A 141,582-nucleotide genomic window follows, 5' to 3' on the forward strand; every position below is an offset into this window, starting at 1 on the left:
TCCCGTATTATTTCAACAGAGGCAGACGCAATAAAATTGCTAAGAGGACTAACAGCTAGAAAAGGAATTTTCATGAGATGGAAACAGACTAAAAGTGGCAATCCTTAGGAGACATAGAATCAAATTATACAACATACTGTGATGTTGGACTGATTTTGAGTCTAGCTTGTGGCAAGGAACCAACTGGAATCATTTTAGAGCAACCAAGGAGGCATTATCCAGAAACTCTGAGATCTGTTTTGTTTTGTTCCAGCTGGATTTTGCCACATTCTGCATTCCTGGCCTGACCCGGTTATCTAGCAATATGCCGGCTGGATAAGTGAAATGCTACAAAGTCTCTCTAGTGTCCCGCTTACTTGTATTTATTTCATTTTTATTTTATTTTATTTTTTGTCAACTTGACACAAGCCAGGAAACTTTAATTGAGAAAATGCCTCATTAGATAGCGCATCATCATGCCTGTAGGGAAATATTCTCTTGATTGATGAGTTTTGTGGGAGGGGTCTGCTCACTCTCTCGAAGTTTCCCCCTTGGGCAGATGGTCCTGGGTAGAAGAAAGTAGGCTGAGCGAGCCAGGGGGAACAAACCGGCAAACAGCATTTCCCCGTGGCTTGTGTTTTGGTTTCTGATACAGTCTTGCCTTCCCTTCCCGAACTGTAACCTGAAATGTGTGAGCCAAAATAAACCCTTCCCGCCCCAAGCTGCTTTGGGTTATGGTGTTTATCATGGCATAGAAAGCAAACTTCGACAGACAGCCTTTAAGAATTTTATATTCTTACAGTGTTGTGACGCACAGAGCAAATGAGGAAAACCAAACCAAACTGTACATACTCTTCTTTCTTCCTTAAATGAACACCAATGTTCTGTTAGAACAATAAAGACAAAAAAAAGAAACAACAACCCCCCCCAACACAAACTCCCAGCCAAGCCGGGGTTTTCAGTGGGGTGTGAGGTATTTCACTCAGCATCAGAAGATGTTGCCTGTGAGCAAAAACAACATTTGCACGCAAAGCAGAAACATGTTTGAAACCTTTTATTAAACAGGCGATGCACTGTACAATGGTCCAGGACACAGAGGCCTGGTGGAAAAAATTTAAAAATTATTTTTGGAAAGAGTCTATGACTTGACAAGCTTTGTCACATCCCTCTCAGGATGATGAGAAACTGGATCGCTCAAAGCTGTTCTTGCGTAGGCTATCCCTGCTGTACCTTAAACGTCATGCCTGTTAGTAAACATGAAAGATGACGATGACAGTCCATGGCAAGACAGTGGCCAGAGTTCGGACCCAAGGGAAGGTCCTGCTCTCTTCTTAAAGCGCCCTCAACATGTATGCCCCTCTTCATTTCCATTCGCTGCCTGTCTGGGGCCTCTTTGCCATGGGGACCCTAAAGGCTGGCACTGATTTCTCAGCACAGGAATGCACTCCTGGATTTTTTTTTTTTTTTAACAGCATTCTTCTTGCTGTTCCTGCAGCCTCGCACTGAGGCTGTCTGCTGCTCTTCTTCATTCTGCCGGATTCTCCTCTCTCTTCCCCGAGCACATCATAGCCCCTTGACAAAAATCAATCTTAAGTTTCACAGTCTGCTTGCCGTGATTGATTGGCAGTTTAAAACTAAGTGGCCCGTCACTGTGGTAGACGTCCTTCGTCAGCGGGCTGCCCATCTACTTTATGATCTGGGGCATGTCGCTCCAAGCTTGCGATTTCTTTCTGGCCAGTTCCATCCAGGACGGCTGGTCTGTACTGGCGTAGCTGGCTCTCTTCAGCTGGTGCAGTTCCTTCTCGGCTGTCGCTGCTGCCTGAGCTGCTGGAGGGGAGACAAGACAGACAAAGGCAGGAGACAGAGTGTGGATTTTCACTAAGTCTCTCGAATGTGGTTAAATATGCGTTACAGTCTTCACTGTGTTCCAGAACACACACCCCGCTAACATGTAAATGGGTGAAGAGTCAAGCACTGAGTATGGGGCATCTATCAGTGAAGAGCTCTGGAGCAGGCTTAGATGGTTCTGGAGGTAGAGGGAGTGGAGAAATGTTCACTGTGGTCTAACCACAGAACACTGGAGGTGGGCTGCACGTGGGAATGAACCTAACGCCTTCACAACCGCCCACTGAAAGATGGCTGGGAATGTAAAACTTTTGTGTCTTTAACTACAACGCAAAATAAATTAAATTGAAAAAATACTACGTCTGGGGATGCCATTCAGTAGTAGAGCACTTGACTAGTGTGCTGGAGGCCCTGGGCTCAGTCCCCAGGGCCAGTAAGACAGAAAACTGGCGCAGCCCACCAGAGTGAGCTCAGAATCAAAAACAGCAGAAAAAAAAAAAGGGCTGTACTTTATGATTTCAGGTTCCCCCCAAAAGCAAATATTACAGAGACATAGAGTAGGTTAGTGTTTACCTACTTGGAGGGAAGAAAATGTGACAACTGGAGTTTCTTTTCAGCATGAGGGGATGTTTTATTCTTAGATTGCCAGCTCGGTCGGTGTCAGGGCTCTACAGCTCTACGCATCTCACTATCAGACACTGAAATGCACGCTTAAAGTGGGCGGGCCCTATGACATGTAAATTCCACCTCAAGAAAAGCTGATTTAAAAAACAAACAAAAAAGGCCAGCTCACCATGGCAAAGCGATTCAACAGAACAAACTCCCATCACAGGAAGAACTGGGTTATAATGATACCGAAGTATTTGCAAAGGCAAGCCAATCTCATACCCAGGTTCTGATGGGACAGCGAAATTCCTCTCTGCAGTCCCTCCTTGAGACTCAGCTTTGACCCCTGCCTCTGGGTCATGGCAGGCTTGGCAGGGGTCATCAGGAAAGATTTACTTCGCACGAAGTCACCCTGCTTCACAGACTCCTGTGGAGACACAAGAATGACACACACACTGTCCAAGATTCCGAGGGGTAAACAGGCCAGAGTGGGCAGATGTCTCTCACACCTACTTACAAGCTGTCCCACCCAAGAGGAGCACGCCACTGCCACTTTCTGGAAGGGCTCTGTGCCCGGCTCACCAGGGCTCTGACCTTTGCCAGCCCCTCCCAGCCACGTGAGCACAGTGGCCCCTCACTGTCCCTACAACATACAGCCTCCACCCCAGATGGTAGGCAGGAAGCATTCTATGTGAAAGCCCAACGGATCTGGTTTGGAAATAGTTTTGTGGCTCTGTGACAGCAGTATAATGGCTCAAGCTGAAATGGGCTAACATTTCCTTCTTTCATTTCCCTTGCTCCGCATTTCCGCCTTCAGCTGTGGATGCAACCGAGCCTGCATTAGCAGGAAGGAAAGCGGGCCCTACCAAAGTGCAGGCTCTTCTCCCACACCTCGAACCCCGTTTGTTGCGCTGGGCAGCAGAGGGACCCGGAAGCCAATCATGGCCTGCTTCTAGGCACAGCTGTCGGGGTTGGTGGAAGCCGCTTTCAGCGGAATACAGCGTGCAACCCCGGATTTTAGCTGTGCAGCCCCGGGTGAAGACAAAGGGAAGCCAGCAGGCAGCAACAGGAACAGGGTTCATTTGTCATGACACAACGGGCTGAGAGGGAGCCGGTGACAGGGTTGGCGTGCTTCTAAGTGGGGGGAGGTGTCGTCTTAACCATCTTCAATTTTTCCAGAGGCCGAGCTGCGTTGCCTAGGAGGCCAAGCAGCGTACTGTCTCCACTGCATTCCTGACAGCCCACACAGGCAAAGAGCAGGCCTACAAGCTGACATGATGCCTTTGCCTCAAGCGTCGCCAAGCCCGTGACAGCAGGCACCGCAGGCACGGTCTCTGTGATGTTCGAGCATGACCTCTGTGATCCCGACAGTGCTACCCACCCCAGCACCCCGCTAAGACCCCCCCCAACACCACAGAAAAAGGGTGTTAACTCTGGGCACCTGGGCTCTTTCAGGCAGCTTGGCTTCCTTTCCAGTTTCTGTCTTCAGGATCCGAGGCCCAGGCTTCTCTTCCTGGTTGACAGGCAGGTCGGGGGCTCCTCTTCGCTTCTGCCGGGCCATGGTGATCCAGGGTGGGGTGGCTTGCCCGTCAGTCCCAGGACCTGTCACAGCAAGAGGCTGCCCCTTTTCTGTGGCAAGACGACAAGGCAGCGAGGTTAGGCACACACTCTCACCCCCAGCTTCTCTCCCATTCGAGGAGCGTGCATTGCTTTGGCTCAGGGGGCTGAGAGGTGGGGTTGAGGAGTGGAGTCTGGGAGAGAGGCCCCACTTCCCCTGGCCCCCTGAGCCAAGGCCTCTCTGATGACATGGCGTCTCTTCCTCAGCAGAGTTGAGTTTTTCTAAAGACACCTCAAATAGATCGTTTCCTCAGGTCTGAGCCACCAAAAAGTGAAATGTGACTGCCATCCCCACACGCATTTGAAAGCTAATCTCTACCAGGGCATTCTGTCTGCAGGAGTCAGAACATGATCACAGCCATGATGCCTTTGCCGGCCCCTTCATTCGGGACCAGCTACGCTCCCCCTGCCAATCCGGATTTGCTTGCTGTGGTGACCGCACTCGTGTCCTGACCACGCTGCCTTTGTGGGATGTGACGCCGTTCCCAAATCCATCTCATGCTTCATGCTGTCTTCCCCTGACACAGGAAGTCTAGAGGCCCGCATGTGTAACACGGGCTCCTGCTCTCCACGAAATCCGGAGACTCTCTCTGGGATTTTTGGCCCCTTTGCTTTCTCCTATCCTATCTTTACCCTTCGTGACCAGTGGCTCCCTCCGAACTCTCTCTCTCGTGTTCCACCCCCACCTGATCCCACTGAGCACTGGCCAGAGGCAGCTGCCTCGAGTGGACATAGACGGGCATTTTTCTCTGGGTTTGAACTTGAATTCTCTCGGCTAACAACGTATTCTGAACAGTTCTGATAAGATTAAACTCACAACCAGAAGAACTTGCCATTCCCGATTTCAATCGGGGCAGAGAAGTGGCCTCAGCAGGTCTGGTGGGTCCCTGGTGTCACGCCTCCTCACTGCTCAGTGCTGGGTAGCTAGGGCTCCAGTCACCCCTTAGGCCAAAGGCACAGGGCACACGGCACAGTTCTGGTAAGTTCCTGATGCCACACACTTAGGTGGGAAGGGAGGAGGTTAAGCGCACTGGCTGCTCCTCCTGAGGACCTGGGTTTGAGTCCTCCGTGTGGCTCACAACCGTCTGTTACTCCACGTCCGGGGGTTAGGTCACCTTCTTTGGCCTCTGCAGGTGCACACGCAGTGTGTGCACAAACACGCAAGCAAAACACTTGGGCACATAAAGTTTTTACAACATTAAAAGAAATGAGCAGAAAGGTTATGCGGAACTGCGGGTGAGGGGGATTGGTGTGCAAGGCCACTGAGGAAAGCTGGGGTCCTGGGGCTGGATGCAGGATGCGGCCTAGCGGACCAGACCCAAAGCTGACACCTCAGGGGGGCTGTGACAAGTCACAGTTTCCCTCCCTGTCTTCCCATGAAAACTGGTCTTGCACACAAAGCAACTATGTTAAGCTTGGCAGAAAGTAATGTTTTTTCTTTCCTCGTATCAGGGGTGTGCCACAGAGTTCTGCTCCAAGCACAGAGGGGTCACCGAGCTGTCTGTCTATAGACGGCAGTGCTTCCAGCTGTGCCTGTGTGTGTCCAGGTCTTCACGCGCTGACCCACGGGAGTAGGTGAAACTGCGGCTGTACCAGGCTGTGCCGGGAGGAGACAGGCGACCTATGCTGGCCACCTCCACTAAGCACTGGCCTGGGCAAGTGGCCAAGATCCCTCACCAGGCATTTCTCTCCTTCTCGGTTCCTGTATTCCCCCCAACTTGGACATGACCTACAATACTGAGCTTGGAGATGCTGCACCTGTCTGGTAAGGTGGGCAGAGCGGGTGACAGCTCTTCTGCTCGGTGACACAGGCCTGAGTGACCTCCGTGCTCTGCACCCTCGCCTTCTGTACTCGACAGCCACGTTGGAGGTAGGGCCTCTGAGTCTGTGCTCCACCTGGGCGGGGGAAGGCTAGAGAAAGGAGTGAACTCAGGCAGTGGGCAGTTTACCGTAGCCTTCAGGGGCCAAGGACTCTGTAAGTGCCCCCTTGAAGACTAACTCTCAGGGTCATGGTCACACCATAAAATCTCTCCTGTGATTAAATCTGCTCATGAGGTCAGTCCCAGCTGGGCACTGTTAATGTGTCAGTTCAAATAAAACCAGAGGCAAACACTCCTTTGTTTATCTTCCTGCCTCAATAGACAGATCTTAGTCTCCTGGGGATTTGGTTAAAGACTTCTAACATTTCACATCTTCCTCCCTGAATGACAGGGGCTTTAGGTTGCCAAGTAGGTTCCTAGGTCTGAAACCAACACTCCTAGAAACAGCCAGGCATTTCTCTGACTGAACCCCAGAAACCACATGTTGCGGAGGGTCCAGGAGAGGCTGACCCCCACACAGCTGCCAGGGAAGGGAGCATCTAATCTGCCTTGGAACAAACAGACTAACACTTCCAGATGGCAAATGCTGCAGGTGTGGGAGCCAAATAGCTCGCCCTAAAAAAAACAGCCCAACTGCATGGGAAAACAACTTGTGATTCAAGGAAACTATCCTCCTGCTGCTTAAGAACAGGAGCCCATCAAAGGAGCTGGTTCTTCTTCAAAATTCCTTCCTTCTCAGTCACACACCATACTTTCTTCCCTCAAGATCTCTTTGGGAAAATATCTGTAAAGCACTAATGCTCAAGACAGCCTGTCCTGGGGCTCAGTTTATGGCCTCGGGCTAGCAATGTGCTCCTGGGCAGACAACCCCGCCCCCACCTGAAAGAGCGAGTGGGGGGAGGGGGTGTAAAAACTCCACAAGACAAACTGCTTCTATGCCTCGCAGATGTTTGTAAAGATTAAAAGAAGTACCATTCCCCCTCCCCAAAGCCCAGCATAGGGCAGGCACCTGTGTGCTGCTCTCCTTTCCAGCTTGCTGGCTACCATCCTGACTTTGTTGTTGCCGAGATAGATAAACAAATAGATAAATAAATAAATGTGAACACAACCATTTTACTGATGGGCCACGCTGCACGTGACGCCTGGCACAGGGCTGAGCCTGGAAGCTCACAGCCGTCAAGAACACAGCTGTGGGTGGGAGGCCATGAGCTGGAAGCTGTGAACTTCAATGGCTCTTGCTCTTCGGCTGAGAAGCTAAAGCACATGCTCCCTCCCGCCTAGGCAAACACCAAGGCACCCTGCCTTCCCTTCTTAAAAACTTGCTCTGTGCCGTTCTCCACGAAGCAACGATTTGTGTGTGCAAGTGTTTGTGTGTGAGCATGGGTGCACACAAGCTCATTTGTGCCAGCGGTTAATGCACCTTAGTTTTTGAGATGGAGCTCACTGATACAGCCAGGGCTCCCAGAGGGCCCTACCCCACCCCAGTGCAGGTAGAACAGGCAAATAAATGGACGCTGCGGAGTCAACCCAAGTCCTCGTGCTTGTGAGGCAAATACTTTGACTGAAGCCATCTTCGAAGCTCCTACACTGCCAGCGTGAAGATGTCTATCCACAGCTTGTTCCCGAGAAGTGAAACCTTCGGGGGGAAGCAGGCCTGAGTGTGCTCAATAACGTCCGATCTAAAGCGCACATGTCAGTGGCCATGTCTCTCAAGCAGGAGACCACACCTCTGCACTTCAGCAAACGGCGCGCAGTCCTGTCAGCTTGCCTTGTAGGTCCCCAGCTACAGTCCTGATTTATATGACGTTCGTGGGGGCTACAGACGGATGCTAAGAGGACCTTGGGGCAGGCATGGAGCTTGCGTCCTGGGGACCCATGCGTCCTCGTGTTTGCTTAGAGGCTTAACGTGGGGCTTCCAGCGTGAGGGACTTTGGCCCTCTGAAGTCTAAAGCTCTGTTCATTGATCTGCTATCTGCCCCTGCTCACAGACAGCTCCTGGTCAACACACACTCGTGGATCGTAGCGGCTTTCCATCAGGTCTATCCAGCAGTCACCAGTAGTCTTCCAGTGGAACCCAGGCTTGGAGTGCTTGATAGAGGCTTTATCTAAAGCCTCTGAGCACTTTGAAAGCTGCCATGGGCTTTCCATAAAAGCAAGCTCCCACAGAATGCAGAGCTGTGTGCTAGCTCCGACTCCGAATGAAACCACCCCTCCTGCCTTTCCTAAATCAACATTGCTCGCTGCTTCCCTGACTGGGGATACTCTCCCCAGAAGCATGCATTTGCTCCCACAGATGAGGTGCTTCCCTGGTTGCCTGGAGGCCTGTTTGGCAGGAGAAACATGTGCGTTCCTTGGTGTGCATGTTCCCAGATGAACTGCAGCCGGAGGACATTCTGTCTCCGTGTCAGTTCCTGCACTGCACACGTGTCCTCTTTGTGGTCTATTTAGTGGCACACACTTGGGCTTTTTCTTGGTGTTTTCAGTGTTTTTATTTTTACAAAAGCTCTCCGTGTGTAGCCCTGGCTGGCCCAGAACTTGCTCTGTAGACCAGGCTGGCCTCAATCTCAGAGGTCCACCCGCTTCTGCCTCCTGAGTGCTGGGATTAAAGGTGTACAGCGCCAAGTGTTTCCAACCACACCGAGAGTTAGTGCTGACGTGCTGTTCCTGCATGCAAGATGGTTGTGATACACCTTACAAAGAGGTTATGTATTCAAAAGGTACTTTCGTCATGAGTTGCAATGCTACAAGTCCAACACTAACAGATCAAGGATACATTTGTTGGAACAGACACACAGAGCATACAAGATTATGTACTGACAGGCTGGTTCTGAGAGCAGACACTCAAAGGAACCTCACCTTGTATTTCCCCTAACTTCAAAATTCACTGCTCTGCCCAAATATCATGTGTGGGTTTTCTATACCTTACCCCGAGACTTCCTCTCCAGTCAAGAGGCACAGCCGGGGCGCCTTGCTTGACTCTGTTTCTTCAGCCTCAGGCTTTTTATTTAATACTTATTTACACACACACACACACACACACACACACACACACACACACACGAGTGCTCTGTCTTCAAACACACCAAAAGGGGGGACCAGATTCCATTTCAGATGGTTGTGAGCTGCCGTATGGGTGCTGGGAATTGAACTCAGGAACTCTAGAAGACCTCAGTACTCTTAATCGCCAAGCCATCTCTCCAGCCCCAGCCTCAGGCTTCTTGTGGTTTTAATTTCCACCCTCAACCCAGAAACTCACCTCTGCCTGACCCACACAGCTCGCTCTTCAAACCCACAGGACAGGATGACGGAAAGCCTCTGTCAGTAGATAAAGCCACTTGCTGACAATCCTGAAGACCTGACTAGACCTCTCCAGCCCCTACACCCCCCTGGAAATCCCCAAATCACAGACCTAGATGCTAGAAAGAAAGAATCATCTCCCAAAGTTCTCCTCCCCCCCCACACCATGAGACACCTGTCTGTAAGTGAGTATTCACACACCAAATAACTAAACTGTCATGGTTTCTAAAAGCCATGGCCACTCTAAGTGGTCCGGGATGGCAAGAGCCGCGAGGATCCAGCTATTCTTGACCCTTCGTGTGGCAGGTGGCCTCTGTGAGGTATTTCACACTTCCTCATTTGCCCAGGGCACAGGTCAAACTGTGCCACACAGAAGGAATTTCTATCTTCACAACCGAGGGCCTAGTTCATGGGTCACCGTTCTAGTTTATTGTTGTGTTTTGGAGCCCTTCTGCCCAGAGGTCAAACACGACGAGAAGGAGTTTACAAAATAACAAGTGACTCACATGGGGTGATGCATGGCAAGAGGCCAGGAATCTGGTCATCCATGTGCAGGCACATTTACAGGGGCAGTAAGGGACAGGGTCTCTTCCTCACTCAGGCAGAGCTTGCTGCTCCATGCTTGGCCAGGCAAGGAGGGCACACACCCTAGACTGGCCCAGACCAACGTCCACACCTCACAGTAGGGCACCTTGGAGCCGAGGTGCGTTGTCGGGGGGTTGCTAGACCCAAAGGACATTATTTTTCTCAGCTGCCACCAACTGTGCAATGAAAACTAGTCTCTCGGGCCAAGAGCAACAACCCAATCCCAGCTCTCAGCCCAGAGCCAGTAGGTCCTGACCACCTGCTCAGACGGAAGTGGGATCTTGTGAGAACACAGGATGTGGGGACCATTATATAAAAAGGCTTTTGAGCTGTAGCGTAATGAGAAGAAGAAAACCACTGTATTACATGACATCTTCCCCACACAACTGGTAACACACACAAATGCCTGCCATGAGCATTCTTGCCCCTGCCCTCCGGAGAATATCCAGTGACAACTGGAACCCACAAGAACCGCCTCCAGTGGCTGAGGAGGAGGAAGTGACCCCTTGCAGGGATGGCCCGTATCTGCAGAGTGAAGGTCTCCTTTCTGTCACACAGCTGGGTCCTCCCTCAGCAAGCCTCCGCAGGTGGGTAAGGCCTCTCCACCAAAGAGAAGGGCTCAGATTGGCACTGCCAACCTGTCACTACAGCAAAGCACTGGCTGGAACCCAGTAAATATTAACCTGAGGAAATATTTATTTTGGCTCAAAGTGTCTGGGTTTTCATAGCCACTTGGCCCTTTTTGGGCCTACAACAGAAGCCTGTAGCAGAGAAGGCCTATTCACTTCATGGAATCGCGGAGCAGAACAAAAGAATTATGAGGTTCACTTCTATTCACAGGTTCACCTAATCTCCTTCCTCTAAGCCTGCCTGCCAAGGTTCCTCTGTCCCACAAAGGCTCACAGGCTGCAAACAAAAGTCTTCAACACGTGACATGTAGGCCTTTGAAGGACATTCAAGATCCAGACTCTAGCACTAAGTCATGGTATTCGTAAGGACCTTCATAACCCTCCTCAAGATCGATTTTTCAGACCCTGACAGAATAGGGTTCACGGAATTTAGTTCACAGAATAAAGTCACTTGCTCAGGATCACTTGTCCGGGATGGCTAGCTTTAAATGACAACATGTCATGATTGAGACTCAACAGGGCCTGGCAGGGGAGACCTCATTTGGGGAATTGTATCCGATTGGCCTGTGGGTGAGTCTGTATGGGACTGTCTGACTTGCCATAATGGATGTGGCACCTTCTGGTAGCAGCTCAGATAAAAAGGACATAGAAGAAGGAGGATTATTCCATTTACTCGCTGGTATTAAAAACCAGTTTGGTTTTGTTGTTGTTGTTGTTCTTCTCCTCCTCCTCCTCCTCCTCCTCCTTCTCTTCTCCTTCTTCTATGCTTACAATATGGGCAGAGGACAAGTAGCTCTTCGGGAACCTTCCAGGCCTTCAGTGCCAGGCTGGCACTGCTGAGGCACCTAGCCTTGTGGGTGGACCAACTACTGGGTTCTGGAACACCTTGTGGCGTTCTGGTGTGAGACAGCCACTGCTGGACAGTTCCAGCTGCTGGTGCATGCAGCCTCAAGACCCAAGCATTACTGCGTTCTTGGCCTTCCACGTGTGCTCCTGCTGTTGGTGGGCCATTCTCACAGTACGGAGTAAACCAATTTAGTAAACTGTTGGGGGTTGTTCTGATGTTGTCCCCCAAGGTCTGGTTGCACCCATCCTTGTTGTGTAAACCTGCCTAAGACATTATACCTGATTGGTTGATTAAAGGCCTAAAGCCTGGGCAGGGCAGAATGGGGTAGGCATGGCTAAGGTTCCCGGGCTCAGACAGATGGGAAAGAGACAGAGATGGAAGAGAAGAGAGGAGGAAGGAGGATGCCACAATGGGTTGGGTGAAGAAGGAATCACATGAACAAGGAAAAAAGACTCTAAAAATGGCATGGATGGAGAAAATACCAAGATGAAAAATATAAGCAAGTCTATTGAGATTATGGATGGAAGGTAGACAGGTGAGGAGGATTAAGGCAGATGGCATTGGATGGGGCTGGGAGATGGACGGTGAGGTTACTGAGATGACGTAAATGAAATACCTGCCTGGCCCAAGGTAAATAAGGCAATTATAAAATCTAACAGGTGTCTGTGGGTTATCATTTTTGTAGCAGCTTATATAAAACCACCATGATCATCCTAAGGCTAATAATAAACATTATATAGCCCAACACTCATCTTTTATTGACTAGAACAGTAAACCCTTAATTCCTCTAGAGAATCCAATTCCTACGGCCACCAGGTGGCAAAGCGAAGACGAGAACATGGCATTCTGATTTCTGGTCTTCACTTACGGAGTAATGTGCACCCCACATTAAGGAGTAAGGGCCCATGCATCACTGGCACACACGCCTCCTCCCCGTTGAACTGTCACTCTGAGTGGCCGTGACAGAATAACTCATCGTAGGCTCTGCACTGCCTCTGGAGCTGGTAATTCTGCCATGGAGGTAAGTCTGCCCCGTGCACTATAGGATGCCCACCATCTTTCTCCCTCAAATGCCAGGGAAGACAAACGTGCCCGAGGTGTGAATGGCCTGTGGCTCACACAGCGCCTGAGCTGAGTCAAGGTGAGTTTCCTGCTCCCTGAAGGCCAGGTGTCTGAGCTGGGCCAGGTTCCTTTCCCGGTGACGACAAGTCCAGGAGGAGGAGTGGCGGGACAGTAAGAGTTCTTCTTTGACTGACACCTGCCACTCCCTTACTGGGCTTGCCATACACTTGGGAGATGTCCAGAAGGACTCCGGAAAATTCCTGCCAACGTTTAGGCCTCTTGGGTTTTCAGTGGCTCCCTGGGGTTCTCTTCTGCTCTTGGTAGCTCATCAGAGCAGGCACTGGGGCTGCAGGAGGTCACAGGGAAGCCTTCTCTGCCCAACGTCCCGGTGGCTGGAATTGGCCACCAATCCTCCAAGGGGCTCAACCACAGGGAACACATGCCCAGCTTCCCAAGAAGCTTTGCAGGATCTCCTAGGAGACTCAAGGGTGTGTGAAGTGTCCATTCCTGTCCCAGTCCTTGGGTAGAGGGTGGTAGAGGGGGTGGAGGGAGTGAGCGGAGCTTGTCACAGGAAGTCCTACAAGGTTCCACCATTCCTACTTCGGGGCAGGCTGGTAAGTGGGTCCTGAACGGTTCCATCCTGCTACGCTTGTGCAGTGTTCTCCACCCGTGGACCGGCACGTTGGTCTGAACAAGGAAGAAGGATCCTGGCCACAGTGTGTCCTTTGCCACCAGCAGGAGGACACTGGCACTTCATTGGGAAAATACTTCTGCACCCTGAAATGGTGTCACGTGTCACAGGTAACAAACATGCCCTCACTGTGCTGTGTTCTCCGTGGCCCATATTAGCCACAACCTCATCCTACACACAAGGGAAAATGCTCGGAGTTTGAGAAACTCAACTGACCCTGGAGAGCAAAGCCCCAAATCCATGATACTCAGGTCAGGGTGAGAGGTACTTCCCCAGCAGAGGTGTGTGAGGCTGGAGGAGAGTGTGGGTTCCAAGAGGAGGTGAATTGACTTAGAATGCGGAATTGTTTGCCCTGGCCTGGATCTAAAAAGCCTTGAGTTTCTGACCCGGGGAATTACGAGTCTACCTACCCCACATGCGTTGGGGAGGTGTGGAGACTTCTTAAAGAGGAACGCTCCATGGTTGGATGTGGGCAGGGAGCTGGAGGGGAGGCAGGCTGGGGAACGGTGGGGAGTTCTGTGCCAGGGGTCTCGGCTGCAGTGTGAGAGTGCCTGCCCAGGGTTCGCTAAGTCCTGGGTTTAGTTCCCTGATAGAACAAGGTGCGATTGCTGTGGGATGAGGGGAAGTTAGAGTGCTTCCTGTTGAGATGGTCGAACTCACTGATCGAGTTGTATGACATGGCTGACATTTTCCTTCCTTCACGTCAGGCAGGGGTGGGGCACAGACTAGGCAGCCTCGCCTAACAGCCAGGACGTGGTGGGTGTGGGGAGCAGTCTCCGCTGTGCCGGGAGGCCAGTCATCACGGGGGGGACAATCTACAGTCACCTGCTGAGCAGTGCAATGGAGCCCACTTCCGGGAATCTGTCCTGGAGAGCCCACAATGTGGTTCAGAGGTGAAGCTGGCCAGAACGGTGACCACCGTAGGGTGACCGTCTCAGGGTTTCTACTGCTGTGATAAAACGTCATGACCAAACCAGCTTGGGAAGAAAAGCATCCGTTTCGGCTTACACTTCTACATCACATTCCGTCATCAAAAGAGGTCGAGGCAGGAGCTCAAGGCAGGAAGCTGGAGGCAGGAGTTGATGCAGAGGCTGTGGAGAGTGCTGCTCACTGGTTTGCTCCTCACGGCATGCTCCACCTGCTTGATTGTGTCACCGAGGACCACCAGCCCAGGGCTGGCACCAGTGATAGTGAGGTAAGCCCCCCCACCTCAATCATCAGTCAAGGAAACGCACCGCGGGCTTGTTCGTAGGCCAGTCTGGCGGGGGTGATTTTCTCAATTGAGGTTCCCTCATCTAAAATGACTTTAGCTTGTGTCAAACTAGCCAGGACAGAGACCAAGAGGAAAAAGACTCAATACGAGCACAATGCCCTCCACCGGGTGCCATTCAGAGTAAACAGTACTTAAAATAATGGGGTCAAGCCACTCAAGCTGATCATGAAAGACATATTCGTCTTATTGTGGACTCCAAGCATCAGATGGCAGCCACTGCGGGCAGCGCGTGTGGCTCACGTGCCAGCATGTGGGAGCCGCCACTGCAGTGTGTGGGGAGGAACAGGCGCGGGTCTCTCTGTGGTGGCTCTTCCTGTGGGGGTGGGGGTTCCACGTCATTCAGGGAGGGGTAGGGAGGAGGTCGCTCTGTCTTGCCTATTTAAAAAGTTTCCTAGAACATTATTTATTAACAACCAAATACCGACAATGCAGCTCCATGACGGAATCGAAGTAAGTATTAAGTACAAAGCTTCCTAACAGAGAAACGCGGAGCTGAGGACAGAGCTCAGTGGCAGAGCATTTGCCTAGCATGTGCAAGGGCCTGGATTCAATCCCTAGAACCATGAAAATTAAGCAAAAACAACAACAACGGGACAATTAATGTCAAGAAAGTGTGGCTTTGAAGACTGGAAAAATCAGAGGATTCTATATATTTATTCTTTGGTAAGAATAAATATATAGAATGCCGACAAAACACTGTGTTTGCAATGCAGGAGAGAGCTGTGAAAGACCCCGGCCACTTCTGGGAAGGAAGAATTTTAACCGCACGGTCTTCTGCAGCTCCCCCGAAAATGAAATGAGGTTCACCGTGTGTGCTAAGCTATTTTGGTGTATCAGAGATCACTGAGCCCGGAACATGTTTAGATGTGTGTGTTTTCTGTTAGATATGGCAACGGTTAGGTCCCCTCTTGGGTGTTCTCACACCCACGTTGTCTAAGCCAACGATAACCCGGGAGCTCAAGACCACCTCTGACTTCTAGTTTACTATCGCTCTTTCTGCTACTCCTTAGAGTCTACATTCTAAACCTACTAGGGCCACTCTTTGTTGCATTCAGTAACATGAAAATCATCTTAAATTTTACACACAGTAAATACTTTTTTGTTGTTGTTAAATTCTGAGCTTTAACACAAGCTTAGAATCTTAACAATTGTCACGGACAGGATACAGACTAGAGTTAATACTCTGGAGCATTCACTTGTCCTATCCCTTCATCACAGACCTTTCTGCTACCTCTGGGAACTTCTTGGTCTTCTTCTAGATTTCATTGTCCAGTGTGAGGGCATTTGTGAGAGGTCACTGTGCTAGGAGGCTTTCAAGGACAGGAGACTGGGGACTCTCTGATCTGAACTCGTTCTCCACAGTGAAAATGTCCCCATTTCTGAGAGTCACAGACACTGAGGAGCACAGGAAAGGCCAGGAAATAGAGCCCCAGCAGCCTAAAGAACAGAGGAGGGAGGGGCAAGGTTAAAAAGAAATGTAAATGTGAGTAACGATGGTTTTGCTAAAAAAACAAAACAACAACAAAACTCAATATATATGTGGGTACTCCTCCAAAAAAATCAACAGAGGCCCCAGACACTAAAGCTGGGACTTCATGTGTGTAAGGCATGCCGTTAGTTTTTGTTAACTGGACGGAGAAGCTAGAGTCATCTGGGAAAGGGGGAACCTCAGTTGAGAAAATGCTTCCATCAGACTGGCCTGTGGGCATGACTGTGGGGGCATGGCCTCCATCAGACTGGACTAGACATGACCTCTGGGACATGGCCTCCATCAAACTGGCCTGTGGGCATGACTGCCGGGAACTGGCCTCCATCAGATGGCCTATAGGCTTGACTGTGGGGACATGGCCTCAATTGCCTCCTGCTTACTCTAGGCAGTGTTACCCCTGAGCAGGTGGTCCAAGGATCTATGAGAAAGGTTGCTGAACATGAACCTAGAAGCAAGCCAATGAGCAGCTTTTTCTCCATGGCCTTGGCTTCAGTTGAGTTCCTATTTTGGCTTCCTTTAATGATGGACTGTGATCAGAATGTGTAAGCCCAATAAACCCTTCACCTTTTTGTAAGTCAGAGCAAAAGCACAGAACACAAGATTCAGAGCATGCTATCTGGAGCACACTTTCTTATTTGTTTGTTTATTCATTTGGGAGAGCAGGTCTCATTTCTTAGGCCAACGTTGCTTCCAGCTCACAATTCTCCTGCCTATCCTGGACATTCTATAGTGTCGAAGAGGTCGATCATAATTAAGGGGCCAATCATCACCCCTGAAGTTTCCTCCCCTCCAGCTCTGTGACCCTGAGTTCTGATCATTTACTAGGCCCCTGAGAGACATTTCCAGCACCAGGCCATGGAAGCAGATGGCGCTGATATCCAACTTTCACCTACAAAGCAATTCTCCTTTCGGTTAAAACAGCTTCTGAAATGCTCTACAGCTGCCTGGAGAACACACTGCAAATGGACACAATCATCACGCAGGCCTTGACCCTTCCCTCAAACGCCCTTGCTGAGGCAGTGTTAAGAAAAGCACCGAAAACCCATGCCTGAGCCAAGGGCTCAGGGGCTACAGCGCTGGAAACCTTCCGCAGCCCACGGGAACTCAAACCGCTATATCCGCTCCATGCTTCTCTAACCTCTTCTGTGGACACAGAAAACCTCAGCTGACCCTCGAACCCGCGTTGACGGTGTTTCCTCGGGTGCGTTTTTCCTGCGTCTGTGTCTGCATCTGCCTTTCGGGGTTCTGGAATCCTCAAGAGAGCCACCAGGCTTGGCTTCCTTTCTGTCCCACACTGCAGTACATAAGCAGACTCTTCGACTTATAGAAGCTACTTAAAAATAGCCTAGGACATTTAAAAATAAAATATGCCATGGAAAAACTGTCCCTGGGACCCCAATCTCTCCATTACAGGCACAAATGTGCGTACACGTGTGTGTGTGTGTGTGTGTGTGTGATAAATAAATGAAAGAGGAATACAAATCATCTTATTTTGTCCCTGTTCATCTTAAGGACAGTTCCTTTTAAAGGTTATTAAACAGTGTTCCAACCCTAACATCCTCTGGCTCAGGGGAAGTAAAGGCTGACCTTCTTGTGACTCTAGTCATGCACAGTATGGGTTCCACGTGAGGCCAGGCTTTACATGCCAGATTACGGGAGGGGAAGGCATTTTCCCTTGGGGAATAAGGTCAGAAGAACCCTCACAAGCCAGCAGGAGATTAGGCCCAGGGAAAACCTGCATCAACAGCACCCACACTGTGGGCCTTCTGAGACAAAAAGCAGGAGAAGCATTTGCGCCCCGCCCCCCACCCCCATTTAGAGCCCGGGTATAGTCTGCAAAATCGGTGTTTAGATTTTTTTCCTATTATATCTACATATTTGGTTTTTCTGCATTCACACAAAACCCTGGTATTTTTCTCTCTGTATAGGTATGTATCTGTTTGCGGCACATACATGTGTGAGTCCAGGTGACCTGCAGAGGCTGGAAGGCCCTCGAGGCCCGCTGAAGCTGAGTCCCAGGCAGTTGGCCATGGACCACCAGTTAGCTAGGAACCAGATTCTAGTCCTCTTCTCCGGCAGCAAGTGCTCTTAAGCGCGGAGCCGCTGCTGCAGCCCGTTGTTTTGTTTTCCAGCGGTGGTGACTGAACTCTGGGTCTGTGCAGAAACCAGCTAGCATCAGCCTCAGCCCCCTAACTCTCAGAATGTCAGGGGGTGCTAAGAAATCTCGACCCTTTCTTCCAATTCTCTATGTACTAAGGTTATACCTGTGTGTACAGATTTTGTGGGTACCCCAGGAACACTTTCCAGGGAACAGGGTTTCCCTCTGCCCATCTATTCCCACCAACACCTCGGAAGGCTCTTACCGGCTCCCTGGTGGGGGGACTTCTCCTTCCGGGGCTCAGGAGGCAGGATGACTTGTATGAGTCTCTCGGACTCCTGAGGGCTGGCATCCAGGCCTGTGGGTGGGTATGGCAGGGTGAGGCTCGGCAGAAGCGGCTTCCTGGGCAGGGGTGGCTTGGTACCAGGCTGCTCAGGGGACCTGGTCTTCCCTTTCCCCTGCCCGTTGGGGGACTTGGAACCTCGCAGTGCAGGGACGGCCCCGACGTGGCTCTGCTCATCCTTGGGGAGCAAAGTCAGGCCTCCTCTCTCCAACCTGACTTCGGCGCTGTACCTCTTGATGGCTTTGGCCTCCTGGGCAGGGCTGTCTCTGTATTTGAGCGAGAGTGAGGTGGATCGTAGCTTGACCGGGAAGGGGCTCTGGTCCTCCCCGGGGGCCGCTTCTTGCTCGGAGGAGGAACATGGCTCTAGATCCTGGAGGCTCTTGCCCGGTCCTGCCCGGCCGGCCCCCCTGTCCCCTGAGTCTTGAGGGTCACCACCCGTTGCCTTCCTGCCCTGAGGCTCTGGCAGCACCTGGAGGTCATCAAGGGCCGCCTCACTCCTCCAGGCAAAGCCACTCCGTAGCAAGGGCGCGCGGCCCCCTGCGGGTGCATGGCCAGAATGTTCGAGAAGGCGAGAGCTGCTGGCACGGGCGCGCGCCCGGCTCGAGGTCACCGAGAACCTCTTCACGCCGCGCTGTGGGGGCTCGGCACTCCGCTCGCTCTTCCTCCCCGGGGCTGCCCTCTCTGGACCTCCTGAGGTCGCAGCCTGTGCAGGCCTGGGGCGGGCCGGGGGCGCAACTGCTCTGTCCTGGCCTACGGGGCTAGTGGGGACCGAGGCCTTGTGCTTCAGGCAGCTCTTGGGGACCGGAGGGCTCGGGGCAGGGACCGTGGAAGAGTCCGTCCCTGCTCCCTCGGGCCTGGGTACCACCAGGGTCAGCTCCTCCTCTTCCTGGGCACTTCGCGCCTGTCTCTCTGGCTCTGCAGGTGTCTCCAGGCTGGTGTCAGTGGCAGTCTCAGGGGGTGGTGCGTCTCCCTTTGGAAATGATGTGTCCCTGTTAGGAGGCTCCATGATCTCATCGGGTGGGGCCATGTCGTCCTTGGGAGGTGAAATGTCTCTCTCAGGGGTGGCCATGGTCCTCTTGGGAGGTTCCACGCCTTTCTCTGGGGGTGCCACGTCGTCCTTGGGAGGTGACATTTCTCTCTCAGGAGGAGCCATGATCCTCTTGGGAGGTGCCACGCCTCCCTCAGAAGGTGGTATCTCTCTCTCCGGGGGTACCATGATCCTCTTGGGAGGCGCCATGTCTTTCTCTGGAGGCGCCATGTCGTCCTTGGGAGGTGACATGTCTCTCTCAGGGGGTGCCATGACACCCTTGGGAGGTGCTGCATCTCCGTCGGGAGGGGCAGTCTCCTCTCCAGGAAGTGGTGTGTCTCCCGCAGGAGATGCTGCTGCTGCTGCTGCTGCAGCTGCTGTTGCTGCTTCTCCCTCAGGAGGGGCGGAGTCTTCCTTGGAAGGCGCCATGTCCTGCTCTGGGACATCAGTAGAAAGTGGGGTTTCCGCATCCGCAGAACCACAAACAACCTCCTCGGATGTGCTCTCCACCAGGGCACACAGGCCTCCGGGGGACAGCCCTTCCTTCTGGACTTCACTGTGAGGAATACCGGATGCAGAACTTTCTGGCAGAGATGGGGACTCCAAGCACGGGACGGAGATTGCCATGGGCTCAGTGACGTCTGGCGTAGCTGGGCGACTTGAGAGTACATCTCTAAGAGAGCCTCCCTCCTCCATGCTGGCACTGACGGCTGCACTGTGCTGTAGGCGAGCACGCCTGGCACACGCCCCGCCAGGCAGCAGCAAGGATACAGGTCCTCCAAGCTCAGGCCTTCTGCCCAGCATCAGATCCCGCTGCCCAGCACCGGGGTCCTCCTCTGTGCTGACTTGGAGTAACGGTTTATATTCATAGTCTTCCTCCTCCAGGGTCCATGAGAGATCACTCAGGCACTCAGATTGTGCCCTCTAGAAGAAACAGAGGTGAGAGACATCATCGCTGCCGCAAAGATTAGACAGCCTGTCACCTCCTTGCTTCCTCCAGGGCTAAATGTGGTTTAGGAAACACAGTAGCTCTCTCAAAGGCTGATGCTAAAGTAAATGTCCACACAGATCCTTCAGCTGCCCTTAGGACTTGACTGGGACCCTGGCTCATAAATTCATAAATTCAGCAGATCTATGGCAGTTAGGCCCTCAACATAAATGCAACACATTGAGGCAGGCATGTTAGCACACGCTTTTAGTCCCAGCACTAGGGAGACAGAGACAGGCAGAGCTCCATGAGTTTGAGGTCAGCTAGCCAGATAGTCTATATATCAAGTGCTAGGCCATGCAGTGAGATCCTGCCTTAAAAACAAAAGAAAAACAGGAGCTCATGTATCCAAATGGTGCCCAACTACAGCCAAATAGAGAGACCAGGAGCCACAAGGAACAACTGCCTGCCCTGCTTTGTGGTCTTTGTTAATTTCACATCACTCTAGACTATCTGAGCCAGGAATGAATGGATTGCTACTGCCTCCTTGCACTCAGAGAGCCAGGAGACAAAGGCATGGCAGCTCCGGTCAAGACTGAACTAGCTGGCAGTCACAGGCATCCCAGGTGAACAGCAGCTCCAGGCCACACAACTCCACTCTCCAGAGATGCGTCCTCACTGAAAAACCAGTCAGTTTTCTTAAGAAGCCATTTCTATCACGTCAAACACAGTGAACCGCAAGCCACAGAACAAACTCCAAACACTTCAGTCATAAGTTCTCTGGTCTTACACTCATGTCAAGCAAGGGCCCTACTACTGGACCTCCAGGACAGACCCCCTCAGGCTCCTGTAGGTAAACTTGTCAAAGCTTATGATGCTTCTCTGGCCCTCTAACAAACCTGGTACTCTACATGGCCTCGTGGCATTTTTCCTTCTGAAAGATTGCTGGAATTGGGACGCTGGCCTGGCTCCCTCTTTGCTGTCACACACTCAATTCCTTCTCTCAGGAAGAAAATGAAAATCAAGATAGACTCAGGTCATGCAAAAACAAAGTGTGAAAATGAGTCAAAGGTTAAGAGCCCTACAGTTGGACAGAAGCCTACCACAGAGGGCCTCTGAAAGCCTCTACCTAGCAGTGTATCAAAGCAGATACTGAGACTCATAACCAAACCTTCAGCAGAGTTCAGGGAAGCATATGAAAGAAGGAGAGTTAGTAGGACCTGGAGAGGATAGGAGCTCCACAAGGACCAAATATATCTGGGCACAGGGGTCCTCTATGAGACTGTTTCTCCAACCAAGGACCATGTATGGATACAACCTGGAACCTCTGTTTGGATGTAGCCCGTGGTCGCTCAATAACCAAGTAGGTTTCCCTAGTAAGGGGAACAGGGACTATTCTGACATGAACTAAATGGTGGGCTCTTTGAACTCCCCACCCTCCAAGGGAGAAGCAGCCCTGCTAGGCCACAGAGGAGGACTTTGCAGCCAGTCCTGAAGATACCTGATAAAACAGAGTGTCAGATGAAAAGGGAGGAGACCTCCCCTATCAGTGGACTTGGAAAGGGGCATGGAGGAGATGAGGGAGGGAGGGTGGGATTGGGAGGGAATGAGGAAGCAGGATACAGCTGGGATACAGAGTTAATAAAATGTAAATAATAATAATAATAATAATAATAATAATAATAATAATAATAAAAGCCCTACAGTTGGCTATTTTTTAAATGTTCATGACGTAAGGCCCTGGGAATTATTCAGGTTGCTGCACTAAACAGTGCTCTGCCCGTCTGTTTTCTAAGGTAGGCAATGTGACCTTGGATAGGGTAGAGTCGGTTCTTGCTGCTGGTGTTTTATTTTTATCTTTGTGATGCTGGGGATCAGATCCAGGGCCTTGTACAGCGAGGCAAGTGTTCTAACCCTGAGCTGCTTCCACAGCTGGCACCTTAGCATTTTCCAGCTGGCATCCGCTTGCTAACGATCACAGGAAGCCTGGGATATTTGTGACCATACCTAAGCTAATTTTTACCAAAATCCACAATTCTCTTCTTTTAGATTTCAAAAGAAGTTGAAGGAAGAAATCTACATAAGGCGGCAGGTTCCTGACTTGGTCGTGTCACTGGTATGTTTTCTACTGTAGGACATTATTGACGCTGAGGGCTCAGTGGGACATGGGCCATGATTTGAAACCGTCAATCAGAGAAACCAAACCGGTTCACCTGGCAGCTGGGGTTCCGCACTGGCTAGAGCACCTTCCAGCTGAGCTACTAGCAGCTACGAGAGGTGACCATGGGAACACAGGGTGAAGGCTGGCACGGGGGGTGGACTCTCCAGAGGGGGCACTTAGATGCTGAGTGGAGCCCAAAGGGTAGAGAAGCAGCTTCTTCATGGCCTAGGGCCTCTGGATAGCGACAGCAGAGAAGGGCTCACCCTCCCCATCACTGTCAGGGCGCACTGGGTCCACTCCATCTACTCAATCTCCTTGGCCTCTCCTCCTGTGGGGTGTCCAAGTGGTTTGGTACCCTGGAGCCAGAAATCCTCAGCCTGTACCAAGATGTAGAGTCAGCTGAGGCCAGCGTTCTGCCTTTGCCACCATGCCAGGAAGTGTGTGGTGATTCCCTGGCTGGGTGACGCTACTAACCCAGCAGGACTGAGAGGAGGCATCGGTCTCTGTCTGAGCTCGGGTCGTACAGTTGACAGCTCTTCCAGTCACCAGACCAGAACTGGCCACCCAGTCTCAGTGCTCCCCACTAGAACGGACTGACAACATTCCCTGTTCTGGCTGGGTCGGGGAACCGAGTGCCGTGAGGAACTGAAGGCGTGAACCGTCACAGGTGTTCTGCTCCAACTACATCTGGAACCACAGGCAGAGCAGGGCAAAACACCACGGCAGTAATTGTCAGTAATCCCGCCCAGCTTCTGCTGTGGTAGGGGCCAGGGGCTCAGCCGGGAGCACACAAATGTGTTCCAGCTTTGTAGTAAGAATCAGTCTTGACGACCAGGCTGTCAATGTGTAAGGCAGAGGTTTCCTCTTTTAATACGAACACTTCTGATTCTTTTTTTCTTGTTTTGTTTTCTTTTTCCATATGCTTGTATGTGGGGTGTCCATGTGTGTCTATATGTGTGTTTGTGCATATGTGGGTATATTGTGTGGATGCGCGCGCGTGTGTGTGTGTGTGTGTGTGTGTGTATGTACGCATGTGCTTGTGGCTGTGGTGTCTGGAATTATCCTCAACCCATCTTCCATCTCATTTACTGAGGCAGGGTCTCTCAGTCAAGCCAGAGCTCACCGATATGGCTACTTTCATAAGCCAGCTTGCTCTGGGGACCTTTTCTGATGCTAGAATCACAGGGGGATTGCCACATACGCGTTTACTTGGGTTCTGGGGATCCAAACTCTGCTCCTCTTGCATGGCAACTATTAGGCCATCTCTCCAGCCCTTATTCTCCCTGACCCCCTTTTTACTCTAGCCCAGCGGTTCTCAACCTTCCTAATGCTGCGACCCTTTAATACAGTTCCTCATGTTGTGGTGACTCTCAGCCATAAGATTATTTCGTTGCTACTTCATAACTGTAATTTTGCTGCTGTTATGAATCATAATGTAAATATCTGATATACGGGATAATCTGATATGCAAATCCTGTGAAAGGGTCGTTGGACACACACACACAAAGAGGTTGTGACCCACAGCTTAAGGACCATTGCTCTAGAGCTTATAAAGGATTCAGAGCCTTAAAGGCACAGAGTGAAGAATTTACACTCTGGCCACATAGTTGAAAATACACTAGCAAAGAGAGCCTCATGGATTGGAAGGGAGTGCTGGGGTAGCTCTGAGGATGATGGCTGTGCGGCAGAGCTTGGGAGAGATAGAGAGCTCCCACATGTTATGGGGGATCAAAGGAGAGGGGAAAGTAGGACCTCGCTGTCCACTGGAGCCCAAAGAATCGGGTCTCTGTGGAGATAGGCAGCTGAAGGGGCAGTATGTGGCCCTTTCCTGACACTGCAATCAGGTCAGGGAGCATGTGAAAGCCAGTCAGGGGTGTGAGGAAAGCCTCTGAGGAAGAGAAGCCCTAGGATCCCTGAGCAAGGCGGCTGTGTATTCTGGTGGTCTCTCGCACAGCTCCTGAAGCCAACGGAGGGGCAGTGGTGACCACTAGGAAAATGTAGACACCTCTGAGAACTTGAGAGAGTCATGCCCACTCTCTGCTCAGGGAAGGGGAAAAGGGAGGGGAGAGAAGGAGTTTAAATTAAGGATCAACTGTGTTTTCCTGTTTTCCCGGGCCAACTTACATCGGATTTTTTGTTTTATTTTGTCGTTGTTCCTTTACAAAATGGGAGTCCAGGATGAAGTCAAGTTCAAGGCTAAAGAGAGTTGCAGCATTGTTGGGGGTGGGAGAGAGCAAGTGGGGATGCTCCCTCCCACCCCACTTTCACCCCACTCCACGTCTGGAGTTCCTGGAGCTCCTCAGGTTCCCATAGCATGTGGCTCTGGGTACACACTGGACATACATACAAGTGTCCTGGTGGCGCTAATCCTAAGGAACAGCCCCCGCCCCGTACGGATTCCTGCAAAGTCACCCCTGTCAGCCTGAGTCGACAAAGCACCTCCCACATGCCAAACAGTAAACTCGCTCTCTTTAGGCAGTCCCTGAAACCCATTTGTCTCCAGCTGAAATGCCGTCAACACCTGCAGTTGTGTCTTGAGGACAAGGGAAGATTTTATTCTTAAATCCTTCTCGGTGTGAATCACTCTGTTTGACCTTGCCCCCTCCCCCCTGGCCCTTTTCCCCTGGCCCCTTCCCCCTGCCCCTCACCTTCTCTAGAGCTGAAGCATCTAAACCCCATCAGGGTAAGAGGAGTCTAGGAATGGAGTGTGTCAGGCTTGGCACATGACATGGAGGATTCTTGGTATTCTTAGAATGAACAAATCCATGCAAGTATTAAGGTCAGGGTGGGGTGTTTATACAGGGGAGAGATGTCGGATTCAAGGCGCAAAAGATGGGTCAGACTAGCATCTGCAGGGCGATCTTACCCGCCAAGGAGGTGCTCAGAAGAGCTGTGAGGCCAGGCAATGGGAGGAGGACTGTCATGCCTGCCCACCCCAGGCCTACACGGGGGAGGAAGACAATTACCGAAGACAGTCGCCTCATTTTACTTGATCGCTGGTTGCGGGGCTTCACCAGGAGCTTGTGTTTAGCTGCGGAGTTGTCCAGGCAGGAGGAGAACTCTGGAGGGTGGCTGAAGTCAACCACGGGTGCCAGGCAGCCAGCCAAGGTCCGAGAGGAGACGGTGGCATCACTCATGGGGTCGGGAGACGGCGGCCGGGATGAGGACACCAGGATCTTCATGGTACAGGGAGAGAACACACCAAGCGTTAGTTTAGGGTCGAGGGGCAGAGACTGCCAACCTACCGCCTCTCGTTTGCTGTGCTTCTGCGCTGTCTTGAGGCCATCCTGGGAAAGCATATTTTCTGTTGGCTCTGGATGGCGAATTTTTCAAGAGTATCGCTTTAGAGGTGATGACTGGGAGTTCAAAGGGTGAGCGCAACCCTAAGGCCGCATGAAGCAGGGTTCTCTCAACAGGAAGACTTTCCATAGCTACTTTTACCAACCAACAGACTAGCCCAGGGTCTCTAGGGATGGAGGGACCTGCTGTCAAGCCGGAAATGCGGCCCAGCAGCGAGATACCAGGGGGGGTAGGTCACAGGAAGCCCCCCTGCCCCCAAAAGGCTTTGTTTCTGGTAAGCTGTCTTTGTTCATTCCAAAGGCTCCTTGCAGCCTCACCTCACGGGGAGTCTGGCCTTCAGCCACCATACAGTGAGCTACAGACACATTCGGTACTAGTTTACACCTCAGCAGGGAGCTGCTGGCAGTCAGCAAAGAGCAAATGTGTTGCCAGTGTGGGAGACAGGCCTCTGGCAGCCATGCGGAAGGATAAGAGAAACACCTGCCTCCCTGAACACAGCGGGCCTCTTCTTGGGGTGCCCTATCAGCAGGATGTTTGCAAAGGTGCGTTTGAGAACAAAGCACGGGTGTTACAGCACATACAGCATACATGTGGGGTGTCTTAGGGGTCCTATTGCTGTGACGAAACCCGTGACAAAGGCAAGCTGGGAGGAAAGGGTTTATTCAGCTCACACTTCCTCATCGCTGTTCATCATCAAAGGAAGTCTGATGATGGACAGGAACCTGGAGGCGGGAGCTGATGCAGAGGCCATGGAGGGTGCTGCTCACTGGCTTGTTCCCCATGAATTGCTCAGCTGCCTTCTTATAGACCCCAGGACCACCAGCCCAGGGCTGGCTCCACCCACAGTGGGCTAGGCCCTCCCCCATTGATCACTAATTGAGATCTGGATCTCATGGAGGCATTTTCTCTTCGGAGGCTCCTTCCTCTCTGATGACTCTAGCTTGTTGACATGAAAACAGACAGTTCAAGGGGCGAGAGAGAGAGAATCTCTCTGGGCTCTGCTAGGCCTTGAGAACAGCCCCTCTACCTTTAAACAAGCTGGGAGGCACAGAAATATGAGAACACAAAACAAAAACCTGCAGGTTTCTACTGGACTAAACGTTAGCGTTAAATTTACATTTTTGTTTTTGTTTTGTTTTTAAATAAAGTATCTCAATGTCGTGCTGGCTGTTCTGGATCTCAATATATAGACTAGGCTGGCCTTGAACTCACAGCCATGCATCACCCTCCCCAAAGTTTGGTTTCCTATGATGACAGCAGACTGAGGAAACTACTTAATAACTGATACAACCTCAGACTTTGTTTTAAATAAAAAGTAATAACCATTGGAATAAAAGATTAGGAAAGTGCTGGCCCAGCTCAAGCGACCCCGTTGGGCTAATTAAATTTGCGTGCTGCAGTGGCAATCAGGTTTGGAGTTGAGCTCTGTCTTCAGTGAAGGACACTGCTCCCCCGAGCCCACCCCAACCAGCCCATTGCAGACAAAAATGGCTGCTATGAGAGTCAGAGCCTTGGGGGGATGGAGGAAGGAGGGTAAAGGCAAAGGTGAGCAAGCAGGGGCTCCCACCATAGGGCCTGACACACAGCCGCGGCTTCCGGCTGCGGAGGAGGGGCTCTGCAGTTGCACACGGGAGAGTTTTAAGTTGCCAACAGGCGCAGTTTTACTCCACGGAGTAGGCGACAGGACAGATCCCTTTCCCACCATCTATCCCTTCCTGGAGTAGAGGAATGGCTGTGGGTAGCCTGTTGTCCCCAGACCCCTCTGACTGTGAGCAGGAGGTGCTTACCCTGAAGCCAAATTCTGGGAGTAATTCTCTAGGTAGTTCATGGGAGTTCCTGCCACACTCCTACCTTCCCCTCAGCTGTATTCTGGGAGATCACAACTACGAAAGAAACTAGTGTGTGTGTGTGTGTGTGTGTGTGTAAGATTCTTTGTTCCAAAGTGGAGTGGTAGCTGAATACAATTCCAAGCAACCCAGAAGTGGTTAAGACTATAGTTTCACTGTAAGCAACACCCTGGCCAGGCCAGGGGTGAATGTGACCCCAGGGCATGTGGGCTATCAGACACAAACTCTGTTCTTATTTGTTTTTCCAGGGTGAATGTAATTTGGATCATTCCAAATTACATTTCATCTGCCCTCAGCATGGCACATTATTATGGAGAAAATGGCCATCTGTTTTGTCATCTATATATGAACGCATTATATAGATATTAATGTTCTTGCCACAAACAAAAATGGCATCAAGAGCATGCTGGGGTGTTTATTCATGGGCTAGAGTCTATGGGGAAATACTTAGAGTCACTTTCTTCTGTGGCTGAGGTCAGACACTCCTGGGAAGACATCCACAGCTGCCTTTTCCCCAGAGGGCTTCATGTGACTCGCCCAAACCAACAGGTTCCCGGGGTCAGGACTCGGGCACGGAGCTGAATGCTGTTACCTGTTTACTGCTCTCTTTGTCCTCTGGCCAATGTCATGGGAGCAGGGGAGGTGCTCAGTGGCACTCTGGGGTCTGGGCAGGATAAGAAAGACAAGGCACAGAGTGGACGGCATAGACTGACCGCACAAGCGCACAACAGTGCCGCCTCCCTCACTCCTGGCCTTGCAGGGAGGCACGGAGGACTCCAGAGCTCTAGCAACGCTCAGCGGCAGCTGTGGGTGGAACCGCTGGAGGGCACAGCCCGCACTTGCCTTTATGGTCGTGCCTGGACCCACATCGTGCAGCAGGGACATCTCTGGGGGGCTCCGGGGCAGCCCGTCATCCTCAGAGCTCATGGCCGTTTCCTCTGCCCGCTTGATGGGAAGGCCTCCTGGAGGCGGTGGGCCCAATTTCACATTACATTGTATCTTTAGCTGGATTGAAGGAACAGTAGCCGTTCTTAGTATTTGCACCATGGGCACCTAGCAACAACTCTTCCTGCTCTGATTCATTCATCCCGGAAATAACTTGAGCCCCCTTGTACAGTGACCTGAATGTCCCCAGATCCCTCACTGCTGTTCTCATGAGGTAGTCACCGACACTGAGTCACGATGTGACTAACTGGCCTGCCTGACAGAACTGTGAAAAACCTGTGACTCTGCTTTCAATTGTATGAAACGCTGCGTTGAAATCACTTAGAAGCACCTGGATTAACACTGGACAGACACCCAAGTGTCAGGGCAGAGCAAATACTCACCTGCAAGGCCTTGATCCGGTCACACACGTTTTCTTGAGAAAACACCCGCACAGGCCGAGCAGGGTCCTGTCCCGATTCAGGAAAGAAAATACTGTCGTGGGAGAGGGCACGGTTGCCCAGAGTGCCCCGGGACTCCCTAGGATAGAAAGAGCCACCGTGAGCATCTGCCCACCTCCACCTGCCCCTGACCCCAGGGACTCAGAGTGAGAAAGTGGAATGAACGGCACATCCCTCCGCAAGACCTCTGACACACTCAGCAGCGGCTCACTCGGCCCTGGCACTGTCAAATGCTAGTCAGAACCTACAGAAGCGCATTTTCCTAAGAGATTGGAAGGTTGTGGGAGACTTTTTTGATTAGTGGGAAAACCAAAGTTTGGAGGCACCAAGTCCGGGACAGCAAGCCTGTAGGAGAAGAAGGCGTGGTGCAGGCTGGGCCCCGTGGGAGTCTGTCTTAGATGTCCCGGGAAGTTGCAGACTACGGGCGAAGCTAATGTGCTGTCCATAACCTGGAGGCTGGAGGCTGGAGGCAAAGCAGCATTCCCCCCACGATGGTCCAGAGCACAGAAGCAAGAGCTGCAGGTCTACAGAGCTGCTCCCTGCGCCGACGCCCTGGCACCGTGTGGACATCCTACCACTGCGCTTGTGACCTGAAACACGAAGGCCCAGTTCCAAGCCCAAGGGCCTGATTCAAAACCGAACTCGCAGGACATTCATGAAATGTTCTCAGAGGATGTGGAAGGAGCCGTCGGGCTTTCCTAGCCTGCTGAATAATAGGTGGAAGGAGATGCCCGAGACCATCAATAAGGAAGGAAAGCCGGCTCTGTCCTGTGCGCACCAGCCCCTCCCTGTCCTCCTTCGGCATCCTGCCGTCTACGAGGCACTAGGGACTCTGAGGTGAGGCCCATCCCACTGCACAACCATGTACGTAGTGCTGTGTGTGTGTGTGTGTGTGTGTGTGTGTGTGTACACGCACACGCCAGGGAACTGCTCTTCCACTGAGGACCCCAGCTCAACCCTGTTTCCTTTCCAGCCTGTAATCGTCAGCTTGCACATGGAAATCCAGAAGTGTGCATCTTCACAGGCACCCAGAGGGACTCAGATCAGAGAGCACACACCAGTAGCGACTCTGAAGGCTAAGGCCGTGCCTGCTAATGACTCGTGAAATAAAAAATGGTACCTAAGCAGATACACAAGCATGGCCTCTTCGTGTGGGAAGGAAAGAACTAGATGGAGAAGCAGCATCAAAGGTCGAAGAACACATGGGGCTGGAGAGATGGCTCAGTGGTTAAAGCACTGTCAGATCTTCCTAGAGGACCCAGGTTCACATGGCAACTCACAACTGTCTGGTCTGTAACTCAAATTGCAGTGGACCTGACATTCTAACACACACACACACACACACAGGCCAAACACCAAAGGTACATAAAAATAAATACATTTTTTAAAAAGGTAACAACACTTACAGTTTTGTCTTTGGAAATATGAAATGTGTTATACAATAAGACACAAAATCAGTCAAAAGGGAAATCTCTAAGACTGGGGGGAAAGCCTAATTTTATGGTAGACACACTGGCACACCCTTGTAATCCCAGCACTGGGGGACAGAGGCAGGAGGGTCACGGTGGAAATGGTGAAGGAGGTCACTCGCTGCAGGAGGGAAACAGAAACTCATCAGAGGCCGAGTTTCTCGAATAACACAAAACAGGATACAAATGAAAAAAAAAAAAAAGTAAAAAGTTTTATCTTTCCTGGAATTGGAAGTGTCAGTGAATGAATTGCTCAGAATTCCCTCAGAAAATAGACCATTTCTTAGTTCAAGCCAGTAGAGGTCTAGAAGAGATGCTGGCCAAGCAGCAGTCATGACCACTGCAGCCGCTCTGTGATCGCTGAGACAGCTGGACACGAAGAGAGAGGAAGCATGAATCGTGAAAAAGAGCCACACCAGGAAATACACGGCTTTAACCTGGGACCTCTCCCTGCTAGGGAGAGCAAGGGGCCTTCCGGAGAGGGCTGAGCTCGTCACCAAAGAGCCAGGGAGCAAATCGGAAGTGGCTCATCACCAAAGTGCCAGGCAGCTAATCGGAAGTGGGTCCTCGTAGCCAAGGTGAGGAACAAAGACTGTTAACAGGTTAAAGCACGTCAACTATGTATGTTCAAAATCAGTTGTTTGGATTCACAGCTCAGTTGGCAGAGGGCTTGCCAACCACACACAACACCCCGGGTTCATTCACAAGAACGGGTGTGCTGGCACACATACTCTGAAGATGGAGAGAAGATGGAAGAATTCAGCTGCCCTTGGTGAGACAGTGAATTTGAGACCACTCTGGGCTAGGTGAAATTCTGTCTAAATAAACTAAATAAATACTAGAAAAAAAAATCCACTGTGTTTGAAATGATCCTTTAGGGGATAAAAGAAAACTAATTTTTTTGGTCACAACCAGGAGGTGTGAAGATGTCAGGTCCATTCTTCCAGGAGTGGATCAACCAAGCAATCAGTTTGCTTTTCCTGAACAGAGCGTATCTCAGGCTCTCGATGCTGACAAAGGAAAGCTACTTTTTAATTCTTATTTTAGATTCATTTCATATACATATATGAGGGTTTGCCTGCATCTGTGCATAACACATGCATGCCTGGTGCCCGTGGAGGTCACAGAAGGACACCCCACTCTCCTGGAACTGAAGTCATGGAGGGTTCTGAGCCACCATGTAGGCGCTGGGAACGAAACCCAGGTCTTCTACAAGAGCAGCAAGTACTCTGACTGCCGAGCTGTCTCTCCAGCCCCTGATAAAGGAAAGTTCTTCAGAGAAGAAACTCGGTCAGCAAGATGTAAAATGAATAAAGGAACTGGAGACACCAGAGTTTTGCCCTGAGAACGTGGACCACCGACACTTTAAGAACATCAGGTAAATGTTGGTGGGCTGTTGACAGTGACCACCCAGGGTTCAGTGCTCGGTTACAGCATCAGTCAAGCGGAGATAGCCAGGAAGTACGGGCCTCTTGACGCGTCAGGGACACCCACATCTCTTCCAGCTCAAGCTCAGCACGCCTCTAAAGCAGCAGTTCTCAGCCTTCCTAACACTGTGGCCTTTAATCCAGTTCCTGGTGTTGTGGTCACCCCCAGCCATAAAATTATTTTGTTGCGACCTCAGAACTAATTTTGCTACTGTTACAAACCCTAATGTAAAGATCTGCTGTGCAGGACTGGAAGAACACAGACAGTAGCTCAAGCGTACTGAGAGCAGACGCCGAGAGCAGGGCGTTCTGTAGGCAGAGGGAGGGGGGGGGAGGGGCGCGGGGCACTCACTGGCGAAGCCACCAGTGTCACCCAGCAAAGAACGGTCTGCCTGTGCCTTGTAGAAGCTGCTGCAGATGCTGGTGGCAGATTCCCACAGACGCTAAAGACGGGATTTCTCTTTCCAGGGCCTCACTGGACCCCATCTCTAATCACCTTTAAGTTTCCCTTTTTATTTTATCTTCAATTACCTATGTGTATGTCGGGGGGGAGGAGCTGTGGCAAGTGAGTACAGGTGCCTTCCATTACAGGTGGGTGCTCATGCAGGCCGGAAGGGTTGAATCTCCTGCAGCTGGGCTTAGGCAGCTGGGAACCACCTCGTGCAGGTGCTGAGGCCTGAGCCCAGGTCCTCTGTAGTGCGCAGTCTTAACTGCTGAGCCGACTCTCTGCGGCACCCTACCACCTTTCTCTTCTTACTACCTGAGGTCAATCGTGTTCCTACTAAGTGCTAGACATACACAAATACCCTGGGTCCCGGCCCACTTTCCCTGGGTTCCTGTAAGAGGCTGGATGGATCACTCCCAAGAGGCGGGAGTGGACACTGGAGTTCGTCTGGGGCTAACCAGGACACCCCCACCCCCACACCAAGTGTGCAGTCTTACAAGGTACCAAGTGCCCATTCTGTTTCTAGCTAACGCTGGGGGGAGGGGAGTCCATCGTCAGTCCTCTAGTGCCACCAAGTGGCCAGTGTAATTTCTCTGCCTGTAGAGACAGGCTGCCCCGTCCCATCCCTGGAGCCCAATCATTCTCTCTGGCATTTATCCTGAAAGGAGAGTTGATGCTTCAAACATATTACAAGCTGCCTCTTCTCTGCAGTCCAAACCATGACTGCACTGGGGTGAAACACAAGTTACACAATAAAAGTTGTGTCCACCAGAGCTGCCCGAGTGTCCATCCCTGGTGTGTCTGAGTTTGCTAAGCCCAGACAAGAAGCCATTTCCTCTCCACCGGCTGGCCTTGTCCTAGAGAACGTGCCTTTATTTGGTCAGCCAGCGGTCAAGTTCAGAGCTGTGTGTTTCCGGTATCGTGTTCAGGTCCTTGAGCGTCCTTGGTTAAATTAAATGGGGGTGCGCATCCCAATCCTGCCCTTTCTGCTGTGTGGTTCTGGGCAGGCTCCCGGGATGCTATGGCTGATTTTGTGCATTTCTGCTACAATCCGTAGCATCATCTTATGCAGCTGCTGTGCTCTTAGAGAACATATCTCGGGGGTGGGGCATGGGGGTGCACACGGGCCACAGTGCCCAGGTACATGTCAGAGGGCAACCTCAGCTTCCAACTTGTTGGAGACAGGCCCTTTGCTGCTCACCACTGCCTCTGGGCCAGCTCACCCACGAGCTCTGGAGTCTGTCCTGTCTCTGCCTCCCATCTTGCTCCAGGAGCCCAGGAATTACAGACCCACACGGTACCATCTCTCTAGGCCTTCCTATAAAATTATTATTATTTCTTTCAGTTTTTGGTTTTTCAAGATAGGGTTTCTCTGTGTAGCCTTGGCTGTCCTGGACTTACTTTGTAGACCAGGCTGACCTCAGACTCCCAGAGATCCACCTGCCTCTGCCTCCTCGAGTGCCACTGCATCCAGCTGTAAAATCATTTTTTAAGAGCTTTACATGTCTCTTTTCTGCTTCTGAGTGACGTGCCCGCATGTACATATGTGCACCACGCGAGTGCCTGGCATCCTCGGGGGAGAGGAGAATTGGAGTTACAGGTGGTCGTGAGTCATAATGGGGGTGCTGGGAACCAGACTCTGCAGCAGCAGCAAGTGCTCTTAACTGGTGAACCGTCCCCCGAGCCCCGATTACTGTCAACTTTTAAGTGCTTACAGCACCCAGCGGGCGGCCAGTGCACAACCCGTTCCCCGCCTTTCTGCAGCCTGTGTTGGGAGGTCAGCAGACGCCCCATGTGCTGAGGACTCCCGAGGGAACGCCCAGGACGGGAGGAGGGTTGCTGGGGCGCTGCAACAGAGCGCCTGGCACCTCCTGCGCCCGGGGCCCCCTCCTCTTTGAGGCTCCCAACTCAGCCGCACCTGAAAGCAACTTACCCCAGCTCATCTTCAGAGTCGTAGCCCACCGGCCCCGGCTCGGTGGGAATGACCTCGCTCTTGGCTGGATTTTGCTTCCAAGAGCTGTTTCCTGTGGACGAGGGTGATTCCTTTCTCTTCTTCTTCCCAAACAACTTCTTAAACGTCTTGAATTTGGATTTTTTCTTTCCTACGCAGATGGAAAAAAAAAAAATAGCAGGAGTGTATTAGAGTACAGGTGTGTGGTGGGCACGGGGGACAAGGCAGCTCGGCTGAACATGCGACATGTAGGGTCTGCACCCCTAAAACAAATGCTGGTTTCTACTTTTCTAATTGAAAGTTCATGTGTGTAGACGTTTTGCCTGCATGCGTGTCTGTGCACCACACGTGGGTGCTGCCCAAAGAGATGCAAAGGGAGCATCGGATTCCCGGGGACTGGAGCTACAGACGGTTTGAGCTGCCATGTGGGTGCTGGGCATCGAATAGGGGTCCTTTGGAAGCGCAGCCAGGGCTCTTAACCACCGGGGCGTCTCTAAACGTCTCTCCAGAGAGGACGCACATTCTAGGGCAGTTTTCTCAACGTCTGATGGAAACCTCCCTTCACGGCACGAAATGTTTATCTTGTGAGCAGATGATCCTCCGTCCAGAGTTTATGCGGAAAGACTCCCAGGGGGTCTTGCTAGGGACAGCACCTGCTCTTCGAGTAGTCAACAAGCTACCAGGTGTCCCTGGAGACCTGCACATAAACAGGTCTTGACACCCGGGCGCTGCTCAGGGCGCGGACCGTGGGAGTAGGGGTGTAGCTGCAAATGGCACAGCGCCAAGACTGTGCACATTCATGCCAATGGAAAATCCAGCTTGGGCGACTCAGCACCCTCTGCTGGCCTCCGAGGGCACTGCATGGGTACAAAATCACAGGCACCTGGAGTTAAGCAGCCTCCTCTCCTGTTCTGTCGGTTCCTCTCCTGGTTTGGTGGAGCAGCTTCTCACACGGTCACGGGAATGATCTACTCTCCTACCTCTCCAGGCTGCTCTGCTGTCTCCAAAGTTCACCTAATCTCAACGCTTCAAATTTACCGGTAAAACGTCACCACTGGACACACGGGCCAGCCACTGGCAGTGTCTGTAGTGGCGCCTCCTCCTTTTCCCTTGGTCAACTATGCCAATGGCTTGTGAAAAGAATTAGGCAATTCCGGGGTTCCAGAATGCCAGGTCAGACCTCCACCACTGAGCCACACCCCCAGGCCCAGCTTTGCTTTTTTTTTTTTTTTCTTTCTTTTTTTAAGGTTCATTTGAGGAAAGCCTACAATTTAAAAACCTTCCCTGCTTTGCTAACACATACATTTCAGGAAATACAGTTCCCTCCAGATCTGTCATGTTCTACCCATCACAGACATTTGCGTTTTCATTTAGGTTTGGTTAGAAGTGTTTTCTGAGTGCCATGCTCACGCCTTCTGAGATCTGTGTCTTCATTTCCAAGCACTTGGTAGCCTTCTGTCTCCTTGTCACTAATTTCCTTGTAGCGAGATAATGCACTCTGAATTTCATTCTATTCAAACCTGTTGAGACTTACTTTATGGATTACCATAGTGACAGTTTCTACAGTGCTTAGAAAACGATGCACTTTCTCCCCGTTTTAGAGAGGGCAAGTTGAGCACTGCCACTTTTATTTTGAGTTTATATTTTATATCTCTGCTAATTTTTAAAATAAAGTTGTCCTAACAATTTCAGAGAGCGAGAGATTAAGGTTTTATTTACCTTTCTTCAGTTGTCAGTGGCAAACGTGGGCCTTTGTGCCCTGCTTCCTCCCAGGCCTGACATATACCTCCTCACGTTGGTAGTTATGTTTTCTAATAATTCACAGTTTCTCGGGTCCTACTGTACAGTTCAGAAACCGGCCAATACTCTTTGTTCTGAAGGTGGCCCTCTCTTCCTTGGACTTAAGACTCTTAAGTTGAACTGCATCTTTCCCACTGTATTTTTACTGCCTTTATTTATTCCTCTTAGGAATCACTGGTTTTTTTTAATTTACCGAATTTGTTTTTATTTAGGTATAGATGTCTGTGCACATGTGGTGCCTGCAGAGGCCAGAAGAGAGTGCCAGGTGGCATGAAGTTGGAGTTTCAGGTGGCTTCCTTGAGAACCGAACTCAGCTCCTCTGCAAGAGCAGCAAACGATAGCTCTTACCCACTGGACCATCTCTCCGGCCCCTCACTGGGCATCTTAAATCTGTGGACTAGGCTATTGTTGTTTCATATGCGCACGCGCACACACACACGCACACACGCACACACACACACACACACACACACACACACACACACACACATATTCACACATAATCTGGAAGAATTCTAGAAAATTTCCGGGCATCGCCTGCTCTCTGAGCCCGAGTGAAGGCACGCCACAGCTCGCCGCTCAACTCTGCCTCGTCTTTGCTGTGCCCCTTCTTCCCATCATTGCACTCTGCATTCTAGCCGAGGAGTATGATTCCCTGTAGTCTTGAGCTGGTGTAATCTGCTCTTAAACTGAACACTGAGGTTTTGCTAATTACATTGACTTTAAAAAAAAATCCCTGTGTTTTTAAAATCTGCAATATCGTTTAAAATCTCTCAAGCGATGGTAAAAGTCACCCTGGCATCTGCAGACCAGCCCAAATTCTTCCTCAGCCAAGATGCGGAACGTAAGTCTGTGGCATTTCCCGGCTTCGCATCCATGACAAGCAGCATCTGTTCACTCGTAGGTTGAGTCCCAAGGTGTGGATCATGGCACAGAATGCAGCCTTTGCTTCGGCTTTTTTCACGTAGAAACCCATTCAGGCTGTGACTAAACACCCGTAGTTTGTTTGTTGTTTTTTACCACAAGCAGTATTCTGCTACATAGGTGTATTGGCTGGCTGAGCCATGTGGCTGACTGAAGGACACCTTGCAATCACCAATAAAACCACTTTTAGTTTTTGTGTAAACACAAGTTTTTCATTGTCTTTAGGCTAATACTTCAGTATATGGGTGTGTGAGAAACTTTATAAGAAATTGCCAAAATGTCTTTCAAAGTGGCTAGGCCATTTTTGTATTCTATGAGGAAAAGCATCGTGACCAGTACTTGTCTGTTTTTTTGTTTGTTTGTTTTGTTTTTTGTTTTTTTTTTAAGTTTTAACTTAGTTTAAAGGTATAGTTTTTCATTTGTGTCACCTAAAGACTATAGATACTGCCATTTGTCCACATTCTTAGGCAAGTCATCTTTAAAAGTCCCTGGCCAATTTTAAATTAGGATTATTATTATTATTTATTATTATTATTATTTTACTTTGGTTTAAAATGTATGCTCAATGTATGGTTTTTTTTTTTAACCAATGTGATTTACAATTTTCCCAATCTGTGACTTATATTTTTGTTTTCTTCACAGTGTTTTTTACAGACAAAAGTTTTAAATTTTGATGAGGTTTCATTCAGAAAATTCTCCTGTATAGACTAAGGCATTGTAGCTAAGAACGCTGGTCTAGCCGGAGGTAACACGTTTTACCTCACTGTTCTTCTAAAGGATGGGAGTCTCACGGTCCTTTCTGGACCACGCTCTGAGCTGTTTTGGATCATCTGTGAGGTGCAGATGGATGACGCTCTTTTCTTTCTCCCTCTGCCTCTCTCCTTCCTGCTTTCCCTTCCCTTTCTTCTGTTTTGAACCTCCCTTCATCGTACACGTACGGATGTTGTGCCTGCGTGTGTGGAAGAACTCCATGTGTGGGGGTCAGATCTGGAACTGCAGCTCCAGATGGTTGGGAGCCGCATGTGGGCGCTGGGGATTGAGGCTGAGTCCTCTGCAAGAGCAACAAGTGCTCTTAACTGCTGAGCCAACTCTCCAGCCCTGTCTTTCTGGGTTGGTTTGTTTGCTTGCAAAGGGCTCTTCCTACATCCCAGGGTGGCATTCAACTACCTGTGTAGCCACGGATGACCTTGAGCGCTGGAAGTCCTGTCTCCGCCTCCCCAGCGGCTGCTCTAGGTAAGACAGCAGTTTGCTCCTGCCCAGCACCAAGGGGTCATGTTTGACCTAGGAGCGCTGCTGACCCAAGTTCAAGGTTTGAGGTACTCTGGACTCTCCAAGTACTACAACTGCTCAGAAGGGCTGGCTTGTCCGAGTTCACACCCACTGTGTCACTTATCAAAAGAAAGGCCTTCTCCTCAGATCCCTCTATCCACCCCCCACATGCTACAACAAGGAAATGAGATTCAAAACTCCAGAGTAAAAGACTAAAGGAAAACTGCACTCACTTCTCTGTCTAAGCTACCAATAAGTTCACCTTCACCTCAAGTTCCCTTCTAGGATTTTCAAAATTTAAGAAGGAGAAGTTTGTCTATTCACCATGAGTTCACAAACGAAAGAACAGTAAGTACAAACAAAAGTACAGTAAATCGACTCTCTCATTTTCTAAAGTTGATTCCTCATGGTGACTTATACAGGCCAAATTTTAATGCTATTTTGTGGAACATGAAATACTTGCTATAACATTTTCTTATTTTAAAAAGCACTGAGCCAGGGTCCCACGATATGATACAGTTTGAAGGACCGATTTCCCCACTCAGAGTTAGTCTGAAGATACCATTACCTTATATTTGTACCTACTCAAATATGACAGAACCGAGCCATCTTTATATATGAAATAGAGAGGTCACTGAATTAAATGTCTGACGGTAGCAGCTGGCCACGGGGTTTATTATCGTGGGAAGTTCTTCTTCCTGGCCTAACCCAAAGAAAATGACTCCTGGTATTTCGAATTTAAGCAAGAGAGGGTTGGAGACCTCTGTTAACAAAATAAAGTGAGTAAAATGGCTGAAATGGATGAGCATGTGCCCCGAGGGAGATCAGTGCCTTTTGGCATCAGTGTCACAGCTGAATGAAGACACAAACAGCAAGGCCGTGACCATTCCGAGATTGTTCTCGGAATGTGTTCTGCTGCTGACTCAGGAGCCTGGACAGCGGCTCAGCAGAGGCCGAGATAAAGGCCTGGTAGATGTCGAAACAGAGGGTCAAAGGCTCTTTTGATGTCATTATTTTCTCTGGAGGATCAGCTCAGCTCACAAAACCTCCTCCACATACCTTTGGAAATTGCTGGGTGATAAATGAAGCCATGTAGCCTTGGCCTCTATATGTAGCCCAACCTGGCCTTGAACTTGGGATCCTCCTGCCTCTGCCATGAAAGTGCAGCCCCTGCTCCTTTGCTTTCAAGTCAAATACAGGGCCACACTTACCCCCAGGAAAGGGAAACCGAGACTCAGAACCCCCATGCTTTGCCAGAGCAGCAAGAGAGCGATATTGCCAGACAGTGACAAATGGTAAGCAGAGACAGCGTGGGCCTGGGGTGTCTGAGCCGACCCGGTGTGGGGCTAAACTCCTCTCCACAAACACAGCCTCAAAGCACAGCTCCATCAACCAAACCCAGCTCTCCTGAGCAGGGGGCCTCACCTGCGCCATCCTCGCCAAGGCCTTCGGCAGCCTCCCGCAGTTTCATGTCCATCACCCTCGCGGAAATCATGTCCAGTTCACTAAAACCAGACAGAAATCCGTGTTAGAGGAGCACGCTGAGCCGAGTGACCTACAGGCGCCACGGTGGTGGGGACTGCTTCCGCCTGTCCCCTCACCTGTCATGCCTCTGAAAAGTCAGAGTCATGGGCAGAGAGGGTGACAGAGCAGGCTCAGACCACAGCCTCGGCCACACAACAGCAAGCAGGAAAGCAGCTTGCTAATTGCTGACGGCAGCAATTTCCCAGAAAGCCTAACGGCATCATTAAACGCAACCGCAGGTCAGAGACTTTCAAGGGTCCCCTCGAAGTCTAAGAAACTGTTTTTCCTGCACCAAGTTTGGAAAATGCAGAGGATAAAAAAAAAAAAATCCCCATAATCCCACCAACTAAGGATAATCATAACGAACGTTTCCATCTCTTTCCAACCCGCCTCTCTTCAGACACACTAAGAAACCTGACTTTGGTGTTTGTAGCATACTGCTTGGTTAGAATTCTCTCTGCGTGTCCTCTGAAAGGCTGCACGATGCTTTGAGATCATGATTTACACGGAGCCTGGTGGTTTTGAACCGGGGAAAATTCTGAGCGGACACAGAAGCGCGGCGAACATCTGGTGAGCCCCATCCAAACTATCCTCCTTCACCGTAGCCCACGCCCGCGCCCGCGCCCGCGCCCGCGCCCGCGCCCGCGCCCGCGCCCGCGCCCGCGCCCGCGCCCGCGCCCGCGCCCGCGCCCGCGCCCGCGCCCGCGCCCACGCCCACGCCCACGCCCGCTAGAACACTTCCAAGTAAACCACTCCAGTCACCATCACCGGTTCGCCCACACGGATTTACCTTCTTCCTAAATAAAGGTTTAGGTTTATCTGACTGACTCATCCATAATCCTGCCACAGAAATGGGCGCTGCTTGAATTCTTGTCCCCCAAACCCAGCCCAGACAGCACACTCTATCCAGAAAGGTATTTTTCCTGGGAGTGACTACGCATCCGCATACTGAAAAAGAGGTTCAAGTGTTTGATTAACCAATTCATAGTTCGGCTTTCACAGAAGGTGAAAATGATGGGGGGATAGAATGAATATATTTAACGGAGGGAAAGAAATATACGCACTGGTCTGTGCTGGAGTTGGCACTGATGTTTATGTGGCCTTCAATAGAAACGTTAGACTTTGTCCTCCCTCCAGGTTGGTTTCTTTCAGGATTTTTCATCACCATCATCACCTGAGACCGGGTCTCACTATGTAGCACTAGCTGGCCTGGGACTTGCTATGTAGACGAGGCTGGCTTCAAATGCACAGAGACCCACCTGCCTCCTCTTCCCTGTCGTAATTAGGGTTTCTATTGCTGTGATGGAACACCATGACCAAAAGCAACTTGGGAGAGAAAATGATTTATTTCAGTTTACAGTTCTACAACGCAGTCCGTGACTGAGGGAAGTCAGGACAGGAACTCGAGCAGGCAGGAACCTGGAGGCAGGAGCTGATGCAGAGGCCGTGGAGGGTGCTGCTTACTGGCTTGCTCCTCACAGCTTCCTCAGCCTGCTTTCTTACAGCACCCAGGGCCACTGGCCCAGGGGTGGCACTGCCCACAACTGAGTTGAACCCTCCCACCTCAAGCACCAAATAAGAAAATGTCACAAGGCAATCTCGCAGGCACATTTTCCCACCTGAGGTTTCCTCTGCCAAAACGACTCTAGTTTGTGCCAAGTTTAATTAAAACTAGCCGGCGGCACACTTCTGATTAAAGGCATGTGCCCCCTCATCTACCTTATAGTGTTTTTTTTAGTGTGTGTGTGTGTGTGTGTGTGTGTGTATGTGTATGTGTGAAAGAGAGAGGGGAGACGGACAGACAGTGTGTGCAGGTGCATGCAGAGGCCAGGAGAGAGTGCTGGGTCCTCTGGAGCCGGATACAGGCTGTTGTGAGCCATCAGCTGTGGGTGCTGGGAACAGAGTTTGAGTCCTCTGCAGGAGCGGCGCGTGCTCTTACTTAGCTTCCTCGCTAGCCCCTGGGTGATTTCTTAAAGGCTGAAAGGAAGGTTTGTTTGTTTGTTTTTAAATTTCCACACACTTTGGCTTCACGGAAACAAATCACAAAACCCCGTTTTGCTTTGTTTTGTTTTGGCAGGACATGGCACTCCTGCTCCCACTGAACCGAAGTGAAGGTGAGGTAGAAACAGGAAGGTGAGGTAGAAATAGCGCCTGCTCCCGTCTTTGACCACCACTCTTCTCCTTGTTATCACTGTGTTCACGGTCAAGGTAACAGATTGTGCACTCAAAGAGGTGACTGCTTGTGACATGCCTTCCACCATCCAAAGGCCTCCGAGGCGTCGGCCACCGCTGAGGCCTGCATGGCGTGTTCAGCGCTAGCACTGGAGGCCAAGGCGCTACCAGGGTACTTGGGGGAAGGACCTGAAGGCGGCAGGGAGAGCGAGCCTGGTGAGAGCCACCAATTGTCAACGAGCCGGGTGACCAGCTGCCTGGCTGTTGCTGAGGTAGGAAGGTGGTGCGGGGGTTTTCCATCCCTCGGACTTGGCATCCATCACAGTGACAGAGATCACACGCCGGTGGACTGCTCTGTTGGCCAGTGTGGAGGGGGGAACACACACCATTGGGCCGGGCCCATCCTGAGTGCTCACCCGGACCCAGCTGGAACAGCGGCAGGTCTACGTGATCCCTGCCTCTTTCTGGTGTTGCCCTAGTGATGGGGAGGGTGCTGGGCGGCTCCATCTGTGCCCTCGGAGATGCCCTGGGTGGGATCCAGGGAAGCCGGGAGCCCTAAGCCTAGACTCTGCCCCTGAGACGATCTTCCCACCATGCGGGCTCTGCCCAGGGCCAGGGCCGAGGCGACAGCGTTCTCAGGCTGAGTGGAGGCATCTGTGGGGGTGGGTCTAACCGAGAAGGTGAACTCCAGAGACACTGTGCCGCCACCTGCACCTGTGGCGGCTGAGACACAGCCACGACAGGAAGTACAGGGGGAGGGGGGGGCGGGCTGTGTGTGAGAGTGCAGGCGTGTAACAGGGCACCTTGGCCAGGTGTGTGGCAGACACACCCGTGGGCAGGTGTGTGGCAGGGGGACCCTCTTTTTACCCTGTGATCCTGGAGCAGCCCAAAGGCTCAGACCTGCTTCTCCCGGGTTGAGGGCTGCGGCTGTGATAAAGCTGCCTGGGGCTGAGGGTTCAGGAGCAAGCAGAGGCAGTGGGGACAAAAAGGGACCCAGGCACACCCGTGTGGCTCCTATCCTCCCGAAAGGTTAATTTCGGAGCAGCAGTAGATGCCAGAACATCCAGGAGACTCAAGAAGACCAGCGGTGCCCGCTGACGAAGGGACGTGGACGCTGGTCTGGGCCCCTGGTCACGTCTCTGCTCTACCTGTCGTCCTTCTGATGCGTGTGCCATGCGGCTCAAAGGAAAAGAGCAACCACTTGGATACTGGGGTGTCTTTGGGTCGCATCTTAATTCTGAAATACACCAGCACTGGGCTCCCAGGTGGGTGTCCCACGGACAGAAGACAGACTAGAAAACCTTCAATCCGGTAGGACCTGCACGGATTGTTTATTTCACTGCTGGGACAACACCTGACAAATGCAACAACACCCGAGAGAGGCAGGGGTCACGTAGCTCTCGTCTGTCACCATATCCCAGCAGCTCGAAGGGAAGGATGGGTTTGTTTTACTTCCTGGTTTGAGAGTACAGTCTGCCGTGGTGCAGAAACCATGGCAACAGGAGCTTCAGGGAGCAGCTCCCAACTGCACTCCCAGTGGGGAAGTGGACAAAGAGGATGCTGGCACTTCGCCTGCCTTCTTCTTTCTGTTTAGCCTGGGACCCAGCCCTTGGGACGACGCCTCTCACATTCAGGCAGGGTCTACCCTGTTCTGTTAAAACTGCTTTTGAAAACATACTCATGGACTCACTCAGAGGTGTGTTCCCACTGTGATTCCAAACCTACCAGGATGACGGGGAAGAGAAGAAGCCAGCATCCTTCACAGGACCAGAGGCCAGCATCCCTCATGGACCAGAAGCCAGCATTCTCCACAGGACCAGAAGCCAGCATCCCTCATAGGACTAGAAGCCAGCATCCCTCATGGACCAGAGGCCAGCATCCCTCACAGGACCAGAAGCCAGCATTCTCCACAGGACCAGAAGCCAGCAATCCTCATGGACCAGAGGCCAGCATCCCTCATGGACCAAAAGTCAGCATCCTCCACAGGACCAGAGGCCAGCATCCCTCATGGATCAGAAGCCAGCATGTAGCAAGGGCTTGCTGAGCACTGCTGTCGGTGCCAGTACTCCTGTCTGTACACAATCAAGCACCCAGCATACGACTGCCATCTTAGTGCGGGTGCCAATTTCATCTCATGAGAACCAATGTGAGCAAACGGCTCACTTTGGGGTCACCAATGTCAGTCACCGGGTGGCTGACACTTGAGCCTCCTAAGCCTCACTCAAGTTGCAGCAGGGTCACTGGCGAGACACATCCATCATCCCAGAGGAGCCGCTGAACCGAGAGGCCAGCACAGACGACACAAACGGAGAAGTGTCTGTACCGGATGGGAGCGGGGAAACGTCACAGCTCCAGCAGCACACCAGCTCTGCTGGGCCCTTGTGAGGACTGTCTCTGCCTCTGTGGAGCCCAGAAGAGCCACAGTATGCAAGTTCGTCTTTGGCTTCTTATAGGAAGGCATGCTCGGCCCACACAGGCACCTGGGCTCCCCACCCCCTGCCCTTGTTTTTCTGACAGAGGTTAAGTCCCAGCCAAAGAAAACCAATTCTTCAGACTAAGTGTGGACTTCCGGGGTCTCCTCAGGGGTGCTGATTAACTCACAGGGACGCTGGCTGTCCTCCTCCGGCCCCCTCTGCAGCGTGCAGTACTTAATGTGCTTGTGGCTACCCACAGACTCCAGGGGAGTCCTGTTTCCAGAAGAAGCCTCAGCGTGGGGCTGCCCTTCTCACCACTCTAACTGCGACCACGGGCGCCTTCCCAGCTAACAGTTCAGCGATACCAGCAGCTGCAGTGTCTACTCAAAACCCTTTACATTTGTCCACGTGAACCACTCGTTTTAATGCGTTATTTTAAATGTTCCAATCCACTGAATTTACCTACACAATGGAGAAATGTCTCTGCGCTAGGGCCATACAGCTAAGCATGCAATTACGAAGTGAAAGTTCTGGTGTTCGCCCTATGGATTCTTTCACAGCCTCCTGGACCCTTCACAATGCACCCCAAGGCTGGCAGCAGGCATTTGTCAGCCTCAGGGGAGGCTAGTCTAAAACAAAACAATACAACAACTTTAATTTGGTCCCCTCCCACCTCCATCCCAACACCCCTCCTCCTACCTTCTCTCATCCCATGGCAGGGTTTGTGGTTATCGGGGTCTCTGCACCCAGCAAGCTTCATGCCTTTATTGGAAATAGTATTATTCTCTGGGAAGCAACAGCATTTCCAGCAGAAAGCTCCAAGGACAGAAGGTAGCTGCCAACATGAATTCTTAACTGTGAAAAATGATACCCTTTGATTTTAAAGGCGGGCTGGGCCGCTGGCAGTGTGGTGTGGCCTGCGTTACAGCAGCCTGGTGCCAATGGTGATGGGTGACTGGGCACTGATGTTTTGACTACTTTGAAGGCAGTGTGGGGCAGAAGCAGGCAGACAGTAGCCTATCGCCGAGCAGAAGCAGGCAGACAGTAGCCTATCGCCGAGCAGAAGCAGGCAGACAGTAGCCTATCGCCGAGCAGAAGCAGGCAGACAGTAGCCTATCGCCGATCTTGAGTGAAGCAAATGGCTACGGAGGGTTAGTATGCACGAGGCTAGGCTTTCGCCCTGAGGGCCCTTCAGATCCGTGAACAGACCCAGAGAACAGAAGTTAGGGCTCTCTGGACAGATGGCAATGTGAGGGCTACCTTGGGAAGGCTCAAGCTTGCAGGAAGTGTTGCTGTCTCAGCACAGTCTCCCACAGTCCTTGGTGCCTGTAGATTGTACATATATTGAGGTTATGTCAAGGAACCAGGCAGGAGACATGTGGGAAACTGAGGAAATGAGTGGAGATTTTCTTCTACCCATTACAGAGGAGATGGGCAAAGACGGAGATTTGCCAGGTTAATAGTCAGCAAGATCAAGACTCTTCAGAGAACAACACAGATTCCAGAGTTCCTGCAATGGTGCTCTCAGTGTCTACCGCAGACTCCAAATGTGCTAGGCATGCTCAGAAACACGAAAATGCGCCCAATAGTCACACTAACAACATTGATTCACAGAGAGGGAGCCCAAGTGACCAGCTGCTTACAGAACAGACAGACTTTCGAAAGACGTAGTTTGAGGACTAAAAAGAAAAATGTGGTTGCAAGGAGTAAATAGAATATAAGAAACAAATGTAAACTTTAAAGACAAAAGTGTCGTTTCCTAAGTGAAATGGTCACCAAATGTTCTCAGCAGCAGACTGGAGACAGACATCAGATAAGGCAACGGAAGCTACTTTCTTAAACCAGGGAGAAGAGAGGTGAGAGTGAACAGGGTGTCTGTGTCAGGGGACAATGCTGGATGACCTAGCAGGGGTGCAACCCAGCCCCAGCAGCAGGTGCACACTTACCCTTCAGTAACAAAGATGTGGAGCTGGAGAGATGGCTCAGAGGTTAAGAGCATTGGGTGTTCAGGCAGAGGACCCCGGTTCGGTTCCCAGCACTGCATGGTAATTGTAACTCTTTCTAACTCCAGTTCCAGAGGACCTGAAGCTTTTCCTGACTCTGCAGTTACTGGGCACGTGCACAGGGCACATACATACACAGGCAGGCAGGACACTCATACATATAAAAATAAACATTAACCTAATTTTTAAAAATAATGCATATGTGTATGTACATACACACATGTACAGATGGACATCATATATATGCACATATCATCTATTATCTAACCACCTATCTCTAGGTAAGTCTCAAGTTTAATAAATTGTTGACAATAGGCATGTGCTATAGAATGCGCAAAAAGAAGTTCTTTAGAATATTGGGAAAGTACATCAGATAGAAACTGACAGCCAAAGAGAAGAAGGGCAGGAGGAGAGGAGGGTAGAGAAGGGAAACTAGAAAAGAGAAGAAATTTAGAGTCATGAATCCAAGTACAGATGAAGTAGGACTCTTAGCTCACATTTGGGCAGGCCCCAGGCCTCTGAGTGCGGAGGGTGCAAACTCTGTGTTAGAAGCAAAGATGAAAACCCGGGCAACACTCAAAGGGGAATGTTACAGCGGATGCAGGCAGACAGCAACACGAGTGGGTAAGACGAGGAGGCGAAATGGCATCCTCACAACGTGGGAAAGGAATCCGCAATGCCCTGTGCCAGGGCTTCCAACCCAGAGGAATACCCTGCCAATGTGGAGCATATGTAAACATACGTGTGAACACAAATATTTAGGTAAGTGGAAACTTAAGACTCTGTTCATAAAAGACATGAGTTGGGAATGACAAAGAGATTCTTTAGCATGGGGGAAAAGAGCAGAATGAGATATAGAGGGTATGACAGCTACACGGGAAAATCTATGAAGTCCAATGTCTTTCTCTACTGTTGTTTAAAGGAACGCGACCACCTAAAGAAAGCCAGCGTGGCTGAGCGAGCCATGTGTGTAGACACGGGCCCATGCCATCCGGGTGTGGCTGTGAGTCTTGGCATTTTACAGTGCAGTGGCTCAGTATCGACTCTATACAGACAACGATATATTAAGAATTAGCGAGGGGGCGGGAGAGGTGGTTCAACAGTTAAGAGCACTGGCTTCTCTCCCGAAGGACCAGGGTTTGAGTTCCAGCACCCACAATGGTCTCTAACGCCAGTTCCAGGGGACCTGGCGCCCTCTTCTGGCCTGCATGGGCATTGCGTGCACTTGGTGCACAGACTTAAACGTAAAGGTTGATTTGAGAAACTGAAATAAAATAAAGGCATTCGAGATAGAGGTTCCCGGCTACACAAATGACCTGCCAACTGCAGGCCCGAGACACCACGTGCGCCTGCGTGCAAGGCTGGACCGTGGGATCCATTCCCCTTACAATCTCTGCTAAGTTCCAAGCCTTAAAGCAGTACCAGAGAGTAACACGACCCTCCCCCCCCCCCCCACACAACCACAGAGCACTGAGAGCAAGAGAATGCCACAGGGAATTCTCGCAGAAAGCGCACACCTGCGTCGGTCTTTCTCCATCCTTCTTCCAATGACTTAAAAACCACACACACGCACGCACGCACGCACGCACGCACTCACTCCCTTGCCCATTTGGCTGAACTTGTTTCCCACGAGCAGCTCCCGTGTGCCTGTGCATGAAGCACGCCATACCCTCTCCTAGAACCTGCGAGTGAGGAAACAGTCTTGCCTCCCTGGACAAAAGAAAACCGACATCTGTAAAGAGGAGGTGGTTATTCTTTTCTCCATAGATTCATTTTTGTTTCCTTTCCCTCTCCGAGTCTTTAAAGGACAGAGGACTTTTGTCATGTCCTAACTGTTGGGCTTCCCATAAACACAGATGCAATACATACGGCCATGAAAGCCGAGCAAAGAGGGAGGGAACGGGGTGGTGAAGAGCGAAGGTGACGGGACGGCTCAGTGACTGAACCTATGTGGAAGTGGGAAGATGGAGCTCCGAACCCTGGGGTCCCCAAGTCCGTGTAAACGCGGAGTGTGCATGGAGGCTGCCTGCAATCCCAGTGCTCTGAGGCAGAGGCAGGGGATCTCCGAACAGAACACTGCACAGACCGGATGTATGAGGGAGCTCTGGGTTTAACTAAGACCCCGTGTAAACCAGAACAGCAAACGGTGATGGAGGAGGACTTCTGTGTCACTCTCAGGCCTCCGGAGGCACATTGCACACACGTGGTCCTGAACATACATGAACATGAATACACAGCCATACACACCACACCACACACACACACACACACACACACACACACACACAGTAAGCTGGCACAAGTATAAAACTGATTTAGCTATGTTATGATATGTATTGGAAGGCCTAGATGAACCACTAAAAATAATTGAAGAAAAGGTAGGTAAAAATCGGTTCAGAAGTCACATGTGTGCCAGACAGTGCCCACCTCAGAGGAAAGCAGCAATGGAGAAGCTACAGAGGAACGGAAACTGGCGAAACGGAGAGGCAAATGCCACAGCTAACTGTGTCGGTGACGATGCTCCATGCAAATGGGTTTAGTCACTCAAGAGGGAGAAATTATAGGGCTACATTAAAAACAAACAAACAAACAACAACAACAAAAAACATGTTCAGGGGCTGGAGAGATGGCTCAGTGGTGAAGAGCGCTGTCTGCTCGTCCAGAGGACCCAGGGTCAGTTTCCAGATCCACATGGAGGTTTACAACCATCTGAAAGTCTAGTTCCAGGGATCTGCTGCCCTCTTCTGGCCCCACGGGCACCAGGCATGCTTGTGGTGCACAGACATTCACAAAGACAAGCTACCTATACACATAAAATAAAAATTAAAGTAAAAAACAAGTTTAGTCTCAGAAATGCAAGTAAGTTGAAAATAAAATGTCATATCCTACAATCAACAGATACTAATAATACTATACTAATAATAGACAAAATAAACCTTAAAACAAAACATTCTGAGAGATGAGAGGGACAATTTACAACGATGGAATTGTTATGCTATCGGGAAAACATAATAAAAACATAGTGACCTAATGCAACGCTGCGTGATGTGATTCGTGAACTGACAGATGCAGAGTTCAAAAACAACAGCAAATCAACCAGCATAGTTAGCGACATCAGCACCTGACTTTTTAGCGCTTTTATTAGTACATATTAATTGATCAAACCAACAGGTTTCATTAAGACACTTCGTACGTGGACATAAGATTCTGTGTTCATCACTGCTCTACCGTTAGCCACTGTTCTTACCAACTCTGTCCTCCACAACTTCTCCTTCTGGGCTCATGTCTTGACCTACATTCAAGAGAAAATATATACTTGGGGTGTGTGTGTGTGTGTGTGAGTGTGTGTGTAGTGTGTGGGGGGGACTAGGGGTAATGCCTCTTGTAGCCCAAGCTGGCATCAAATTTGCGTATAACTGAGGATGGCTTTGAACTCCTGATCTTTCTGCCTCCACTTCCCAAGTTCTAGGAAGACAGATGTGGCTCACCAGACAAACCCTTCATGTCATTTCAGGCAGCTCAATAAGCCTCAATTATGCCAATTTTTATGCAAACAATGTAACTGTTCTTTTAATGGTATGTCACGGACACCATTAAAATATAAAATCTCTCTTTCTCTCTCTCTCTCATACACACACACACACACACACACACCTCTCAAATCATCTGCTGGCACCTACGTTGACTCAGTGACTTATAAAAGCACTACAAGGAACACGGATGTGCAGGCCAGTACCTGACTTTTAATAATTGATAGAACAAACAGCAGTGTGTCAACAGGATATAAAAGACTCGAAGAACGACACTAACTAGACTGATCAGGAACCTACAGGCCACCCCACCTGGTAACGGCAAACACAGCAACAGAACACACAGCCTCCCGAAGATCACACCAAACACTCCAGGATGCACAATGCTGGGCTTGAGAGTCTACACACACTTAAAAGGGTTAAGGTGGGGCTGGAGAGATGGCTCAGCAGTTAAGAGCACTGGATGCTCTTCCGGAAGACCTGGGTTAAATTCCCAGCAGCCATATGGCAGCTCTGTCTGTAATTCCAGTTCCAGGGGACCTGACAGTCTCACACAGACATGCATGCAGGCAGAACAACAATGCACATAAGTCATTTTTAAAAAAGGGTTGAATTGGAATAAAGTATATTTTCTAACAAAAATTAAGGAAGTCAGATAAAAAATATAATTATGTGGGAATGAATCAATATTCTGGACTGACCAAGATAATGACTCTACATCAATATCAGAAAAACTGGTTTTAGAAGAAATGCTCAGAGATAGAATAGTATCATTTAATAATAATAACATTTTCAATCTGTTAGAAAAATACATCTAATTATAAACATGAAAATTAAGGCAAGAAGAGAACCCACATATTTTTGAAGCAAAAATTTACAAAATGGAGAGATGATTCAATTATAACAGTTACTTCTATAGCCAGGGGTCTCTCTCAGTAACTGGTAGAACAAACATTGGAAAATTCACAACAAAGAACTATTATTATTCAATTATCTTTCTCCATTTAAAAATGTTTTAAAACCCAGCAGAGTAAAAACCATCTTGAAAAATAGGAATAAAAAGTAAAACACTCTCCACTTTCAAATCTTATCGAAGGGCCTGCAAAGATGGCACAGAGGCTTGGCACAGAAGCTGAGGGTGTTGGCTGCACATTCATAAAGAGCACAGTTCAAATCCCAGTTCCCACCACAAATGCCACAAATCTTTTTATTTAAAAAAAATAAAACAAACCTTACAAAGCTACTTTAGTTAAGCTTCCACTAGATTAGCAAACAGACATAAACTCAGAGAGTAGAAATCAGAGCCAGTGTAAATGCATACTAGGAGAGCCAGCTATCTCTAACAAGGAGGCCAAGGGGCAAGGAGACATCGACATGAAAATTGTTTCTGTTGTCCGACCTCACGACACACATGATGTGACTCACAGAGCTACTTGTAGGTGCCAGGCGTGCACATGGGATTCTTAGGAGAGACTAGGAGAGAGTCTCGGGTCTAGGGTCGGGCATGACAACTCAGATGGGCCGCCCAGCACACAAAAGCTTATCATCAAAACGATAAGCTGTTTGTCTCAAAGGACTAGGAAAGTGTAAGGACAACTAAAGCGGGAGAAAGTCTTTGCCAATCGTGTATCTGATTCGGGAATAACAGACGAGATGCGTAAGTAATCTTATGCAAGTCTACTTAAACCATCCCATTTAAAAACAGAGGGCTAAATGGGAGCCTGTACAGAAGAGGCGCCTGAAAATACTCTTAATGACACAAGTTATTAGTCACGTGACAGGTCAGAGCCACAGTGAGCCGCTACCTCCTAACTAGAACAGCTAGAATCAAGGACTCAGACAATACGTACGTGCGTGTGAAAGTATTTGAAGAAACGAGAGCATGAATTCATTGCTGGTGAAAAGGGAAAATGTCAGAGCCACTTTGGAAAAATTTGGCAGCTCCTCGAAACGTCAAACATAAAATTGCGATACGGTCACAACTCTGATCCCAGGTACAACGGAGAGGAGAAATAAAGCCAGATAGCCATAGGGGATTCTGGGAAGAGGGCAGAGGACAAGGACAGGGATTACAGTAGGCAGAATATGTCTGGTGGAACTATTTCGCATCTGCATTCTAATAAAGGCTTATGACTCCCAAAAGGCACTGTGGACGGCAAATGGGTTCATCCCAATAAGGTCTGCTCTTAGCCCAGGAGACCTGCTCATGGCCAGGGCCCCAGCTCGCGGCAAGCAATGCACGAGTGCCAGGAGCATCTTGCATACAGCTGGTAAGATCCAGAAAGAGCAAAGAGGTCTCTGAGGCTATTTCACGCAGAGGATGTTCGCTCTGGGTCACAATGAGGCAGAGGCAGAGGCCTGTGGCAGCTCCCCTCTCCTCTGCAAGACTCCTTCCAACAAGCAGGTAAGTCCCCAAGGGCTGCCTGCCAGCACCCTTTTCCACTCCTTTAAAACTCTATGTCCCCTGGGAGAGGTAGACAGTCAGGGCTAGGTCCTTCCATCCAGGCATGGTGGTAAACACCTTTAATCCCAGCCCTAGGGAGGCAGAGGCAGTCAGGAATCTTTCTGAGTTCAAGGCCAGCCTAGTCTACAAAGAGAGTTCCAGGACAGGCAGGGCTGTTACACAGAGAAACCACGTCTCAAAAAAGAAAAACAAACAAAATGAAACCAAAGGTGCGGACCTTTAAAACCATCTGCATATCAGTGAAATTAGTCACTGTGTGTGCTCAGGGAAGGTGCAGGCAGGCTGCACACAGATCACCACCGACAGACACGGCAACCAACTGAATGACCACAGCAGCAAAACCAAAACCGAAACCCAGCAACAACAAAACCTTGAAGACAGAGGGAATCTGAGCTTTAGAATTACAACCCAATGGGGCTGCACTGTCCAATTGTCAGCAAGAACACCATCACACAGGACGCAGAGGAACAGAAAAGTACAGCTCGAAGGATAAAAATAAACCAACTGAACATGCCTCTGAAAAAGGCCCGATGTTGGCTACGCCAAAGATTTGAAACAACTGTCGTAATGAGGCTCAAAGGCTAACAAAAGATGGGGAGACTATCAAGAAAACAGTGAATGAACAATATTGAATTATCAACAGGAAACCTAAAATGGAAGATGAAAAGAAATTCTGGAAATGAAAAGTACAAGGAAGTGCTAGAAGACTTCAAAGGCAGAACTGAGCGGGCAAAAGAATCAACAAGCTGGAAATTAGGACAGTGCAAGTTGGTGAATCTAAAGAAAGGAAAGAGAAAAGATGGAATAAAAGTGAACATCGCATAGAGGACTTGGTGAAAACTCCCCAAATTTGATGAAAGAAATAAGCAGAAACATCTCAGGAGCTGAATTAAATCCACATAGGCTGAGCTCAGTCCCAAAACAAGACATACATTATAATCCAACTATTGGAAGACAAGGAAAAAATGTCTTCAAATCAGTAGGAGAGAAGTTAAAAGAGATGAGGGGGCCACTTTCCCTCGCAGCTCTAGCACAGGAGCGAGGTGTTACCCGAACACCATTAAATTCTGTTAAAGTTCATTATAACCCTTCAGCACAAGCATTCCTTTGAACGCTGTAGAACATCATCACACACAAACACAAAATGGATCAAGGATGGGCCAGTGAGAGGAGCGCTGTGTGGCTACGGGCAGGAGGGGTGGTGGGTGGCAGGTCAGTGCCAACGGGCACACGGTTCTTCTGGGCGTTTTCAAGTGTTCTCAAGTCAGATTGTGTCCGCAGAGGCACAACTGATGAAACCCACCGACTGACCGTAGAAAGGCTGCACACCATGGCATGTCAATTATCATGTCAACAAAGTTGTTACCAGAGGGGGAAAGGAGGAAGGAAAGGGAACCTGACAATTTGTCTCCAACACACTCATGCTGAAACAAGGGCTAGGTGGGGCTGGAGAGACTCAGGGACTACGAGCGTTCCCTGCCTGTGAGTTAGGATGCCCAGTACCCATTTCACACGGCCTAGAGCTGCCTGTAACTCCAGGCCCAGGGATCCGACACCTGCTCCGGTGTCCAGGGCACTGCACAAAAATGCACAACACTCACACTCACGCACTGGAGGGAAGATGACAGATGTGCGCTAGATGGAGGTGCAGATACAGAGTGACACAAATGTGGGGCCATCCAGACGTCGTCAGGAGGTGGCAGGCTGGCTTCGAACCAGAGGCCACAAAGAGCTGCTTCACAGCCCAGCCCTGCTCCCCGACCCCAGACACCCACACCCAGCATCTCCATGGACGCTGCTGTCCGGTGGGATGCAGAGCTCCCTGACCCTCCTCATCCTCCAGACTTCACCTTTGGCTCCCAGGCCCCTGGGGGCAAGCCCGCATCTCCTCCCACGGACGGCAACAGCCCCTGAGCCTGTCCACTCACAAAGCACACCTGTTGGCCGAGTGTGTGCTTGTGCGCTCGTGCGCTCGTGCTATTATCTGACCCGGCACCTGCTCCCAGAGCCGGCACGCGTAATCAATCTCTTCTTCTCTCAGGGGAAGGAAGAAGTCAAAAATAAATGATGACTTAAAGTATTGTTCTCCAGTGAGTCACGCGAGGATCTGCCTGCTCCTTTTTATAGAAAAGTAACTTTCACATTATCGAGGCAAGCGGAGTGCGCAATTCTCACCAGGTTCTGGCGAGAAGGCTCCGCCTGGGTACAGCACCGGCCTCCTGCTCAGTGATGTTCTCATCCTCAGGGATGGAGGCAGTGGACGCCTGGACCCACGGGATGGAGGCCAAGACACTGAGGAGGGTTGTCACTACAGCCCCCGTCTAAGGCCAATGGATGCCGCCTGTTCTGAAGGGGACACCAGGCTGTTTGTGACCCTTCCCTACCTGTGTCAGGAAGAGGAGGAGGCGGAGACGGAGACATACCTACACCAACAGGGGCTCCTGAGCAAGGGGATGAGAGGAGAGGACATCCAGGACAGCCAGCCGCTGCTGCTAGAGCCTGCCCTGAGCAGAGGAGCGGAAGCGAAGGCACTGGGGGGCCGATCGGTGTGGGGGCTTCTTATTATCTTTTAATTAATGTCCATCTTAAAAAATAACAACAATGAAGATTGGCCTGGAGATGCAGCCACCCCTTTCTTGCTAAGTATGTAAATTTGAAGGTCACCATAAAAAAAAAAAAGCAGTAGGTTAGGTACTATCAAGGCACTGCCACAATTCAGGGGCACTAGGAATACTCATGAATGAATGAATGAATGAATTCTTAGTAACTTTTGCTAGAGGAAAGATAATTTCCTATTAAAAATGAGATGGCAAGCATGCCCCGTTCACAATTCTACCGCCAAGGCCACCTAGCATTCCCAGATTTGAGGGACAGACTTTACAATCTGGCTCAGCCTGACCATGTCACACTTAGTTCGTTAGTCTGAGAGGTATTCCTGTTTTCCCTCGCACTACAGCCACCTGGAGCTGAGCCTGATGGGCTCTGAGGGCTTGGTGCGTGAGAGCAGAGGTACCTGGGGGCGGAGCGGAGAGGGCTTGGTTTACTTCCTAGGCTCCCTTTCAGCCGCAGGCAGGGCAGGGACAGCAGAGGCAGGAGGAGAGAATGAGGCATCAGACCACACTCTTGGGAGTGTTTCTTTGCAAAGAAAACACGGGAAGGATCAGCCATCCACAGAGTCAACAGTGTCTCACAGGCATGCAGAGGAGCTCATGTAAGGCACTGTTTTCTGAAAGCGGCCTAACAGCTGCCTTGGTGGTATGCGGAGACCCTACAGACAGGCGGATTAAGCTCCTCGGGGGAATGCGTGTGACCAGCCAGCTGAGCACACACGCACAGACACAGGACTCCACAAATTCACCAGCAGCCTTCCCCACACAAACACACCGAGGGAAATTCGGCTCTCAGATGAAGATGCGCGGCCGCTTCCACAGGAGCAGGGGTGAAAACATTAGTTCAGACACTCTCAGGCTATTAGCATAGAAAAAATACATTTCTGACCAAACAACTACTTCAAAAATAGCTAGGCATGGAGGCTCCGGACTTCACAATCTTACTTTAGAAATTCTATTTGCAGAATTTTGGGGGGACATGATATAAATCCATGGCAATGCTGGGCGTGTCTTGTAAAGATGCCTTTAATGGGCGCTCCAGACATGAGCCACACCAGGCGCTGACTGCGGAACACACATACAATGGACAGGACCCTGGGATCCAGGGGCAAGGAACAGTTTCTTTTTAACTTTCTGCGCACATTAAGGTCATACAGCCCTTACTCACACATACACATGGGCTGAAATTGACACTTGAGTTCTCTAGACTAGTCCATTTGTGACTGGCATTCCTACAGTTCAGCAGATCCACAACTGAAGAAATTTGTAAATAGGAAGACATGATCCCACACCTGTCAACAGGACAGGCCACCTTGCTATGCCGGACCCCTGAAAACAGGCAGAATCAGAACTAACGTTTCCTATGTAGCAAAGTTACTATGTAACTAAGCAACGAAAAGCTACTATCAGTGAACACCCTAGAACCAGCAGCAAAGACGAAGGTCCACATACACTCAGCTTTTCCCAGTATAAGACAGTATTCTTATAGGAATCCCTAAGTTGTTGAGTCATTATTCCTATATTTCCTACAGAGAGAAAAAAAAAAGAATCTTAAGGGTAGACTCTCTGGCTAAAATCTGCAGGCAATACCCACTTCCAGGATGGCAAGCAGGTCCCTTGCAGAGCTCAGCGCCTGAGGACCACCAGCAGCTTGAGGGACTGCCGAAGTGCAGTCTCCTGGACTGGGGGGAGGCTGCTTCACCAGGAATTTTCCAACTGGGGTAGGAGACATGCAATGTATTTACTCATGCTAAGCGAGTGGGTTTACATCGGCCGTAGCCACGCACGCGCCCCTCTTTACACAGTGCACAGAACTGCAATGTGCCGAGAACACCCTTCAGGGAGGAAGGTCAGTGGGCTCGGGAGGCGGCTCTGTGCTCAGGAGCTCAGAGTACTTGCCGTGGCTGCGGGGAGCCAGACCTTTAAGGCTGGGCTCCAGCACTAACTGCCGTGTCTTTTCAACTTGACCTCAGTGGTGATGGTGGCTTCCACCTCTCCACTCCGAGGATTTCAATCACGCAGACGCAAGGCACGAGCCTGAACCGTTGAGAATCGAACGCTCAGTTTACCTTGCCTTCCGTGTCTCCACTCTTCCCTCCTTCCCATCTTTCTCTTATATCGGAATATGTGTTAATGGAAACACAGATAATTATCATTTTGCTCCAACATTCAACTGAAGAGGACAAGATAAAGTACCTAAGACAGGAGAGCTCACAGAGTCTAGAATACAGGCCAGTGGGTGCTGGAGGCCGGCCCCGCATCAAGGATAGTAAGGACCTGGGCCCTGGCAATGGCCAAGTGGCCTGCCTCCCTGGACTCACCCCACCTCAGCAGCTTGCTCTCAGGGGCCCACCTGGGGTCAGGCCTGACGCACTGGTAAAAGGCAGCCATCTTCCTGAGCGTGGAGCAAGCCTCTGCCTCTCTCATCCTTCTGGAAACTAGCAGCAGGAGGAAGAGTGGGCCTCCCTGTCCACCCGAGCGGAGCTCAGGGCTTCTGGGACACTGGGCACTGGGCAGGAGTTCTTGTCCCTGTTTCCCCGGCAATTCGTCTGAGCCATGAGGAAGAGGGGTGTCCGCCAAGCTCGGCGCTCCGGAGCTCCTGGGGCAGGTGTGCAGGCACAGGCCAGGAACAGCTCTGTGAGAAGCACACACGCACTTCCTCCTCCCGAGGGCCAGGAGGGGAGGTGGCCTGGCTCCTTGGGGAGCTGGTCTGGAGGCCTGTCACCTGGCTCACTGTGACTGGAGTCGCTGCAGCACCTTGAAGAACAAAACACAACAAACCCGGGGCACCGGCTCGCTGTGCTCACTGGGGAAGTGGCAAAGGCGGGAGGCCAGGGCTGTAACCGCTGCCAGACAGGCCCCCGGCTCCGCCCTTTGGCTAGCAGACTCCTGAAGTAGTGCTCCACAGGAAGCCAGGATTCCTCCAGGGGTCTCACAGGGGGAAGAGGGCTGTAGGCTGTGCCAACCAGAGGGGCAATCTGTCTCCCCAGGAAGAGACTTGAGTCTGATCACCTCCAGGAGAGGCTGCAGTGATGACAGCTCAGGGATGGTCAGGACCCCACGCTGCTCCCCCCGGACTGCTCTATGTTAACCTCACTCCTATCAGGACCCTGAAGAGGGAGGAGCTACACTATTAGATCTCTGTGTTCTTCCCGGCGTGGGCACAGTGAACAAATCTCCCCTCGCTGTTTTTCTTCACTCATTTATCTCTTCAAATGGCTGACTGAGGACAGGGTGTTCCAGCCCCTCTTGTCGGCTGACGGCCTAGGCTCCTGCACTAGCAATTCTCATCCGAGGAAGGCCACAGCCTGGGAGAAAGAGAGGACACTAACGTGCAGGAAATCTAAAAACGTGTTCTGAGTTGAGCACCCCCATCCTTGCGCCCTCCTGTCCCCAGCGCAGAGGCAGGGGCGGTGGTGAGGGGCGTGCTGGCCTCAGCCCCGACCTGCTCCAGCTTCCCCTGTCTTTTTAGTTCTGTCTTTGAAGCTTTTCGTGATTCCTTGGTCCCCACACATTTTCAACCCGCTTTCCCGGGCAGCTAGGCACAGCCTCCGAGAGCCTTTCCCCCTGCCCCGCTGGCAACCACACCGGGCAGGTGCAAGGCCACGCCCACCCAGGAAGTCACCGACGCGGCCTCTGGGCCTCTGCGGCTCGGCTCGCTGCCTCTCCCTGCGGCAAAGCCAAGAACTTCGTGACATCCTCCCTGCCTACCTGCCGCTGCCACTTCAAAATAATAGACTCCAGCAACCGGCCTGGCAAGGCACCTGACTCAAACTCAGCAAAGCCCGGGACTACGGGCCGCTACAGTCAGCCGTTTCTAAGCAACACGCCAAGTGTTGACAGAAGGTGCTAGGCAACTAATGAGTGCGGGGTGTGACTGTATTATTAAAACCCAGGCAGCACTATGACTCTGAGGGTGGTTCTAAAAAAGCCTTCTTTTCTTTTTTTCTGTTCTCCTGCTTTATACCGAACTCTAGCCAACAAGTTCACAATCTAAAGAGAAAACTATGACAAGAGCTAGTGATGACAGGGGCGGGGGGGGGGGGGAGGCTTGGAGGTCATCTCTACGTCTTCTCTTCATGTGGGGTTAGAGTCTGCAGCTCACAGTTGCCACATATCCTGTTTTCTCTTAGAGAGAGGGCCAACAAGCTGACGGACAGTGTCCTGTCTCAGCACTGTACAGCAGAGTGAAATACTGAAGTGACAGGGACAGGACCCAGGGCTGCTGCTCCTAAGGAGCTGCGTGAGTTAGCAGCACTCTGCCCAGCGGCAAAAGGAGGCCCCGGGCCACTGTGCCACCTGCCTGCCCTCAGGTGCTACTTGCCCTCTCTCTGACAGCTCGATTGTGCCTTGGCACCGCGGTGGCTTAGCATCCGGAACGGTACCCAGCACAGAATGGCCCGGGAGGGGACTGTGGCAGCTTGTGTTTGTACCTTGCGTGAATAAGGAGCAAGATTCCCTCAAGAGCAGGAAGGCAGAAGAGAGGCAGGCCCTGCCGCAGCCCCGACGAGCTTCTGCACACATCTCCACCTCGCAGCACGCCCTCTGTGGCAGTGTGCGCGTTCCACATGGCTGCTCGTTTTTAACCAAAGCACTCAGAAACCATTCTCTTCGTTGTTGTTGTCCCTGTGTCTAAACCACGTATCTCTGGGATGTAAGTAATACCCACGTGTATCCATTAAAGTACAATTTATAAACTGCAAGAGGAAATCTTTTACGAAAAAAATATCTATGTTTTTTTTTTTTTTCTTCCCGAGACAGGGTTTCTCTGTGTAGCCTTGGCTGTCCTGGACTTGCCCAGGCTGGCCTTGAACTCACAGTGACAGGCCTGCCTCTTCCTCCCTGAGTGCTGGGATTAAAGGTGTGTACCATCACACCTGGCTTTGAAAAATATCTAGTGTTTTCATAACAGGACCTCTATGTTGGTCCATTTTCTCTTTTAACTGAATGCTACATATTGGATAATTTATAAGGAATAAAGGTTTATTTAGCTCATAGCTCAACTGGGAAGCCCAAGGTTGAGGGGCTGCACAGGGCCGAGCTGTTGGTGGGGGACCCTGAAGAGCCCTGAAATCATCTAGGACACCACACTGTGGAACACACCTGAGGCGGAGCCAAACTGGCTTTTATTTATTGTGTATACAGTGTTCTGTCTGCATGTGAGCCCACAGGCCAGAAGAGGGCACCAGATCTCATTATAGATGGTTGTGAGCCAGGAAGTGGGTGCTGGGAATTGAACTTGGGACCTTTGGAAGAACAGACAGTGCTCTTAACCTCTGAGCCATCTCTCCAGCCCCAAACTGGCTTTTATAACTGACCTACTGGAGGTGACCCACGAATCCACGCCTGCCTGCCCATTTCTTTCTGCGAGTCTTTTTTATTACAAGTGTTGGTGTGTGCATGTGTGTGTGCATGCATCCTGTTCTGTAGCATAAGGCTACTGTGTAATTCAAATGCTGGTTTCAGCAGCACCTCCCCTCCCCATATCTGCTTGCAGTCCTTGTTCTGAGATTCTCTGGTCTCAGTGTGTAAACACTGTCCCCTAATTGTCCCCTGATATGCCAATAAAGCAGCTTACAACCAGTCGCTGAACAGGAGAGAGAACAGAGATGGACTTCCTGCCAGCCAGGGGAGGAGGAGTCAGGGGAGGAAGAAGGGATTCAGCCATGGGCGGGTGTCCAGGAATGACCAGGAGAGAGAGCTCAACAAGGAAACTACAAAGAGCAAATATCCCCAGGATGCACACTGGGAGGAGGCCAAATTAGCATAGAGGATTAAGAACAAATTACTAACTGCTCAGTGATTGTGCTGTGAACCTTATTATTAAACAAACATAAAAGAGTCTCAGTTGTTTGTGTGATAGCCAGGTTAAGAGAGAAACTGGGAAACAAATGCCGTTTTATAAAAATTAACACCGTTCCCTCCGTCAGAAGCCCACAGAAGGCTGTGAGTATTCAAGCAGGTCCTGTGTTTGAGTTTCCACCCTGAGCCTACCACAGAACAGGGACTATCAGTCTGGTCCTTCACCCTCCACTATTAAAGATCACAAGCAAGACACTTTTGCCTTGCTTCCTCATCTGTCTCCATATTGTGTTTGCCACAGAGCTGAAGGGAAAGCTATCCTGGGAGAGCCTTAGAGTGCTCTGCTGCAAGGGAGGCATCCAGGAACCTTGACTTGGGACCCGCCCAGAACTTCTTTTTGCCTCCAGTCTCCCAGCTCCTCTTGCACTCCCCAAGAAGCCAACAAGGCCTAAACTAGAATGGCCTGGGGCAGGAGGGCATCGCTGGGGTCCAGCTGTCTGAAAGACAAACTGAAGGAGCCTCACTCATATCATGTACCGCTAAGCAAACCTATCCCTCTGAGGACAACCTTCACCATGCATGGATTTCTAGACATTGCAGCGTGCTTTACCTCATGTGAAATTCTGCATGTTTAGGCTGTTTAAGCAACTCTGGGAGAGGAGACAGGTTTGTGGGCCCCAGGTATTTTACAGCTGCCAAGTTAGTTAAGTCAAAACACTAAACCAGAGAAGTTTATGAAATCATGCGTGCACGAGTTAGCTTCCAATTCGTCCCTTGGAGTGGTGTTGCTCAGTTTACAAGCAGTTTCTGCCATGTTTGATACATAGCCTTTTCTTGTTTCACATCTCAAAGAACCCAAAATCTGTCATGGACCATTCAGATACTGAGCCAAGTACCCCAAATGGAAAGAGTTCCCATAAGGCTCTGCCCCCTGCACAGGTTTCCATTGTTCTTTCCAAGAGACTATAACTTGGACGGAGAAACCAGAAGGTAGGGCCGGGGAAATGGCTCAGGGATTAAACCCAGCTGTTGCTCTTGAAGAGCAGTCTAGAGTCTGTTCCTAGAACCCACATGGTGGTTCACAAACCTCCAGTTCTAGGAGATCCAGTGCCCTTTTATGACCTCCACGGACACCAAGGAACTCACATACATACATGCAGGCAAAATGCTCACACTTAGAAAAACAAGCCAAAAAGGAAGGAGGAGGAGGGAGAAGAGGAAAAGAAGGGGAAGAAGGAAAGAAGGCAAGAACTATGGAAAAAGAGGAGGATGAAGAGGAAGTGGAGGAGGAAGAGGAGGAGAAACAGACAAAAACAAAAGGAAGAGGAGATGGCTCACAGAGCTCCTCCTGGAAAAAAAGCAGACAGCAGAAGCTGCCCCATGTCAGGCCACAGGGGTCGGTCACCCTTAACATGCCCAGCACACCCCTACCCTCTCCCAGAATGAAAAGAAAACCATCTGAGGACTTCTTAAAGATGGAACCAGGTGCTGGAGCCTCTTTTCAGGCCCTTGAGAAATCCTCACTGCAGCAATGAGGGGGCTTGAAGGGGCCCTGGAGGATTCCTGGGCGAGCAGATGCAGCCCGTGGTGTCTTCTGCTTCGCTATGAGGCCAGCCTCCCACCGTCACTGGACGATGCCTACCATCCCGCCTTTAGCAGCAGCCCGAGTACAGGTGACAGACACTGGGGATTGTCCACAAAGAACAGCTCACCCTCGCTGGTTACACACATAGGCAGCAAAGCCACAGCAACGTCCTTCCCCACACTGCGTTGTCCAGCTGCCACAGTAAAGCCCTGTGAGGCCGGGGCCACGGACGTTGCGTGTTCCAGCCCCTCATCCAGCTACAGAGAAAGGCATTCTCTCAGGTTTGCGATGAGTTCCTGGCTGCCTGATTCCCAGCTCTCTGCTCTTCCTCCCGCTGCCGCCGTGAGGCTCAGCAGATTTAAAAGCCCCAGCTCGATCTTCCCAGACATCGTGTTCTCAAGCGACAGCTGTCAGGCCTGTCAGTCACCCTGTAGGGTGTGAGGAGGCAGGTCCTATCTCTGACAGAGGAAAGGGAAAGGCCCAGATGACAGAGCAGGAGAGAACAGGACAAGCCAGGGACAGCGGATCTGTTATCCTAGAGTGAGCAGGAAGCTGGGGGTAAGTCACGTGAGCACAGAGCATCGGGAATCACTGGGAATAATGCATAGCAGCAGACTAAAGAAACAGGCTTCAGCACTAAGCACTAAAGGGTAACAGCGGACATGAACCAGTGGCTAGTGGACTCCACGTTTGTCCTGGTGAGTGGGCAGGCTGGTAGGCTCTGGGTTAGAGGGTGGCCACCAACACTAACAATTTACAGACATGCTAACCACTGTTGCCAATAAACGTGACTTGTCTATCTGTTGGCTTGCACTTAGTCAACTCCCAAATTTTGTTCCAACCGGCTTGATCCCAGGGTAAGACAAACACATTCACACACACACCCCTGCAAACTGGCTTGTCACACCTGGGAGCAAAGCCAGGGCATTCCAGGGATCACCTTGGAAGGACACTTGGGTTTGGAGCTGTGTGAAGATTTTAAGAAGTAACAAAATTATTAAACCCCAAATTGTACATCGTCATTCGCCTGTATTTTTAAGCTCAGCAAAAATGGAGGCAGTGTTTTAATGCCTTTATAAGTCTAAAATCACCTTGGTGTGTTAGCAACTGAAAAGGTACTAAATTAGCTTCTATTTTAACTCCACCTAAAAATAGCGTAGCCCATCAGTACTAACGCTCCACACAGCTTAAATCTTCCGTTAGCATGTTCACGTTTTCCCATCCTGTAACAAGCTGCTGGTGTTTAAGGTAGGTTCACTACTTACTGAGAGGGAGTTTCTCCACGCTGGGACTAAGGGCCAGCTTTGTGCTCACAGCACAGGGTGCCCGTGTTAGACTACAGTAAATGGTTATAAATTTAAACGGCTGTATTGGGCGTTTCACTTTAAGGTCGCCACTAACCAGAGCTTCTGCTTTAGGAGAGGCCTCATTTTTACCATAAGGAAAGATGAGGCCAAGGGGCAACCCCTGGCACCACGCTCCCATTGCCTGCCCTTGGCAGACATCAACAATCAATCACAGCATCATTCTCAGGACCGCTCCAGACAGCTACCCGACTGAAAGCTGCTCAAGTCCACACATGGCTACAGACCTGTGACCAACGTTAGCAGAAAGAGACCAACAAACTTGGTTCATACCGCTTCTTACGTCCCTTACAAGCTGAGAGACCTGCCTCTGTGCGCGCGGTACACGCTGCTTGGACTGTTAGACTGTTTTTAGAAAGCAAAGGACTATAAATGTGGCACAGATTTCTTTGCAGGTGTGTGCACACGTGTGTGCATGAACACCATAGGTGCACGTATATGTGGGGACTACATGTGCGCGCACGTGTGTGAGTGTGTGTGTGTGTGTGTGTGTGTGTGTGTAGTCCAGAGGTTAATCTGGCAGGTGTCATCCGCTTTGTCTTTTTAGTGACAGTCTCTCCCTAGCCCAGAACTTACCACATAGGCTAGGATGGCTGGCCGGCAAGCGATGGGGGTGCACGGGCTGGCCACGGGGGGGGGGGGGCTGCCTGTGTCCACCCCTTCGGCTCTGTCACCACAAGCACCACACACCACACGTGGCTTCTTAAATGTGGGTTCTGGTGATCGACGCCTCATGCCTGGCTTACGGACTGAGCTATCTCTCCAGCCCAGCACAGACCTCTTTTTATGTACAAATGTTTTACTCAGACAGCGCACAACACATGTTTGAGCTCAGGCCAACACGTATTTAGGAAAAAGCATTTGTTGTCCAGAAAAATGAGCAGTCATGGTGGTGAAGCCCCTCCTACCACCCTTGCCGAATGCCCCCAAGTGCCACAAAGTGTTCTGCGTGGTCCCCGGGGAAAGCCCGAGCCCTCTGCCTTGCCCACACAGGCCAGCAGCCTTCAGCGGCACCTTGGCTGTAAGAACTCTCTTTCCCGGTGAGCCCCTCACAATTTGGTCTGTACACACGACTCTCCGGACTTTGCGTTCGCTGGAGGCACCTGGTGCTTTTGACTTTGATTCTCAATTTCTCCCCCAGTACTGGGTAACTACTTTAAGAGCCAGTAAGCCTCATCGCCTGGGTTCTGAAAACTCAAGCACGGCGTTCAGCAGAGAGCAAGCCGGCCCTCATTAAAAAAAAACAATCTGTCTTTTCTAGAAATTTCAGACGTGGAACAAAATATCTTGATCATATCCACCCTTCGCTCACGTCCAAATTTCCCCCCAAGACCCCCACTCCCCATCTTCCTCCCAACTTCCTGTCTTCCCTCAACCCGCTGACTCTACTCGCTGCTGCCCATTCGCCTGTGGGCACGGTTCATCCAGTGGGCCGTGGAGAACCTAGCCGTGGCCAGACTCCCCTCACAGCAGCCATCAACTGCCAGCGGCTAGGGGTGGAGCCAGAGAGCTCCTGTTTGCTGGGGAGCTTAGCTGTCTTGGTCTTGTGCTCTCGGGGTCCAGAGAGCAGCCCTGCGCAGTGCTCTTTTACGCTGCTCTCCTCCCTGTTCCACGATGTTCCCTAGCCTGGCAGCGGGACAGCCAGTCAGTTACACTCAGCTCCTCGGACAGTAAAGGTCTCTGCATTAACTGCTGCCTACTGCAGTGACGCGCTCCTCTGACCAAGGCTGGGAGCAGGGCAGGCGTAGGAATACAAACATAGATATTTAAAGGCCGTTTGACAACATGACCATTTGGAAGAAGCAACACCAGCAGTCATCCACCGAGACCTACGGCTTCTCTCTCCATGGACTTAGACCATTTACGTTGCCAGGCATGAAACCCCTCCTGTGGAGGAAGCCTAAGGCCCGATCAAGACAGCAGTGGGTGACCATAAACCACCCTCCCGCTATTAAACTAGCACGTCCAGTTTGTGCCGCAGCAGGCAGGGTCAGGGTTGGAGAAGACCACTGATGCCATTCGTACCTTTGCAGCACTTTCTGGCACGGTGAAAGCTGGATGGCATGGACGGTGCCACGGTCAGCTGGAGGCTGACTTCTCTATGTCCCATCACTGAAGTGAGTGGTGTATTTAGCAATAATATCTCCATCTAGTGACGGGGGCGACCAAGATCCTCAGCCTGTGCTGTCCTGGCGTGTCTCTGGAACCTCTGTGGCCAGCTGACTTGTAGGGAGGCTGCCTGGCACTGAGATTCTCAGGTAATGGCTCATGCCTTGAGAGAAGCATCATTTGCTTATATGAGGTACTTCTGTTCTAACTGGGCTAAAATATTTTTAATAGGCTTACAGACCAGTGGGGTTTCATAAGGCTCCTTAATAATCCTTAGTTTGGGCTAGCTCTCCTCTCTCTTCCTCCCACCCTCTGACCCCACCACAGGCTGAACACGACACTCACTTTTACAAGTCTTCATTGTGCTAACTTTCCTCTCAACAGCTAAGACAAAAGTTATTCCCAAACAGTTCCTTTTGTCGAGCCATTTGGTAGGATCCTCTGACAAAGCGCCCCTGTGTGATTCAGATCCGGGGGCTGCTTTGGTTTGACACAAATATCTCCCTCTTCTATAATTCCGAAGCATCACATTTGGAGAGCAGGGACATGAAGCAATATGGAGACACATTTGGCTCATTATGTGCAAACACCTAATATTCCAAATCACCCCAGCCTCTGTACTGCAGAGACCTAAAGAAAGCAGCAACCCTCCCCTCATCTTCCTATTTCATCGGGGTTGGGCACAGGCTGTTGCTAGGCCCCACGCCACTCAGCACGTCACGTCTCTTGGGTCCAGCCGGCTCCTCAAATAGACTGAAAGTCTTTGAGGATGATGCCAATAAGCTTCCGAATATGCCACGGTGCCAAGTGGGTGCTTAATAAACGCAGCACTAACACAGAAAACGCAGCACATAACTCCATGGCCAAGGGTCACTCGCTCTGCAGAGGGCACGGTGCTCCCTGGGGGATACTACCAAACCCCTCCATTGGCAGATGCACAGGAACTGGCCAAGGAGGGCGGGCAGCGTCCCATACGCAAACAGGGACGCGGGGGATTTCTCTAACACCCCTTCAGCGAGCCACCGTGGGTGACCACAGTCGGCCATGTGCTGCAACCCTTCTAAACAACACGCGGTTTTTCCTTAGGCGGAAGCTGGGCTTAAACAGCAGGAGCGTCTCACCTGAGCCAGGTGACGGAGTCCTTCATCACCGAGCAGACGAGGGGCGGGGGGCGGGGCTCTGCAGGGCCTGAGGGCCTGCCTGGGGTGAACTCAGACCCGGGTTTGATTTCCACCTGGCACGCACTGCCAAGTCAGCTGCCGGGTGGCAACAGGGCTGACAGGAAGCAGCAGTGCACTGGGGGAGCACCAAGCCCCATGGGACTCGTATCTATTTGGGGGTGCCTGCTCCTGGGGGTTTCCTGCCCTCTGGCCTGAGGGCAGCTCCCTAAAGGCTCTCCTCTCACACCTCCATTTCATCACATTTCCAGCCAGGGGCAAGAGCACCGCTATGGTTGGACAGACACCTGTGGTCTGGGATCCAAGGGAGGAGAGGGGTGCCGGGAGAGACCCGGGTGCCGCACTGCCTGGACATTGTGGACAGGGACCCGTCTAGACCACTTTGACACATCGCCTGCCTCCCCAGGAGGAAGCGCCTGCCCCAGGACTGTGCCCCTAGGGGTGCTGAGGAGACTTGCTGAGTTCCTTTCCACAGTTTCAGGCTCTGAGAGGTAGCACCCCAGCCTGGGGCCTTCCTCTTTCAAACACCTGCCCTCAGTCCCATGGATCAACCTGTTTGTATGCCAAAACCACGCAGGTTTTATTACTATAGCTCTGTAGTACAGCTTGAAATCAGGGCTGGAGATGCCTTCAGAAGCTTTTTTATTGTACAGATTGTTTAGCTTATCCTGGCTGTTTATTTTTCCACATGAAGTTGAAAAGTGCTCTTTCAAGGTGTGTAAAGAGTTGTTTTCGGATTTTGATGGGAATTGCATTGAATCTGTAGATTGATTTTGGTGAGATGGCCAATTTTTACTATGTTGGTCCGACTGATCTATGAGCATAGGAGAACCTTGCATCTTCTGATGTCTTCTTCAGTTTCTTCAGAAACTGTTTTGTCATACATGTCTTGTCACACGCTTGCTTGGCCAGAGTTACACCAAGATATTTTATGTTATTTGTGGCTATTGTGATTTCTTTCTCAGTCCGTTTATTGCCCTGGCACTATTAATGATACTCTGCCATGCTTGCAAACTGGAGCCTAGCATAGCTGGCCTCTGAGAGGCTCCATCAAACAGCCAGATGCTGAAACAGATGCTGAGACCCATAGCCAAACATTAGGCAGAGCTCGGGGAGTCTTGTGGAAGAGTGGGAGGTGAGAGGATAGAGGGACCCAGAGGGAATAAGGACTCCACATGAAGACCAACAGAGTCAACTAACCTGGGCCCATGGGAGCTCACAAAGAGGCACCAACCAAAGAGCAAGCATGGTCTGGACTTGATGTGCCAAGGTTGGTGGGTATGAGGGTAGAGCTCCCCTTCTCTGAAAGTGGGGGGAAGAGGGAAAGGGTGGGACTGGGAGGAGAGGAGAGAGGGGCTGCAATCATGGTGCAAGATAAATAAAAATAAAAACAGCAATTAAAAAAAGAAAGAAAACAACCTGCCATCCATGGCAGTAGGTGCTCTCTTGAGGGGCCAGCGGCTTCCTGGCTGACGGGTCAGATGGGGTACCTGCCTGAAACCAAGTAAAGAACCCCAGGCATGGGAGGCCACAGATCCAGGGTCAGCAGGCCCGTGGGCCGGAGTCCATGCTGGGGTGGGGGTAGCTAGAACTGGCACAGGTTGATGCACAAACCCAAGGGAGATGAGAGGCCTCACAGAGGGGACTCCAGTGTCCTTGACACTCACGGGGGGGCAGCTCAGTCTCCACTCACACAGTCAACATCCAAACCCTAACACGACCCTCAGGATAAATACGCAGTGCTCACAGAAAGGCAAGCAGCTGCTGCAAGCCCAGCGCTGCCTCATGGAGGCCAGCCGCAGCCACAGAAGCCAGCGCGTCCAGCAGGTTTCTCCTGCTGAAGCATGGAACGCCGTCTTTGGGTAAGAGGCCCCTCAGAACGGACCCAGCCCACTCTGAGAGTTGCTTCTCCCAGTGCAGGCTCTGGGCAGTCCCAGAAACCCCACTCTCCACACAGAACTGGTCAGCTAAGGGTTTGCAGAGAAGGGCAGGACGCGCTCCAAAGCAGGAAAGGAACGGTAAGGGTGACAGGTCTAGAACGCCAGGTGGGGCCAGGCTGAGTGTTCCATTCTCTGTCCAAGGCTCCCACACACAAGCTTTTCCCTGTGAGCCACTGGAGGTCAAGTACAGGCCAGCTGAGGTGAAATTTCAGCCCTTACTCAGCACACCGGGGGCAGCATCTAGAAATGAGGACGCAGGGGAATGGATTAACGGTCACTCAGGCTTCCCTTCACTCAGGAGATGTTCCACGCCTCGGCACCACTGGGCAGAGGAGACCGTGCTCTGAGAAGAACTGGAAACTGGGTTGGCTCCTCCAGGGATTCCGTGAGAACCTGCGGAGGCCACATTCTCAACACACACTGTAGCCCAGGACGGGAGCCGGCGGCATGGCTCAGGCCTGAGCCAACCACTGCTCTGGCATCTCCCGAGCAACACGTGACTGGCTTCAGGTTAAGGAGGGCGAGGCTTGGAATTGCTGCATGTTTCTCCCGGGCCTGGCAGGGTGTCTGCAGAGGAAAGAAACCAACACACCTAGAGACCTAGATTCCTGATGCCAGCTCTCTAGGTCTCAAAAATCTAAGTGTTAAACAAGCCTTTGCAGGGGGAAAAAAAAGTCCCAACTAATTCCCTAAGCATAGGGAAAAATCTAGCCACAAAAATCTAAGTGTTAAACAAGCCTTTGCAGGGGGAAAAAAGTCCCAACTAATTCCCTAAGCATAGGGGGATGGCTGAATGATGGCAGGGCATTTGAACCCCCTGAGGCTGTCGGGCACGCTTTCTCTGGCTCAGCTCTTGGATCTGTAGGGCACACGGGATTCTAGCATAGTGGACGGTGGTAAACTGGGGGGGGGGGTACCAGTTTATGACGAGGCTATCTGTGGCAGAGGCACAGCGCCTTTAAGACCCGTCTAAAGAGCCCGGTAACCAGGAATATGGGCAAACTCTCAGCTCTGGCCCAGGCTCTACTGGGGTCCAGGGGTTCTGAGGGCCTCATGTGAAAGACCCCCCCCAGCCTCGGGGTGGGACAGACACGGGAGGGCAGCTTAGTGGCAGCAAGACTGACAGAAAGCTGTGGAGGTGTTCGGGAAAGCCTTCAGTGTCTCGTGTGGGGTTTCAAGACTCGGGAGGAGAGACTCAGAACAATCCCAGGGGTCACCAGCAGTCCAGAGTTGGGTAAGTCATCAGATCTGGAGAGACGGAAAAAAGGGGAGACTCAGTGGTACTCCACAGAGAGCACCAGGGAGACAGGGGGATTAGGTTTTGATGGACTGGACCACCTCCACACGGAACCATTGGTACTCCTCTTACACGGGCTCCCAAACTCTCCATCCATCTCCCAAGGCTCAGGCGCTACCCACTGTGTGTGCAGTGCTGGCTGAAGTTACCCTTGCAAGGCTGTCGCTGCTGGGACTCAGCAAAAACTGGTAAGGTGTGTTTCTCTGGCACCCAGGCCTTCCTCTCCCTCCCTCCCTCCCTCCCTCCCTCCCTCCCTCCCTCCCTCCCTCCCTCCCTCCCTCCTTCCCTCCGTCCTTTTTTCTTGCTGATCCCAGCCAGGGCCTCTGCACGGGAGCACAGCAAGGAGCAGCAGCATGTCGCTCCCACCAGCCGTCTACTCCCTCGGGAAGAATGTCTGCACAGAACTAATACAAAGCACGGCGGTACCATCAGCCAGATGTGGCCACTTTCCACCGTGCACACAGAACGGCCACCTGGGTCTGGGCAGAGCCAAAAGAACCCCACCTTGCTATCTTCCCCGTAGTCTGGGTGTCACTCAGCAGCCAGGGCCTGTCACAGGAGAATGACAAGGTCTGTCACTCAGACCGTTGTTCCAGACCCAATGAGGTGATGTCATACACAAGGCGAGGGGGTGTATGGAGCTAATGGAAGGGATTATTGCTCACTGGTATTTTTGGCAGCTCTCAAAACGCAGCACATGGAGACCCACCCACGCCACCTCCAGGCAAGCCTGCTCTCGCTGTCCGTCTTCACTCACTGGGATTCAGAAATAGTGCCACCCACATGAGATGATTTGAGCCTGCGGAGCAGCCTGTGCTCGGGAAAGACAGAACTGCAGGTGTCTCCTCTGCCGACATGGCCAGCAGAGGGCAGCATGGGGCCGGTGGGTTAGAGCCCGGGGCTAGATAAACACGTCTTTCCTCCAAGAGACAGGCAGGATGAGCGCCAAAGTCCCCAGCATAAAACATCACCCAAATGGTTCAGAGATCAAGACGACTCACAGAGCTCCACACAGAGGCACACGCACAGCACACGCCAAATGGAGCCAGCGGCCTGTCACAGCCGCAAACACAGGCCTTCAGGAAAGAGACATGTAGGGCTGGAATGGGTAGAAAGGAGGATGGCGGCTAGATCCAAACCCCACTTTCTCCCACGGTGAAGTACATCAAGCCTGCCAGGCTACACCGCCGGAACACCCTCATCATCTTTACCATCCAGTCCAACTCCAATGGACAAAAGGACACAGGGCCAATAGCATGATCCTGTCATACACAGAGTGAGTGAGCGTGCCTTCCAGATGTATACGCTGAAGTTCCCATCCCCAAGGCACTGGTACCAGGCGGTGGGGCCCCTGGGAAAGGACTAGATTATGAATGTGGAGCCAGGAACTAACAAGGCCACACCTACCCTAAAAAGGCCACACCTACCCTAGAAAGGCCACACCTACCCTAAAAAGGCCACACCTCCTTATAGTGCCACTCCCTATGGCCAAGCATTCACACACACACACACACACACGAATCTACAGGGGCCACACCTATTCAAACTGTCACAGATGAGAACTCAATAGAGACAAGAACCATGGAGGAATGCTGCTTGCTGGCTTGCTCTCTGGCTCACGCAGGCTCATGCTTAGCCAGAGCTGTGGCCTGTACTTTCCCATACAGGGAAAGGTGCCACACACAACATGCAGGGTCCCCCTTCATGGATCACCTCTCAAGACCATCCCTCAGAGGCCTTCCCATTGACCCACCAGATAGCAACAGCTTCTCTCTTTTCATACAGTTTTGAAAAGAGACAGCTACAGCAGCAGCCAAGGGCGACCTTGAACTCCCGATATTCCTGCCTCCCAAGTGCTGAGATTCTAGACCTGTGCTGTCACGCCTGGCCTCTGAAATTTTAAAGTTCAATAGTAAGTATGAGCCTGCAGAAGGAAGAATTTGTTGAGCTATGTTGAATCTCAGGACCAATCTCAGAACAAAATAAAATAAAATAAAAGTGGGAAGAAATGAACAGAGCCTCAAAGGTGTGGGAACACCATTAAGCATCCAACGTATACACACAAGAAGCTCAAGAGGAGACCAAACAGTGCAGAAATAGGTGAAGGATTTAGAGCCAAATACTTCCAGTTTCCAAGGTAAAGGATCTACACATCCAGCAACATAAATGAACTGCAACTAGGGTAACACACAGATGTTCAAACCTGGACCCACAAGACCCCAACTATCCAAGTGGGAGATGAAGAGAAAGCAGTAAGGGAGAGGCAACATTTCACACACCAGGGGTCCTCAGCAACTCCAGCACACTGCTGGTGGGCAGAAGGCACGAAACTATTCCACAAGCTGAAAGAAGAGACTGTGGACAAAGAACACTAAAAGATTAGGTCCCAAAAATGAGCTGCTCAGAAGTTTCCCTGTGGAGCTGTGCTCTGGCACTAGGTAAGACGTCAGCACTGCCCAGCGCTGTAAATATGCCGAGTGCCGCTGAACTGGTCACTGTGAAATGGCTAATAATTTGTTAGGTGAATTTTTCACTAATTTAAAAATGAAGAGAAAATTAAGACATTCCCACACAAACACAAACTGTAGCAAAATTGTTATTATATCACCAGGTTACAGGGAACAATGGGCATTAGACAGTTATTCAAACCCACATGAAAAGAAAATAGTACTAAGAAAGGTAATTGTACAGGCAATAAAAGAGAAGATATAATTGCATTTTCATTTGTAATTCCTTTTCTTCTTCTAATTTAAAAGACAATTATGTAAATCTATAACTGAAAACTTGTGCTAATGAGCACATAGTACATAAAGATATGGTTTGTATAATAATAGCATAGAAATGGCAACAGGAATGAGGCTACATAAGAGCAAAGGGTTTTTTACATGCTTTTGAAATTATACTGGTATTAATCCAAACTAGACCACTATAAATTAAGATGTAAATTGAAATCCCCAGGAAAACCACTAAGAAAGTACACTAAAAAAAAAAAAAAAAGAAGAAGAAGAAGACATGACAACGGAATTAAAATGGTACACTGGAAAACACCTACTTAACATAAGCGGCGGCAGCAATGCAGTAAAAGACAAAATAGGCAAGATATACAGAAACCAAAAGGTAAAAGGCATATATAACTGCTGTCTCCACAGTTACAGTGATCTAACTAGGCACTACCTACGAAGAGATGTAAATTTCCTACATTCAAAGACATTAAACTGAAATTAAAAGGAAGAATAAAGCCATGAAACTGTCAATCAAACCATGGCTAGAGTAGCCATGCTACTATAATATGAAATATTGTCCAAGACAAAAATTATAAGAAATAAAGAGAAAAACTGTGCCATGATAAAAGGGCTGATCAAGATCTAACAATTATACGGAACGTACTAATAACAGATGTTCAAAATACATGAGGCAAAAGTGACAGAACTGAAGAAAAAAATTAATGATCCAGCGGTAATAGCTGAAAATGTTATCTCATTTCAATAATTAGTAGAAAAAAAACCAAAACGTTAAGAAAAACAAGAAATAGGCACTTAAGCATGATGAACTGAGAGCTGGAGTTTATGATCTAAGAACCCAGCTAAAGAAAGCAGGCTCAAGGGTACAAGCCACAATTTCAGGGCAGACCATCTGTTGGGAACAAAAGAGCCAGCATTTTAAAAATATTTAAGTCACACAAAGACCTCTCCTACCCCAACAGGATTACATTAGAAAAGGAGCAGAGAGGGATTGGGGAAAATAGAACATCCATGGAAACCAAAAACACACCAAGTAATCAACAGGTCAAAGAAGAAGTCCTAAATGAGATTAGAAAATACTTTGAGATTAATCAACACAAAGCTATAACATATCGAAATGTATGAGATGTAGCAAATAAATAAATAAAATTAAATAAAAACAAAAACAAAAAACTAACTAACTACCAAAAAAAACAGTTCTTAGGAGGAGGCTTATGGCTGTAAATACTTCAAGAAAAAAAAAAATCCTGAATCAGTATCTTTTTACCTTAAAAAAATAGTTAGAAAAAAATGTAGAGACAGAACAAGTTATAATGAAAGCAAGCAGAAGGAAAATAGTGAAGAACTGAAAAGAAATTAGTAATATTGAAAATAGAAAAGGAAGAGAAAACTAACAAAACAATCTAAAAGGAAGTCCTTTGAAAAAAATTAAAAAACCCATAACTAAATTTGCCAAAAAGGAAAGTAGAGAAAATCTGAAATGTTAAAAATCAAGAATGAAAGAGGGGTCATCATTACCAAACACTACGGAAATTAATATGATTACATGAACATCTATGTGCCAAAAAAACTAGACAACAACGAGATAGACACAGACTTCCAGAACGTGACTCCAAAAGAAACAGAAAGTGTGAGTAGGCACAAGGTTTGGTTCCCACTGAAATGGTCGCATTAGGAATTTTAAACTTCTCATGCCCTTTTAACCTCAAAACACATGAAATAAAGAGAAAAACTGTGTCATGATAAAAAGGGCTGATCAAAAGGTAAATTCCAATGAACGCTTACAAAAGACTCCTAACGGAGTCACCTTCTCTGGCGGGCTATGTAAATATTCTGGAATTAGATTCTGGTGGTCACCCACAGGCTTGCTTTGGGATATGCAAATTACATGTCAGCGATCTTCAACTATTGGAAGAAGTACATGTGATCCAGCACAGTTGTAGCAATGGAATTCCTATTTCTTTCTTCGTTTCTGAACAGTTTGAAAGCTATGAATCACGAACTTTCCCTCCCTGTGTGTCTATGTGTATGTTGTATATGCGTGTGTGTACATATATGTGAATTTGTGTGGGTGTGTATACGTGGAGTGTGGCTACAGGTGGTTATGAAGGGCAGAGGTGGATGTGTCATGTCTAACTCCAGTTACTGCACAGTGCACACCACGTGGCCTCGTGTTTCATCTGTCCCAAGCCCATCTATCCAGGGAAAGCTTTATGTACTGTCTAGAAATGTAAGTTAAATTAGGATGTTCAATAAAGGTGTGTGTGCACATAACTGTGCTTCTATCTTTCATTTACAAAGCATTCCTAACAAGTAACATGAGGAATCAGACAATTCACCAGAAAAGTGGACAAATGGCACGTAAAATTGACTTGTGTAAGGACACGGTAAACACGGGGCTTGGGGGAAAGCAGCCTTACAGGCTGTCACTAAGAATTTAAAAATGGCATACCTTTCTTCAACCATTATTTGGCAGTTTATAGTCAAATATGAACTGTGCTTTTTCTCTAACTCAACAATTCCACTTCTAGAGGTTCCTCCTATGGGAATCTACTGAGAGGTGATCATACAGAAATGAGCAAAGAGGGTCACTGCAATCATGAGTCCACTGAAAACTAGACAATCCATCATAAAAAAATCCCTCAGAATACTGCAACCAAACCCACTACTTTGCATGCTAAATTTAAAAAACATAAAACAAAAAAATAACCCTAGGTATGGGCATGGCTAACTACCAAATATTGAGGTGGGGGCTGGGAGGATGGCTCAGCAGTTAAGAGCATCGCTGTTCTTCCAGAGGGGCCGAGCCTGGCTCCCCGCACCACGCCATGCGGTTTTACAGCCAGCCCTGGACCAGCTGCAGGGGACCCAATGCCCCTCTTCCCCAAGCACCCCTACCTGTAGACACAAGCGCCTACATATAACTAAAAACAATGCACATAAATCGAAGAAAGTAACAGGATAGCTCTACCTAATGACATGAAACATCTCGGGTTGTTTTATAAAGCTGAGGAGACAGAAGCAGGAAGATCAAAAGTTTGAGTCTTGTCTGGGATACACAGCAAGAGTATCTAAAAACAAACCAACAAACCAACAAACCAACAAACCGACCTCAGAGAAGCGTGTTCCCAGGAGACGGACTACCCAGTCTCTGAAGTGCTGGGATCAGAAGCGGGTTAGGTTACAGAGGTTTTCCAGGGCCTGTAACATTTGCATATGTGTAAGGGGGTATTTTGGGGATGGGATCAAATCTAAATGTGAAAATTTTATGTTTTATATACAGAGCTTGACGGCAAATATCTGGTCTGTAACCCACCATGTGAGGTTGGGGATAAAATTTTCCTGTCTCATCTTTTTTTTTTCCTTTTGGGGGGGTATTGGGTTTTGTTGTTGTTTATTTTTGTTTTTAATTTTTTTGTCTGTTGGTTGGTTGATTTGTTTTTCTGAGACAGAAAATCAGGCAGCTGGCCTCAAACTTGCTATGCAGTCTAGGATGACCCTGAAATTCTCATCCTCCTTGCCTCACCTCCCAAGTGCTGTGAGTCCAGGCATGAGCCACCATGCTCTAGCTAGCGTGGGATTTTCTTCTTGGTTCATTATGGTGCTCAAAACTCTCCAGACCGTGGAGCATCTTGGACTTTGGATTTGGGGATCAGTAAGTTCAACTTCCATAATTTCACTCTTGTAAAACAATGTAAGCCCCACTCGTGCACATACACTTTTATGTGAACTATAGCTGGTTACAAGTCAGCCGGCCTCCTCCGAGGGGGAACAGGAGCCAAGTGCACCCCTCCACACGCTCTGACCAAACTCACCGTAGGAGCCAACCTTCCCCAGCTAACCGTACAACCTCTGCCATCATTTCTCTGGTCTCTCACAGGCCAGTGCCTACTTACCTCTGGCCTATTCCCTTCTGGGGTTCACCAATCCTGACAGCACCCCAGATCCAGGGAGGGCCCTTCCTAGGCACTATCCACAATGCCCTTTCAAACCTGGGAGAAAGCAGGCTCTCTGTAGCATGCCGCACGGAAATCCACCCACCAGGACTGCTCCTACCCAGCAGATGGGGGAGCTGGGCTAGCGGGCCCTCGGCAACGCAGAGCTGGGTCTCTGCAGAGCTCCGTACTGTGCTCTGACGGGGAGCACGGGCAGCCACGCTGGACAAGACGAAGGACACACTTTAGCTTCTCTGTGAAAGGAACTGCCTCTTCAGGGTCTGTGTCCTTCCCACCTCCTATTACTCATGTAATTAAAAAATATATATATAAGATTTAAAAAGCGTCAGGAGCCTCTCTGTGCCTTCCTCATTCTAAACAGACAATCTTCAACCAAGAAGCTCGGGCTCCTGGGGACGGAGGCAGGAGGGCTGAGACGGAGCCCGGGACCAGGGGGAGGGCCATTTAGAAGACAGAACGCACAGGACCGGAAACATAGCTGGGCAGGGAGGGGAAGCGAGTCCGGGATGTCCCTGGGTTTCAAATGTGAGCAAACACTCAGAAGGCATGGTGGCCCTGAAGCACCCGGCTGTGCTTGGGGCACACTCACAGTGCTGGTGACCAGAACGGCTTCAGAGAAGAAAATATTGCAAAGTAATAAAGAGAGCTCAAGATAATGGTTGCTAAACTTCACATATGAGAATGCATTTGGGCAAACACTCATGAAACACAGAATGAAATCCCGAGACAGGTTCCCAAATGCTACCCCAGTAAGAACCCTCCATACATGTGTCTCCAGGGCCAGGTCTGGAGCAAAGGGTAACTCTGCCATCTCTTTTTATACAGCAGAGGAAAACAGCTCACGACCCTGAGAGAACCCAGAAGGCACTGACAAAATGATGGAGTAAGCCCTGAGGCGAAAGCTGCTTCCGAGGAGGGAACCTCTGGGGGAAGGGGCCTGCTGTCAGAAGGGACCTCATTCGGACAACACTCACCCTTCTGATACTTATTTCATTTCCAAATGATCTCGAAGTTCTGACACATGTGGCGTCATGTGATCGCCACCTGGCTGGTTGGTGACGGGTACATGAGCGCCCCCGTCACCCCCGAGCACTTCCCCCGTCTGCTCGCTCAGGGTTGATGGCACCCCTCTTCCACCCCTGGCAGCCACCGAGCTGTTCTCCGTCACTCACATTCTGTCTTCTCGAGAACGTCCCAGAAATGGAACGGTACACGGTGGAATGTGGGGTGCACGGCGGAACGTTCCGCCCTCTCCCTGACCAGGTCTTCCTCCAAGCGGCTGCGTGTAACGCTGCTCTGCCCGCTGCCTGATGCCCTCAACCGTTAACACAGCTGCTGAGCTGTAACCGCCTCTGCTGCTCTCGATCTTAGGCGTCAGGGGACCCCTAGCCATGGCCATGGTGGGTGTGGGAAGTCTGTGGCTCCTGCTGAAGGCCTGGGAGGCCTTGCAGGCACATGCACCCAGCTCAAGCAGACGCACTAGAACCCAAGAGTCCGAGCCCGAGGCCAGAGTTTGTCTACCTTCCTGATGCCTGTCCAGGGTTCCCTCATGAGCTAGAGGCAGTGAGACCACCAGGCTCCTGTCGCCTTCCCAAGTGGCCTGGGCTTACCTGCACCCTCCCCCCATCATACACACACACACACACACACACACACACACACACATACACACACAGCACAGCATGACGCCAGAAGCTTCAAGACTACGTGGCAGAGAGCCATGGATCCAGTTGTGTTCTGCAAAAGCTGGAGTTAACAGCAACACAACCGCTGGCTCTAAGAGCACAAAAGCTCACTGTTCTCATACCTAGAACCGTAGAAGTCTAGGCAGAAGAAACAAACCTTTGTTCTTCCCAAGAAGAACGAGGAAGTTCTCACTGTCACCAGGAGGAAGGCGGATGCTGAAGCAGAGAGCACTTGAGGGCACAGGCCTCTTCATGATGACCGGGAGAAACCCTGAGACGGTTCACGGCTCCCAGGCTCCCCAATGTGGAGACGCCAGAAACACCCACTCTGTCTCTGAACCTGAGAAGGGCCTGAGCCCAGAACTGTGCCTGGGACCTCCCGCCGCGCCCAGAGACAGGGCGCAGAACATGCAATTCACCTGCTGCCATGTGAGTGTGCTCAGTCAGGCCCAATCCCAACACTCCAGCAAACCCCCAGACTCCCACAGCCTGTACGCAGGCCCACCGACAGGTGTCTCTGCAATGCTCCCATGTTCCAAGGACAAACATCTGAGAGGCCCCATGCCCAGTCTCTTCCTAGGGCCTCACAACAGATGACGCCACAGTAGGACATGTGGAGGGATTGCATGGTCAGACAGGAAGCCAGAGAGGGAGGAGCCAGGCTTGCTCTCTCACAATGTCCCGTTCTTGTGAAAACTAGCAAGAACAGTACAATCCCCACAAAGGCAAGGCAGCACCCGCAAAGGACTTGCCAACTTCACACGAAGCCTCATCTCTTAAAAGTTTCTTATACCTTTCAACAGAAGCACCCCAAGGGTCAAACAGCCGGTACTGAACCCTTGGGGACCACAGCCGAGCACAGCGAGACTGAAGGCTGGACTCAAGACGCCTTACTGAGAGCCTGCCCCTGCACTAGGAGGCCGAGGGGCCTGCCATCCTAACCCTGCTGCGTACTTGCTTGTAGGACACAAGGACTGGGTTGAAAAACCTATGTTGTGGGCTGGAGAGATGGCTTGGAGTTGGAGGGTGCAGTAGACCCACGCTGGGTCCCCATCATCTGAGCTGGGCAGCTCACAACTGCCTGTGGAGTAAGCATCAGGAGACGAGAAACCATCTTTTGGCCTCTGTGTGTGCGTGCACACACACACACACACACACACGCAATTAAAAATAGTTATTTTTTCAATCTATGTTGCTTCCCACCCCCACTTTTAAAAATCTCATGTAGGAAAAAAGAGAGCAATCTCTCTCTCTCTCTTTTTTCAGTGAGATGGTAAGAGCGGACCTCATGATTCCTTCTGTTAAATAATTCTACTGTGGGAAGAAGGTACCGCTCAGTGGACACGTTTTAAGTGGCGGTAAGCACTTGCATTAAAGGGCAAGTCTGTCTGCTCCAAACACAAACATGCCAGCCATGACAATCACTTGCATCAGCGTTAACCCCAAACTCTGGGAATGCTCTAAGCGCTCTCAGCTGAGGTCCCCCTGGTTTGCATCCCACGCTTGGGGATCGCCTGATCTCTGGCATGCCCCTAGCCCCTTGATGCCTAGAGTGGCCCCAGCAAAAGAGACAAAGCCTCCTGCGGGACAGTCTTCAACCTCTCCCACTCGGGGAGTCAGCGACACTCATGGCTCCTGTCAGGATTGGATGCTGCAAGGACCAGGAGAGATGATGCCCAAAGAGATATTCATACACACAGAGCCCCACCCCCAACACTGACAGCAAAACAGTGTGACCTCGTGGCCGCTGCATTTCATGCACCCTCAAAGGCGATCATCTTAAGTCCCTACTCAAGCCTGAGGGCCGCTCTCATTGGTCTTTGCCGTGGAATGTGTCTGCAGGAACCTCCAACCATGGTTGTTATGGTACCGCATTGTTCTATCATTCTGTCTGTCTCCTCTGGGTGATTTGTTCCACGAAAAATGTATCTCAGCTGAAGCCTCCAAGAGAGCTGTTGTTTGGAGGTTTGGTTTGTTTGTTTGTTTGTTTGTTTTCAGTGCTGGAGATCACAGCTGGGTCCCCACACATGCTAGGCGAGTGTTCTACCACTACGCCACACACCCCCAGCCATCCCAGGCTCACAGGTTCTAAGACTGGAACCTGTGCAGGTTTACCACCTGATATGGGAAGAAACTTGAAATTCACGTGTTCTTTCTCTGCCTGCTTCTTCATTGGAACAGATGGAAGAGGGATTTTTTTTTTTTCTTCTCTGTTTTGAGACTCCAGTGAGATCCTGCACACAAAAACCCCGTCTTTCTCCTGGCAATGGATCCACAAGTGTTACTGACACGAAATTCTACTGGAGGTAGAAAAATCTGCCTTTATGTCTCCAAACAGTCCCCCATGCCTCTCCAGGTGGCTTGTGTTATATAAGCTGGATCTTAGCAACTCAAAATCAGGGCCCTGCAGGGCCGTACAGTTTTGTTTTGTTTTGTTTTGTTTTGTTTTGTTTTATTCCTGCTGGATATGTCAGGATCTGTCAGGCACTTATTCCTAAGACTAGATGGGCCCTTCCTCAGCTTTTCCCTATATGTCAAGACCCTTCAGCCCTGACTGACGCTGGGGCTGGTCCCAATCTATCCCCATCAGCCCTGCCTCCCTAACAGACCTTGAACACCTAGATAATTCTTTCCAATCTGCCATCTCATGTGTATACATACATGCAAAGTGTAGACAGAAACACATTTAACCTTATAAACCAGACTCCAAGGACTGCCTTGCCACAGGGCCCATGGAAAAAAATAAAAAAATAATAAAAACCTCCCTGACAGGACTTACTTCTCATGACACAACAGCCCGGCAAGATAGCATTCCTGGCTTTAGCCTGTCTGTGTAGCTTTGCACAGTGACTTACGTCACCGGGCCATGTACGGGTCCCACGTGGCAAAGTCTAGAAAGGCATTTTGCATAAAGATGCCATGCCCACCGTCCTGCCAGTAGTGGACACCTGTGTGGCAATCAGACAGGCTCGCCTTGTGCTGCCTAGCAGTTCAACACAAGATCAGATTCCTTCTTTTATTTAGGGGATCCGGGGGTCAGCCCCAGAGACTTGCGTATATTAAGCAAGCACTACGCCACTGTCCCAACAACATCAAATGTTTTAAAATTGTGTGCATGTAAGTGCAAGTATAAATGGAGACCAGAAGAGGGCGCCAGATTCTCTAGAGCCAGCATCACCGTTGGTTCTAGGACACCCCCACATGGGTTCTGGGAACCAAACTCAGGCCTTCTACAAGCTCTTCATCTCTGAGCTATCTCTTCAGCCCCTCAAAATCTTTTAACTGAAAATTTTCCTTCACAGTAAAATTGCACAGATTTTCAAAATAGGGTAAAGCAGTCCCGAAGCCTGCCACGCTGAGCACTTTCATTTCAGTGTGTTTATCCTCAGAGTCTCTCCCCTGGGGCACTACATTTTCGTTTCACTCACTTATGAAACAAGTACTTATTGGCCACCCCTAGGTTCCAGACACAGCCACAGGCAACGAAGATTTAGTGCTGACCACCAACCAAAGACAAACCCTAGTTCTCTTGTTCTGAAGATGGAGAGGGACAAAAACAGATATACGATCTGTCGAGAGGTGGTAAAGTTTTAAAAAGCAAAGTCTGGAGGGGAGCTCAGCGGTGGAGCACTTGTCTAACACACACACACACACACACACACACACACACACACAGAGAGACAAAAAAAACCACCCCAAACTTCCAAAGCAAGAAGAAAGCAGGTGTCGTGTGGAAAATAAGGCCTGTTTCTCCTCATGCTGTAGGACAGAGAGCCAGAACTCCAGTCTCAGCTCACTGGGGACCTCTAGGCAAGCAGCTGACTATGTTTGAGTTGCTGTGCCATTGATTTGTATCACCAGGCAGAACTCATGTGACAGCATTCAGGAGGGAGGACGCTTTGTGAGCAATGTCATGATGGACACTGCATGGTCTTCCCTAAGAAGGCAACAGGTTGAGTACAGCCTGAGTAGGAGGGGGAGCCCTGTTATTGGTCAGAGAAGAGCATGCAGGCCTAAGGCCCGGCAGACCCCGAAGCCTAGAAACAGCAGAGCAGTAGGGAGAACAAAGAGGCCAGACCCAGCTGGGTGCTCGAGAGAGGAAAAGAGCCACGGGGGCCTTGAATAAGATTCACAATTGCATTCTGAGTTACTTCCTAACTGTTCCTTCACCATTTTGGCTTTCTCGTCCTCATTTTCTTTGGCTACTGCCCACCTTGTCCTCATGATTAGTTTACTGTATGGCAGGTACAGATAATGCTTTGCTTAAAGAATGTTGAGTTTCACTGGGCATATCCAGTTGACTGCCAAGGACCTTAGAGGCCTAATACAGCTCTGTGTTTAGGTTTTGTATGGGAGCTCCGAAACTTTCCTTGCCGTCTCCTTGGGTAGAGCCTTTCCGTGGTTCCAGGTAGGTGTTCAAGAGTACACCTACGCTCTCCTCCAGCAGCGGGTTCTGCCATTTCCAGATACTCCGTCAGTTCACTGTTCCCTTCCGCTGTTCCCAGCAGCTGTTCCTGGTCCAGCCTCGGTGCGCACACAGCTTGGTGCTGACCCCGCTCTGCGGCGACAGTTCAAAGATCCCCAGCTTGCCTTCTCTGTTCAGCACCACCCCCTCTCCAGCACCATTCTAGGTGATCACATGGAAGCTAACGACCTCAAGGCGCCCGGTTCTGCCCCGGGCTCTGCGCCCCTGCGCCGTGGTTCAGAAGGCAGCCTCAGACAACGGCAGAGCAGATGCGGATCTCCACTTCTCTCCAACACCTGAGCAGGTAGTGTCCCCTTCCTGAAAGCAGTTGCTTCATATCGTAGGTCTAGCTTCTCAAGAAGAGAAAGCAAACCCAACACTGACTGCTCCATCAGGTCTGGGACTGGGAATCTGATTAGTTTTAGAAGGAAACTCTCCATGCTGTGTAGAAGAGATTACAAAATGAACTACACTCCCTAGACCTCAAGTTAAAACAAAACAAAACAAAACAAAAAAAACCCAAAAAACTTACAGAGAAATTTTCTTGAAGCAGGAAAATGCTGACATTGCGATACCCGCTAACCATCTCTGCCAGTGTGGTAGGCACCGGGAGTAAAATGTGTGCCTTCAGATAAAAGCCATGAGGCCTGCCTGCCTCTGTGATCGCAGGCAGAGGCAGCCAGCTTTGAACACGCAGATGAAAACCCCAGCAGAGGCAATCCCTAAAGCCCCTTTCCCTGTTCAAAGCTGTGACCATTGGACTGACTGGCCATCTCCATCGGAATCCCATCTGTAGGACAGACAAATGTGTGCTTGAAGGAAGCACCCTCAGGCCCTCAGACAGCAAGTCCTCAGCTATGGGTCAGGAATGGGTCTGTTCTGTCAGCAAATGCAGACCTAAGTTGCTACCGTTTAGATATTAAATGCCTCCTTAAGACCACCACCACCTTAACCAAGCCGTGTTAAAGGCCTGGTCCCCAGCTTGGCACGGGTAGGAGGCTGCAGAAACTGTAAAAGGTGAAGCCTTGAGGGTAGGTGTCTGGAGGGATGCTCTTGGTGGGACCCTGGGACTCCAGTGTCTTCCTGACTCTTTTCCACTCAACCATGAGATGGGTTTTCTCTGCCTTGCATGCACTTCCACCATTGTGTGCTGGCTGACCCAGGGCTTCTGGGGTCTGACACCTCCAAAGGTGAGTCAAAAGGAACCACTTCAGAGGCTGACGATCTCAGGAAAGCCGCCTGACACATGTTCACCTCCCAGCGAAAGTGACTTTCTGACACAGGGTTCTCCTTGGCACACAAGATGGGGTCTAGACAGAAAAGGGGCAGGCAGTCCTTAGATACCCGGCTCCCGCGGCACCGCTTACCCCACAATCCTTGGGTTGCTTGCAAACTTAACAGCTCAGCAGTGAACACATTTTATCAGCCCCGGTAAAAAGCTAAACTTCCCCTGTCCCCGTGAAGGCCTATCAGGCAGATAAGGACCTCACTGGGCTGCCCCGTCCTAACCCTGGTACAAGCTGCTGCTTGCCCTGCGCAGGAGACCAGGGCTCTGGGTTCTTGGGTATAGCTTACGTTCCAGTGACCTTTCTCTGCCTGCTGTGGCCTCCGACTGCAGCTCAGTGACACCGGGAACTTACCAAAGGCTGCCGTGGAGAAGTGGACTGCGCCTCTGGGTTTCCACGGTGAACTTCGCTAACGCTTTGCCACTTTCTCTTGGCACAGATAAAGGACCTAGATTTATTTTTTCTAACTGTTCAGAATATCCTAAAGGTTCAGAGAGAACATGTAAGAAAATGCAGGAAAAGCCCACAGGCTCTAATGGCTTTGTGTAAACACAAGGGGACTGGAGGGGTATGAACAGACCCTATTTAAAGACTCACGCCAGGAGCTGGGTAAAGACGCAGAGAGCTTGCAGGCAGCTTTCGGGCAGTCTCTGGGTGAGACTTATATGGACACTGTGAAACTCATGAGCCCTGCACAGCAGCAACAGACAACAGACTCTTGAGTTTCCTCTGCCATTTGCATTACAGTCCCTGGGTCTGCCGAGAGGGTTATTTACTTATACAGATTATTTCATTTTGGTTCACTTTTCTTCTGGTTACAGGTACCAGCATTGAGGTGTAACTGCCCTACTGTGGAAGGAGTGAGCAAGGGCGGAACAATCCTATTACGTGCCCGAGAAAGCAGCTGTGATTATTTCAGAGGCCTGGAAGAGGTTCTGTTTCCGTGTCATGAGGCCCTAAGTAAGCAGGGCTGCCATGAAACCCTGCTCATGAGACAATGGGAGCTGTCAGGCACAGGGCTGAAACAAACACGGGCCAGGGAATGGCCATTCCCCGCTCCACCACATTCCTGCTTGACCTACCTGCCTGCTCTAAGGCATCAGGAAACCTGACTCCACCCAGCCGGCCTTCCTGGGGACCCACGGCCTGGCACCGAACACTCCATCTGTGTGCACGCCCGGGCCTCCTGCCACGTTGCTCTCTGGTTCCCTCTCTCCACCTGTCAACTCAGAGCGTGTCCCAGGCACCCAGATCAGCAGGGGGAGAGAAGGGCAAAGGGCTAGTGTTAAGGCCAGGGAAGCAGCAATGAAATGAATGGTGGCAGAGCTACACAGCTGGGGCGAGGGGGCAAAGGAATTCCGAGGGAGGGAACTGCTGTCTTTTGTCTGCCTTCTCGACCTTCTTCTTCCTCAGAGCCTCTGAGCAGGCAGCGACGCTGTCCCCTGTACTGGCATTTTCTCTCTCCCGTTGTCCTGAACAGCCTAGAGCAGTGGTTCTCAACCTTCCTTACGCTGTGACCCTTTAATACGGTTCTCCGTGTCCTGGCGACCCCCAAACGTAAGTATTTTCATTGCCACTTCATGACTGTAATTTTGCTGCTGTTGGGAATCCTGATGTAAATATCTGATATTTCTGACGGCCTTAGGTGCCCCCGTGAGGTTAAGAACCACTGGCCTAGAGGCGAAAAGGGACATGGTTACGAAGTCCGCTCCCTTCCGCATGCTCTTGCTGTCCCTTCACCTGCTGAGTGGGTCTGTTCCCCCTGGAGGAGCGAACAGGCTGGTGCAGGGACGCATTTAGCCCAAAGTTCCCCCAGAACTGCCTCTTAGTTCTAATAAGCTTGCTGTGCAGAGAGAACACGAGACGATGGAAGCTGAAAAGGGCTGGGTATGAAGCTCAGTGGTCCACACCTGCACGGCGTGTGCCCGGCCTCGATCCACGGCACAGCAAATAATAATAATAAAGTAATGATAATGATAATTATTATATGATATAGCAATGTAAAATAAAGGGGGGAAGAAAATGCTAAGACACCTTTGGCTTTCCAGGAAGGCCGAGAAGGTGTGGGCCGCAGGCACCTGAGCTGAGCACTGAGGCGAGAGCGCCAGCGTGCCACCAGCGCGTTCACAGTGCTTGCCGGCGCCTCCCACTCTCTGAGCCTCACGGCCCTGCCCACCTCCCGGTACAGCCGGGGCCCCAACAGGGCTGTCGAGTACATGCTGTATTTTGAAAAGAACCAAATGTGCACAAAGGAAGGCTCATGAGACTCTAGAAACAAAGCTCCCCAGGGCCGGGCCTGGGCACCAGCAGAGAGTGTGAAAGGGTGGGAGGTCTGGTACTTACAAAAGCCTGTGCGTGCAGAGATGGCACCCCCTGTGCAAGGCTCATGCACGAGGAAAGAATTCTCACTCCACGTGCTGGGTCCACTGCACCTGACACTCCCGACGCCCTCAGACCAACGAAGACCAGGTCTAATCTGGGGTACCAGCTCCCCACCGGGAAGACACGGCACCCACAGCGCAGACCCTTGCAAGCTCTCTGTCGGCTCACTCAGTGACAGCGGAGCCAGCTCATTGGCCTCCTGACGGTCACCACAGCCACCTGGGGTGCGAAGGCACAGGTCACCGCTACCGCCACAGGGCTGAATACAGAGGACCTCTGGAGGTCTTCCAAGCCTGTTCCGCGCACATGCCTAACCACACAGCAGCACGGCTCACGCTGCCCCTGCGAGCTGCGCCTGGCAACAGGAAACCCGCAAAGGCAACCCCACACATCCCTCCTGCAAGCCAGGATCTTCAAAACTGCCGACACACCCGCAGCCTAACAATTCACTGCCCCTTCGGCTGATGCGGTCAGTGGCTTCATGAGAGCCCGGTCAGCCCCTCCATGCCCCAAGGGCAAGGACGTGCCCTTGTGTTCTGTCCTGACCACGGGCAGAATGACAAGCTCCGTCTCCCTGTTTTCTCTGCTCACACCCACTGGCATTTTCAGCAACACACCTGCACTGACGACTGGGGCAAGCAGGAAAAGGCAATGTGGCAAAGTTGCGTGCTGATGATAGTCTCATTTTAACAAAGCGGCGGTTTACAAAGAGCAAGAAGAATGCCACGGAGAGGGGGCCCCAAGCCATCTCTTTGGCTCCGCTCAGGTATACTTATACACTTCATCTGCCTGATGTGCCATGCCTAAGCACTGAGCTGCCCTACCTGGCCAGACCATGACCAGCAAGCATGGAGATCACCATGCCTGCCTGCTGCTCATCCTGGAGTGACGTGGCCATGTCTGTCCTGCACCCACATTCACCTTCAGTGTGCCAGTCACACTAGCTGTGGGTACGGACAACCCACCCTTCAACCTGCTCATCTAGCTGGACACGTGTCAGGACCCAACAGGCTTTCTCCTCACCCTGACGCCTGTGGTGGGTCCTGAGATACGGCCCTCTCTGCGGTTTGTGGTGGCTGCCTGGCACAGTCTTGCCCTCCCCACCACAGCCCCCCTAAAGCACAGCTGAGCTAATTCTGGGCTCCCTGCCACCCTTGCCAGCCCACGCTGCACACGCTCTGACTCATGCCGAGGTGCCCAGAAGCGAGGAGAGAGGCTGCAGGCACCTGCTGGGCACCGGGTGGCAGCTGCGGCGACAAGCTCGGGCCCGCAGGGATCCAGTCAACTCCCTTCACCGAATCTCGCCCTAAATGATGGGCGCCGTAAGTTGCACAGGCACCAGCTTCACCGTGGAGTTCAGTGTTAAACCCGGGATTGCTCTTCATGACCAAGACCCACTTCAGTATGCGGTAAAACCCTCCAGTGCTGACAAAGTTCTCGAACACTGAAAGCATTACACCAAAACCGGAGATTACAGGCACTTAACAGTCCCCACCAGCATGGCCCAAACACTGCTGTCCGAGCACCTGTGACAGGCTAATCTTCCCCGTGTCTTTAGAATCCAAGCCATGGACGCCAAGAAGCTCAGACTGCCGGTGGGCGGAGACATCTCTTAATCCCCCTGTAATAAATAGGTGAGCATGGAGCGCTAGAGGAGACCAGAGCAGGAACCATCGCTTCTGTCCAGGAGGTGACAGAGGGAAGAGAGCCCAGCGGAACTCCCTCAAGGTGGTCTGTGCACAGTCAGCTGGGTCAGCAGACCCTCAGGACAGGAAGGACACAGTGGCGAGGCCTGGGCTTCTATTTGGACAACAGGGGGACTCAAGGCTGGACCCGTGGGTAGGAGGGTATTAAAGGTGGCTAGCCATGAACACGGCCAGGTTCTGAAAGGTTCGTGGAGCTGCCTCTGAGGAGGTAGGGCTGAAGGAAGGACACAGGTAAGGAGCACATGGCCTGGCCGGTAGTACCTCACCAGCTTGTCCCTCAGTCCCTAAGGATCATACCTCCACTGAAGGGCAGTCTCTGTCTTTAAGAGGCCATGGAGAGCATGGCCAGAGCAGACAACCTTTACAAACAGGCCAAGTTACTTATATACACCAAGCCTCGTGATAATCTCAGTAAGTCACCGGGCAATGCTTACAGTGATGACTGTAGAGAAAGTAAATAAACTATGTGACAGAGAAGCCCTGGCCTTCAACCAGTGAGCCTGTGTAACCACAGTAATGTAATAGGGTGCGAGGGGGACTGGGGCCTAGTGAGAAGCATCCTAGACTCCCGAGCTTCCTTTCCACTGAGGATGGCACAGCCTGCCCTCCCCCCCAGGGCCAGCAGTCTTCTCTGGACCATAGTCTTCCATCACCACGTGACCCACGAGCTCCGCTCTTATCAGGAGCCAGGCCACAGGGGAGAAAGGAGAGCCTCCAAGAGCCCAGGGATTATATTGGGGAACGCCCTCACTGCCCAAACAGCAGGCCTCCTCTGTGCCTCGAGCACCAAGCTGCATCCTAGCCTATGCAAAGAAAAAACACATCGGAATCCACCGAGCCAGCCTCTATGTCTGCACCCAAGGCTAAGCATCCCAGAGCAGGTTTCCAGGGAGATGGAGACATCGAGACATCGTGCCAATGTGTAGTGGGGGAGGGGGGCTGAGGGGGGCTGTGGATAAACGCATGTAACCGCCCACCTGAGTATCTTCACCTACAGGAAAGGGCCTCTGAGAAACCCGGATGCCCACCCCTAGGCACTCCCCTAGCTCCAGAGATGTCCCCAACTCCAGCTCACGTCCTATGCTCCACCCACCTGTGAGGCAGGCCAAAGGGCAGCTGCCACATGAGGGACCAGGTGGCCAGAGCCCCCAGGAGCTTCCTGAATTGCACAGGCTCCGCTCCCCCAGCTCTTCAGCTCACCTCACTACGGCCCTCAGGTTACATAACCCGTGTCCTGTCACCGCCAATGGTGGCTCTCAGGTTCCATGGCTGGACAGGGGCCAGGCAGGCTTACTGTTTGCTTCCATCCGCTGTAAGGCAGGCTCTTCCGAGGGGACTTTCCTCAAACTCGAGCCTCTGGGGAGAAAAGGGAGCACCGGTCCCGCCCATCCCTTCCCAGGCAACAGTGCTGACTCCTGTAACACACACAGGCTCCTCCCTCAATGTCTCTGCCAAAAGGAGCAGAACCTGAGCTGGGAGGCAATGCAAGGCGGTGCTGCCAGCAGCCAGCCTCCCTTGGGCCATTGTCTGCTTCACACAGCATCGCTAGGACTCTAGGATACCCGGGAAGGAACAAAGAGAAGGCTCCTCTCTGGGCAAGATCTTAGCCCTCAGAGGGCTAGTCAGCAGGAGGCCGTGCGGTTCAGGGCTAAAGGTCTATCCAGAGCAGACACCCCAGAACACCATTAGCAACAGTTTTAGCAGTATGCATCTCTGCCAGCATGACTGGCTGGGGAAAAGCGGTGGCATGAGGCCTTCAAGATACTGCATGGAGTAGTAAGGAAAGGCCAGGCCATGCCATAGCTCAGGACGCCTGGGCTGAGACAATGGCTACAGAGGACAGGAGACCCACCCCTGGCCGCCCCTTCTCTGCAGCAGCCAAGTCCCCGCACTGGGCCCTGGTAGCCACGTTCGACAGACAGCCAACACAGTGTCATTTCTGAAAACTCAAGGGGTACCTTCCGGGACTCCCCCCCTCCCTCCAGAGATGGCTGAGTGGGAACATGCCACAGCCAGCTGTTCTGGTCACAGCACCAGGATGCCAGGGGACTGGTCTAGGGGTTGGAGGCATCTGGAGCCCTGCCTTTGCTGCTTAGATTCCTGGTAGTCAAAAAGGTGGGGAGATCTTAGGAGAATGACCAGAGAGCACGGGGATGTAGACCATCAGCTCTGACAGGTGGAGAGCAGAGCTGCCAGTGTCAGGGACAGAGAGCAAGGAGGACTGCTCGGCACAGAAATGGTGTCCTAGGGACTCTATTGCTGTGAAGGGACAACAGCAACCATAGCAACTTTTAATAAGGAAAATGTTTAATTGGGGCTAGCTTACAGGTTCAGCGCTTTAGTCCATTATCACCATGGCGGCGGGCAGGCAGACATGGTGCTGGAGGAGTTCAGGGTTCTACATCTAGATCAGCAGGAAGCGAGAATGACACTGGGCGTGGCTTGAGCATCTGAAACCTCAAAGCCCACCCTCAGTGACACACTTCCTTCAGCGAGGCCACACCTTCCACTAGTGCCTCCTATGGGCCTAGGGGGGCATTTTCATTCAAACTGTCACAGATCCACAGATGGGATGCCAAGCAAGGGAGAAACTGTCAGCCATTTTAGGTGCTGAGTAAGGACAACAGTGGTATCTGAATGTCAGCACTGACGTGCGGTGACAGGCTTGGCTCTTTCGGCAGAGCTTTCTGACAGGGCCAAGCCTAAGTTCCCTAAAAATGACTCTCATAGTGCTGAGCCTCCACCCAATCAAGACACTCTTTAAGACTATGTATGCATCTCAAATATTAAAGCTTGGGGAGCCAATACAATGTGACTGCATTGTGAGCTTACCATACAGGATCTCTGTCAGGCCAGGAGAATTGGTCCCCAAAGAGGGAAAGTGGAAGGGAACAAATTCCCGGGACACCAGCATTTTCCTAATTATCAAGACATTTGTTGGACCAACAAAATGGAGCTGGTTGGGGATCAGGATGTGAGCTCTCAGCTGCTCTGGTCATCATGCCTTTGCCATACCATCACAGACTCTTACCCTCTGAAACCACAAGCTCCAGGCTAAATGCTCTCTTTTATAACTCGCCTTCCTCGTTATCACAGCGACTGGAAAGGCAGCTAAGGCACCTGTGCAAAGCATCTCTTTCTTGAACAGAACAAGAGCATCCCTTCCCCATCGTCTGCTCAGTTAACATCCACTGACGAAAGCTGGGCATGGCGGCACACGCCTGTAGTCCCAGCACTGGGGAGGCTGAGGCAGGAGGGTCAGTGCCAGGGGAAGCCAGCCAGAGCTCCACAGTGAGCATCACACAAGATGGGTGCATACTTTAAGAAATAGCCGGGCGTGGTGGCGCCTGTAGCCCCAGCACTGGGGGAGGCAGAGGCAGGTGGATCCCTGCGAGTTCGAGATCAGCCTGGTCTGTCTGTCTAGGACATTCTAGGCAGCCAGGGTCACATGGAAAGAGCCTGTTTCAAAACAAAATGACAGAAACTAAAGAAAAACATCCTGTGTGCCTCTTGGCACGAGTGGGCGTCCGTCCTACAGCTCCGGCCCGCCACCTTTCCAACCTTAGATCATGGCATTCCTTTGTGGGGTTTTTTGTTTTGTTTTGTTTTTTCAGAAGTGTTCCCAAGGGCTTGACTGCATCTGACACAGGAGCGACTCTCTGCCCAAGACTGGGCACTCCAGTGGTTTCCAAGGGATCCCCCTTACAAATAACACTGGAGCGAACATTCTCGCAGAGGACTCTCTACCTGCAAATTTAACTGTCTCCCCAGAATAAATCCCTAGAAACAGAGTCAGCAGGACAGAGGGAGGAGATCTTTGAGAGGTTTGGGGACAGACTGCCAAATTGCTTGGCAGGAGGCTTGACTCCTCCACTCCCAGAAGAGTCCTGCCACCCCCCTCCACCTGCATGGAACACCATCATCCACACGGACAAATAAAAAACACCAGAAAGTTGCCATGTGGACGGCAAATCTGGTCTCTGATTTTACATGCACCTGTGCTGCTAAGACTGACTTCCTCACAGGTTACCATTTCTCCTGCTGTCAACCGATTCCTGTCCTTTACCCTAGTCTTGGTTGGAAATCCCTTCAGAGTAACAGCTTGGGAGTGGTGGGGGTCTGTAATCTCAGTGCTTGGGAGGCTGGAGCAAGAGGGTTACGAGTTCAAGGCCGGCCTGGGCTACACAAGACCCTGTTTCAAATGAACAGAACACCCTGGCATATTGGTTAGCATATCTGCCTTATGCGTTGTGAGCATTTTTCCTGGCCCACCATCTAAGTGTTTTATTTCCTCTTCCATTGTCCTTCTTTGTGCATATACTAGAGTTTACACATGCACAAAACCTTCAAACAGAACCGCAGCCTCGAGGCTCTGTCCCCACTTCTACGGTCTAGAAAGGCACTTCTCATTTCCTAACTGCTTACTTACCAACATCTTCTTTGAATGCTTCACTATTTCATTCTTAAACTTAAATTTTCATCCGTGTGGACCCTGTCTCTAAGTAAGTAAGTAAAGTAAAAAACTAGGCTGTAGCCAAACTAGGTAAGGGCCTGGGGATAAATTTTAAGCATAGTTCTGATTCCATATCAACAGTATATTAATCTACAACTTCCAGAGTTTCTAACATTTTCCAAAAAAGTACTACTTTCACCCCAATGTCACAATGTTCAAATTATTATAAATATATATTTCTTTTTAAATAAATGTATATTTCAATATCTGGTCATCTCCCTAGGTTCTGGCTGGAAATTATATTAAGTGCACAGTTTAGTGGAGAAAAACAGAAATATTGGTGGTATTGATCTCCCCCTGGATGGAACATCTAGACATCCTCCCACAGACAACTGCTGCTTTGTGCTCCCGGCACAAACGTATCCTGTCCCTCAAGCCGCTGCCAGATTTCCTACGAGCCCCGTTCCCATTCCTAGAGGTCCCAGCCTTGATCTGACCACGAGGAGAGGCATTTCACTGGCTCATCCCAGCTGGTCAGAAAGTTTCTGCTGACTGGGTCACCTCCCGGGCACTTCCCTAGTGTGGCTGCAGCCTGGGGTTTTACCTACCGAGAGGCAGAGCTTTGTCCCGGCTGACTCAAAGCCCACGAACCTTCAGCCTCACACTCCTGAGCGTGAGTAACCAGGGCCCAGGCACCGACCACCAAGCCCCACCCAGGATGCCGTTAGTTCTGCACAGATCCACCACACATAACCCCGAGCTGCCACCAGCCCTCTGCCAACCGCAAATGTTCCCCGTGCTTCCTTACTTGGAAAATGCTCCCCTTTCCCAGTCTGGGTCCGGGAACCCCGCCCGGTTTGCACCTCGGTCCAGCATATAAGGGTCCCCATCCAGTGCCAATTCTGAAGCTTCGCCCTCCCCTGCCTGGAATCCCAGCACCATGCTTCGGCTGCCGCAGTGTGCAGGAAACTCATGGAGCCTGTGGCCAAGGGCACCCAGGGGTGGAGAAAGCTCCTCCAACTCACTCCAGGACTCAAAAGGAGGGAGACTGGGGAGATGGGCGCCTAGGATGGCAGTGTCTGTCAGGCTGGCCACTCACATTTCGAGGCTCTCACCTCCCCAGGAAAGCCTGGACCTGGAAGTCAGTCTACCTGATCATGGCCCAGACTTGCCTGGACGAAGACTACCTCTCACCCCAACTGCATGACAAAATTTGCTTGCAAAGCCTATTAGCCACACATAGCCCCGCCCAGACCTCCTGAGTCAGCCTGCAGGGCGAGGCCCAGGCGGTCACAGAGCCTTGATAACTCAGACCTAACAAGCAGAGGGCCAGGAAAGCCACCCCTCTTCCTCCAAACCTGAGGCCAGTCCTCCTGTCAGGTGTCATGTGATTCCCGCTGCAGACGGGTGTGAGGGACTGCCGCACTGACAGCAGAGAAAGCGTAGATGGAAGCCTCACGCCCATCCTTTTCTGGCCTATCTATAACTCTAAAGGTCTGTGATTCCCAAGCATCCATTTCTCAGAGACGCCTAAGCTGGTCCTGAGCTTGCAGAAACAAGAGACATCTTCATTGACAGAATGAGCTCTGGGGTGTGTGTGTGTGTGTGTGTGTGTGTGTGTGTGTGTGTGTGTGTATGTATATGTGTGTGTGTGTGTGTGTGTGTTTGTGGGGGGGCTCCCTGCAGCCCCTCCTGTTCTAGCCTGCACCCCACTGAGCCAAGTCACCCGCTGAGCCCCACTCTAACGGGACATTCATATCTCTGTGATTCTGGGTCACAAGAACCACTGTCGCGCTCCTACCAACGCTGACACCATAGCTTTCTTGGGCCAATATATTTTTGTCTCTAAGATCATCTTCCGCCATTAAAATAACAACACACTGAGCTTATTTCACTGTTGAGTCGTTATGAATATATTAACATTGAAGATATTAATGTGAATGAATATATTGACACTGTAGATTAAAACATTTTCTTTAACCCAAAGGTCATATTTTCCTTCTGATTTGGAAAAAAAAAAATCAGAAATGAAAACCCTTTTCTGGGCCTCTAAAATGATGGTGGTCCCTATTGTGCCTTCCTAGCCATAGGTAGGCCTTCCTGGCCATGAGCCCCGCAGGACCCTGTGGACACCCCAAGTAAAAGGCCCAGCTCAAGCACGGGCTCTGCCTACATCTTAGTCACCACAATCTTCCAGAGCCCTCAGTACCCTCTCCTGGAACCTCCTTGCACAGATTCCCCGAGTGTATCCCAGGATCCCCAATGGCTGTGGGCTGAAGGAGTTCTGGGCTGAAGAGAACTAATTTTTCCCAGGGGCCCTCGTGCATCGGCTGAGATTTGCTTAAAGGAACTTGTATGAATCAGTTTTCTTTACTATAACAAATACTTGATACACGGCAACTCAAAAGGAGCAAAGGTGTAAACTCACAAAGCCATGGTGACTGGTCCTGGTGCTCCCTGGGACAATGTGTGTGGCAGAGGAAGGGACTGGGGTCTGATAGCCCCTTCAAGGTCACACCTCACTTCCAGTGATGAAATGACCTCCCACTCAGCCATAGCTCTGAAAGATTCCACAACCCCTCAGTATCCAAACTCTTGTCTGACTTTCTGGTGGCTTACGTACCTTATATTCAAATTTTCTTGACACACATTTATACCTAAGATCTTGGTATAGGCTCATGTTCACTGACAAACAGGGCTACTGAGAGATAAGACATAGGCATAAGAGGTCCAGAACTTCACACAAGGTTCAGCTGGAAAGAGGGGCTTGGGACACACCTTTGTCCCTGAGTGAGCAATGCAGACAGCCTGTCAGCTTCCACTGCTAATGTTCCATATGGCTATGACCCTTCAGCCTCTTTGGCAGTGAGTATTTGCTCAATGCTTGGGATTGTTTTTAATGCCCCAAAACTAAAAATAAATGAAATTTAGAGTTAAACAGAACAGAGCAATGACTGCTCAGTGGAATTTAGCCCCACTGCTTCTTTTGAACTTGAGCTCTTGTTTGGTCACTTCTTCAAGACATTATTCTGTTCAGTCACACAGGTTTTATCTATGTATACAATATACGTATATAATATTTCTATCTTAAAGAATATTAGGGAGTGGAAAGCTATGCTTCACCTCATAGTTGGGGGTAATATTTCCAAATGCAGAAGTGGCAGGACGACACCACCTTCTGGAGGAAACTATAGAAATTACAGGCAAAATTCCCAGGAGGAAAAAATGAACAATGGAAGGCAACCTACCCTGTCTGCTTCTCTGGAAGCCTACAAATATCAAATTTCCAAACCAGAACCTTAGTTACTCATATTTGAATTTCTTATATGCAAGTACTATCTTGAAATGAAAGCAATATTATGTCATGTATGCCGGCAAGTGATTTCTCAGCTGTCACTGGATATTTCAATGGATGTTGAGAGGGTTAATAGAAAACAGCATCACCTAGGCAACTCTCAATATTTAGTGTCTTTTTGTTAACGATACCTTTCCTAATGAAAATACAATCACTGTCATTTAAAGGTTTAGGTTTGCCAAATTGCTCACTGTCACATACACAGAAACCTGGAATTATAGCTTTGGGAGAGAGTTGTCAGCCTTTAAGAAACTGAACATGAGGGCTAGAGAGACGGCTGAGAAGATAAACAGCTCGAAAGTGCAAAGAACAGAACTTTGGTAGAGGCTGAGCCTGCAGTATGGCTTTCTCTAGTCCTAGCACTCGGAACACAGGCCAACCTCAATAGCTAGGATAGTTGGAATCGGCAAGCTTGGGTTTAGGAAGAGACCTTTTCTCAGTAAATAAAGTGGAGGGTGATAGAGGAAGATATCAGTGTAGCCTTAGGCCTCCGCCTGTATGTGCACAAGCACACACACACACAGAGGCCAACACTATGGTATGACATCATCCTTTGACACTTTTTAGATCATCGTTCTCCAGATGTTAAAGACTTGATCCCCAGGGAGAAGGTGGGGGTACTGGGCAGTAGTAGAGCATTTAAGAGGTGACACCCAGTGGGAGATCTTCAGGTCACCCTCAAAGGGGCTTTGGGGATTCCTGTTCCCTTTGCTTTCTAACCATGATGGAGTTAGGTCTCCCAGCCACATGCTCCTTGCCTGTCTGGGTGCCATATATGTGCCCAGATCTGGGCGGAAGGCCAGAAGTAGGTGCTAGATTCCCAGAACTGGAGTTACAGGTGGTTGGGAGTGGCCATGTAGATGAAGGAATGAAACACAGGTTCCCAGAAGAGCAGCTGCTGCTCCAAACCCCTTAGCCATCTCTACAGCCGTCACCATCTCAGTTTTTAATTAGAGGGATAGTACGTCGGCTCTGTTTCTTAAGTCCCAACCCATGGAGCAGAGCACGCGCTCACCACCACTGTTCCCGTCCTTTGTTCTTCCATGTAGAAGGTAAAGGACTCCACGGCGCTATCATGCGCTGCGGTTTGGGTGTCCTTCATGTCCCCAAAGCATCGTGTGTGGGAAACTTGCTCCTCAGTGCAGTGACACAGAGGTAGGAGGGGCCTTTAAGGAGTGGAGTCTACGAGAAAACCATTAGGTCCTTGGAGGGGCACCTTAGGAAAGCATAAGGGATCTAGCTAGGTCCCATCAGAGTGGATGAGCAGCAAACAGGCAAACAAGCAGATCTGGCTCCCCCACCCCTCTCACTTCCTGCCTTGCATTAAACTTTTCCCTCTGCTGACAATTTCCCCCACTATTAAAGCCCCAGAATGACAGGCTAAGGAAATCTCCTTTTTTAAGGAAGTGCCTGACCTTGAACAGCTTGATACATCCATGGAAAACCGACTCACACAAGCGCTCGCCCTAGGTTTGGCGTGGGATGAGCACCACGCCACAGGCACCAGAGCCCCAGGGATCCACCAAACAACCCAAGAGGCCAACACTAGCCCCTTCCCAATTTTCAGGCAGAGGGCAGATGCAAGGAGACCCCCCCACATCTGGAGAACGGAAGAGGTGCACTTTGTACTTGGAGCTCTACTTTCCAAGTGCTGTCCACACTGCAGCAGAGAGCCCTGCCTGGCATCCCCCCCACAAGGCCAGCCTGCCACCCACTGTATTCTGAGTGCCAGCTGTCCAGGGACCCTAACAGCAGTGTCCCCTATCACCCGAACAGTGATGTCCCCTCACTGACATTGTCACCCTAACAGCGATGTCCCATCAGTGATATCCATCACCCCATCTGTTATTTGCACACACACACAGTACAGCCTCTACTTCTCTCCAGAGCTCCAAGCATCACAGCAACCAGAATGTGAGGAAGATGGTGAAGACCAGGCTTCCCCAAAGAGCCCCCAGCTACGGTGCGGAATGATCAGCCTTCACCAATGAGTTTCCTGGTCCTGCTCTCCTGGTAAGAGAGGGGCCAGGGGTCAGAAGCAGGGAGTCTGCCACCACTACGGTCTGAGGCTTTGGTACAGGATGGACTGCACAGAAGAGCTCCGATAGGAACTGGAGCATAAGAGCCCTTCCCAAAGTCCAGCTGCAGCCAGCCAGCACACCTAGCAAGCCATTGCTTACATCGAAGACAACACTGAGGCGTTCACAAGGACATTGCCTAGCTGTGCATTTCCAAGTCCAGAGCTCAAGACCAAACAAGAAGATGGGGCCTGGAGAGATGGCTCAGTGGTTAAGAGCGCTTGCTGGTCTTCTGGAGTAGCCGAGTTTGGTTCCTCAACCTTATGTCATAGTTACGTCAGGTGGTGCAACCTGCTGGAAATGGAAGCTTCGGGGGATCTGAGGCCCTTTTCTGGCCTCTGCAGGTACCTGCACTCACATGGCATTCACTCTTACACTCACATAAATTTCAAAATAAAAATAAACTAAAAAAAAAAAAAGAAAAAAGAAAGAATGAAGACAGCCCCTGTTCTTCATGACAGCGTGGATAAGTCCCTGGAGTCCCTGAAGTCCCCGGCCACGCTGTGCTTCAGTTTGCTTCTCTGCAGAACAGCGACAAACAAGGCCAAAGAGAAAACCACCCCGATGCCCTGTGAGCCAGCTAAACTGTCTCAGTGGTGGTAAAATGAACACCCACAGGGCACGTGGCCAGCGAGAGGGCAGAGGGGTCACGCTGGCAGACAGGCAGTGTGCCACCCTCTGGCTCAGGGTCCCCAGCCAAGATACTCTCCTTCCCTGAGCCTCTAAACTCACAGAGCGACTGTCAGAACCAAATGAGATGGTCAAGGTGAAGTCGTTTGAAATAAGGAGAGGCCATATTCCAATTATTAATGACTTGAGAGCACCAGGCACCAGGCATCCAGAATGTCCAGTGTTCATTCCCTCCCTTTCTCCCTCTTTCCCTCTCTCCCTCTCCACTGCTCCATCCCTCCCCAAATGCGCGCGCGCGCGCGCACACACACACACACACACACACACACACACACACCCTAAGGGGCTCATTCTGCATAAGAATTGAGAGAAAAACAGCTGCTGGTGGTAAAATAATTCTCATAGCTTACTTCATACAACATATCAGTGCATACCCCCAAATTAAAGGAAAATGACTGTTATGCAGAAATCAAATCCTGCTTTAAATTTGTGAAGAGAGGGTGCCATAGAAACCTGAGGTGAGAGCGTGGATGTGGGAGAGCGAAAGAATGAGGAGAGAAGAAAGGGAGAAAAGAGTGGGGAGAGGCAGGTAGGAATTGAGGAAAGGAAGGAGGGAGGAACAGAGGAACGGCAAATCATTTGCTGAACGTCAAATCAGCACTAGTTTGCCTTTTGTCCAAAACTACAGGCTTCCTGGACAGACCTAGTGAAAGCACAGCCTGCTGGGCCCACCGAGGGCGTGTCCACAGAACAGGGGCCTCCTCCTGCCAGCCCCTTTCCACCAACTACAGGGAGCAGCAGCTGATTTAAACAGTCTCTCCATGAGGAATAACATTTGTTGTTGGGGGCTGAAGGGCCCCATCATCAGGTCCGAGGCAGGTCACCTCCACCCACAGTCTCCGTCACTCCCCAGCCCCTGACAATGTGCTGAGCTGCTGAAAGCACGGTCTCTCGTGAACCCCTTCTCAGCATGCTGTTCCTTATCAACGGGAAATACAACCCCCCACTTAAGGCGCTTCCTGAGAACCACAAAAACACCCAAATTCACAGCAAGTGCATATAAAAGCCCCTATGAACAGGGGAAAGAGAAATAAGCTAACTGCTGATCAATTATGACTCATGAAAAAAAGTCGCTATTTACATAGCACCAAATTAAGTGCTGCTCCCGCCCACGCCTGGCCACGGAGGGCTCCTCAGCATCCACCCAGCGCTGAGAAAGTGTGAGAACACTCACCTCGCAGCTTAGGTGCCCTCTCCTTGAAGGCAGGGTTCCTAGGGACCTGATTTCCCAAGTCGTGGCTTGCAAGTACCCGAACCCCAAGGCTGAAGGAGTTATCTGCATGTCTCCCCTTGCTTGGAAGCATGGGTGTGACTTCTCTAGGAGAACGAAGCTGGGTAGGGCTTCTGCCAGGAGGTACCTGTCGGAAGCTTCCCGTCTTTCCACAGATGCTGGCAGAGGCCACGTCTCCTTGGACCTGGACCAGCAGATGGGCCCTGCATGGAACCAGGGTAAACGGCTAAAGACATGTGGCCTGAAGCCACCAAAACTTCCTGGAGGCTGATATTCCACCTGGAAGTCTAGCCGAGGGCCAGGCTTCCACCAATCTGTCAGCCCCGCATTTCCTGCCTTCAGTCCTCTTCTGCTTAGACTAATTAAGACCGAATCCCAAATAACACAGATGCTGTCAACCAAGACGTACGAAATCTCAGTACCCACTCATCTCCTGGGACAGAGTCCCGGTGTGGAAAAGAAATGAATCCAGGCAGACACAGCAGAGGAAGAGTCTTGTGAAAGCGCAGGGAATCCACATCAGGGTTAAGCACTCAGGAGTAACCAGACAGTTGTGAAGAAGCAAAACACAAACACGGGACATCCACAGCTGTGCTCACTAAAGGGTGAAGGGTTGGAAATGGCCTAACTACACAGCTGTCCAAGATGAGGCTCCGATGATGAAGTTAAGACCTAAGATGAAGCCGTGGGTTGGAACTTCTCCCGGCCACGGGGCTGGTGCAGAGAAGTGTCTAATAGTCCGGCAATGTGGAAGAGAACCTCCACACACACACCGCTCTGCAAAGGCAGCCCACAAAACAATAGCACATCGCCTCTGCTCAGTAAACACGTTCGTGCCACGGGACCCGCAAATGCCTGGGGGCCCGGGACCATGGCCAAGGCAGCCCAAGTCTGCAGACGCTCAAGTCTCTCTGTTGCGCTCCTCATGTAGAATGTCTCCCGGGTGTCCCTTTATGTCAATACTTGGTCCCCAGCGATGGCCCATTTGGGCCTGCCGTGGGAGCTTTAGGACAGGGGACCTGGCTGAAGAGGCCTGCTGCAGGGCGGGCCTTGGTGGGGGTTACAACTCGGCTTTGCTTCCTGCACGCTCTCTCTCACTTGCTTCCTCGATGGCTGAGATGTGCCCGTGAACGCTGCCGACTCTCATGCCTACGCTGCTGCGATGAGCTGTCCTTCCAAACGAAATAAAGTCCTTCCTCTCTGCTTTCTTGTCAGTGACCTGACCACAGCAAGGATAGAAACAGCCAATGCACCCTTAAAGAAAATGTCAGGGCTGCACAGACTGCTCAGCAGTTAGCGCCTGCTGGGTCTCAGTTTGGTCCCCAGCACCCACATCAGGTGGCTCTCCTGAGGGCACCAGCACACAGGTGCCAGGCACTCACACAGACGTAAACACATACGTATAACAGAAAGAATTCTTTAAGAATAGCGCATTATTTGCATAGGAACTACAGGTATCCTCCCACACACTTCAAATCATCTCTAGATTGCTTATAGTGCCTAACACAATGCAAATGCTATGCAAATAGCTGATAAGCTGCATTGTTTAGAGAACAGAGACAAGGGTGTTGCGAGTGGAGGGTGGTGGGCATATTCCATACGGACAATTTTCTCAACTGTTTTCAATTTGCGGTTGGTTCAGCCCACCGATGCAGAAGCCACAGCCACCAAGGATGAGTGCATCTTCTTACACAGGGCATTCACGCGTGCATCCGTTGGTCTTCGGTGAGGCACAGACAGGTGCTTGGAGGGATAGGCCCTGAGTGTTACGGAGATCCTTGCCCCTTTTCTACCACTGGGTTAGCTGGACGGTGGAGGCCATTGAATCTGCCAGCATCTGGCCTGATACCACAGAAGAGACCAGTCCAAGAGCAGTCCCGTGGCTGTGAGCCAAACACAAGTCTGGGCACAGCCCAGTCTGTCTGTCAGCCCTGCTCAGTGCGAGCTGTTCCCTTCTGCCTGCTCGCCCGGCCCCGAGGCTCCTGGTGTCTCTCTGTTCCACAATGTAGTATCACGTAAGGCCCGTGTACCACAGCACCTCATCCCTCAGGCCTGGCTTTTCTCATGAGGATCATGACAAAAACACGGCAACGAGGGCCCTGCTTCAGGGAATGGTAACTCATCCCTCCAAATGCTACCAGATGCTTTCTGAGATCTCACCTGCTGGAAGCACAGGGAGCCAAAAGTACAACGGGATTCACGGAGCTGATTTCCAACAGGGATTCTGGTGATGCCTGACAGTTCTTCGAAGCTGTGTGGATTTGGGGCCCTCTGGAAATGATCAGTTCATGGGGAGGGAATCACAGGCCCGGGAAGCAGTGAGGCCACGTGATTCAGACTTTCAGTGGGTGAGTCTGGCCCCTCAGCAAGTCCTGTTCTTCACCTTCCTCACCTCCCAGGCATTAGCATAACCTAAGTCTCAAGTTGTGGGCGCAGGGAAGGCCAGCAAGAGATTCCTGGGGGAGTCAGAACTCAGCAGTCTGACTCCCTCCAGCACCAGGGAATCTGACACCCTCTTCTGGCTTCCACGGGCACTGAACTCATAAGCACAAACCTATACACACACACACTAAAGAAAAAAGTTTGCTGGTAAACATTTCTTTGAAAAAAAGTTTATGTATTACATATATACATATATATTTACACATACACATGTTTGTATGTATGTGTGTGTCTCTCTGACATACAAACTAGAGTTATCTGAAAGGAAGGAACCTTAATTGAGAAAATGCTTCCATTAGATCAGGCTGCTGGCAAGCCTATAAGGCATTTTCTTAATCAGTGATTGACAAGAAGGCCCAGCCCATGGTAGGTGGAGCCATCCCCAAGCTGATGGTCCTGGGTTCTGTAAGAAGGCAGGCTGAGCAAGCCAGTCAGCAGCACCCCTTCATGGCCTCTGCATCAGCTCCTGCCTCCAGGTTCCTGCCCTGTGTAAGCTCCTACCCTGACTTCCTTCAGTGATGACCTGTGATGTGGAACTGTAAGCCAAATAAACTCTTTCCTCCCCATAACTTGCTTTTTGGTCATGGTGTTTTGAGACAGCAATAGAAACCCTAAGTAAGACAGTATGTATGTATGTATGTATGTATATATGTATGTCTAAGGTATAAAACAAGGTCAGACCAGAACAGCACACACAAACTAGACATGATGCTCTGGGGTGGGTCACTGCAATCCCCATGTCAGCTCCACAGAAGCAAACAGATCTCAAGGGCTCCTCCAGGTCCTAGTTTGTGCCCTGGGATGTGTGGGCCCTGTGCCTATCACATGTGCCCTTGAGCCTGCTGGCTATAGGCACTGTGCCTGGCCAAGGACAGTGAACTGTTGGGACCAGTTTTCAACAAAACTCAAAGCAGCACAAGTGAAAGTGGGCTCCTGCCACAGTCTCTGTCACACTTCTCTTTCCTAAGCCAAGAGCCAAAGCCGGCCCTAAGCATAAAGTCCAGCAGCCAAACCTGAACGGGCGTGACCGGGCTCCACAACCCGATACGGACCTGCACCTGGGCCCACAAGGCTCCAGGCACCTCAGCTCACCTTTGTCTACAAGAGAATGATTTCACAAAAATACACCCAATCCAGGAAACAACACCGAGAAATCATCTTGAAGCCAGTCTTTAATATGCCTTTGTTTTACTGCTTGAAAACACTGAGTCAAGAGGAAAAGACTACAGCGGTGTTACATGAATTCTGTAGGCTATATTTAAGATGAAGAAATACTAAACAGAACATAGATAAGAAGATTTGGGGAGCCCAAATGATTCCCAATATTCACAGAGTCCTAAATATCCCCAAGACAGCTGGGCATCAGAGAGCAATGTTCACATACATACAACTATATCTACAAGAACCTTCTGCCCGGTCACCCATGGATGACACGGTTCTGGTCTGCTATGGAGAACAGAGCACTCCTGCATCCCCTCAGCAGAAAGCCTATGTTCTTGGCTGGGGACGCCTCCAACATGTCTGTCCTCACAGCTAGTCCTTGGAGTCACATATCAAGGAGGGAAGCACCGCGCTGCAGAGAGACGGAGATGGAGCGCCTGTCATGGGGTGTGCAGGTGCTACGGGCTTCTGGCACCTACATAGTCTGTCTCTGCCCCTCGCTTCTCCCTGACCTTTAAGGTGGCATCAAGGCCATTGCCCTCGCGGCATCTCCCATCATCAGCTCTGCTCCGGAGCACTGTGTACTCTAGCTACGCCCATTTTTCTTCAATAATGCCCCATCCCCAAATGCTGAAGAACGCTTGAATGCTTTGTGCTCTTTCTTTCTATATTCAAACGTTCTGTTTCCTATGTTGTGGACATCCGTGTGCATGTGAGAGTGCACGTGTAGAGACCAGAGGACAAGCAGGAGTCAGTTCTCTCCTTCTACCATGTGGGTGCCAGGGTCAGAACCCGGGGGACCAGACGTGGGGGCGATGCTTCTACCCGCTGAGCTACCCTACCCTTCTGTAGTCTTCTAAGGTCAATACTTACAAATAATTAATAAGGCATCCTCCACATCATATCTAACATATCTAATGTGTGTGTGTGCGTGCACGCGCATGTGAGTGTTAATCCATCGGAGCCTGAGGTCTCAAGCTTCTAAGCAGTAGTGCAGAAACGAAAGCCTAACCTCCTCACTGGGCTGGACTTCCTGCTTTGAGAAAGCAAAGTCCCCTTGGCACTTCCATGGCCCACACTGATGCTGAATCTTACCGTCTCTTGGAGACTGCGTACCACAGCTAATGGTCCTGGGGCCTCCCACAGACAGGGGAATTTGGAAGCAGAATCGTGAGATATTTGGGTGTATACTTTAGAGGTAAGGGCAAATATTTCTGGAAGTTCTTCAGCAGCATAATATTTCAAAGTTAGTCCCACACACCCCAGCTAGGCCAAGGCCTAAGGAACTGGTAACTTTCTATGCCTCACCTTCCCAAAGGCTCTTTCCTAGTTTCTTTTCACAGAAAAGTTAATCGCGTGTGCGCGCGCGCGCGCGCGCGCGCGCACACACACACACACACACACACACACACACACATGCACACTCACACACGCACACATGCACACACACACAATCCTGCAGATTGCTTCCTCCCAGGAATCTCTTCAGGAATGCTGGCGGAGTTTCTAAGGCTGGTGGTTGATCCTGACCCTCATCTCCTGTCAGCTCACTAAGGTTGCAGAGCGCAGACATGGCAGCTGGAGCTCAGGACGGTGTCCTAGAGCAGTCTGAAGGCAACACAGAGTTGCCGGGGAAAAGTTCTCAGAATCACGGTGCGTCGCCAGCACCATCTACCCAACCCAAAAGGTCAAAATGACTTTCTGGACTTGATGAGCTTCATGAACAGGGTCTGATGAGACGTCACCATTTCCACTCAGCTTGGGAACAAGAAGAGCTCAGCATGCTGGGTACTCCTGTCCTGCGTGCAGGTGCCGTGGCCGGTACCAGGTCTCCCAACAGCAGAAGAGATGTGCCCAGCAGCCAGGCAAATCACTGGCAGACGAATGGGTGCCCAAGTCTATCTGAAGGCTCGCCCCTTCCAAGAGGCTTCACCTTCAACACCCAGAATACACACAGCACGAACAGGAGCAGACCACAGAAGCAGCCTTCCTAGGCACCCACCTTCCTCCCTAGAGGACCCCTAAGCCCTCAGAAGAGGCAACGGTAGCTGGCTTTTCTGTCATTCTGCCATCTCATCATAGATGCCAAGCATGACTCTGGACATTCTTAAGATGAAGCAGCCCCTGGACATTCTTAAGATGAAGCAGCCCCCAGATGAAGCTGCCCCAGAAACAGGAATCCACATTAATTCACGGAAATTTCAAAGTCAACTGTGTATAACCCATGCCATCTACCGAGAAACAGGAAGGCACGTAAGAGGAGGCACACTCTTGCCTTGGTTTCTCCGTTTTTTCCCTCCACCTTTCCTCCCTACCACTTCACTGGGACACCCAGTTTCTCCAGGGACTGCGGAGCAGAATGGTTACCACAGGATTGTGTTTTATATTGCGGGGGAATATGGTGATGTTTCCATCCATGTACCACAAAGTGTGACGACCAGATCAGGACAACTGGCGTAGCCAGCACCCTAAGAACCTTATTACTTCTTTGCATTGGGAACATTCAAAATATTTTCATTTTGGATTTGAAATTAATACTAAGCTATTTTTACCTATAGTCACCTTGCTGTGTCTGAACACTCTGCCCTCATATAGAAGAATACTTCATGTTACTCCTCCCTTCACAGACCACTGGCAAAGCCTAGCTGCTTCAGCCGAAAGCTCTGCTCTAAGCCTGTGTTCAACTACTAAAGAAACAACGTAAGAAACACTCTTGGCCACAGGTGCTGACCAGCGCTTCTGGTCCTGGGAGGAGACAGATTGGGAAAGACAGCCAGAACCTCTGAAAAGTGGAGGGGGTGGTGGCGAGCACAGGGAGCTTTGGTCCAGCCTCCTGTGTGTAACCTTGGGAAAGGGCTGCTCAGAAATGCAAAGATGGCAGCCGTGTGGCAGTACCTGGGCAGGTTATCAGCCAACAGGGACCTTGACGAAGCCTTAGGGGGCGGAGCTCTGAGAGCCAATGCAAAGGCCAAGAGTGAGGCCCAGCTAAATAAGGCTCAGCAGAAACTCTGGCCAGGACACCGATGGAGCTTGAGCTGTGGGGGTGAGGAGGAGGGCTCCCTGGCGAACAGCAGGAAGACCAACACACAAGAGTCAACCACCCCAGGTCCAGATGTCACCGTGGCTCTTTCCTGGTGCCTAGCCACCACGTCAACCAGAAAGATCCTGAAGGCGGCCTCGGGAAGAGGGCTGCTTTAAGCTACACATGATTGAAATATCACTTGAATTAGGCCCAAGAAAAACAGAATCCTGAGCTAGGACTGAGTACATCAAAAAGGAAGCCAAGGCACTCTGTCTGGACGGCAAAATTAAGTCCACACAAAAAAAGTTGTATCCCTTGCTAATAAACGGGCCGCCAGAGATGAATCGGTTCTGACCCAGATGCTTCCTCTGGGTCTCTGTACAACACAAACAATATTTATAAGACTATCTGCCTGGGCTAACTTCCAGGGGGAGAGCACGCCGTCTCAAGCTTGCCAAGCCCTACCAGGACATCCCAGAAAGCTCTGCCCACAGGAGGGGCCCCGCCTTTGCCCACAGCCCCTCGCTGTGGCTGAGAGCTCTCTGAGAGCTGGCTGCTATATCACTAACATTCAGACTGCTGTAACAAAACACTACAGACGGGGTGGCTTACAAACAACAGAAGGTCGCTGCTCGCAGCCCTGGAAGTCTCAGATCCAAGCACCGGCAGATCTGGTAGCCGGCAAGAATTGTTTCCTGACTCACAGATGGCGGCTCGCTGTGTTCTCTCGCGGCCGAAGGAGGGAGGGAAGCTCTCTGGAGTCCTGTCCATAGAGGACTCTAATCCCATGCAAGGAAGCACCATCTCGTATACTCCTCACCACGGAGCCTAGGCCCTCCGCGCAGGAGCCTGGAGGCGGGCCCGCGCACACAGACAGTGCCACCATTTCTCTCCTTCTCCATAAGGACAAACGTCTCCATCAGGGTAGACTTCACCAGCAGATTCGATAAGGCCCAAAGAACCCCGCTGAGCGGTGACGTGCCTAGGTCAACTATCCCAGCAGACAGCCTACCAGCCAAAGCTCATGCGCTTGCCAGCTGCTGCAGCATGGCGGAGCCACAGCTACGGAAGGATGCCACAGTTACTGGACACCACACTGATTCCATAAATGGGGAAGGGCTGCTGGAGGGCAGAGCAAACCTAGAACGTCAGTGAGTCAAAGACAGATGCCTCCGGGGTTACAGGAAAAAAACAAAAACAAAAACAAAACAAACAACAAACAGTCGCATTACTAGAAATGTTTCATGCAACATTCTGAAGCATTAAAATAAATATGAGAAACTATGATGTACAAAATACCTTAATTGTAAGTAAAGGACAGGATCGGTCTTCCTGATTCCCCAGTCTCCTCTCATGCTCCAGCACGGAATTGCACAACTCTAGGACTGAGCCTGGAATCCAGCCCAGCAAAGCACAGGGCAGGCATCTTCACGCCACCCCACGGAGCTTTCTCTCCACCATTTTATAATCTCAAAGAGCTCTTGAGGTGACAGCTCCCCCACCCCCAACACCCAGCAATCCTCAGTCATCTCAGGTGTGTGTCTGCATGACTGAGCTCCCAAGGAACACCAGGCCTGAGGAGATGCTATTTCGTGGTTGCTATGTATTTTGGTAAATGGAAGGAAGTTCCAGCCCCCACCAAAAGAGGAGCATACTTTAAAATAGTTCTGGAAGGTGTGAGGTGGGCTCCCAAGAGAGAGGCAAACACAGGTGCCTGCCTCGCACTTGGATTTCTCCAGCTCAGTTCTGACCCCATGCCAACTGTCCACCTGCAGTCCACAGGTCCTGTCACACCGCAGTCTTCTTCCTGGTCTCCTGCATTTCAAAAGCCAAACGCAAGCTCATTTGGGTAGCCACTTGGGCTCTGGGCACATGTACACCTCCTACTGAAAATGAAGGCCTGCCGGTTAGTCAACGGCTGCTCAACAAATGTCTGTTGGTTCAAAATTTAAATATGTCTAAGATTAAACTCAGAATCCCTTCTGGTGGCATGTAACCCAAGCCCCAAGCCTGTTAAATAAACCATGATCTGGAGCCTAAGGAAGACAGGCAGCACGTCCACTCTGTGGAGACAGCCACGCTCGTGCCCAGTACCAAGAACCGAAAGGCAGCGCACACAGCAAGCCCCCCCCCCCCCCCGTTTTCTTAGTGTTAAAACTGGTTAAACTGCTCCGCTCTGCCTCACATTTCAAAGTTAAGTCCAGCAAAGCGCTCAGAGGAAAACTTTGGGCACTTGCGCGTCCGGCTTCTCTCGGCCCCACTGGCCACCGCGCCGTGGACGTGGCCCCTCCTGGGCCGGCGTGGGCCCCGCGTGCAGAGAGCCCCGGGCTGCCTGCGCTCTGGCCGCCACCGCCTCCCCAGCTCCCCTTCGGGACGCGCCTTCGGGGCCGCGGCGGCCCGCAGCCCCGGCCCCCTCCACCCCCGCGGGGTCTGCGCCCCGCGCGCGCTGCGTGGCCGCGCCGTTCCAGACCGTCCCAGCTACCTGGCACCGGAGCGCGGCCGTGCTCGGCTAGCGCGCCGGGAATGCTCGGTCCGCCGGGGCGCGCGGGGGCCGCTCCGCCGGGGGGCGCGCTGACCGCCCCGGGCCGCCGCGCAGCAGGTGGCGGCAGGGCGCGGGGGGCGCGAGGTCTGCGGCCGGGGGACGGACGCGGACGCGGGCGCGACCCTCGGGCGGCCGCGCTGGCCCTGCGCTGGGCGCGCGCTCGCGGCTCCCGGCTCGGCGGCGCGCAGCCCGGCGGGGGCGGACGCGGCTGCTCCGCACGCTCGCTCGCTCGCTCGCTCGCTCGCTCGGCTCCGCGCCGCCCAGGCCCGCGCGCCTCCCCCGCGCCGCTCCCGCCGGGCACGCGGGACCCGGGCCACCCCGCGCGGCGGCGCTGCGGAGCTGGGAGCCCAGCTGGCTCCCGCCTGAGCGGGGTCCGGGGGCCCGGGGACCCGGCGGGGAACGGGGACGTCCCCGCTCGCGGCTCCTGCGCGCCCCCTCCCAGTCACCTGGGGAGAGTGGGCGTCCGGGTGCAAGGGAGGGACGTGCGCGGAAGAAAAGTAAAAGTTGTTGTTTCGTAACCTCGTGGGTCCGAGCGGCTGAAGGCTAGTGGGGGAAGCTGCCGCCCCGTCTCTAGGTGAATCATTGCTCTGACACTGGCAAGTGTGAGAAGAAAAGCTGGAAGAGACGTCTCAGCCTCGCCTTCTCTCTCTCTCTCTCTCTCTCTCTCTCTCTCTCTCTCTCTGTGTGTGTGTGTGTGTGTGTGTGTCTGTGTGTGTGTGTGTGTGTGTCTGTGTCTCTTCTCTCTGTATCTATCTATCTATCTATCTATCTATCTTCTATCATCTGTCTATCTCTATCTCTCATTTAACTGAGGAGCTGGCCCCTTTGAGGGAGAAAAGGACTGCTTTGAATACCTACCTGCTCAGCTGATTAGCTACCTACAGAGAGAGCCCCGATTGCCCCAGGCTTTGGTCTGCTGGTTCTGCCCAAGTCCGGGAGGAAATACAGGAATGTCAACCGAACCCAGCAGGGTGCCGAGTGCTGCGGCACCAGCCCCAGGTGGAAAGAAGAATTCGACCATCAGACAGACAGTGGCCTGGTGTGGCCTCCGAGTCCTGACTTTGCAGCGATGCTAACGCTATTGGGAGATGTAGAGGAATCCACCGCTGTCTTGAAAATTCTCTCCCCGCAGCTGGCTTTAAAATGAGACCAAAATCCCCAACAAGATAGGGGACAGAATGGGCAGCAGACCTCACTTAGCTGGACACAGAAAAGAAAGTCGCCTTTTAAACTTTTTGATGTAATCAATCCCTTTGGCTCAAGCTGGCCACTTAAAAGTCCCCTTTGATGGTTAAATGAATTAAATGTCCTCTATTAAAAGAACATAAACAAATCATGAATCAGTCTCCCAGCCCCCATTAACAACGATTCCCAATGAGCAGGTGACTCACGAAGGAGAAAATGGATCGGTCAGGTGTGGATGTCTGTCTTGTTTAAAATTCTCCAACTAAGCTGAACAACTCCGAGCAAGCCTCACCCACCTTGAGCCTGTTGCGGCTTGCTGTTCAGATCCCCGTGTGTTCTGCACAGCTGTAACCACTGAATATTTATTGACTCTGCAAATTGCCTTTCTAACCTAAGAAGTTTGTTTCCAGAATATCGGAAGCCTCTGGCTTTATTTGTGCGTGTTTGTGGGTGGCTTTTGAAGTTCCTGGAGGGCTTCAGAGGGGAAGGAAAAAGAGGCTCTTGGTGATTAGCTACGCTGAGAACACAGTGTCAACACCCAAAATAGAAAGTGTTTGGGAACTTGGTGACTAGGGTGGCAACATGGAAAGTGAAGGAGGGAATGTGAGAAGGCAGAGCTGCCTGCCGCCCAGGGACTCCCACCTTCATGGGCAACTCTGGTTTTCAGAGCTGTCCGCACTTAGCACCTCTGTCACCAAGCCTCCAAGCCAGTTGAGAAAAGGCTAATGTATTCAAGAAAGGCTTTGTGGAACTTCAAAGGAAACATGGCTTCTTGAAGCCAGAAGAAACCACCAAATAGCCAAGAGCATAAGGTTGGTGGCTTTCCAGAGCTGGAAGGTCTCTATCTATTCCCAACACTCCCTTCCAAGGGAAAAGACCCTACTGACAAGACCAGGGAGGCGACGCTGCTCCGGTCCATTTTGTCTCCTCTGGGAACACACCTTTGTCAGAAGTTAGATGCTGTTCCAAGCCATGTGCAACCATTCTTCCATCTCAGACTCTTTTCAGACTACCTACAGTCCTCAAAGCTCGCTCCATGCCTTTCTTCTGCCTTTGCCCTCTCCATCTCCATCCTCGCTGGCCTTGATTGCAGCTACGAGATACCACTTTTCCGGGCACCAGGAGTGAGTACCGCAAGCCCTTGGTCCTCTCAGCACGCTTTTCTGTCTAAAACCACAGCCTACAGCAACGTCCTCTCTTCCTATAGTCAGGCCTTGCTCTCAGCTGCTCAAGGCTAAACGCACAGCAAGCTCTCCGGCCTCAGCAGGGCTGTCTTTGAATGTTTAACTGCTTCCTGAACAATGGGCTCTGCATAAATGAGGAAGGGCGGCCACCAGCCCTCCAACCCCAGAAGTCACGCTTGCACCTGGGTCTGTCTGCTTGTTTTCTGTTTTGTTTCCATTTTTGTTTACTATGAAGAGGATATCCGAATGTCTCCTACACAGTTCAAGTCAAGGCACAGGGAAGGGGGTGGACCTCAGAACACCCCAAGCCTTGGCTCAGCCCACCCCGACCCTCCCAATAAAATATAGTTGAGATTAAGGCAAATAATTTTATGTTCTCTCTAAAGAACTACAGTAAAATATTATTTCCCCGTGTGATAATGAAGTCTTCCTAAGTACACGTTCTTAACGACTTGCTAGGTGGCTATTTCACAATTTAATGTTCAGTATTTCACTGCTGCCTTGATTCCACGGTGTGCTACAGCCTTCTTTGGTGGTATGGAGATGGCCCATCAGTGTGTATTTTCTGGCATTTCCTTCCTTAAGAGAGTGGCAGAGGACTTTCCTAGTGAGTAGGTATGAGTGAGCCTGGGACTCTGGCACCCCCACTCACGTTTTCATTTGTCCCTGGGTGGCTCCTTGCCAGCCATGGCTGCCCTCAGGCACTGTCTGTTCCCAGTTCCCACCATAGTCTCTTGTGGAGGATTTGCATACGCATTTGCTTCTTCACGGGAAATGGTTACAGAAATGTGGTCATTCATCAGCTGAGGGCAGGATGGGAGGAGTTTCTTGGGTCACCTGGGTGGGCCCAACACAGTGAGAAAGCTGCTCGTGGGAGGAGGGGCATACAGTGTCCCGAGAGATGACAGGAGCTGAGACAGTGGGAGAACCCCACAATCCCTGCCTTAGGGTGCAGGAGGAGGCCATGAGCCCAGGAATGTGAGAATCCGATGCTGAAAGGCCAGGACACAGTTTCTCCCCTCCCCCCACCCCGTGCCTCCGGATGAATACAAGCCTTGATTTCATCAGTTTTATCATTAAGACCCCTTGGTTTTATCCCAGTGAGATTCCTACCATGACCCCAACCCCCAGAACTAGAAAAAGACTGGCTTACTGAAAACTGCCAATTGGGAGCAGGTACCAGGCTTGTATGAGGGAGGGGACCTGATCCTCAGCACCCACGGAACAGGGCAGAGGCAGGAGGATTGCTGGCCAACCAGCCTGGCTCAAACAGCAGAACAGCTCCAGGGAGAGCCCCTGTCTCAGAGGAATGATGGGGAGAGTGCTAGAGTAGGACATCACACATTTCCCTCTGGCCTCCACATGCTTACGCCACACACACACACACACACACACACACACACACACACACCTGCAGGCACACATTCACAACACACTCCACTAAGCTTGTGGTAATTTATTATCACAGCAATAGGTGACTAATAAAACATTTATTGAGATTTCGAATTGCTGGTTTCCAGTCCCCAGTCCCTGTCACTGGCCCTGTCTGTAGCAGTGGTCCAGCGGAGACGCTGGGGTGGAATGCTGCCTGAAAAAGCTTCAGACTTACTCCTCTAAAGGGAGGTTACTATCCCCCCTCTAACAAGGAGCCAGAGTCTTGGCTGAGAGGCATCATTTGCTCCTCCTGGTCTTGGTGTGTTTGTTTCATGCTAAACTCTGCTAATCTTGTTTGGAGCCTTGACAAGTATTTAAATATTTTTCAGCAATGTATAGGCTCTTCTGCAGGGTACAGATTTTCCCTCAAAGTCCATCACAATGCTTTCAAAACAATTTCCATTTAACCCACCCAAATGTTGCAGGGTTTACTATTGTGCTTTCCCTTTTTCAAAATGGTGTGTTCTTTTATAGGGACACCTAGCCATCAGAATTGGTTTGGTTTTAGACATCAATGATATTGTTTTCCATAGAACACTGTGGTTGTTACTTTGTTTATACAAATGTGTGGTCATGTTCTGGCTCCTGGATGTGGAAGAATCTGGAAGATGATTGAGGAATAATACCAATAATAATAATAATAGTAGTAATAATAGTAATAATAATAATAATGTGTTTAAATGGAATAATATCTAAAATAAGAGAACTGGGAACTCTACCAAGAAAAAGCCCCAAATCACTACTTTTCTTTCAGGCAGAGGGATGTAACAAGCATGTATCTGATTCTTGTACTGGCCCACATAGCTCCTTTTCGCAAATGTGACTTTAAACCAGCTAATCTTTTAAAAGTCTTCACACTGACTAATTTAGATGCAAGGAGAACAAATGTGGGAGTCTAAATGTAAGGCGCTGAATAGGAGCGGTAATCTCTGCCAATGAGCGCGCTGCTGTGGCGCTGCTGCCCAATGCGGTTCTCGGCATTCGTGGAGATGGAGCTGCCTGGAGCTCTTGCCTCCCCAGCACGATGTGCTACGTGACTGGAACTCAGATTTGGAAGCTCGGATCTGCCCAGGATCTTAGAGCATGTGCTTCCCATCCTCATTTTCTGGAGCATAAGAAAACATCTGCCCCGAGGTTACCCACTGCTGGGAAACACCGCCTCATACCTGCGTGCAGAGGAGGGTGCACACACACACACACACACACACACACACACACACACACACATGCACACCCGCCCACCTCTTTCTACAGAACGCCCACCTCCTGGTCCAGTTCTGCAGCTTGCAGAGTTTCTCTGCTCATCACAAAATTTCAACCGGCAACTATCTCCACAGCTGTGAAAATGATCGTGTTCTTTGCTCCTTTGATAGGAAAACAGTATCTTGCTGATTTGATAGAGTATAAACTTTTAGAAGGTAATGGCCAGTATTTGGGCTGTTACTAATTTGTGGCTGAGTTACAAACAAAGCGTGTTCCAAAAGTAGGTGTTTGGTGCCGAGAACACGTGCTCTCTTCTGGAGACGGCTTAGACAGCTGCCCCCCCACCATCTCTGTCAGTGAGATGCTGCAGCGGTGAGGTGAAAGAACGAAGCCAGTGCTTCTACAGCAAATGGTGCCACTAAAAATAGTGTTTGGAGTGAAAGGAGGATGTGGAATAATTTTTTCATTGTTTCCATGGAAAACTAGGAGACGGGCTGTGAATCTATGATCTGACTGTACCAATGAGTCCTCAGGCAGATTTGTAGACTTGCTGAGAGGAATGGGACAGCATCGTAGACCCTCCCTGGACTAATAACCACATCACCTCCCCCTTCAGAAGGTTGGGGGGAGGGGCCCACGGTTTATTTTATGTGTATGTAACAAGTCTTCTTGGCTGTATTTTGGATCTAGTTGCTTATTGCCTGATCAGTGTTGAGTCTATACAGAATTGCCTTGGGGTGGGAACCCTGTGTGAAATGGTCAGAGAAGCGAGTCTCGGTTTGGTGCACCTGAGAGGCCTCTCACAGCTTGAAGCAGCCCTGGCCTGCCCCGGGTAGCGGAGCTCCCTTGCTTTGCCAGCCCCCACCTCCAGACCCTCACTCGAACCTGTCTTTGTGTAAAGTTCCATCAGTAAAGCAACAACTGGAAACAGTTTCCTCACAGAGATCAAGCACTGAGCTGAAGTTTTCCGCTTAAAGTATGTGTGGTTTTCTGAAAGCCTGAAAGAAGCCCTAACGAGTGCTGGGCTGTTGGTGAAACACCCAGGTGGGGGCACGGAGGAGAATGCTGGGCTGCAGGTCCTGCTGGGAACTTCCTCTTACCACAGTGCCAAGCACAGCCTGCTCTCCCGTGAGCCAGCGGCATAGTGGGTGTGGAGGTACACATGTGCTCCTTTCACACCTCAAACACAGTTATGCGATAGATAGTCTCCATTCCGGGTACCAGGGAACCCAGAGAGACCCGCCAAAGCTCAAATAGCAATAAATAGATGAGTGGAAGCTGAGATCCAGTGGCCAGACCCCAAGACAGTTATAAGTGCCACATTCATACCAGAAGTTAATTCTCCTCCCTTTATGGAGAATTTAGAGAAGACATTGAATTGGATTGAGATAATTTGGTGCATCTGAACTCAAATGTTTGACAGAAACTTGAATGCCTTTCTGTTTATTCCACAGAGCATAACAGTGCAACCATGAGCTACACCAGCTACGGATGGCCAGACCGGAGCCATGCTTGTTTAGGATTGCCTGAAGTTTAAGGATGCTGGGCTCCACTCCTGCCTCTTGCCTCCCCCCTTGGCCTTAGAAGGGATTGTACCAAACATTTCCCCGCTTACAGGTGTGGCTGGGAGAGGGCCAACGACTAAATGTCAGTAGTGGACCTTTGTGAGGACTCTGGGAATGTGGCTCCGTGGTCTTTTTAGCTGTGATGCACATGGACCGTATTCCAGTATTCAACACACACACACACACACACACACACACACACGGTCAATGCTGGTGAACACAGCAGTATAAGGAAGGTTAAACAACTGGGCACTGGAAAAAGAATAGGAAATAATTTGTTCATTTAACTGAAGTAGCGGCACAGGACTGAGTGAGGTCCCTAAGAAAGGAGAAATGAATGCTGAGCCTGAAGATCACCTTGGATCCTTGCCTGAAGGTGGTTTCTGAGCTGCGTGGGCAGAGGGAGAAGGAGCTCAGAGTCTGGCAGCTTTGCTGAGCTAAGGAAATGGAGCTCAGAATTTAGGGCGGCTGGAGGAGCTGGGATTCAGAGGATGGGCCTCTCCCTCCTGAGGGAGAGGAATGGTAGGGGCCTGGGAAAGGTGACTAGGGCCTCGAAGACCACACATGGGGCCCTGGACACCATTTGGGGTGTCCTGGATTTGGGGATCGTCAAGATGTAACTTGCTCATGAGCTGATGAAAATCACACATAGCTCATCACTTGGGGATGCCCAAAGGGTCACCGAAGCTTCCCTGGGTTTATCACCATTTAGAAGAACCAGGCAATGTGCTCCAAGTTGAATTAATTCCCCTCAGGCTCATATTTCACACAAGAATCTTGACTATGACCTTGTGTGGAGAACACCATTTTATAGATGTGCTTTGCCAGGATGGGGTCATATTGGGTTAAGGGTGGACCCCTAACCCCACGTGTCTTGGGGTAATGAAACACCATGACCAAAAGCAACCTGGGGAGGAAAGGGTTTATTTGGCTTTCACTTCCACATCACTGTTCATCAACTAAATAAGTCAGGACAGAAACTCAAACAGGGCAAGAACCTGGAGGCAGGAACTGCTGATGCAGGGGCCATGGAGGGGGCTGCTCACTGGCTCGCTCAGCCTGCCTTCTTACAGAACCCAGGACCACCAGCCCCAGGTACGGCGCCACCCGCAATGAGCTGGGCCCTCTCCTATCCATCACTAATTAAGGAAAATGCTCTACAGGCTTGGCTACAGCCCCACCTTAAAGAAGCATTTTCTCAGTTGAGGTTTCCTCCTCTCAGAGGACTCTAGGCTGTGTCAAGTTGACATGACAACATCCAGTATGCCTCGTCATTGGTGTTCTCCTAAGAAGGGACATTTAGACACAGACACACACAGTATGAATGTCATGTGAGCACACAGGCAGACATCCTGGTGGGGAATTTGAAAGCCAAAGATTGGTAGCAAGCCCATGTAACTAAGGAGCCTAAACAGACTCTTCCTCATAGCTCTCAGAGGCCCCAGCCACACTCCCATCTTCCCTGTGGGCTTCGGCTTCAGAGCTATGAGAGAACACCTTTCTGTCATCTAAGCCCCTCAGTCTGGGAACTTTGCTATGACAGCCCCAACAAAGTAACACAGAGAAGCTAAGAGCAGGTGTTGGGGAGAGGGTGGCCAGCGGCGGCAGACACAGGGGATGGCATAGCCCGTAGGCCTTGGGTCTCTGTTTTGGCTCGGCCAGTTTGCCCTTGTATTGCCTAAACTAAATTCCCAGCATCAAAAAGCTTCAGGGGATATGATGCCATCTCTGGCCTCCATGGGTCACACACACACACACACATACACACACACACACACACACATAGAAAAGAAACAATCTTTTCAAAATGTACCTTTGGGGGCTGGAGAGGTGGCTCAGCGGTAGAGCACTGGTTGCTTTTCGAGGATCTAGGTTTGATTCACAGAACCCACACTGTGGGTCTCTAGTCTCTGGGGCATCTGATGCCCTCTTCTGGCCCCTGTAGGCACTACATGAATGTGGTGTCCATACATGCTGGCAAAACACACGTTAAATAAAGCCTTAAAAAAGAGCAGCTATTCCTTCTCAAAACAGGGCTGATTGGAGTAGGCAACCATCCACCCCAAGCCCCTAGAAATGCCTGTCCCAGACATGAACTCTAGTTTTGATGTGACAAAGTAGCAGATGATTCACACAGACACCTGCTCCTCTTGGCCATTGCTGTGTGGCCTGTGATGGAAAGAAAGAGGAAGATGCTGTGTGGTTTCTTAATATTATAATAAATATATTAATATTTTCAGCTTCTATTACTGTATTTTAGTGACTATGTCTGCACGTGAGTGTGTGCACGTGAGAGCAAGAGTCTGTGGAGGTCAGGGGTCTGGAGCTGTAAACACTTGTGAGCCTCCTGACATGGGTGCTAGGAATTGAACTTGGGTTCTCTGGAGGAGCAACAAGTGTTTCTAATAGCTGAACCATTTCTCCAGCCCATAAATATATTTTTAAATTTAAGGTTGCTAGAGACACACTAGGATTCTGAGAAATAATGTTCAAAACTCTGCCAACTATACCTCCCTCCAAAAGAAAGAAAAAAACGCAGGAGGAGATGTCACCTCCACAGTGCGAGTGTCACGGTCCAGCCAGGCTGTGGGAAGGAGGCGCCTCTACCTGACTGGCACAATGCGTGTAAAATGGTGACGTGTGCAATGGGTGTACAGGGCGTTGGTCCTCACGTCCAAGGTGCTGATATTCAGCATGCTGTTGGCGTTTAGTGTGAAAGGAGCGCTGGCCTCAGTCTTGGCCCGTCCCATCTGTGAGGGAGTTTCTGAACCTCCCTTCACGTCAGCCTCACTATCAACGAAAGGGAAGTTTGAACTGTGTAGAATATGTGTGATTTCAGATTCATACCTGCAGCAGTCCAGGGAGGAGCTGATAAACTGACGGCCGCCGCTCTTTCTTGGTGGATGGGAGAGCCACGGTGAGTGGGGTTGTTTTTGTTATGTATTGTGTATTAAATGAGGATGGCCCCGGACACTCATGTTTGAATACTTGGTCCCCAGTTGGCGGCACTGTTTAGGGAGGATTGGGAGGTGTGGCCTTTTTGGTGTGGCCTTTGTGTCTCTTGGGGTGGGCTTTGAGCTTTCAAAAGTCCACATCATTCCCAGTTAGTCCTGCTTGTGGCTAAGGGTACCTGATGACAATGGAACAAGCAAAGATTGGTACAGACAGGTAAGGATGACAACAAGGATGCAAATTTTGGTGCTATGGCTCAGCAGGTTAGCATTTCAGCCACCGCATACTCCACAACCTAGCTATTTCTACTTTGAAACAAAGCTGTTTTTCTCCTATTATAAGCATGCCTTGGATATCTTTTTGATACATATATATACATATATATTTTTGATATATATATATATTTGATATATATATGTATATCTTTTTGATATACACATATATATGTGAGTTATAAGTCTGTGAAAGCATAGCAAAGTGTGTTCCAGCAAATGAACTAAAACACACTCTACAATAGGAAAAGAAAATATTTATAGGCTAAATAATATTTATAAATAGAAAAATAATTTAGAATATTTTTTCTTTCAGAAATTTTTAGTCCAATGGAAGGAAATGTTTTAATGTTTATGTCAATTAATTGAAGGAAATTTAAATACATTTTATTAAAAAAAACACAAAGACAACAAAATCAAGAGCCTTAGCTGAGCCTGGTATCACACCCCTGCAATGTCAGCACTCAAGATATGGAGGCAGAGGACCAGGAGCTCAAGGTCAGCCTCAGCTACATCAGAACCAACCTAAAAAAAGAAAAAAGAAGAAGACGAACCAAAAAACCCACAAGCAGCAATGGCACAATGTTTATACTGTGCAGCATGCAATAAAAGACTTGTCGTGCCAAGAAAAATGTGAACTACAGTCAAAATGGAAAAAAAGTTAATAGAAATAAAGGCAGAAATAAATAAGTTACAGACAAAATGGCAAGTAAAGCAACCAATGTTTAGACACCCGAAGAAAGATATAAACATAACGAAAAGAGAAAAGGACCCTGGAGGGCCTGCTGCTGTCTCTTCCCTAAGCCAGGTAATTTTTAGCTGGTTCTAACCACGTCTTTATACCCACACACTTGCAGTTCTCCCCACTCTTCAATAAGCAGCAGATGGAGAATATCACAGACATTCACAACTGATCAAACGCAGAGAACTGACCATGGGAACCCAGTCCCAACTGATATATGCACAACGCCACCCCACACCTAGGGCCCAGGGGACAGAAGAAGAGGTGGAGAGACTGTAAGAGCCAAAACACCAGGGCCGCGTTCAAAACGGTGGCGTCTATGAACGGGAAGGAAGCCGCATCCACGAAATCTCAAAACTGTGGCTGCCTAAAGAAGAGCGGAATCATGGGAGCACTAACTGACAGGCTGACGTGGATCAAGGGGATCTTCCAGGGCCGCTCCCGGAGGAAGAGCTGCAGACAGTTATCGGCTGCTAAGAAGAGAATCAGTCCTCCCCAGGGACAAGCCTCCTGACTGACGGGTTATTCAACCCCAAGAGGGGGCAGCCCTAAACAGATACCCGTAGTGAGCAACAGTAAATGGACTCAAGGTTGTGTGTGTGTGTGTGTGTGTGTGTGTGAGAGAGAGAGAGAGAGAGAGAGAGAGAGAGACAAAGAATTGAAGACGTGAATTTGAGAGGGAGCCAAGAGACATAGGAAGAGTTGGAAGGGGAAAAAGAAGGGATGGAAATAATGTGAATGCAGTATTCATGTAGGAAATTCTAAAAAAATTAAACTTTTAAAAATTAAAAATTATCAGATCTATGTATTGATATGTATACTTAAGTGATATGTGTGTATATGCGTGGCAATTACTGTTATAACTTTACTGATGTAAGTACACATGTAATATGCATGTAAAAGCAGATTGATACTGTGGTTTCCTTTTTTAAATTAGCGCTCGGAAGCAACGGTTTCCTCACACGATTCCCACATTTACGCTTCGATATGCTTTGTTCTTGTCTGTCCTCTGGCACTGTTGTGCTCCTTTACTTCCGATCTCCCACTGCCTGGTACCTGTCCTTCGCCCACACAGTCCTTCTTCTCTCATGTCACTTGTGACCCTGTGAAAACGGCAGTCTCAGGTTGCAACAAGGACCTCAGTGCAGGCTGCAAAAACTGTGGCTACCCTGGTCGTCTGACTTCTGAGTGCCACAAGGCGGCATTGTGAGGGTGTCAGTGGCACAAGCAGAGAGGGCTGTGCTGGGGATGGTGAGGGAGTGAAGACGCAGCAGGCTTTGCGGGAGAAAGGAATAAACAGGAGAGGAGAAGAAAAGGTGGGTGCACCGGGAAAATAAAACTGGAGGGGAAAAAAAGAGGAAAAGGTCCAACTCCAGCAGCACTGAAGATGGCTCTTTACAACAAAAGAAAGAAAGGATCAGAAGAAAGAACAAGTTTTTAAGAAGAGCCAGAGGGGAGTCAAGGGCGCATGAAGAACATGGCCCGCGGACTCCTAGGGGCTCACACAGACTGCAGCGGCTATCATGGAGCCTGCGTGCAGCTGTGCTAGGCCATCTGCCTATATGCTGTGGGTGCTTAGCCTGGGGTTTTTGTGGGACTCTAACGGTGGAGGGGCTGTCACTGGCAGCCTTGATAGGAGGGTTCGTGCCTAGTCTTACTGCGTCTCGCTGTGCAGTGCTCATTTCTGAAGGGAAAGGAAGAGAGGTAGATCTGGGGGGTGGGGGAGAGAAGGGAGGCCGGAGGGGCACCGGGAAGAGTGGAGGAAGGGGAGGCTGCTGTTGGGATAAGAGGGAAAAAGAGAGCAAGAGAAAGGAAAAGCATTCTTCCCCAAACTGTTCTGAATTAACCAAAAACTAACTGTGCCTTGGGCCTAACTTGGGATGTTAAGGAATTTAATTTTTTACATTATTTGGCCTTCCTTGGAATTGCTGTGGAATTATGCTCCCCAGAAACTCCCAGACATTTTTCACATGTTGGGACCCTTATATTCTTCTGGCCAACTATACAAAATCTATCTTGTTATGTGACAGTCGCACCTCAAGTACAGATATTTGTACCTGCAAAGCACATTATTTTGGGTATTGGTGTTTCTGTGCATCTGGTTAGTGTTGTCACCTCGGAAATTAATTATCACGGAGCTTTACTGAGTAATCTACATAGCAGCTGCTGAGTCATGTCAGCCTCCCAGTGGTGGAGGCCCGTTTGTGGTAGCAACACCAAAAGAGTGTAATCACTTTATGTACTGTACAAAGATGGTGAGGCTCCTCGCTGTTGTTTTTCAATCTCAAGAGTTTAAAAAAGATGCGTCATTGAAGGTGAAGCTGCCGTACTGAACTTGAGCGGTATGTTTTCTTCATGGGATCTACATGCAGACAACAGTCAACGTACTTACAACAAAGTGTATGTTTCTAGCACATGCCTCCCATGTTTGTGTAACAAAATATTTCTTCTTTTGAAAAATAAAATAAAACCAAAGGTAAGTCAGCTACATCTAAAAAGGGCTGAACTCCATGGCCGTGTGTCCTCGTGAACTAGGATTAGAAGAAAAACAACTTAACCTGGCAAGGTGATCTGTGGAAACCAGACGGTTAGCCTATGCTAACAGAGGCACCACTGACCACTTGCCCATTGAGAAAGATCTAGAAGAGAACAAGGACACCTGCTTTCACCACGTCTGTTCAGTATCCTACTGGAGAGTAGGACAAGTGTGATGATTTGAATGAGAATGGACCCTATCAGCTCCTGTACTTGAAGGTCTGGTTCCCAGTTGGCAGACCATTTGGGGGAGGGTTAGGAGGTGTGTCCTTGTTGGAGGAGGTGTGTCAACGGCAGTGGACTTGAGCTTTCAAATCCTTCCCCAGGCTTAGTCTCTTTCTCTCTGCCTCCACTTGCGGCTAAGATCTGAGCTCTCAGTTGCTGCCCCAGCGCCATGTCTGCCTGCCCACTGCCAGGCTCCCCACTGTGATGGTCATGGACTTGTCCTCTGAAGCTGTAAGGAAGTCTACACACTTTCATGTGTAAGCTGCCTTGGTCACCCCGGCCCTTCAGAGCAATGGAACAGTAACTAAGACACCAGGTGACAGGCGAGCTAGAGAAATAAAAGCATCCAGATGTGAAAGGAAAAGGAAAACTCCATTTGCAGATGTTATTATTTCATTTATAAACATCCCAAGGAATTACTCGAGAGGTAGTAGAGCCAATAAGCAAATTCAGCAGGGCTGAGGGTCACTAACTGATCAGTATTAGAAAAAGAAATCAATAAACAAGCTGAATAAGGAAGTTCCATTTATAGTAGCATCAAAATAATAGGAACATAGACATAAATATAACAATAGAAACACAAGATTTGTACACTGAAGCCATAAACTCTGTGGGAACAAATTAAGGAATGTATAAATAGGTAGAAAGCTAGGCACAGCCTGTCTTACTATTTAGTGTTAAGATAACAAGCGCCCTAAATTGGTTTACAGATTTAACACTTCCTGCCAAACACTAGCTCACCTCCCCCTACCTAACCAAAAAGCTTCTTTCTAGGAAAACAAAGTAGAGGAATCAAAGCCATCTTGAAGATAAGGAACAAACAGAGGCGGCCTCAAATTACAGTGAAGGCAGCTGGAGCGGTGACTCAACGGTTAAGAGCTCTTGGGTCCTCTCGAAGACCCAAGTTCAGCTCCCAGCACCCACACTGGGAAATTCACAACCACCCGTAACTCCAGCTTTGGGAGATTTGATGCAGTCTTCTGGCTTTGGCAGACAGACAGACAGACACACATACAGAGACACAGAGACAGAGAGAAACAAACCCATGAAAATTGAAGAACTAATTACTGAATAATGAGTGTACCAGAGAAGAACTCAAGAAAGAAAGAAAACCTTCATGGAACTAAATAAAGATAAAACCACAACACAACAAAACCTTTGGGACACTTTGAAAGCAGAGGCAGGTGGATCCCTGAGTTTGAGGCCAGCCTAGGCTACAAAGTGAGTCCCAGGACAGCCAGAGTTACACAGAGAAACCTGTCTTAAATAGAAAAACAAACAAACAACCACAAAACAAAAAACTACTCATAAGGAATAATACTATTAAAATTCATATGGAATCACAAGACACCCTGGATAGTTCAAAGAACAATGCTAGAAGACCCTATAAAGAGAACTACAGGCAACTGAGGAACACTAAGAGTGAAAGAAACAGTCTTCCCCAGGAAAGAGCACACCAACTGATTATCCAATGCCAAATGGTCAGTACTAAAAATGTACATACAAGCAGCATACTCCTAGAATGTTATATTAGGAATATATATAGATACACACATATGTAGATACACATGGGAAAGTGAGGCAATGAATTAGAAAGAGAGCAAGGAGTGAGATATGAGAGGGTTTGGAAGGAAGAGAAAGAACTTATGTAATTATAGTATAATCTCAAAAAAAAAAAAAAACCAAAAAGTAAATGAGTGTAAAAGCAAGCCACATGGAAAGCTAGTTCTTTTTTCTTTCTTTCTTTTTTTTTTTTTTTCAAGACAGGGTTTCTCTGTGTAACCCTGGCTATCCTGGAACTCGATTTATAGCCTAGGCTGGTCTTGAACTCAGGGATCTGCCTGCCTCTGTCTCCTGGGTGCTGAGATTAAAGGCATTCTCCCAGCAGAATGCTATTTCTACTACATATCTTCTAGAGAATACAAAAAATTATAACTAAAATTCAATAGGAAACTGGATAAAAATCTTGAATCAGAACACAGATATATATATATACACACCAACTGTGAAATAAGCATCTAAAAATGTGCTGACCCTCATTAGTCATTAGGAAAATGCAAATTATAAACACAGAGAAATAGCATCTCACACTCACCAAAAGGGCAAAAATGAAACCAATTGACAGGTCCAAGCTTACAGGGTGAGACGAGACGGATTCCACTGTACAGCTGGCACATACGTGACTTAGTGGAGTTGCTCTGGAAAACGGTATGGATTCTGGGATAAGCATAAGTATACTCTTTGGCCCATCAATTATTCTTAAATTTTTATTTAGAATTCTGTTCATTCAGTGTGTTTTGATCATGTTTTCCCCTTCTCCAACTCCTACCTCCCTATCTTCTCAACTTTCTTCCCTCCCCTTTCTCAAAAACAAAAGTCAGAACAAACAGAAAACCAGTGCAGCAAGAAAATTCCAAAATAAAACAAGTCCCACCCTCAAGGCACAGTGTTGCTCTTGTGTTTTGGCCAGCTATTCCTGGGCATGGGGCCTGTCCTGGAGCATGACTTAGGTGTCCACTGACACATGGGAAAAAACTGGTTTCCCTTCCCAGCAGGGATCAACTGCAAATAGCTTCTTGGTTAGGGGTGGAACTTCATGTTCACTTCCCCTTTTCAGCGCTGGGATTTTGTGTGGCTTGAACCTGTGCAGGTCTTGTGTGTGCTGTCACAGTCTCTGTGAGAGCTTATGTGCAATGTCCTGTTGTGGCTGGAAGCCGTTGTTTCCCTGGACTCACCCCACCACCTCTGGATCTTCCAGTCTGTCTACCTTCCTTGCACAAAGACCCCTGAGCCTCAAGTGGAGAGGCTGGATGAGGGTGTCCACCGAGGGCTCCAGAGTCCCTCGCTCTCTGCACATTGTCCAGTGGTGAGTCTTTGCGCTAACTGCCGTCTGCTGCTGGAAGGAGCTTCTCTGATGAAAGCTGAGCGAGACACTGATCTATGAATACAACAGGTGCCTAGAAGTCATTGTATTGCTCTGCTCCCATGCTGGTAGTGTGTCACCCTGACACAATCCATTGTCATCTGAGAGGAATGAACCCCCAACTGAGAAAAAGTCTCCTTAAAACTGGCCTATAGGCAATGCCTGTGGAGCATTTTCTTAGTGAGTAATGCAGGATGCTCAGCCTATGAGAAAGCAGGCTGAGCTAGCCACAAGAGCAAGTCAGTATGAAGGACTTTTTCAGAGTCTCTGCATCAGCTCTTGTCTCCAGGTTCCCGCCATGCTTGACTTCCTTTGATGATGACCTGTGGAAGTGTAAGCCAAATAAACGCTTTCCTCCCCCACTTGCTTTGGTCATGGTGTTTCATGACAGCAATAATGACCCTAAGACAGCCCCTTTACCAGAATAATGGTGGTATATTTCCGCCTAGGCCCACGACTTACCTAGTTTCAGGGGTTTGACCACGTCAGCAGTATTAGGTATGGGTTCTATCTCATGGAATGAGCCTTTTCATCCAATCAAGAACGTACTTGGTTACTCTCGAAGCATCTGTGGCACTATCACACCAGTGTATCTTTTGCAGGCAGGTCAGTGTTGTAGTCTCAGAAACTGTAGCTGGGAGATATTGATGATTACCTTTCTCCTCCAGGTGTGGGCAGAGTTCTTTCCAGTATCATGAATGCTCCTGAGTAGGGGTGAAGCTCCTATTGGGCACCAGTTCACTTTCTCTGTGTTTGATGACATAGTGTTGTCTTCAGCAACTGAGCCTTACTATCTCATTGTATAGAATAATTAATAGCCTTGATAAGACCCTGTGATATTTGGGCATTTCCATGGAGACCCTCTGGTCAATTATTCAACAAAATGTAACCCATTCCTGAAACTGGATGTTTTACTTGGGAGCTCTCAATCTTTCAATAAACATGCTTCAATCCAAAGGACCACAGAGCTTTAAGTATACAGTAAGGGAACAGGGGGGAAGGAGGGGAATCTCCCAAGGAAGGGGAAACATTGTATTATTTAGAGATAAAGGGGAAACTAGGAAGATTAAATAGGGAAGGGAATGAAAGATTGGGGCAAAGGAGAAAATGGGGGAAAGGACAATTAACACTAAAAGCTTTTTAAAAACCCATATGGAAATCTACTACTGTAGACTCTTCTTAAAATATATACATATATGAAAGGAATTTAAATGAAGTCACCATAAGATAGGATAGGCAATGCCCCAATTAGACACGTTAGTCTACCAACTCTAATATGTGGATGAATACCCACTATGCATGCCAAAAGACATACGTTGCAGCACTGTTCTATTTTAAGATTTGTTTTCATTATTGTGGACATGTCTATGTGAGTGTGTACCATGTGTGAATAGGGTGCCCGAGGGGGCTGGAATCAGGTGTTGAATCCCTGGAGCTGGACTCACAGGCTTGTGAGTTCACAGGCTTGTGAACTCCATGAGCTGGGGCCGTGGCCCGTGCTTAACTGCTCAGCCAGCTCTCCAGCCCCAGGAAACCAGGAAATAACTCAAGTGGCCATTGTCAGTAGTATGAATAAGTAATAGCATGTCTGCCCAGTGGAAATGAACAAGGTGAAGCCGTCATGGTGTTTATCAACATGGGCAAGCCTCATGAATAAAATATTGAGTAAGAAAGGAGACAAGACCATGGTTCTCTGATGAAAGCCTCTGCACGGATAACAACTAAATTGTCAGCCTTGGATACCAGGATTTTGGTTACTTGGAGAAGACAGTGACTGAAACTGGGGTCAAAGGAAACTATTAAGATTTGATGTGGTGCATATTTTTACTCAGATTTCACTTCTATCTTCTCCTAATGTATTATGTTTATAAAGCATGAGAGTACTTTCTGCCTGGCTGTAACATCTTGTAATAAAGATGATGCATTCTGAGAGCACTGCTGCCTCCATCTTTATTTTCTTTTTCGAATACTAAAATAAAGCAAACCAGAACCATGTGTCTCTCTCCCCCTACTCATCCTAGCAAGTCGCTTTGTCCAGTCATTTCTCAATGCATCTGAAATATCAGGTGTCGGGTCTGGGATCCCACGAGATCCTAGTCACAAAGAGACTGCTTTCCAGAGAAAGAAAATCTTCCCATCCTTATTGTAGAACCAGAGATATCTGCTTTGTTTTGTCCCAGGGAGCTTTTAAACAATAAGCAAAGCACACCAAGAGAACAGACAGTACAGAGAAGCAGCCAGGGAGACAACAGACTGCCCTGTCTGGCTTTGATGCTATGGTAACTCAAATGGATGATTCCAAGCCATTCTTTTTCACTAAGAATTAACCTCTAGAAAACTGCCGTTCACTGCTATAAAGGAAGGCACTTTTCTGTTGCTTCACATACGAGTCGCTCAGGGCTGAAACCTGTAGCCATGTATCTTTTGATATATGTCCTCAAAAATCCTCCTCTTTTAACAACCCAACTGCACAAATATCTGAGGACCATGGATAAGCACAGGGCTTTGAAAAATATCCTAGAAGGGCTGTCATGTTCAAATATTTATCAGTTATAGTAATAACTGTAATTTAATCAAGGTACAGAATTGGAGAAAAATTTTCTTCTTGTACTAGAGCAAGCACAATATTACAGATACAGTTTAGAATTTTCTTACACATGTACAGATTTTATAATAGGCACCCGAGTGTTCTGGGTTTATGCAGTCCTGTCTTTCTCACACACACACACACACACACACACACACACACACACACACACACGTCTGTGTAGTTTCTAGAGGGTGTATTAAAATGAACTATATATAGTTTTCCTCCAGTGGACATACTTAAGTCCATGTAAACCCCAATCTTAACTGTTCACTCAACATTTACTGAAGTCCTGACAGTGGCCACACCCGGGTTTCATTATAAGTTAACTTGCCTTAGACTTAAAATTCTCAGCTTCTCAGGATGTGTTCTTGGATTATTTTCCTGTTTTGACTATTCCTTTAGTTCTGCCTTTACCTCACACTGTGAAGACTCACTGTCTGTTTTTGTTCTAAATGGTTGGTTGTATAAGCCATGGCATTGCCTTATTAAATCTATGCTTATTTACGAGAAAAGTACCTTTACATTTAGAATGCCTTAGAAGATGGGTAGAAGTAGAACACTGTAAATACAGCTGCAGGGCTCCCCCCGAAGAGCAGTGCTTGTGGCCAGCAGATAGGTGTGTGGTTTACCAGCACTCAGCAGGGGGTAAGAAACCTATTAGCCTTCCTGTGAGAGTACAGCATTTGGTGAGTCCTCAGAGTTACAGACAAGCACTGGGGAAAAGCCTTTCATAGTGACAAATTTAAAACTTACATCATTTGTTCAGCAAATTGTCACTGAACATCTCTGAGTTTGAGTCATCAGTGCAAAATGTGGAATTAATGGGAAGGACAGGAACAATCTAATGAAAGAAAAATAGATTTATGCAAAATGTGGGATTAACGGAAGGACAGGAACAATCTAATGAAAGAAAAATAGATTTATTCTATATGGAAACAAATGCCACTTTAAGCTTATTTTTTTTAATGTCAGAAATAGCCACAAGATGTGTTTCTGATTCTTTCCACTTTTCTCATCAGATGTAAGCCTCTAGATAAACAGATGGCTCTACTTATCTAGATACAGTCCCCCTAAACCTCAGGCTTGCACACGTGGAATTAATTCGTTCCCCTGAGCTAGGCTTATATTTCCTATTGTCTTGACATCAGTGGAAACATCCTGACCCTTTTAATGTCACTTCTGAGATTCCACAGTCTGATAGGACAACTCAGGAAGAGTTCTACCACACTGAAGAGTCTGATGTTTCTTGTCTCAGAATATTGCAATCGCCAATTAGATGCTGTAGGCCAGTTAGGGATACAGCTATATTACTGTAAAATCTGTTTGTTACCAAGATAAAATTGGTTTAAACTGGGCTGAGCAGAACACATGTAAACATGCAGCAAACGGAAAAGAGGGTTTTTTCCCCTTCAATCTTAAAAACACACTGTATTTGTCTTATTTGAATCAACCCCAGTTCAGTGTTATCATATACACAATTAGTGTTACCTTGCTGGGTAAGGTGGCACACATCTGTGATTCTGGCGTTCGGGGAGGCAGAGGCAGGCAGATCTCTATGAGTTTGAAGCCAGCCTGGGCTACAAAGCTAGTTCAGGACAGCCAGGGCTACACAGAGAAACCCTGTCTCAAAAAACAAAACAAGAAACAATTAACATTATTTCCCATAACAATTATTTAGTAAGTGACAGTGGCATATTTGTATATCTCTTTTTTGTTTTGTTTTCTTCAAGTTTTATAAGTTTTGGTCTTCATTTTACTGTCAATTTAAGATACAAAATTCTAAGTGTAGAAACAAGAAACTTAAAACAAAGAAAATTTGATTTTTCTTAGCACTAGCTCAGAGCTCCTGGGGGTGATGCAGGGTGCTCAGAAAGCACAGCACATGCTCATTTACTAATTTAAAAAACTTAATCTCTTCCACAATGTGCTAACCCTTCTCCACCCCACTTTAACTAATCCACCATTTTTTTTCAGTTTCAACCTCCCGTCCAACTCAACTGTAAGTACTGAAAATAAGCTTTCCACACGCAGCCCAATGAAAAGGAGCCCATGAACGGGTCTTCTCTCTGTTACCACCAAATACAAACACTTTTCTAAGGCCTTTGCCCCATCAATAACCTAATCTTCATCAGTTCACTCTTCTATTATCTCCAGTAGTTGTGTGTGTGTTGTGGGGGGAACCCATGAACCCAAACCAAAACAAACAAACAAACAAACAAAACCAGACACATTTTTAAAGTAAAAGAGAAAGAAAACAATAAAAATGGACTCTGAACATACTCTGAATACTTATTCAACTCAAACCTTAAAAAGTGATGGCCTTTAAGACCATTAAAAAATAACAAGGAGGCAAAAGGCGGCGAAGAGCACTTGCTGTTTTTGCAGAAGACCGGGGTTCAGCTTCCAGCACCCACATCAGGCAGCTCACAGCCACCAGCTTCAGAGGATCCAGTGTCCTCTTCTGGCCCTGCGGGGACCTGGACACATGTGCACAATCTCACACACACAGGAACATACCCACACACATAACTAAAAATAAAAACAAATCAATCAGGGCAGGGCTTGCAGAATGGAAGTGTTAGAGTTGGCCACTGCACAAATGGAAAGAGAGTACAAAATGGAAGTGCTTTTGTGAGTTCTGAGACATTGAACTTAGCAGACAAAAACAGAAATATTTCCATCAACTAACAGAGGCCATGTTTAAAGAGTTAACATAAGGACTGGGCCCAGTGCTACTGGGCCAGAAGGGCAGACCACACCCAAAACAATACCCAGCCCAGGCTCATGTAGCCTGGGTGGGCAGACCAGACTTGAGAAGATCCCTGCCAGATGCTATCTGGCACAGGTGAGGCATAGCACTCCTGAGACAACCCCAGACACTCAGAGGCCCTGGGTGTCCCTAAGATGAGCAAGTAAGTGGTGGAAAGATAGAAGAGAAAAAGAAGCAAAAGGATGTGTACACAATGAAAAGAGGTGGAACTGGGGACACAAGAGTAGTGAGGAACAGCCTGATGTGAGTAGCTGGCAATGCCACCTAAGGCCATGGTGAGGGCCATGTCTGGGTCTGTGGCCTTGCAGCAGAGGGGGCGTGTCATCACCAAAGGCTAGGAGAATATCCCTGGTCTTTGCTGCCACCTGGGGCCATGCTGATGTCTGAGGGCTGTGCAGTGCTGGCCCATTCATCTGGGCATTGCGGGAGAGCTGGCCCTGAAGGAGTAAGAGCAGGAGAGCAGGCCCTCTTTACCTCCCCCAAGAAGCACAGTAGAGCTGGCCATGGTTGCTGGGGGAGGAGGTTGCAAGTGAGCTAGCCCCGAGAGTGCATCTGCCCTGCATTGGCATGGGTGAAGGAGAGATACTATTTCCTCCTATGTCAGGTGGGGAGAGCTGGCCCCAGGGTCATAGGGGCAGGGGAGCTGGTCCTGCCCATCAGCTGCAATACCTGGGAGAGTGGGCCCTGTACCTCACCTGGGCACCACAGTAGAACTGGTAGGGGTGGTGTAAGCCAGCCCGAGGGCGTGAATGTGGGCGTGCTGGCCCTGCATTATTGGGTATGGCACTGGGTGACCTAGCCAGGAGAGTGCTGGAGAGCTCGCTCTGGTGGTATGGGTGTGGAAAAGCTGTTGGGCCCACCAGTTCAGCTACCACCCAGGCCCAGATACAGGGCTTTGAGTTGGCCCTCCCCAACATCTACCCCATGGTCTGCTGGAGCACTAGAAGGGTCTGATACTATAGATCCAAGGCTGCCGGGTCTCCAGGAAACAGGGAAACCACAGGATATCCAAGAGGAGTCCCAGTGACTGATAGTGCAGCAGAAGCCAGAGGCCTCGAACTAGGCCCACGACTCACTGCAATGAACATTTCCGAGTAAAGAAGTGTAGACAAAAGGGCGTACTGTGAGACACATTGTGACACACTCCAGCTTCCACAAAGACTGTTTTTTCTCTTTGTGGGGAGTGTGCAGAGGTGGAGGGCAAATACAAATGGATGGGAAGATGAATAGAATTGGGGTGCATAATTCACAAAGAATTAATAAAACTTAAATAAAACATAAAATAAGGGTTGTAGAAATGTTTAGTCAGTAAAGTCTTCGCTGTGCTGACATAAATTTGAACCTCAGAACCCATTTAAAAAGCTAGGTGTGGCAGTGCCCATTTGTTAACCCCAGTGCTAGGGAGATGGGAACAGATCTCTGGGGCTCCAAAAGCAAGGGGGACTGACCCGGGGAACAGACCCAAAGTTTACTTCCGGTCTCCTTATGCATGAGCACCTGCACATACAAACACACAAGCACACATACAATAAGGGAATTAAAATAAGATATAAAGCAGGGCACAGTCACTCACACCTGTAATCCCAGCACTCAGGGAGGCAGAGGCAGCCTGGTCTAGAAAGTGAGTCCAGGACAGCCAGGGCTACACAGAGAAACTCTGTCTCAAAGAACCAAAAAATAAAATAAAATGATAAAATGAGAATGTCTCATAGTGTTAACAATAGAATAGACAAAGAGTATAAATTTTAAATATAAATTTATAATTTAAAAAGTTTATGAAAATAATTTTTATAAAATTATATAAAGAGGCTTATTTAGATAACATTTGGAGGCCCTCTTCTGTGTACACACAGCAGAACAATGTATATAATAAATAAATCTTTTTAAAGAAAAAGATATACAACATGTCTGCTAATATCAAAACAGAAGAAAATGGAGACAGAACTAGATTAGAATAAGGAAATAATACCATTTTGGTAATTTGAATTTACATGAAAAACTGGAGGGAAGCAAAATTGTGATGGAAAAGTTAATTTTTTTTTAACTCTGAAAATATAAGAACAATGCTCCAAGAGCTAGAGGGTGGCTAGGGGTTAAGGGCATTACTGTTCTTTCCAAGGACCCAGGCTTGGCTCTCAGCATCCACATGGTGACTCACAATCATCCATAACTCCAGGTCCAGAGGATCAAATCCTTCTTCCGACTGATATAGGAGTCAGGTACTCATGTGATACACATATATAGATGAAGGCAAAACACATATACATAAAATAAAAATAAATCTCAAGATAGAATGATGAGCCTCTTCCTTCTCTGATATTCTTTTAAAAACATAAGAACATAGTAATAATTATTGGGCCTGTATATATGGAGAATATACACACATATGATATGAAGTAGATATAGGTAGGCAGATGATGGATAGATATACAGATAGATAGATAGATAGATAGATAGATAGATAGATAGATATACAGATAGATAGATATACAGATAGATATACAGATAGATAGATAGATAGATATACAGATAGATAGATATACAGATAGATAGATATACAGATAGATAGATAGATAGATAGATAGATAGATAGATATACAGATAGATAGATATACAGATAGATAGATATACAGATAGATAGATAGATAGATAGATATACAGATAGATAGATAGATATACAGATAGATAGATATACAGATAGATAGATATACAGATAGATATACAGATAGATAGATATACAGATAGATAGATAGACAGATAGATAGATAGACAGATAGATAGATATACAGATAGATAGATAGATAGATAGATAGATAGATAGACAGATAGATAGATATACAGATAGATAGATAGATAGATAGATAGATAGATAGATAGATAGACAGACAGACAGACAGACAGATAGATAGATATACAGATAGATAGATAGATATACAGATAGATAGATATACAGATAGATAGATATACAGATAGATATACAGATAGATAGATATACAGATAGATAGATATACAGATAGATAGATAGACAGATAGATAGATAGACAGATAGATAGATAGATAGATAGATAGACAGATAGATAGATAGATATACAGATAGATAGATAGATAGATAGATAGATAGATAGATAGATAGACAGACAGACAGACAGACAGATAGATAGATAGATAGATAGATATACAGATAGATATACAGATAGATAGACAGATAGATATACAGATAGATAGATATACAGATAGATAGATATACAGATAGATATACAGATAGATAGATAGATATACAGATAGATATATAGATAGATAGATATACAGATAGATAGATAGATATACAGATAGATAGATATACAGATAGATAGATATACAGATGGATAGATATACAGATAGATAGATATACAGATAGATATACAGATAGATAGATATACAGATAGATAGATAGATAGATAGATAGATAGATAGATAGATAGATAGATAGATAGATAGATAGATAATTGGAATTAACAAAAAATAGGAAACAAATTCTAATGAAGCATGTTGCAGTCATTGGAGCAGCCACTAGGGAAGAATATAAACACACATTGCTGGGTAAATGTTTTCCAGGGCCAGCTTGTTGTGGGAAGGAGCACCCCAGTCCTATAAGCAAGCAGTCACCTATAGCGTAAGGAAACTCATAAGCTTATTGATTCTCCAGAGTGAATTTTGGTGGAATAGTGCCACAGTTTACGGTTGAGATCTTTGAGGAGCAGACATTGTTTATGTCTCCCCATGGAGGGAAGGTTAAAAACACTGACACAAGGCAACTTAAAGGATGAAGAGTTTTGGCTTACAGTTTGGCTTACAGTTTGGCGGGGGACAGCCCATCAGGGCAGAGAGGACATGGCAGCAGGAGGCCACACCTGATGAATCAAATTGAAGAGAAGACAAACCCCAGTGCTCAGTTTGCTTGCAGGGCCTGAGCCAATCGGATGTGACCCTTACAGCACGCCCAGAGGCACTGCGCCTTCAACATGATTCTAAGCTGACAGCGAAGATTAATACACAGAAGGAAAGGTAATAGGTAAGTAACTATGTTCATTATTATATGAATGGCAATTTGTGATAAAGCCTCCAAAGGGGAAGTATTTGATGAAGTTACAGGGAAACATACCCAATCAGACTAATAAAGGGAGTAATACAAACCCTGAGGAAATGACTTTTTAAAACCAACAGAGGCCAGGAATGGTTGGTGCATGCCTATAATCACAGCACTTATGAGGCTGAGGCAGGAGAATCACCAGCTTCAAACCAGTCTGGGCTATGTGAGATGATCTAAAAAAAGGTTTACATTTGTGACAAAACACATATAACACATAATTTACCATTTTAACCACTGTAAAGGGCACAATTCCATAGTGGTGTTACACTTTCAATGTAATACACATATTACTCCATTACTATCTTGTTCAGAATTTCTTCACTCTAACTAGATACCATGCATGCCCAAAGCAGTCTCTTTCCATGATCTTCTGGCAACCATCAATCTTTTCTGTGTGCCCCTATAGATTTTAGTTTGTGTATTTCATACCAATGAAATCATAGAATACACGGCTTTTAGGTCTGACTTTTAAAAACTGCCATCTGTGTCATAGCTTGTGTCACTCGCCGTTCCCATTCTTATGGCAATAATATTCTATCATATGGATTTACTACTTTGGCATATCAAATAACCAGATAACTAATATTCTTGGTTTCTATCCCCTTTTGACTAATGTGAATATAGCCACTATGCACATTGGTATAAAAGTTTTTGTTTGACTACTTCCTTTTTGTTCATTTGGGGATATACTTAGGAAAATGTCTAGTTCATATAATAATTGTATGTTAACTTACTGAGGAATTAGGAATTCCCAGATTGTTTCCCACAGTGGTGACATCACTTTTAAGTTTTCAACAAGGAGTAAAGGTTTCAATGACTCCACATTCCCATCAGCACGTTAGACACCTTTTGACTATTGCCCTAACAGTGCTTATGAGGTAGCATTTTAAAGTTTTGATTCCCATCACTCTGATGACTAATGACATTGAGCATCTTTTTATGTGATTATTGGTCTGAGTTGAAAACATATTTTAGGGATTTGTGCTGACTTTTACTTGGGCTGGATTTCTGTTGTAGGTTTATGTGTACATTATACGTAGCAAATCCTTGTCAGCTATCATGAGTTGGCATTTTCTCCTAGTCTGTCAATTGTCTTACACCTTGATGGTATCTTCTGTCACACAAAATTAAAGATTCAGATGGCCTTTTTTTTTCTGTTTTGCTAACTGTATTTAAGAAACCACTGCCAAACCAAAGTAATCTTTGATCTGTGGTGTGTCATACACAGGCATGGAGGTCAGAAGAGAGCCTTGGCTCCCCTGTTGCTGCAGGTCCAGGTGGCAGCGGGCTACTCCACATGAGTGCTGGGAACTGAACTCTGGCCTTCTCTTGGAGCAGGAAATGAATGCTTTTAACTGCTGAGCCATCTCTCCAGCCCTCTGTTTTTTGTTGTTGTTGTTTGTTTTGTTTTGTTTAGGAATTCTATAGTTTGACTCTTAAAATCAGGTGCTTGGTCCATTTCAGTTTGCTGTTTGTATGCAGTGTCGGTAAGGGTTCAGTTTCATGATTTTACAAGAGAATATCCCCTTTTCCTGGCACTGTTATTTCTCCTGTGGAATGGGCTTGGCCTGCATTGAAAATTAACTCATTCTAAATGCATGGGTTTTTGTTCTAGATTCTAAATTCTATGTCATTAACCTGTATGTTTATCTTAAACCAATTCTGTTTGACTACTGCTGAGGAAATTTTGAAATTTGGAATCATGAACCTTCCAACTTTACTTTTCTAACTTGAAAACTATTTTGTCTTTCCTTGGTCTCTCAAAATCCCACATAAATTTTTAGATCAGAGCCTCATTTCTGTAAAAGAGCATCATCGGGTTTTTGATACTATTGTTTTAACTTGTGGGTGGCTTGGGGGGTATTACCCTATTAGCAGCCTTACGCCTTTTAATCCACAAGTACAAGCTGTCTTTCCATCAATTTAGGTATTAATTTCTTTCATTAGTATTAGGTAATAGAAAGTGATATTTGGGCCGAGTGCTGTAGCTAACAAGGAAGGGATTTTGTTGAACGACAACTGGCCTTAAAAGTCAAGAACATGCATGGAGATAACCTAGAACCCCTGCACAGATGTAGCCGTTGGCAGCTCAGTGTTCAAGAGGGTTCCCTAGTAATGGGAGCAGGGACTGTCTCTGACATGAACTCAGGGGCTGGCTCTTTGATCACCTCCACCTGAGGGGGGAAGCAGCCTTATTAGTGCACAGAGGAGGACAATGAAGCTAGTCCTGATGAGACCTGATAGACTAGAGTCATATGAAAAAAGAGGAGGACCTCCCCTATCATTGGACTGCGGGAGGTGCATAGGAAAAGAAGAGGGAGGGAAGGTGGGATTGGGAGAGGGTGGGGAAGGGGGCTACAGCTGGAACACAAAGTGAATAAACTGTAATAAAAAAAGTCAAGAACAGAGGATGCTGGGAGTAAGGACTGCTAGCAGTTCTTTAGACATGCTGGGCCTGAACCCGAACATTTGAGTGGAGGTATTAAGTAGGCACTTTGAGATAGTCTCAAGAGAGAGATCAAGTCTGGAAACAGAAATAAGGATGTCACTGGGATGCGGGTGGCAATCAAAGCTAAGGAACTGACTGAGATCTCAAAGACAATTTATAGAGAAGGCATGTCTAAAATAGACCCCTTATAAAAAGCTATCACTTACAAGAGAGATGTAAGAATCTGAAAGCAGTCAGAGGCAGAAGGAAAACTGCAGTGACCGCAATTCCCTTGCCAATGTGCACGCATCTCACTACTCACCTTCTGTGCCCTGGTGTGGCAAAGGGAACATCCCCAGGCGTCCGTGCCAGCAACCTTGAAAGCAATGGAAAAGCCCCTCTCCTCCTCACCTTCCTCAGTTAGATATCTGTGAAACATCTTTTAGATCAGATAAATACTTCCATTCCCACTGTTTTAGTTTTAGGGCTTGTAAACTAGACCATCCCCATATCAAATAATTCTTCAAAAATGCAACCCTGAATAACCATTCCCCTAGTTAAAAATCCTTCATTAGCACCTTGATTTCAAATGGCTTTCTAGCAATGTTGACACTCTGTAATACAGTAGACTCTTTGTAACCCATCTTCCTGTAAATCCCAGTGCACAGATTCAAGGGAGATACTCCACTCCAGGCAATTTTTCCATTTTTCACGCAGTCTCCAGTCCTCAGCTTTAGCCCTTGGTGCCTTCCCCCCAAGTTGGTCTTCCTTCCATGACACAGCTCTCCTCCTCCGCTCTTCACAATGGGCTGCCCATCATTTGCTGCTCTCAGGCTAGCCAGCTTCTCCGTCATCCTGAAGGTTCTTTCCCGGGTCCATCCTTCTATTGTTCCCTACTTAACTTACATTTCTGAAACTTGACTGTGAACACTGTGGCTTTTATCTGTGTATTCCAGTTGACCAGAACTCAGCAAATATTTAGCAAATGTATAGGGAAGATTTTGTATGAACCCAGTATGGTTTTGATAAGGAATAAAAAATAAGAACTTTCTAGGGATCAGATTGTTATTTAAAGGGGGGGCACAAGACATAAAAATATCAGGAGTGGCTGTGAACAGTAGGTAGCCTGATTTGGCCAGTATAGATCTATACAGTACATACCAGGTCTCTACGCTCATCCATTCATGCTCACAATGAAAACCCAGCTAGGACCTAGGAGTGTGGTCGGTCATAGGGCTGTGAGGAAATAGGGCAGGGACAGGACAAGGCTATCACAACCTGGTTGCTGACCGCTGAGACACACCGGGAGGAACCGGGGCTGTCAACAGCAGAGTCATCACCAGCAAACACTTCTCTGCTCTTCCAGCTTGCTGGTCTCCAGTGCTGGCTAACTCCCCAATTGTCTTCTTGAAAACAAACAGGGTCTTACTTCTAGATGAAGACCATTTGAAGGTGTTAACCTTTAGGGAGTCTCCTCTTTATCGGCTCATACAAACCTGCAACCAAATGACCTGTACTGTGCTCCCTTCAAATGACTGCTTAGTCTGCTTTCTGTTACTTTGACAAATTACCAAAGTTTCCGTAATTTATAAAGGAAAGAAATTTATTGACTGTAGTCTGGAGTCTAAAGCACCTAGTGCACTGGTGGGTGCCTTCTCCCAGAGTGTAAGATGGTGGAGTACACCATGTGATAAGAACAAGGGAATGTGTAAGCTCAGGTGGGCACTTCCCTCACGAACACAGCTAATGCTAGCTGCCTCACTCAGGCTTCACCACTACCTACAACCTATATACGAATCTGAGGAGTAAGTGTGTGGCACTTCAAACCATAGGAAATAACTTTGGTTATTTCTTAAGTATCCTCAAATGCCTACACAACAATGAAAAATGCTTGAATATTTTCATTTAAAAGACAAGCAATCCAGCCAGGTGTGGTGGCGCATGCCTTTAATCACAGCATTCCAGGAGGCAGAGGCAGGCAGAGCTCTGTGAATTCCAGGCCAGCCCGGTCTACAAATTGAGTCTAGGACAGCCACGGCTACACAGAGAAAAACCCTGCCTCAAACAAACAAACAAACAAACAAACAAACAAACAAACGAACAAAACCCAAAAAACAAAAAACCCACAAGCAATCCTATATATGGGTGTGTGTGTGTGTGTGTGTGTGTGTGTGTGTGTAGGTGTGTATACACACGTGGCGTGTAATAGTGTGTGTGTGTGCATTTCCATTATTACCTCTCATCTTTAGTCATCTTAAACCCTCAAAAAGATTAGCTGGCTAGGATCGCTCTGGTTCCTCTCTTAAGTGTTTTACACTCTCTAGTGTGTGACCAATTTACCTACAGGATAAGTAAACTTGGTATTGTAATAGCTAACATTCATTAGAAACTTACTCCGCGCTAAGCCCTTGGGTTTTAGACACTGCACAGAACACAAAAATTTCTAACAGCGAATAGTCAGTGTTCAAAGACAAAAGTTGAAAGCAGTTCTGGAATGGTATTTAATTATGTAAATCGGACAAGTACATTTCCAGTTGGCTGGGGTGTATATGAAGATTTTTACTTAATTTCATCCCTAAACACCCTCACAGATAGATGCCACAGGCCCCATAAAGGTGCGCTAACCACTGGATGCCCAAGTAGGCCGTGCTAGCTGTCTCCAGTGCGTACTGTCCTCTCAGGACAGAACCAGGTTTTGTTTCCAGAGCACTGTTTATAGCAGAGCAGAGCAACTTCTGCTCACGCAACATGATCCTGGGGTTACCACTACAGCACCCAAAAGTACACACTTCGTTTTGGTTTCGGGTAGACGGACTGGAAAGCACCTTTCTCGCAGTACATGAAGCGCGCACTGCTCGGGGTGTACACTGCTCTTTCAGAGGAGCCCAGGCCCGTCCCCAGCACTCACTGGGTGGCTCACCTGTCATTCCAGTTCTAGGGCAGATAAACGCTTCTCCTGGGCGCTGCAGGCACCTGCTCTCACACATGTAAATACCACACATATACACACACTCTAAAAAATAAAAATAGGTATCTCCAGGGCTAGAGGACCCAATGCCCACTTCTGGTCTCTATATTTACCAGGCACACATGTGGTACACATACATACACGCAGGCAAAACACTCAGATATAAAACAAAATAAGCAATTAAAAAGAAACCTTAAAAAGGAAAGCTACCCATAATTCTAGAGATTCATGGAAGCAGAAAATAAAACTGATGCTGCAAAACTTTTGATTTGAAACATATGCACCATGTACCATAGAACATGTAACTAAGAGGATAGGATATATATTAGGAATCTCTTACAACTTATTTAGTTATGTTTGTAAAACTCACAAGGATTGGTTAGTTCTCTAAAAGTGAACTATGATGTTTCATTCTGCTTTATGTATATTGCTGCTGCCCTAGGCCAGTTAATAGCATTGTATTTTTCGGTAGAGGTATCTAAGTTTCTATAGAAAGTGAAGTTAAGTGTAGGAATTACTAAACAATATGCAAACAATCTTTCTTATTATCTGCAACACATTGCAGTCTGTGCTGTAAGTAGGGAGACTTACTACACGGTAGTTCCTCGTCACTCTGCTATAGATACTACTTTTATTTTCAGCCAAGGACTCATATTAGTTGTAATAAGAACTATTACAAAAAGCACCTTGCATAATTCTTGCCTAATAAAAGGAGGCCAGTCACTACACATACGTATCTGAATATGTTTGATGGCACAGTCGTCATGCTACTGGGCATGTTGAATTCTATGAATTCCAGCCCAACAAAGCACCCCGAGACATTGCTATACTCAGGTTCTACAGCCTTGTAGAAAACCTTCCCTTAAAAAATAGACAAGAAATGTGTTTTCAAGAAGGCAAGTTCAAGCTGACCCACTGAATCAGTTTGTCCACTGGAAATTTTGAATGGCGTTCATTTAAAGGACACTGATTATGACACAAGGCTGAGTAGTTTGTGAAAATCCTATCTTCAGACAAGTTGCTGAAGTTATTTAACATAAATATCTTCTTATAGAATATTATGTTTTCGATTCAACTGGAAAATTACATAAAATTTAAAGATAGTGTAACTCGCCCTGGTTTTGCTGAAATGTTTGCAGGGGCAAGAGAGTAACATGTAGGGTCTGGGAGCGGGATC

At 49.3% G+C, this 141,582-nt stretch overlaps 1 protein-coding gene across 11 annotated transcripts; it reads right to left on the minus strand.

The window, feature by feature from the left end:
- Nucleotides 1–1,018: 1,018 nt before the first annotated feature.
- Nucleotides 1,019–109,867, minus strand: Cracdl (CRACD like). Of its 11 annotated transcripts, none has more exons than XM_060369882.1 (10): nt 109,820–109,867; nt 39,540–39,619; nt 34,104–34,272; nt 28,773–28,908; nt 28,288–28,449; nt 25,264–25,473; nt 18,104–20,132; nt 3,872–4,059; nt 2,713–2,857; nt 1,019–1,806 (listed from the first exon to the last, which is right to left on the minus strand). In XM_060369882.1, exons 2-10 carry the CDS (start codon nt 39,607–39,609, stop codon nt 1,664–1,666), a joined length of 3,252 nt encoding a protein of 1,083 aa, XP_060225865.1. In that variant the 5' UTR covers nt 39,610–39,619; nt 109,820–109,867; the 3' UTR covers nt 1,019–1,663. The 11 variants fall into 11 exon arrangements, with proteins under 11 accessions (XP_060225865.1, XP_021487219.1, XP_021487216.1 ...); XM_021631544.2 differs by lacking the exon at nt 109,820–109,867 and adding an exon at nt 109,241–109,378; XM_021631541.2 differs by lacking the exon at nt 109,820–109,867 and adding an exon at nt 108,058–108,561.
- Nucleotides 109,868–141,582: the final 31,715 nt, after the last annotated feature.

Source organism: Meriones unguiculatus, chromosome 16 (assembly GCF_030254825.1).
Source record: "Meriones unguiculatus strain TT.TT164.6M chromosome 16, Bangor_MerUng_6.1, whole genome shotgun sequence".
Taxonomy (NCBI): Eukaryota; Metazoa; Chordata; class Mammalia; order Rodentia; family Muridae; genus Meriones; species Meriones unguiculatus.

Bases quoted from the DNA above. Each gene is read 5' to 3' on its own strand.
- Cracdl (XM_060369876.1), bottom strand. From the start codon at position 89,715: ATGGGCGGGACCGGTGCTCCCTTTTCTCCCCAGAGGCTCGAGTTTGAG. The intron at 34,273-39,539 runs GTGAGGCCCCCT...CCATCTGCGTAG, and splicing joins CCTTGGCGAGGATGGCGCAG to GAAAGAAAAAATCCAAATTC. The intron at 20,133-25,263 runs GTAATTGTCTTC...TGTTTCTTCTAG, and splicing joins AAATGAGGCGACTGTCTTCG to AGGGCACAATCTGAGTGCCT.